Source organism: Scyliorhinus torazame, chromosome 8 (genome assembly GCF_047496885.1).
Source record: "Scyliorhinus torazame isolate Kashiwa2021f chromosome 8, sScyTor2.1, whole genome shotgun sequence".
NCBI lineage: Eukaryota > Metazoa > Chordata > Chondrichthyes > Carcharhiniformes > Scyliorhinidae > Scyliorhinus > Scyliorhinus torazame.
The window spans coordinates 200,371,160-200,515,338 of record NC_092714.1 but is presented as its reverse complement, the minus strand read 5'-3'; the positions used below and the strand labels follow the sequence as shown (position 1 = coordinate 200,515,338).

At 49.2% G+C, this 144,179-nt stretch overlaps 1 long non-coding RNA gene across 2 annotated transcripts; it reads right to left on the bottom strand.

The window, feature by feature from the left end:
- Positions 1-38,769: 38,769 nt before the first annotated feature.
- Positions 38,770-140,717, bottom strand: LOC140428814 (uncharacterized). 2 transcript variants are annotated; one of them, XR_011948898.1, is made up of 4 exons: positions 140,583-140,717; positions 132,610-132,910; positions 50,064-50,162; positions 38,770-40,215 (listed from the first exon to the last, which is right to left on the bottom strand). It is a non-coding gene; the product is annotated as an uncharacterized lncRNA (long non-coding RNA). The 2 variants fall into 2 exon arrangements; XR_011948897.1 differs by lacking the exon at positions 132,610-132,910 and having other exon boundaries at positions 140,583-140,715.
- Between the last annotated feature and the right edge of the window lie 3,462 nt (positions 140,718-144,179).

The window sequence follows — 144,179 nt, the reverse complement described above, 5'->3', positions numbered from 1 at the left end:
CTCCTCGGCTGCCCACGGAAGCCCTTCTGCCTGGTTCACGTTTTTCAGAAGGAGTACTAATCGGCGCCAGCGTTAACACTTGCTGGGGAGAATGATGAGTGACAGGACGCCGTTGGATAAGGGGTGGCTCTCGTTGATTGAAATTAGGTTTAAGTGGTGATATTTGTTTCTTGCCATGCTACGGCGAGATCCCGATTTCACCTATGGGAGCGGGTCGGTTTGCTGCCCGGTGCGGGTCCTGTTTTTGGCCTCTCCTGCTATTCACCAGCCTCGTAAGCTTGAGCGCGAGTGTAATGAGGTCGGAAGATCACGTCCCACACATGGGGCGGAATTCTCTGTTCCTGAGGCTAAGTGCCAGCTCCAATGGAGAATCCGCGGGTGTCCACAACGAGAAAATCGGTGATAAACCCTCACCGATTCCGGTACCAATGAGGAGTTAGCACCGACGCTGTGTGAAGCACCCAAGGTTAAAACGGGAAATCGCCAGGTCCTGGGCCGCGCAAGCGCAGGGCTGACAGTCTGCTCCAGTCGCGCCGGAAAATATGGCATCAGCCGTGCGGCAATGCCAACCCGCCCACCCCGACCTCACAGCCCACCCCCTGGCCACCCACACCACTCCCTCCAATCCTAGCAGAGGTCCCCCGGCCAGCGGCATGGATCCCGGCCGAGTGTGGTGGCGCAAGACATTGCCCGCATCCAGCACTCCAGGTACACGACCGTTGCAATCACACGTGGCCCGTGCCGTCGGGAACTCGGCCCATCAGGGCGGAGCATCGCAGATGGGTTGGAAGGTGACGTGCCAACAGCGTTGCGATGCACATCCTGATGTCGCCGATTTGAAGGGAGCGGAGCATCGCGATCCGCCGTCAAACCGGCACCTACTCCGATACCGGCGTTGGAAGCCATTCTCCGCCCGATTGCCGATCACGATTTCACCATCAGGCTATGGAGAATTACGCCCATGGTTTCTGGTGATCAGCTAAAACCGGACGGGGGTGGGTGGTGGGGGGGTCAATAATCAGGTACTTGCTATGGAAAGATTCTATCGCATTATTCCAGCAAGTTATTCAATGTGGAAGATCATTAATCAAAGTTGAGTAAATAATCACTTTTTTTGAGTTTTCTTGGCATGCGATTGTTGACCCCTTAGTTTAAGTGTACTTTTTGTACCAAAATTCCAGCAAACAATCGGATGTTATCCCAGGTTTAACTACAAAACAACAGCTATCATTTTGAATGATCAAGGCCATAGTTATTGCATCGAAACAATTTAGCTGACTAGAGGACAGCAACATTGAAAAATATTGGTGGGAGTGGGGGGGTTCCGCTCTCATTTTTGGAGGAGCGGGCACAGCGGAGGCGGCGGAGAATAGCTTTTTCATGAGTGGTATTTCCACAGTCAATTGTCTCCACCTTCTGCCAATGTCGTAACAGGAATGTCAATTTCAAAAGTTTCTCCAACTGTATCAATTCAAATATCATTAGCCTGATAGTCTCCCATCACCCCCTGTTGCTAACTTTCTCCTTGGTTCAATTGCTCTGTTTTATTACCTTTGCTCTCGAGTCGCCAGGTATCTTTCTGATACCGCCATGAGGTTCAAGTCCGAGTAATGATCAATAACCCAATACACCGATTAGTAAGATTTAAATCAAAGCACATTTATTATACACAGTAATCGCTACTCATGCACAAATTCTACGTCTAAGCTACTTCTATAACTAACAGGCCTATACTTAACTTCGGACTGGCCCACCAGGTCAGGGGAACAAATGGCCTTTCGTTCGGGTTCTGAGTCTGCGGGATTCGAAGTTGGTACGGAATGGTAGCTAGGAGCGCCTATCTCGTAGTGAGCGTTGAATTAAGACTTACTTTGTTGGGGGTCACTGCACCGGTCACGGTCAATGTTGGTTCGTGTTGCTGGGTGACCCGGGCAGGATGCAGAGGTGAAGAGAGGTGAAGAGAGCGATTTGAACTTGGGGTTTAACTCTTATAGTCCTCAGGGGCTTACCGCCTTTCGGGGCGCACCCTGTACCTGGTCCCAAGTGATTGGACTTTGTCCCAATCGCTTGGTTCGATTTTCTCCAATACTGGAGCGGTTCCCTGATCGATGGGCGGTCTTGAGGTGCTCGTTCACCTCCTTTGTGTTGGCTCCTGCTGGCGCCGAGGAGTCTGGCTTTGCTTTGTGTGTCCAAAATGTTACTTATTGTTACCGGGGATTGCTCATCAGTATGCAGATGGCTGCTACTTTGTTATGCTGATGGTCGCTGGTATCGATGTTGTCTGGCCTTTGCAGAGGTAAATACACAGCAAACCTGCAGCTGCTGGTTTCTGTCTATGTTAGCTGACTTCCCATCAGCCTTTGCCGTTCGCCATTTTAAATCGGGAGCTGGCCAATTTAGGTGGCTACACCCCCCCCCCCCCACCCCCAACCCCCCGCCTCCCCACCCCCCATGACGTGCACCATTTTAAAAGGCACGCCAATCTTTTAAAAATCTAAGTTGCTGGCAGGACAGGTTATTCAGAGCCGGCCCCGCCAGGCTGGTGTTGTGGGAGCCGCCCCTTCACACATTTTTGGCAGTGAACTTAGTAAGGTGGGGAAAATCGGACACGCCACAGAGAGGCTATCATCCTCGCCACCCTTCCTCCCCCCACCACCCCCACCGAGATAACGCGTCGACAAAAGAAATCAGAAAATTCCACCCATTGTATTTTCAAATTAAATTCATTCCAAAAAAGCAACTTGGGGGCTTGAGGGTAGTTGGGGGGATGGTTGAAATGGTATAAAAATACATATATTTACCCCATGAGCAGCAAGATTTTATATGATTTACAGAAAGACTAGCTCTTCACAACACAATGTAGGCCAGGACCATCCATTAAAATGACTTGGCCACTGTCCCATTTTGGATTTACTGAAAGGTGGCTGCTACTGCAAATGTAATGTCTGGAAAAGCCATATTCACCCAATGATCGAGGTTTGGTCATCTGTAGAACAGGCTGACTGTATGGAGTTTGCATTTTCTCCCCGTTTCTGCATGGGTTTCCTCCGGGGTGCTCTGGTTTCCCCCACAGTCCAAAGATGTGCAGGTTAAGTGGATTGGTTGTGCTAAATTGACCCTAGGTGGGGTTAAGGGATGGGGTGGGAGGGTGCATGGTGTTGGACCTAGGTAGGGTGTTCTTTCAGAAGGTCAGTGCAGACTTGATGGGCCGAATGGCCTCCTTTTGCACTGTAGGGTTTCTATGATTCTATGAAGACAAGACAATTCTACTATTACATCTCCAGAGTCCGATAAATCAAAGAACACTCAATCCCAGAATACATTCTGAATAACCAAAGCTGTTCCCTGGTTCTTATTCCTCCGCTCTAAAGCAAGCAAATCTCAGTTACTTGTGGTTAAACTAGAACTGCATATTTGCACCAGAGCATAAAAGTTGTATTAGCTGTACTTCAACATGCTTTATTAATTCAAAAAATCTATATAAAACTATAGCCTCGAGGAGCAAGGTTTCATACAACTTTCTCCTGCATATTACATCTTCCACCATGGATATGTATTATGTTCTTTTATAATTTATACCACCTGCAGTGTTATTTCTCTGTGCCATTGACCCTGGGCAACAAAGTTCAAATGTTGAGTTAATGATCACTCATGCATTGTTACCTGAGTGCAGTGATCGGGTTCAAGTTTTTGCTTTGTTATAAATAATTCAATTGGGACCTGTTATTATCCCATCAAATATATCAAACAAAATCTGAGTAAAGTTCTCAGATAACATTTGTCTATTTACATAAGTACAACTTTATAATTCGGACAATAATAACCATAGAGTCCCGGCAGTGCAGAAGGAGCCCATTTGGCCCATTGATCTGCACCGACCCTCCGAAAGAGCACCCTGCCTTGGCCACTCCCTCGCAACCCCAACTAACCTTTGGACACTAAGGGGCAATTTAGCATGGCTAATCCATCGAACCTGCACATCTATGGGCTGTGGGAGGGAACCGGAGCACTCGGAGGAAACCCACGCAGACACGGGGAGAATGTACGAACTCCACACAGACAGTCAAAGAACAAAGACAAAGAAAAGTACAGCACAGGAACAGGCCCTTCGGCCCTCCAAGCCTGTGCCGACCACGTTGCCTGTCTAAACTAAAATCTTCTTCACTTCTGGGGTCCATATCCTCCCATCCTATTCATGTCTTTGTCAAGATGTACCTTAAACGTCACTATCGTCCCTGCTTCCACCACCTCCTCCGGCAGCGGGTTCCAGGCACTGACTACCCTCTGTGTAAAAAACTTGCCTCGTACATCTCTAAACCTTGCCCCTCGCAGCTTAAACCTATGCCACTAGTAATTGACCCCTCTATCCTGGAAAAAAGTCTCTGACTATCCAACCTGTCTATGCCCCTCATAATTTTGTCGACCTCTATCAGGTTGCCCCTCAACCTCCGTCATTCCAGTGAGAAAAAACCAAGTCTATTCAACCTCTCATCATAGCTAATGTCCTCCATACCAGGCAACATCTTGGTAAATCTCTTCTGCACCCTCTCTTAAGCCTCCACATCCTTCTGGTAGTGTGGAGACCAGAATTGAACACTATACTCCAAGTGTGGTCTAACTAAGGTTCTACGCAGCTTCAACATGACTTGCCAATTTTTATAATCAATGCCCCGGCCAATGAAGGCAAGCATGCCGTATGCCTTCTTAACTACCTTCTCCACCTGTGTTGCCCCTTTCAGTGACCTGTGGACCTGTACACCAAGATCTCTCTGACTGTCAAAACTCTTGAGGGTTCTACCGTTCACTGTATATTCCGTATCTGATTCGACCTTCCAAAATGCATTACCTCACATTTGTCCGGATTAAACTCCATCTGCCATCTATCAGCCCAAGTCTCCAAACGACTTAAATCCTGCTGTATCGTCTGACAGTCCTCATTGCTATCCACAATTCCACCAACGTTTATGTTGTCCGCAAACTTACTAATCAGACCAGTTATATTTTCCTCCAAATCATTTATATATACTACGAACAGCAAAAGTCCCAGCATTGATCCCTGCGGAACACCACTAGTTACAGCCCTCCAATCAGAAAAGCACCCTTCCATTGCTACTCTCTATGACCTAGCCAGTTCTGTATCCATCTTGCCAGCTCACCTCTGATCCCGTGTGACTTCACCTTTTTTAGCAGTCTGCCATGAGGGACCTTGTCAAAGGCCTTACTGAAGTCCATATAGACAACATCCACTGCCCTACCTGCATCAATCATCTTTGTGACCTCTTCGATAAACTCTATCAAGTTAGTGAGACACGACCTCCCCTTCACAAAACCATGCTGCCTCTCGCAAATATGTCCACTTGCTTCCAAATGGGAGAAGATCCTGTCTCGAAGAATTCTCTCCCATAAGTTCCCTCCGATTAAAAATTTTCAAGATGCCCAATACCTCTTCTTTCTGGTTCTCAATGTGACCCAGGCTATCTACACACCCTTCTCCAGACTCAACATCCACCAATTCCTTCTCTTTGGTGAATACTGATGCAAAGTATTCATTTTGTACTTCGCCCATTTCCTCTGGCTCACCACATAGATTCCCTCCCCTGTCCTTCAGTGGGCCAACCCTTTCCCTGGTTATCCTCTTGCTTTTTATATCCGTGTAAAAAGGCTTGGGATTTTCTTTAACCCTATTTGCCAATGACTTTTCGTGACCCCTTTTAGCCCTACTGACTCCTTGCTTAAGTTCCTTCCTACTTTCCTTATATTCCACACAGCTTCGTCTGTTCCCAGCCTTCTAGCACTGACAAATGCCTCCTTTTTCTTTTTGACGAGGCATACAATATCTCTCGTTATCCAAGGTTCCCGAAATTGGCCATATTTATTCTTCTTCCTCACAGGAACATGCCGGTCCTGAATTCCTTTCAACAGACATTTGAAAGCCTCCCACAATTCAGATGTTGATTTACCCTCAAACATCCTCTCCCAATCTAGGTTCTTCAGTTCCCACATAATATTGTTATAAATAGCCTTCCCCCAATTTAGCACATTCACCCGAGGACCACTCTTATCCTTGTCCACCAGCACTTTAAAACTTACTGAATTGTGGTCACTGTTCCCAAAATGCTCCCCTACTGAAACTTCTGCCACCTGGCCGGGCTCATTCCCCAATACCAGGTCCAGTGCAGCCCCTTCCCTAGTTGGACTATCTCCATATTGTTTTGGGAAGCCCCCCTGGATGCTCCTTACAAACTCTGCCCCATCCAAACCCCTGGCACTAAGTGAGTCCCAGTCAATATTGGGGAAGTTAAAGTCTCCCATCACACCAACCCTGTTGCTTTTACTCCTTTCCAAAATCTGTCTACCTATCTGCTCCTCTAACTCCCGCTGGCTGTTGGGAGGCCTGTAGTAAACCCCCAACATTGTGACTGCACCCTTCTTTTTCCTGATCACTACCCATATAACCTCGCTGCCTCTGAGGTGTCCTCCCGCAGTATAGCTGTGATATTCTCCCTAACCAGTAGCGCAACTCCTCCAACCCTTTTACATCCCCCTCTATCCTGCCTGAAACATCTAAATCTTGGAATGTTTAGCTGCCAACCCTGTCCTTGCCTCAACCAGGTCTCTGTAATGGTAACAACATCATAGTTCCAAGTACTAATCCAAGCTCTCAGTTCATCTGCCTTACCTGTCATACTTCTTGCATTAAAACATATGCCATCAGTCCCGCTGTTTTCAGCAACATCTCCCTGTCTGCTCTTCCTTAGTGCCATGCTGGCTCTATTCCTTAGTTCTCCCTCAATTTTTTAACCTTCTGACCTATTGCTCCGGTACCCACCCCCTTGCCATACTAGTTTAAATTCTCCCATGTGACACTAGCAAACCTCGCAGCCAGGCTATTTATGACACTCCAGTTTAGATGCAACCCGTCCTTCTTATAAAGGTCACACCTGCCCCGGAATAGCTCCCAGTGGTTCAGATAATTGAAACCCTCCCTCCTACACCAGCTGTTTAGCCACGTGTTTAGCTGCCCTATCTTCCTATTTCTAGCCTCACCGACACGTGGCATTGGGAGTAATCCTGACATTACAACCCTAGAGGTGCTGTCTTTCATCTTTCTGCCTCGCTCCCTGAACTCCTACTGCAGGACCTCATGCCCCTTCCTGCCTATGCCGTTAGTACCAATATGTACAACGACCTCTGCCTGTTTGCCCTCCCGCTATCACCCAAGCTCAGAGTCAAACACGGGTCCCTGGCACTGTGAGGCAGCAATGCTAACCATTGTGCCAATTCAAATAATGTTGATAATTCACATTTGCTATATTTGTTACTGATAGAACAGTATTAGATTTAAAAGAGAATGAAAGGGGATTCTGTTTTTAGAAATGTTTGCTAAAACCAACTTTACTCAGGGAGAGTAGGGTATTATTTTGGATATGTTGAAATTGAGCCTCATTTACTGTCATTCCAACCAAATGTAATTGGTCTTTGGATGTATTATCATAAGACTCCCGTGATACTGCTTGATTGGTTGCCTGACATTTGACAATTCGCAATGTAGTCTAACTCACCCAGCTACTTAAGCAGCACATTCCATCCCTGTGACCTCCATCAACAAAAAGGAGAATATTATGGAGTTTTCATCAACAAACCCCCCCCTCACCACCCACTTTCCCACCCTCCCCTGCCTCCTGCTATCTAAGTCACTCTAATTTGGGTGTGTTTCATTATTTCTTTGTGGGCTAAAGCATTGGGATTCTCAGTCTAAGGCCATCACTACAAAGACTGCAGCAATTTAAGTAGAAGTCCCACCACCATCAGGGCAGCTACTAAATGCAGCTCGATAACTTCACCCACGAGTCTAAAAAAAACCTCTAAAATTCCCCGAATGTTGAAAACTCTGAAGATATTACTATAAAATGACACGCCCTATTTCTGCATGAATTATCTTGTTATTTTGTGGTTCCCCAAGGAAAAAAAGCTTGAATTTTGCAGTCAGTAATGAGTGCATGGCAGTCAGCATCCCTTGTCTCTGTGGGTTTTTCCACTGTGATTTATGGTAGTAAGAGAGCTGAAGCAGCATTGTTCCCTCTAAAGGGGATCGGGGAGCAACTTGAATAGGTCGAACATTGAGATGCTCTGAAACCAATCCGATTGAACACTCCACACCGAGATATACTGACCACAACATAGGGATCTGCAGTGCTTGTATTTCTGTGGCTGCTTGCGCTCACTTCCTGTGTGGTCTGTGATGACTGTTTAGGAGCATGTACTGGATGTGCAGGATAGACAGATCGTGGTGTCAGTCAGTGCATCACACTGATTTGATGCTAGTGTTGCCATTTTGTTACCTTGTCACTCCGGTTACTCCACACTTCTTTACAGTTGAACATGAGTTGAACCCCACGGCTGCTAGGGTCTTGTGTTATTCACCCTGGGGTAACATGGACAGCAACTGGATGCAGTTGTACTTGAAAGTAGACACCAAACTTTGATGTAAGTTCAATACGCTTCATTGAACGTGTTGAGCAGTGCACACAGTTTGCTGTGGGTTGACACTCTACTAATCTAAGCGTACTAATCTCACCCCCACAACCCAAAAAGATGTGTAGAGTAGGCGGATGGGCCAAGCTAAATTTCCCCTTAATTGGAAAAAAAATAGAAATAGATACTCTAATCTTATTTTAAAAAAACACGAGTTTAATGGCAGAAAGGACCTCTACCGCTGCTATTTAAAAGGCCCATCGACAACTTGGGGCGCACTGCTCGGTTTGATTCTGTGGGTGAACTGAATGTTTTGAAAAATTGGTTACAGTTGATGAAATTGGCGTGTGAAGAAGTTGTGTCTGACTGCAAGGACGGTGGGCACAGCACTTGGTCCCAGCCATAAGGGCTATTGTAGCAGTCACCCTTGGATTGCTGCATGAGAGGCAGATAGTGCAGCGGCAGTAAAGAAGAGGGCAAGATGCTGATAGAGAGAGATTATCATAGATTATCATAGAATGTACAGTGCAGAAGGAGGTCATTCGGCCCATCGAGTCTGCACCGGCTCTTGGAAAGAGCACCCTACCCAAGGTCAACACCTCCACCCTATCCCCATAACCCAGTAACCCCACCCAACACTAAGGGCAATTTTGGACACTGAGGGCAATTTATCGTGGCCAATCCACCTAACCTGCACATCTTTGGACTGTGGGAGGAAACCGGAGCACCCGGAGGAAACCCACGCACACATGGGGAGGATGTGCAGACTCCGCACAGACAGTGACCCAAGCCGGAATCGAAACTGGGATCCTGGAGCTGTGAAGCAATTGTGCTATCCACAATGCTACCGAGTGGCAAAGGAATCTCAGCAGGTGGTCTTATCACCCCAATACCTCCCCAATTTCTACCTAGGCCAGGAACATTGCTTGGGATATGTAGCGCACAAAGACTCACGAGAGACGAATAGAGATGAAGTCGATGAGGCTTTATTAAGCGTGACTTGTTCCCCGCAGTTCAGTAGCAGACTGGCCTGCGGGGGAGAACTCCTGGTTCTTATACTCCACCTTCAGGGCGGAGCTAGAGGTCAACAGCCAACCAGGACCCGGGATCTGTCAGCCAATGACATCATGGCTTCACAGTCCCACATGACCCCTCATGCATACTACCACATTCACCCCTTGTTAAAAATGAACCCGGCGGGGTGGTGCTTCGTATGGTGGTAAGGGTTTACAAGGCTGGTCCTGGGAGGAAAACGTTTGCATGTCATCACAGTATGTACAGAGGTTTTTTTTTGTTTTGAACTATTTACAGTAAAAGCGGGAAAAGGAAAGAGTTCTCGTTAAAGTCCACAACATTATAGTGTTACATCGATGCCACGAGTCGGTCGGGCGGTCTGGTCGTCCTCGTCGATCGCCTCGGCCCCGGTGGTGGTGCTTGTTCCAGTGTTGTCGTCTCCGGGAGCCTTACGGTTTCTGCTTCAGATTCACTTCTGGTCGGACCTGGAAGGAGGACTGATCCTCCCGGGAAGGGGGCGCTCGCGGGGTGCGCCGGTGGCAGGGAGGGGGTGATTGGTGTCGGGGGGGTGTGCGTGTTGCCGGCGGGCGCCAGATCACGCAGGGAGACCGTGTCCAGTCGGCCGTCGGGGTACTCCACGTAAGCGTACTGCGGGTTCGCGTGGAGGAGGCGAACCCTCTCGACCAACGGGTCCGACTTGTGCGCCCGCACATGTTTTCGGAGCAAGATGGGTCCTGGGACCGCCAGCCAGGTCGGCAGCGACGTTCCAGAGGAGGACTTCCTGGGGAAGACAAGGAGGCGCTCATGAGGTGTTTGGTTAGTGCTAGTACACAGTAGCGACCGGATGGAGTGGAGAGCGTCCGGGAGGACCTCCTGCCACCGTGAAACTGGGAGGTCTCTGGACCGTTGGGCCAGTAGGACGGTCTTCCAGACCGTGCCGTTCTCCCTCTCTACTTGCCCGTTCCCCCGGGGGTTGTAGCTGGTCGTCCTGCTCGAGGCTATACCATTGCTGAGCAGGAACTGGCGCAGCTCGTCACTCATAAAGGAGGACCCTTTGTCGCTGTGGACGTATGCGGGGCAACCGAACAGTGTGAATATGGTGGTAAGGGCTTTAATGACTGTGGCCGCTGTCATGTCAGGGCAGGGGATGGCGAAGGGGAAACGGGAGTACTCGTCCACCACGTTCAGGAAGTATATGTTGCGGTCGGTGGAGGGGAGGGGCCCTTTGAAATCCAGACTAAGGCGTTCAAAGGGACGGGAAGCCTTGATCAGGTGCGCACCATCCGGCCTGAAAAAATGCGGTTTGCACTCTGCGCAGATGGGGCAGTTCCTTGTGACGGTACGGACCTCCTCCACAGAGTAGGGGAGGTTGCGGGACTTTATAAAGTGGTAGAACCGAGTGACCCCCAGGTGGCAGAGGTCCTCGTGGAGGGTTTGAAGGCGGTTAATTTGTGCGTTGGCACATGTGCCGCGGGATAGGGCATCGGACGGCTCGTTCAGCTTTCCGGGACGGTACAGGATCTCATAGTTGAAGGTGGAGAGCTCGATCCTCCACCTTAAGATCTTGTCGTTTTTAATTTTGCCCCGCTGTGCATTATCGAACATGAAGGCTACCGACCGTTGGTCCGCGAGGAGAGTGAATCTCCTGCCGGCCAGGTAATGCCTCCAATGTCGCACAGCTTCCACTATGGCTTGGGCTTCCTTTTCCACTGAGGAGTGGCAGATTTCTGAAGCGTGGAGGGTTCGGAAGAAAAAGGCCATGGGCCTGCCCGCTTGGTTAAGGGTGGCCGCTAGAGCTACATCGGAGGCGTCGCTCTCGACCTGGAAGGGGAGGGACTCGTCGATGGCGCGCATCGTGGCCTTTGCGATATCCACTTTGATGCGGCTGAAGGCCTGGCAAGCCTCTGTCGACAGAGGGAAGGTCGTGGTCGTATGAGGGGGCGGGCCTTGTCTGCGTACTGGGGGACCCACTGGGCGTAATATGAAAAGAACCCCAGGCAGCGTTTTAGGGCTTTTGAGCAGTGCGGGAGGGGAAATTCCATGAGGGGGCGCATGCATTCGGGGTCGGGGCCTATTATCCCATTGCGCACTACATATCCCAAGATGGCTAGCTGGTTTGTGCTAAAAACGCACTTGTCCTCGTTGTATGTGAAGTTCAAGGCTTTAGCGGTCTGGAGGAATTTTTGGAGGTTGGCGTCGTGGTCCTGCTGATCGTGGCCGCAGATGGTTACGTTGTCGAGGTACGGGAACGTGGCCTGCAACCCGTGTTGATCAACCATTCGGTCCATCTCTCGTTGGAAGACCGAGACCCCGTTTGTGACGCCAAATGGGACCCTTAGGAAGTGGTATAATCGCCCGTCTGCCTCGAAGGCTGTGTACTTGTGGTCACTTGGGCGGATGGGGAGCTGATGGTAGGCGGACTTGAGGCCCACGGTGGAGAAGACCTTATATTGGGCAATCGAATTGACCATGTCGGATATGCGGGGGAGAGGGTACGCATCTAGTTGTGTGTACCTGTTGATGGTCTGGCTATAGTCTATGACCATCCTTTGCTTCTCCCCTGTCTTTACTACTACCACCTGTGCTCTCCAGGGACTGTTGCTGGCCTGGATTATGCCTTCCTTCAGTAGCCGCTGGACTTCGGACCGAATGAATGTCCGGTCCTGGGCGCTGTACCGTCTGCTCCTAGTGGCGACGGGTTTGCAATCCGGGGTGAGGTTTGCAAACAAGGATGGGGGCTCAACCTTGAGGGTTGCGAGGCCGCAGATAGTGAGTGGGGGTATTGGGCCGGAGAATTGAAACGTTAGGCTCTGCAGGTTGCACTGGAAATCTAATCCCAGTAATGTTGGCGCGCAGAGTTGGGGAAGGACGTAGAGCCTGTAGTTTTTAAACTCCCTCCCTTGCACCGTTAGGGTCACTATGCAGAAGCCTTTAATCTGTACGGAGTGGGATCCTGCAGCTAGGGAAATCTTTTGCGCACTGGGACGGATGGTCAAAAAACAGCGTCTTACCGTGTCGGGATGGATGAAGCTTTCCGTGCTCCCGGAGTCGACCAGGCATGGTGTCTCGTGCCCGTTTATCAGCACCGTTGTTGTCGTCGTCTGGAGCGTCCGGGGCCGTGCTTGGTCCAGCGTCATTGAGGCCAGACGTGATCGTAGTGCTTGAGCGTCTTCCTCGAACCCCGTGGAGCCGTCGACACTGGGGTCCGTTGTTGCCATCCAAGATGGCGGCGGGGTGAACAAAATGGTCACCCCCATGCATCGCACATGGCTGGGGGGGTCACAAGATGGCGGCGGGGGTGGACAAAATGGCCGTCCCCATGCGTCGCACAGATCTGGGGGGTCCCAAGATGGCGGCGCCCCTCCTCCCCTCGTGGTGGCCGGGACCCAAAATGGTTGCGCCTGCGGGTCGCACATGGGGCGCTGGGGGGGGGTTGGGGAGCGTCAGAACCGCGCAGATCACCTTGTTCTCCTGGGACAGCGGTGGCCGGGACCCAAACTGGTTGCGCCTGCGGGTCGTACATGGGGCGCTGGACAGCGGTGGCCGGGACCCAAACTGGTTGCGCCTGCGGGTCGTATATGGGGCGCTGGGGGGGTTGGGGAGCGTTAGAAGCGCGCAGGACTCCTTGTTCGCCGGGGACAGCGGCGACCTCCTGGGACCGGCACACAGCCGCGAAATGGCCCTTTTTCCCGCAGCTCTTACAAATCGCTGCGCGGGCCGCGCAGCGCTGCCGGGGGTGTTTCGCATGGCCGCAGAAATAGCAGCGGGCTCCCCCGGGACGACTTGGCGTCTGAACCGCGCAAGCCTGTGGGGTGGGGGGGAGGGGCGGGTTTGTCGTGACGGGGGTCCACGGAGCCCAAGGGGCTGCCGCGCGGTCGGGGCCATAGGCGCGGGCATTTCACGCGGCCACATCTCGTGAGGCTGCAAGGGCCCGTGCCTCTGAGAGTCCTAGCGACTCTTTTTCTAAAAGTCTTTGGCGGATTTGGGAAGAGTTCATACCAGCCACAAAAGCATCACGCATTAACATGTCCGTGTGTTCCATCGCGTTTACCGGCGGGCAGCTGCAGGCCCGTCCCAAAATTAGTAGCGCGGCGTAGAATTCATCTATCGATTTTCCGGGACTTTGCCGTCTCGTTGCGAGTTGGTAGCGTGCGTAGATCTGGTTCACTGGGCGAACATAGATGCTCTTTAGTGCTGCGAACGCCGTCTGGAAATCCTCTGCGTCTTCGATGAGAGGGAAAATTTCCAGGCTTACCCTCGAGTGCAGGACCTGTAGTTTCTGGTCTTCTGTGACCCGTCCGGGGGCCGTTCTGAGGTAGGCCTCAAAACAAGTCTGCCAGTGTTTGAAAACTGCTGCTGAGTTCACTGCGTTGGGGCTGATCCTCAGGCATTCCGGGATGATCCTGAGCTCCATAGTCCTTTAAGCACGCTTAATAAATTGTAGCGCACAAAGACTCACGAGAGACGAATAGAGATGAAGTCGATGAGGCTTTATTAAGCGTGACTTGTTCCCCGCAGTTCAGTAGCAGACTGGCCTGCGGGGGAGAACTCCTGGTTCTTATACTCTGCCTTCAGGGCGGAGCTAGAGGTCAACAGCCAACCAGGGCCCGGGATCTGTCAGCCAATGACATCACGGCTTCACAGTCCCACATGACCCCTAATGCATACTACCACAGGATATTTCTCCTGCATTAAGGAAATGTTCACTGAAATCTTCCATGTGTTATATGGATGATTTTGCCAGTAGTTGTGAACATACCGATGGCTCTCAATTTCTTCACAAGATACTGGAACAGGTGACATATCTTTCGTTTTCCAGTTTGCCATTTACAGATGCATCTGAGAGGTGGCAGTGGTTGTTCGTGTCAGGAAAGAGAAGCAGGTGGAATGTCTGTGCCATAATAACTGACTACCCCATGGCACAGAGTACTATTGACTTTACATATGTGGTGCGGCTTTGCAAGAACTGAATCTCAATGTTCAGGTGTGTTGAAACAGCAATGGTTATGACTCACTGATTGTGCAGTTGGTGTGTGACCATGCTCAGTACATTGTGTTTGTGAATCCCCACAATCCAGGCATCTGTCCTGATGTTTTAATCTGTGAATGTGTTCTTCCAGCAACCTTTCAGCCAATACATTAAGCCAAAGGGTGACTGCTCAGCGACGAGCTCCCCCTTGCAATCCAGCCAAACAAGTGACCTGCATGTATATCACAGAATCATGCTATTATGTGAAACCACCTCCAGCTGACCACTGAGCAGTTGAAGCAATAATTCTGCAGCATTGGCCACTCTGGAGGAATCCTGCAGCATTCTCCAAAGAGGATGTCCTGACCCGTGGCAGTATTTCCTCCACAACCTGGCTATCATGAGGGCACAGCCTGGTACACCAGGGTTTCAGTGATTACCTCATGGGGAGGAATGGAGGAAGCAACACATCCATATTTCAGAAGCATTGTTCATGAGTATCTCATAAAATCATAGAATTCCTACAGTGCAGAAGGAGGCATTCGGCTCATTGGGTCTGCACCGATGCTCTGAAAGAGTACTTCACCCAAGCTCACTCCCCCACCCTATCCAATTAAAACCTTATATAACCTACACATCTTTTCGAACACTAAGGGGCAATTTAGCATGGACAATCCACCTAACCTGAGCATCTTTGGGCTGCGGCAGGAAACTGGAGCACCTGGAGGAAACCCACACAGACACGGAGAAAGTGTGCAAACTCCAAACAGATAGTGACCCAAGGCCGGAGTTGAACCTGGGTCCCTGGCATTGTGAGGCAGTTGTGCTAACTACTGTGCCACCATGCCGCCCTCTCATTCGGTTCTGGTTCCTGTGACTAAAACCACAGATCATACAAAAGTCTCACATATTACCAATCGGCTATTATCAACCATAATCAAGAAATAAGCACCACCACAATACATCTATTCCATACCAACCTCATCCAATATTCCAAACAGAACTCAATTGATCCTTGTGATGTCTTTGACCTGGAAGCAATCACAAGGAAACATCTAATTATTTTTAAATGTTTGGGGAATCTGTAATTGTTTTTAAATGTTTGAAAAGTATTTTCAACCATTTGTATCAATGTTAAAGGGGCCAATTATAAATTTTGGATAATATGAAATACTGATCCATGTGACATGACAACCCTTGACTTGGAAACAGTACCAACAGGAAGGAAGTTTAAACAAAGAGGCCATGTGATAGACACCAAGCTGAAGGATGATATGATCAGCAAGCTGATTGGAGAGTCAGATTGTTGAATAGTTTGAAAGCATGTTTAGGACTGCTACTGTTGTTTCTTTCACTTATGTGTTTTAATGTCCAGGATTGGCCATACTGTGCAAGGTAAAGGTTGTTCTGGTAGATCTATACTACTACAACTGATGGGAAGCTTAGAAGGTTCTGGAAAGAAGTGTGCCATTATGTAGAAGATTGCATGGATAGAACCCTGTTCACATGGAATCCATTACCTGTGAAGAATCGGCTAAGCCCTTGAAGAAAAGGAACTGGAATTCTTCCAGGGAAAACTCTGAGATAGGAAGAAATTTGTGTCTAAAATTGATGCAATACAGATAGGGTGGACTGCCTAGAAAAACCCATGAGATTTATCTTGAATTTGCTATTCCATGTGTAATTTATAGTTCATACCAAATATACTGGAGGCCTATGAAGGGCCTATTCTCACATCGGCTGAGATTTTCAGGCCAATCTGGTGTGCTCATAGCAGGAAGCTAGATGGGAGTGGGATGTATGACAATGGATCACACAAGGAACCCTCCCTTGCTGATCTGTAATGGCTACTGGGCCATAGCTGCGGCCAATGGCTGTTCTTTTAGGGATTGACCTTCAATGATCATGGCCAGGTAGCTGTTACCCTTTAAATGAAAAAAAAAACCCTTACTCTTCAGAGGAACCCACCATGTTGAGGTGTTTCTCTCACTCCATCACAACTCTGCAGCTCCCATTCTGAGGCAATAGCACCTCTGGTCCCTCATCAAAGCCTCCAAATGTTACATTGGAGAAACTTTGGCTAAGCTCTCTTCCTGCTCATTACCTCCTTTTTCACCGTTTCCAGCCTCTGCTGCAGCCAGATTGAATTCCCCTTTAAAAAGTACGGTCTAGCTTTAGGTGCTAGCCATCCATAAATGTGGGACTCCTGCTTGAGGTGTGCAGTCAATCAGTAGGCCTTAATGTTGGGCTGCGCACATTACTTATTCAGGTATACGTTAACCATGCAATGCAATGTCAAGACCCGTTTTCAGGGGCAATGTATTTTTTACGTGCAGAGTCCAAAACAACAATTGTAAGGTAGAATAAGTAATTCAGTGTAAAATCATGTACAGAGAGAGAGGAAGAGAAAGAAAGCACATAGAGAAAAAGTAAATGTATTAATATTAAAAACAATCTCCAGCAAATAAAATCTTCACACTTGTAAATGTAAATGTTGAGTGCCATAGAAGTTGTTTGGCAGTAATTAAGACTTATAATGCTGTTAAAAATTCACTTACACTTAAGTGAGCAATCACCAACTTTGTTGAGCGTGTTTAGTGGGTAAGTACTGAACTTCCATTTTGTTGCACGTATGTGAATCCTGAGTCTCTCAGGATGGGAGCTGCACAGTTGTGATGGAGAGATAGAGGATACCTCAAAATGGAGGGTCCCTCTGAAGAATAGTTTTTTTTTCATTTAAAGGTGCTGTTGATGTGCAGCATATGGAGGAGACGAGCAACTCCAACAGCAACTATTTCATAATAAATGCAGGAAAACACATTTTTAGAGTTCTGGGCATTCATATGATGTGTGTTTGATGACAATGTGAGAACAATTAACGGTTAGGAGTCAGAGGCTACGGTGTTGTAAACATTTGCTTAAACTGAAAGTAGCACAATTTGTATCTCCCTGTAGAATAACTTCCTCCTTTTTCTCAGTTCTTTACATAATTAAAGATATTTATTTCACCCTTTCTTTCCTCCAATTGATTTATGCAATTTGCTGAAGCAGGTTCAGCACCAAGGAGCTAAGTTCTCCAGAGGCTACTTTCTGAACAGATGGCAATTTACCACTACCTGGGCCGAGCTGACTTATCCCAAGTGCCATGTCCAAGGTCAATGTAAAAGCACCACAGAAAGATTCTCTATCTCCCAAAGCATACATTAATTCCTCTCAATGGCACAATAACAATCTAATTCCAAACAACACTGATAACTCAATTTTACTTAATCATTTAATTTGTGTAAAATGCAGCGAAAATTGTTTTTTTTTGGGCAGTACAACGTCCCCATGGAGATGAATAACTTTTTTTAAAAAAGGAATCCCACGGTTGCTATGAAAATTTAAATTACTGGGCAGTTGGTGGGAGGTGGAAGGTGAGGGCTGGAAGAGATGGAGAGAATGTGGAATATATGTGGACGAGGTGAAACATGCTTATTGACAGATGGGGCAGTGGGAAGAGCTAGAAAATTTGGGGAAGGTAAGGTAAAGGGAAAGAAAGTGGAAAGGAAGAGCAGGATGTATAGGAAAAAGGAAAAACACAGGGAGGGGAATGGAGGAAGAAAGAAGAAAGATAGGGGAGGAAGGAGAAAGGGATGAAGAAACCTGAGAATAAAGGAAGGAAGTGGGGATGACAGAAAGGAGAAAGGGGCAGAGATAGGCAAAGGATGAAGAGTGTGACAAAAATGAGACAACACAAAATCAAGTGATTTTCTAATAAGTGATAGAGAGGTACATTAAATATCAGTTCTTATATTTATGATCAATAATGGCTGTACAGTGTTGAAAACTTTAATTCAATATCAGAATTATTGTGATCTCAGGAAAACTATTTGGTTGATTTGTAGCTTTGTTACAATTCCTGGTTGCTGGTTTAGCTCACTGGGCTAAATTGCTGGCTTTTAAAGCAGACCAAGGCAGACCAGAATGTGCCGACTAGGGGCTTTTCACAGTAACTTCATTTGAAGCCTACTTGTGACAATAAGCGAATTTCATTTCAATTCCGTGTTCATTCTATACAGATTTTATTGTTTTTATTGACCTTTTCAGAATTTCTCTGATATGTTGACAACTTTGTTAAAAATTGCATTTTAGCATCTTGACCTTGAGATTATGCTGTCGGAATAATTGTATGGTAATTGCTACACAGGGTCATTTCAAGCTGTTTAGTTTTGACAATGTTTTCACTGTGTGCTCTGACCCATTTACTAACCTAATTAGTTACCATTCGTGTTATGCTGTCCATTCTTTCCTCGCCTATTCAAGTAGAAGCAAAAAAGGAAATAAATTTCAGTAAAAATGGGCAATTGCCTGAACTGCTGAGGTAAGATGGGTGGATCTGAAGGATGCGGTGAGGTAAGTCTCCATGCTCTCCTCAATTTCCTACTAGTGTGTAAGCAAGGTCAATGGTACTATGTAACGACCAATGTTTCTACTTTCGAAGCCTCCAACTTGCTTTACTGGACATTTTTAAAATTTCAAAATTGATGTCAAACTCAAACAATAATGGGTAAATTTCAATTGCTACTGGAATGTTAAAATTGTGATTATTTAACACCTGATGATTTGTTCCACAAGGTTATATTCAATTAGATTTGAATATCAGTAGCACTGTAGTTAGCTCTGCTGCCTCACAGCTCCAGGATCCCAGGTTCAATTTCAGCCTCGGATGACTGTCTGTGTGGAGTTTGTACTTTCTCCACGTGTCTGCATGGGTTTCCTCCTGGTGCTCTGGTTTCCTCCCACTGTCCAAAAATGTGCAGGTTAGGTGAATTGGCCATGCTAAATTGCCCCTTGATGGCCAAAAGGTTAGGTGGGGTTGCAGGGATAGAATGGAGATGTGGGCGTAAGTAGGGTGATCTTTCGAAGGGCTGGTGCAGACTTGATGGGCCAAATGGCCTCCTTCTGCACTGTAAATTCTATGATTCTATGAATATCCTCAAATAGATTTAAGCAATTAGGAGTCTAAATGTGCTGGTGCCTGGTTTGCAGATCAAAGGTGTCAGTGACACAGGCCATTTAAAGAAACAAATTGTGGTCCATTTCTCTTGCCAGCAGCAGCCTGGGGAGTATAATAGATGGTGGGGTGGGGTGAGGGCGGGGGATATGTGCAGCAACAATAGGGGAAGGTAATCAGTATACTGCAGAGTTGGGGTGGGGGCGGGGGGGGGAGGTGCGGGCGGTGGGAGCGGGGGGAACCCATACTCCTATCGCCACAACAATGGTTTAGTTGCATTTTTCATTTTAGAGTATATCTTTGACTGGTGATCGCTCAGCAACTCTTTCTGAATTCTGTGTGTGGCACTGACCAGGGTCTTGCAACAATGACTCAGATCTCCTGTTCCCCAGGGCGTAGTACCTTGAAGGTATGCTGGAAGATCAATGAGGGGTGCCCTAGAAATCCTCATGCAAAGTCTGCATGGGAATTGGTTGGGGAGTTTCAACTTCCGTTGGGAAATTACCCTGTGTATCAGACTTTGGATAGCTCCCACTCTCAGCAGAATAGCCAGGCAGAAAAAAAATTAGAAAGATCAAATCCACTTCTAACTCCTGGATAACTATTGGAACTGATCCTCTCCGAACCCCCATTGGAACCCCCCTCTGCACTGAATGTTCCCCTGATATCCTGACCTTCCTCCAGACCCTGCAACTACTCCCCCCTCCCCTCACCCATCCTGAATCCCCTCCCCGACCCAGTTATCTTCTGCACCTCTATAATTCTATGATTCACTTGCCTTCTCTCTTGTCAAAGTGAGTGGAACCTTTAAACTCACTGGTTTACAGCAGCTAATGCTGCAAAATGGGGATGTGATTTCACTTAGTCTGACAATCCTGAAATGCATTGAAGTCCCCCTGGAGCAGCTATGCTGCACGTTTCTGAAGCTGGTCCGTGTGAGAAAGGTGCTGCTCCAAACTAAGGTAAGTAAAAAGGAACGGAGTGGCAGTCCGATAATAATTGCCACTCCACGGAAGATTTGGCCCTTTGGACCCTGTGTCTGTATGGGTTTCCTCTGGGTGCTCTTGTTTTCTCCCACCATCCAAAGATGTGCAGGTTAGGTGGATTGGTCATGATCAATTGCCCCTTAGTGTCCACAGGTTAAGTGGAATTGCGGGGATGGGGCAGGAACTAGGCCTGGGTGGGGTGCACTTTTGGAGGGTCGGTGCAAACGTGATGATTGGAATGACCTCCTTCTGCACTGTAGGGATTCTATTTTATATCACTTATTTACACTTTGTCCCAACCAAATGCTGTTTGAGATGGTCTCCACGTGCTCCTGAAAAATCGCAGAACCAAACATAGTTAATCTACAAGGCCCAATCTCTATCTAGCAATGTTCAGTCAGTGCGATGCTTTTCAAAAATAGATTTGTTTGTGCCCACATGTGATATTGAAACACAATGAGAAAAGATGTCACACTTTAACTCAGTACTAAATGCCAGCATAAATATTGCTTCCCCAAACGACACACATTCAGAGTGGCAGCACTGGAAATCACCAAGACTGATATGGCAATTAAGGCAGTTTTTTAATTCCAAAAATTGCATGTTGTTAATGAGCAAATTGGTGACCTGTTTGCAATACTTGAGTTCCGACCATCACCAATTCTACTTGCAGTTTGGAATGGTAAAGAACAAATTCGGAAAATTGGCAAAATAACTGAAGGGAAACATTTTGAATGTTCAAATTGTTATGATTTGCAATGTACTGAAAAGGTGGTGGAAACCAATTCATTGGTAACTTTGAAAGCAAATTGGATATATAATTGAAAAGGGAGGAAAAGAAGGGGAGTGGAAAGTTGCTTCAAGGAAAAAGCACAGGCATTCTTCTGAGCTGTGCCAATCTGTGACGAACAATGCGCTGGTCTGTAATTTAATAACTGTGGTGGTATGTATTAGGGGTAGTACGGTACCTGTGAAGCCGAGAGGCTATTGGCAGACAGGCACCGGGTCCTGGTTGGATCTGCCGCCTGCTGGCTCCGCCCAGCAAGGCGGAGTATAAGAGCCCGGGTTCTCCCAGCAGCCGCATTCTGTAACTGAGCTGCTGGGGAACAAGTCTTGCTTAATAAAGCCTCGATTGACTTAATCATTTCTCGACTTGTGAGTAATTGTTGCGCTACAATTTATTAAGCAGACTTAAAAAGACTATGGAACTCCGGATCGCCCAGGAGTGTCTGCGAATCAGCCCCCATGCAGCAACCTCGGCGGCCGTGTTTAAACACTGGCTAGCATGCTTCGAAGGTTACCTTCGAACGGCCCCCGGCCGGACCACGGAAGACCAAAAAATGCAGGTCCTGCATTCCAGGGTGAGCCCAGAGATCTACACGCTCATCGAAGACACGGAGGATTTCCCGACGGCGCTCACCATGCTGAAAGGAGTCTACATTCGGCCCATAAACCAGGTCTACGCACGCCACCAACACGCGAAGAGACGGCATATCCCCGGGGAATCGCTAGACAGGTTCTACAGCGCACTGTTGATATTGGGAAGGAACTGCAACTGCCCGTCGGTGAGCGCAAACGAGCATACGGAGCTCCTAATCAGGGTTGCTTTTGTGGCAGGTATGACTTCTTCTCAAATTTGCCAGAGACTGTTAGAGAGAGACTCATTAGGACTCACAGAGGCACGGGCCCTTGCGGCCTCCCTCGACGTGGCCTCACAAAATGCCCGCGCCTACGGCCCCGACTGCGCGGCAGCCCCTTGGACTCCGTGGACCCCCGTTGCGACCGACTCCCCGGCAGCCCCCACCCCCCTGCAAGCCTGCGCGGCTAGAGCACCAGACCATCCGGGTGGGCCCCGCTGCTATTTTTGCAGGCAGGCGAAACACCCCCGGCAGCGCTTCCGGGCCAGCTCAGCTATCTGTAAGAGCTGCGACAAAAAGGGGCATTACTCAGCGGTGTGCCAGTCCCGGGGGGTCGCCGCTATCTCTGGGGGAGAACGGGAACAGCCGACTCAACCCCCCCAACGATCCATGTGAGGCCCACGGGCGCCGCCATTTTGGGTCCCGGACACCACGCGGGGAGGATGGGCGCCGCCATCCTGAGACCCCCCGGCCATGTGCGATCCATGGGGGTGGCCATTTTGTCCGCCCCTGATCGCGTGCGATCCATGGACGGCGCCACCTTGGCTGATAGCCAAGGACCCCAGCATAGACGGCTCCACGGGGTCTGAAGAAAATGCCGCGATGCAACAACCATGACTGGCTTCGGTGACTCTGGACCAATCGCGGCCCCAGGCGCTCCAAACGGTGTTGGTCAACGGGTACGAGACGCCGTGCCTGATCGACTCTGGGAGCACGGAAAGTTTTATCCACCTGGATACGGTAAGACGTTGTTTTCTTTCCATTCGTCCGAGCACCCAAAAGATTTTCCTGGCAGCGGGATCCCATTCCCTAGAGATCAAAGGGTTCTGCATCGCGAACCTAACGGTACAAGGGAGGGAGTTTAAGAATTATAGGCTTTATGTCCTTCCCCAACTCTGCGCTCCCACTCTCTTAGGGTTAGATTTCCAGTGTAACCTCCAGAGCCTAACGTTCCAATTCGGCGGCCCAATGCCCCCACTCACTATCTGCAGCCTCGCGACCCTCAAGGTTGAACCGCCTTCCTTGTTTGCGAACCTCACCCCGGATTGCAAACCCGTCGTCACTAGGAGCAGACGATACAGCGCCCAGGATCGGACGTTTTTCCGGTCTGAAGTCCAGCGGCTGCTGAAGGAAGGCATAATCCAGGCCAGCAATAGTCCCTGGAGAGCCCAGGTGGTAGTTGTGAAGACCAGGGAGAAGCAGAGGATGGTCGTAGACTATAGTCAGTCCATCAATAGGTACACGCAGCTCGATGCGTACCCTCTCCCCCGCATATCCGACATGGTCAATCGGATTGCACAGTACAAAGTCTTTTCCACCGTGGACCTCAAGTCCACATACCACCAGCTCCCCATCCGCCCGAGTGACCGCAAGTACACGGCCTTCGAGGCAGAGGGGCGGCTCTACCATTTTTTAAGGGTCCCATTTGGGATCACGAACGGAGTCTCGGTCTCCCAGCGGGAGATGGACCGAATGGGTGACCCGCACGGTTTGCGGGCCACGTTCCCATACCTCGACAATGTAACCATCTGCGGCCATGACCAGCAGGACCACGACGCCAACCTCCGCAAATTCCTCCAGACGGCTAACCCCCTGAACCTCACCTATAACGAGGAAAAATGCTTTTTTAGCACCAACCGTCTAGCCATCCTGGGATACGTAGTGCGTAATGGAGTGATAGGCCCTGACCCCGAACGCATGCGCCCCCTTATGGAATTTCCCCTCCCCCACTGCTCCAAAGCCCTGAAATGCTGCCTGGGTTTCTTCTCGTACTACGCCCAGTGGGTTCCCCAGTACACAGACAAGGCCCGCCCGTTAATCCAGTCCACTACCTTCCCCCTGTCGACAGAGGCCAGCCAGGCATCAAAGCAAATATTGCAAAGGCCACGATGCAAGCAATCGACGAGTCCTTCCCCTTCCAAGTCGAGAGCGACGCATCCGATGTAGCTCTGACGGCCACCCTCAACCAAGCAGGCAGACCCATGGCCTTTTTCTCCCGGACCCTCCACACCTCAGAAATCCGCCACTCCTCAGTGGAAAAGGAAGCCCAAGCCATAGTGGAAGCTGTGTGACATTGGAGGCATTACCTGTCCGGCAGTCGATTCACTCTCCTCACTGACCAACGGTCGGTAGCTTTTATGTTCGATAATGCACAGCGGGGCAAAATCAAGAACAACAAGATCTTAAGGTGGAGGATTGAGCTCTCCACCTATAAATATGTGATCTTGTAATGTCCCGAAAAGCTGAACGATCCGTCCGATGCCCTATTGCGCGGCACATGTGCCAACGCACAAGTAGACCACCTCCAAGCCCTCCACGAGGACCTCTGCCACCCGGGGGTCACTCGATTCTAACATTTTGTGAAGCCCCGCAACCTCCCCTACTCTGTTGAGGAGGTCCGTATAGCCATAAGGAACTGCCAAATCTGCGCAGAGTGCAAACCGCACTTTTTCAGGCCAGATAGAGGCACCTGATAAAGGCTTCCCGTCCCTTTGAACACCTCAGTTTGGATTTCAAAGGCCCCCTCCCCTCCACCGACCGCAACGCATACTTCCTAAACGTGGTGGACGAATACTCCCATTTCCCCTTCGCCATCCCCTGCCCCGGGACAGCGGCCACAGTCATTAAAGCCCTCAGCACCATCTTTACACTGTTCGGTTTCCCCGCGTACATCCATAGCGACAGGGGGTCCTCCTTCATGAGCGACGAACTGCGTCAGTTCCTGCTCAGCAAGGGCATTGCCTCGAGCAAGATGACCAGTTACAACCCCCGGGGGAACAGTCAGGTAGAGAGGGAGAACGGTACGGTCTGGAAGACCGTCCTACTGGCCCTACGGTCCAGAAATCTCCCAGTTTCCCGTTGGCAGGAAGTCCTCCCGGATGCCCACCACTCCATCCGGTCGCTGCTGTGTACCACCACTAATCAAACGCCTCATGAGCGCCTCCTCGTCTTCCCCAGGAAGTCCTCCGAAACGTCGCTGCCGACCTGGCTGGCAGCCCCAGGACCCATCTTGCTCCGAAAGCATGTGCGGGCGCACAAATCGGACCCGTTGGTCAAGAGGGTTCACCTTCTCCACGCAAACCCTCAGTACGCCTACGTGGCGTACCCCGACGGCCGACAGGATACGGTCTCCCTGCGGGACCTGCCGCCCGCCGGAACCACACACACACCCCCAACACCAATCACCCCCTCCCTCCCACCGGCGCACCCCACGACCGCTCCCTTCCCGGGTGGATCGGTCCTCCTCCCATGCCCGCCCAGGAGTAAAGAAACAGGGACGAACAGCGCAACGCTCCCAGAGACGACAGTGCCCGAGCCAGCACCTGCACCACCACCAGGCTGAGGCGATCGGCAAGGATGACCAGGGCACCCGCTCGACTCGTGGAATCCGCGTGACAAGAATCTGTAAATAAAACCTGTACATAGTTAACTGTTGAGCTAAATGCATAGCCACTGTATGAAATTAGTTCCAAGACCAGCCTTGTAAACCCCTACCACCATGCGACCCACCACCCCGCCAGGTTCTTTTTTAACAAGGGGTGAATGTGATGGTATGTATTTGGGGTAGTACGGTACCTGTGAAGCCGAGAGGCTATTGGCAGACAGGCACCGGATCCTGCTTGGATCTGCCGCCTGCTGGCTCTGCCCAGCAAGGCGGAGTATAAGAGCCCGGGTTCTCCCAGCAGTGAGCATTCTGTAACTGAGCTGCTGGGGAACAAGTCTTGCTTAATAAAGCCTCGATTGACTTAATCACTTCTCGACTTGTGAGTAATTGTTGCGCTACAATAACAAATAACCATGTTTGCAAAAACTAACTCTTTACACCTGGTTCAAGAGAACATCTCGTATAACAATGAGTTCCCTTCAGTTTAGTGTGAAATGTAGGCTCACATGTCTGGACACATCTGCCACTATCTCTGACACCATAGAGGACATTTTTACTCCCCAAGACCCGGGTATGTTTGAGATGAATGTGATGTTAAAATGTTCTTTAAAAATCTGAATCTGCCCCCAATCCGCTCCAACCTGCCCCACTTTCTGTTTTAATGGAGGCTGGACATTAAGTGGACAATCAACCCTCTCACAGAAGGCAGGTTGGCCATTTATATATTATAATGAGGCAGAGTGCCTCATATTTAGCCACCCTTTAAATTTAACCCTGGCTGGGTGTGTTTTCCAGATCTTGGGAAACTCACCAGTTAAAAGGAGACAAGGATTGCTGGATCCAGGATATCTTCTTTACTTACCTCACAAACTTGGTCCCAGCTCTCATGATGGGCCAAACCCGCAAGACCATTCAGATCTCACCACCCCATCCTGCGACCCTCCAATTCTCTTCTATGAAGCCTTTGACCTCCTAATCTCAAATCCCCCTCAATCCAAGCCTCCAATCTGCCTTAGGCCTTCCCTTTCTCCTGTCGCCAGCCCCCCAGTCCTTGCCAACTCTGTACTCAGATCTTCCCCACCACATCCTGAGCTCTGTGATATACTTTGGTTTCTGAATCCAATCTTTCTCCCTTTCCCAGTCTTCCTGATATTTCCCAGTTCTTGAAATGAAAATGAAATGAAAATCGCTTATTGTCACAAGTAGGCATCAAATGAAGTTACTGTGAAAAACCCCTAGTCACCACATTCTGGCGCCTGTTCGGGGAGGCTGGTATGGGAGTTCTTCAATGCAACATGGCAATGGTCTGATGGCGAAGGATTATCTGCCAGCTAGCCAGGTCCTGTTCAATTCAGGAAGAACTTTGAAAAACCTTCTCTGGATTTCCCAATAAGGGGCAATCTCCCTTATGCAGCACCTCCGAGTTAATATCCAGCCCCACATTTCATGAAATAACCTGCCTGAAGTAGATATGAGATAGAATCTTAACATTAAAACTTATACTTTTAAAAAGGCAATAATTAAAAATATTATTACACGGATTTGTTTTTAAAGAGTAACTTTTGTGAAAACTATTCTTAAAATGATCCAATTCCTTAAAGAAACCAAACATGGGCAGCAGGGTAGCTCAGTGGGTAGCATTGTTGATTCAGAGCTCCAGGGTGCCAGGTTCAATTCTGGTTTGGATCACTGTCTGTGTGGAGTCTGCACGTTCTCCCTGTTTCTGCATGGGCTTCCTCCGGGTTCTCCGGTTTCCTCCCACAAGTCCCGAAAGACGTGCTGTTAGGTAATTTGGACCTTCTGAATTCTCCCTCTGTGTACCAGAATCGACGGCGGAATGTGGCTACTAGGGGCTTTTCACAGTAACTTCATTACACTGTTCATGTAAGCCTACTTGTGACAATAAAGATTATGAAAAGACTTTTATTATAAATAAATATCTTCATAATAGGAGTTCCAGCATCAAAGGAAAGCAATGAAGAACTTTGATAACTACAGCAAAGATATAAAGTGAAATTTGAACTGCAGCCTTCCCACCTTTAATTATGTTTATTTTATTATTAAAATCGATTTACCATCTGTTCCAGTAATAAAGCCACATGGAAGTGTTAAAACAAATATTTCACTCATTTATTAAATGAGCAACAAACTCGTGAATCATCACATTTATATGCATTTTTAATTAAACACAGCAGTTCTGGAACCTGATTACATTTCAGCATCATGAACAATTTTATGTTGTTGCAGGACTGGGTGCTGCAGTGGGCTAGCGCACTCTCCTTTCACTCCAGAACCTGCTTTGGAATTCAGCCCAGAATGAGAAGCTGTGAATCTTTTCTCTCTTAGTGACTGTGAGGATCTTACTTGAAATGCTTCACCCCTTTTTTTATTGATACTGCTGTGACAAAAATAAAGATTATATTTATAGTCATCAGGGGCAGCACGGTAGCACAAGTGAATAGCAATGTGACTTCACAGTGCCAGGGTCCCAAGTTCGATTCCCCGCTGGGTCACTGTCTGTGCGGAGTCTGCATGTTCTCCCCGTGTGTGCGTGGGTTTCCTCTGGGTGCTCCGGTTTCCTCCCACAGTCCAAAGACGTACAGGTTAGGTGGATTGTTCATGATAAATTGCCCTTAGTGTCCAAAAAGGTTAGGAAGGGTTAGAACATAAGAACTAGGAGCAGGAGTAGGCCATCTGGCCCCTCGAGCCTGCTCCTCCATTCAATGAGATCATGGCTGATCTTTTGTGGACTCAGCTCTACTTTCCGGCCCGAACACCATAACCCTTAATCCCTTTATTCTTCAAAAAACTATCTATCTTTATCTTAAAAACATTTAATGAAGGAGCCTCTACTGCTTCACTGGGCAAGGAATTCCATAGATTCACAACCCTTTGGGTGAAGAAGTTCCTCCTAAACTCAGTCCTAAAGCTATTTCCCCTTATTTTGAGGCTATGCCCCTAGTTCTGCTTTCACCCGACAGTGGAAACAACCTGCCCGCATCTATCCTATCTATTCCCTTCATAATCTTATATGTTTCTATAAGATCCCCCCTCATCCTGCTAAATTCCAACGAGTACAGTCCCAGTCTACTCAACCTCTCCTCGTAATCCAACCCCTTCAGCTCTGGGATTAACCTAGTGAATCTCTTCTGCACACCCTCCAGTGCCAGTACGTCCTTTCACAAGTAAGGAGCCCAAAACTGAACACAATATTCCAGGTGTGGCCTCACTAACACCTTATATAATTGCAGCAGCAACTCCCTAGTCTTAAACTCCATCCCTCTAGCAATGAAGGACAAAATTCCATTTGCCTTCTTAATCACCTGTTGCACCTGTAAACCAACGTTTTGCGACTCATGCACTAGCACACCCAGGTCTCTCTGCACAGCAGCATGTTTTAATATTTTATCATTTAAATAATAATCCCTTTTGCTGTTGTTCCTACCAAAATGGATAACCTCACATTTGTCAACATTGTATTCCATCTGCCAGACCCTAGCCCATTCACTTAGTCTATCCAAATCCCTCTGCAGACTTCCAGTATCCTCTGCACCTTTTGCTTTACCACTTATCTTAGTGTCGTCTGCAGACTTGGACACATTGCCCTTGGTCCCCAACTCCAAATCATCTATGTAAATTGTGAACAGTTGCGGGCCCAACACTGATCCCTGAGGGACACCACTAGCTACTGATTGCCAACCCAAGAAACACCCATTAATCCCCAGTCTTTACTTTCTATTAATTAACCAATCCTCTATCCATGCTACTACTTTCCCCTTAATGCCATGCATCTTTATCTTATGCAGCAACCTTTTGTGTGGCACCTTGTCAAAGGCTTTCTGGAAATACAGACATACCACATCCATTGGCTCCCCGATATCTACCGCACTGTTAATGTCCTCAAAAAATTCCACTAAATTAGTTAGGCACAACCTACCCTGTATGAATCCATGCTGCGTCTGCCCAATGGGAAAATTTCCATCCAGATGCCTCGCTATTTCTTCCTTGATGATAGATTCCAGCATCTTCCCTACTACCGAAGTTAAGCTCACTGGCCTATAATTACCCGCTTTCTGCCTACCTCCTTTTTTAAACAGTGGTGTCACATTTGCTAATTTCCAATCCGCTGGGACCACCCCAGAGTCTAGTGAATTTTGGTAAATTATCAGTAGTGCATCTGCAATTTCCCTAGCCATCTCTTTTTGCACTCTGGGATGCATTCCATCAGGTCCAGGAGACTTGTCTACCTTTAGCCCCATTAGCTTGCCCATCACTACCTCCTTGGTGATAAAAATCCTCTCAAGGTCCTCACCTGTCATAGCCTCATTTCCATCAGTCACTGGCATGTTATTTGTGTCTTCCACTGTGAAGGCCGACCCAAAAAACCTGTTCAGTTCCTCAGCCATTTCCTCATCTCCCATTATTAAATCTCCCTTCTCATCCTCTAAAGGACCAATAGTTACCTTAGCCACTCTTTTTTGTTTGAGGTATTTGTAGAAACTTTTACTATCTGTTTTTATATTCTGAGCAAGGTTACTCTCATAATCTATCTTACTCTTCTTTATTGCTTTTTTAGTAGTTTTCTGTTGGCCCCTAGTGATTTCCCAGTCCTCTAGTCTCCCACTGAACTTTGCTACTTTGTATGTTTTTTCCTTCAATTTGATACTCTCCCTTATTTCCTTAGATATCCACGGTCGATTTTCCCTCTTTTTACCGTCCTTCCTTTTTGTTGGTATCAACCTTTGCTGAGCACTGTGAAAAATCACTTGGAAGGTTCTCCACTGTTCCTCAACTGTTTCACCATGAAGTCTTTGCTCTCAGTCTACCTTAGCTAGTTCTTCTCTCATCCCATTGTACTCTCCTTTGTTTAAGCACAAAACACTAGTGCTTGATTTTACCTTCTCACCCTCCATCTGTATTTTAAATTCCACCATATTGTGATCGCTCCTTCCGAGAGGATCCCTAACTATGAGATCCTGAATCAATCCTGTCTCATTGCACAGGGCCAGATCTAGGACCGCTTGTTCCCTCGTAGGTTCCATTACATCCTGTTCTAGGAAACTATCGCGGATACATTCTGTAAACGCCTCCTCAAGGCTGTCTTGACCGACCTGGTTAAACCAATCGACATGTAGATTAAAATTCCCCATGATAACTGCTGTACCATTTCTACATGCATCAATTATTTCTTTGTTTATTGCCTGCCCCACCATAATGTTACTATTTGGTGGCCTATAGTCTACTCCTATCAGTGACTTTTTCGCCTTACTATTCCTGATTTCCACCCAAATGGATTCAACCTTATCCTCCATAGCACCGATTTCATCCCTTACTGTTGCCCGGATGTCATCCTTAAATATCAGAGCTACACCACCTCCCTTACCATCCACTCTGTCCTTCCGAAAAGTTTGATACCCTCGGATATTTAACTCCCAGTCGTGACCATCCTTTAACCATGTTTCAGTAATGGCCACTAAATCATAGTCATTCACGATGATTTGCGCCATCAACTCATTTACCTTATTCCGAATACTACGAGCATTCAGGTAAAGTACACTTATGTTGGCTTTTTCACCTCTGTTCTGAATCTTAACACCTCGATCAGTAACCTCTCCTAAGTTATATTTCCTCTTAACCTTTCTCCTAATTTTCCTTGTCGTTGAACCCATATCTTCATGTAACAACCTGCCGTGTCGCTTACCATTAATGTTTTCACTTCCCGTTTTATTTCTTTTAGTAGTCCTGCTCCTATTCACTGAGCTCCCCTCAGTCACTGTAACTTGTACTGTCGCCCTTTTTGATTTTTGACTGTGGCTTCTCTGCCTTACACTTTCCCCCTTCCTGCCTTTTATTTCTGTCCCTGATTTACTACCTTCCAACTTCCTGCATCAGTTCCCATCCCCCTGCCACATTAGTTTAAACTCTCCCCAACAGCTCTAGCAAACACCCCCCCTAGGACATCGGTTCCAGTCCTGCCCAGGTGCAGACCGTCCGGTTTGTACTGGTCCCACCTCCCCCAGAACCGGTTCCAATGTCCCAGGAATTTGAATCCCTCCCTCTTGCATCATCTCTCGAGCCACGCATTCATCCTATCTATCCTGACATTCCTACTCTGACTAGCTCGTGGCACTGGTAGCAATCCTGAGATTACTACCTTTGAGGTCCTACTGTTTAGTTTAACTCCTAGCTCCCTAAATTCAGCTTGTAGGACCTCGTCCCGTTTTTTACCTATATCGTTGGTGCCTATGTGCACCACGACAGCTGGCTGTTCACCCTCCCCCCCCCCCAGAATGTCCTGCAGCTGCTCCGAGACATCCTTATTGGGTTATTGGGTTACGGGGATAGGTTGGAAGTGAGGGCTTAAGTGGGTGGTGCAGACTCGATGCGCCGAATGGCCTCCTTCTGCACTATGTGTTCTAATGTAGATAATCATTGGGTCATTGTATAGTTAGAGCACAAAAGGAAGCATTTGGTCTGTGCTGGCTGCCTGAAGGGACAGTTCACCTGGTCCCACTCCTGTGTCTTCTGCCCACAACTCTGCACTTTATTTTCTTTTCAGATTATTATCCATCCCCACTTGAATGCCTCGATTGAACCTACCAACACCACCCTCTCCGGCAATGCTTTCCAGATCCCAACCACTCGCTGTGTGAAAACATTTTCACCGTTGTTTCTCCTGTCAATTACCTTAAATCTCTGCCCTCTGGTTCTTGATCCTTTTACCGATGGCATGAGTTTCTCCTTATCTACTTGTCCAGACTGGCATAACTTTGAACACCTCTATCAAATCTCCTCTCAACCTTCTCTCCTCCAAGGAGAACAATCGCAACTTCTCCAATCTGTCCACATAACGGACATTCCTCATCCCTGGAACCATTCTTCATTATTTTTTTCTGCATCCTCTTTAATGCCTTCACTCCCTTCCTAAAGTGTGGTGCCCAGAACTGGATGCAATAATGCAGTTGAGGTCAAAACAGTGTTTTGTACAGAATTAACATAACTTCCTTGCTTTTGAACTCTATGCTCCTAAAGATAAAGCTCAGGATTTCATATGATTCTTTAACCGTTACCTCAACCTGTCCTGATGATTTATATACACCCAGATCCCTCTGCTCCTTCAGCACCCATTAGAATTATACCTTTGATGTTGCCTTTCTGTATTCTTCCTGCGAAAATGAATCACTTCACACTTCCATACAAAAAAATCTCACCTGCTACTTTCCCCTACCCCCGCCTCCAAACGCTCCATTCCACCAACCTGTCTATGTGATTCTAAAGTTCTACACTATCCTCCTCACTGTGTTTTCAAGGTCTGGATCAGCCAAATTCCTGTCCATGTAGCTATTGTCCTGATTATCCATGAGCTATAACTTTCCCACAAGTCCTTGAGCTATAATGTGCCCACACATCTGTTGTGCAGCACTTCAGGTGCTTCTGTAAGTCCATGTGCACCACATCAACTTTACCCTCATCAACCTTCTCTGTTACCTCATCAAAAATTTCCAGCAAGTTAGTTCACAGAATTTTCATTTCACAAACCCGTGCTGTCTTTTCTTTAGCATTTGCCCAAATGACGATTAATTTTGTCCCGAATTATCTTTTCCCAAATCTTCCTCACCACCAAGGTTGAACTGCCTGGCCTGCAGTTTCTAGGCTAATCTTTGCATTCCATTTTGAACACGGGTATAACATTTGCAATTCTGCAGTTTTCTGGCACCACCCTTGAGTCTAAGGAAAACAGGAAAGTGATGATAAATAATGAAAAATGAAAGTGATGAGCTGGTCAACCCACCTATAGCCCATCTTCATCTCAATGTCCCAAATGGAATAACCTTCTTGGGCAAGATTTGCCAAAATACATCCTTTGTATCATGGAACAGGATTGCGGCAAAACACAGACTAAGTGGCAAACCAATCACCTTACACTCAGAAAATGAGGAGAGTGTCACTTGGCTTCAGGAATTGTTATACACTGAATAGAATATTGGAAACGGTGGCCAAGACCTCCACAATTGCCACTCTCACTTTCATCAGTATCCTTTGATGCATCCCATTTGGTCCAGGTCGCTTATCAACTTTAAATACAGACAGCTGAACCAATACCATCTCCCTATCAATTTTAAACATCTGCATTATCTCCTCTTTCACCATAATCTGGGCAACATCTTGTTCCTTGGTAAAGACAGATGCAAAGTACTCTTTAATATGTCAGCTCCGCTCTCTGTCTCCATGTGTTTTCTCCCTAAATTCCCCCACTCTTTTTACCTCCCTTTACTATTTATAGGTGTGCAGAAGTCTTTTAGATTCTCTTTTTATATCAGCTACAAATCTCTTTTCATACTCTCATTTTGATTCTCTTATTTGATTTTTCACTTCTGCCCTGAACCTTCTGTATTCCGCCTGGTTCAGTTATATTATCTAGTTGACATCTGTCCAAGTGCACTTTTCTTCTTCATCTTAATCTCTATCTCTTTTGATGTGGCAATGCCGGCGTTGGACTGAGGTGGGCACAGTGAGAAGTGTTACAACACCAGGTTAAAGCCCAACAGGTTTGTTTGACATCACTAGCTTTCAGAGCATTGCTTCTTCATCAGAGTTGGGCAGAGACAACAGCCTGACCAACAGGACTAGCATGCAATGCAGCAAGAAGATGAAATCCTCCTTCGAGCTGCTAGGATGAGTAACCATCTGTGTGACCCTGGCATCACTCGTGTTCTTGACTTCTGAAATCTGCCCCCATCCCTAATATGGCAGTAAAACTCCACCTACTAGCATTTTACTCAGAATCCACCCTCCAGGAACCCTCACTGCATGTCCTGCCCTCTATGGCCAGGCGCCTTGCCCACATCTGTCACCAGCTAGAAACCACCTCCCATAAAACTGGCATGCCAGCATCTCACTGTTTCCTTTCTGTGTCCCCAAGGATAATGCAGGCCATAATAAATGGAAACAACAGAATATGGGCAGGGACATGTCCAAGATATGGTCCACACCCCCATTGAAGAAAGGGCCATGAAACTTGCAGGGGAATCCGAGGGGTGAGCATGCACCAAAGAAGTGACAGCCCAATGCAACAGTATCTAGATGTCCTATCTCAACTAAATCTGTCATCTCCCACAGCTCTGGCCTTCCCAACAGCTGATCCCTGTCCTTTGTCCTCCAGGATCCTCATCAGATGATGCTGGGCCTTCTGCGGTTGCAGTTCACTCTCCAGACCTTCAGAACACCTCAGAGAAGACCTCCGGGGAAGACAGGGGCCAGGATTCTCCAATCCCGTGGCAGAGTGTCCACGCCGTCGTAAACACCGGCGCATTTTATGACCGTGTGAACGGGCCGCTCCCACGACTAATTCTGGCCCTTCCAGGGATCCAGCACGGCGCTGGAGTGGTTCGCGCCGCTCCAGCTGCAGATCCCGGTGCGAAATGTGTGCCGCGGGATCCGCGAATGTGCAGTTGCGCCGGCTTCGACATGCGCAGTGGCATCGGCACCAACGCACGCATGCGCAGTGGCCTCCTTCAACGTGCTGGCCTGACTCAACATGGCGCAGGACTACAGGGGCCGGCGCGTAGGAAAGGAGGCTCGCAGCCACAGAGGCCGGCCCGCCAATTGGTAGGCCCTGATCGCGGGCCAGACCGCATCGGAGGGCCCCCAGGGTCGGAGCCCCCCTCGCCCCCCAAAGGCCGCCACCTGACCCTTGCGCGCCGAGGTCCCGCCGGCCCAGAGCAGGTTAGAATGGCACCGGCGGGACTCAGCTCTTTTCTTACGGCCGCTCGGCCCATCTGGGTCGGAGCATCGGTGGGCCGGCCGCATAGAGCGGCCCGCGACCGGCGCCGCGCCAACCACGCTGGCGCCAAATGCGCCGATTCTCCGCTCTGTGGAGAATCGCGTGTCGGCGTCGGGGCGGCGTGGCGCAATTCGTGCGGCCCTCCGGCGATCCTCCGACCCAGCGCGGGGTGGAGGATCCTGCCCACTGACTTTTCAGCACTGTCGTCACCAGTACCATCCAACAGCGCAGAGATTATCACCCTGGTGGGAAACGTTACCGGCCAAGTTCCTGGCGTACATTCTGGTGAGCACCACACATGCGATAGCACATCAAATGGAAGCAGGGACTTCCGAGAAAGTGGTCGGTCGGATTACTGCCCAATCCCAGGGAACAGCTGCCCCCAAGACAGATGTTGCGCCTCTGGAAAAGATGGCCCCATCACTGGTGGGGGGGCAGCACGGTAGCACAAGTGGATAGCACTGTGGCTTCACAGCGCCAGGGTCCCAGGTTCAATTCCCCGCTGGGTCACTGTCTGTGCGGAGTCTGCACGTTCTCCCTGTGTCTGCGTGGGTTTCCTCCGCGTGTTCCGGTTTCCTCCCACAGTCCAAAGATGTGCAGGTTAGGTGGATTGGCCATGATAAATTGCCCTTAGTGGCTAAAAAGGTTAGGAGGGGTTATTGGGTTATGGGGATAGGGTGGAAGTGAGGGCTTAAGTGGGTCGGTGCAGTCTCGATGGGTTGAATGGCCTCCTTCTGCTCTGTATGTTCTATGTTCTATGGTGCAGATGCAGATTCAGAGTCAGAATTTACAGGAGAGACTGTCAGCTACATTCCAATATCTGCAGGTACAACTGGAGGAGTCCATTCGTCTTCAGGTACAGGAGACATTGCTCCTGCAACCCAGGTCAACACTAAAAGGGTGGCATCCATGGTGGAATGCCTGGGGCAGAAGTCAGAGCCTTGTGTCAGGACATCCAAGGTTTGGGACTCACTGTGCTGTCTATGGCCGAAATGCAGGACAGGAGGAACCAGTCATAGGTGGGCAGGTGCAGATTGTCATTGTTGTAACCTCCTGAACTTGGTCCAATCACAAAGGTGATGTCTGAGGGCATTGCGAGCATTGGATAGACACTGACTGACCTTAGCCAGTCTCAGGGGACCATGTCACAGTAACCGAGGGGCATGGCTCACTCACTGAGGGACATGTCCAAGTCACATGGCTGAGGGCATCAACACTATGGTTCAGATGAGGCCAGGCAGACAGGACTGGCAGTGCCAGATGATGTTGAGGCCATTGGAGTTCACTCCATCCCATGGTGTAGCCTGGGAGCACCCCAAGGGATAATGAAGAGTGGAAGCCCATCCCGAGGGAGGTGGAAGGGTGGGGGCACAACCCAAGGCCTCCCGCAGCGGAGGCACTAAAACACCGCAGCCCTTTTGAATTTCCCCCCCCCCACCTTGCACCTCACACTGGCGCATCTGCTGGGCAGCAGGCAGAACAGAGTGACACCATCACCTGTGACACCCAAAAATCGGCCAGGCCCATCCAGGCCCAGGTCGTCCAGAGTACGGGCATCACAGAGCAGAGGATGCATCGGGTCCATTGATGTCCACAGGGACCCACCCTCACCACAAAGTGAGAGGCTGTGGGAGCCGCCATGTGAGACTGCCGAGTACGATAGCTTCTCCAGTCTATGAGCCCAATGCTTGCTCCATCTTGCCCCACACCCCCACCAAAAATAATGTGGCTGAAGAGAAGGAGTTGCCATCGTACATTCAGGGATCATCTAGGCAGACAATGTCATGTTATCTAAAAGACAGGAGTCAGACTTTGTCAGACAATGAGGAGCACCAGATCTCATCTCAGTGAGTCGTCATCATCCTACGTCCCGCTGCTACTGCCAACCCAGGCCCAACACCCTGTTGTGATGCGGAGATGATATTCGGAGGAGGAGCTGTGGTTGTGGAAAGGGGTGAAAGGCAAAGGGGAAGTTGGGGAGGTCAATGGTACAGAAGGGACTGACGGCAAAGGTTGGGGGTGATAGCTACAGAGCTGCCGGTATTCTGGCCTTCGGGTCGATGAATTGGGAGCTAATCAGGTTCTCCTTGCTTCGAACAGTCTGCAGGACTTGCTCTCTGGCCTGTTGAGTCACCTCTGGGTCCTAGTCTGGCTCATCCTGGATACTGCCTTCATCCGACAAGACCTGCTGTTCTTCCCCCGCCTCAAGCATGTCACCCAGCTGCTGTGTGATGTTGTGCAGGACACAAGGTACTATGATGCACTCAACACTCTGGGGGTTGTCTTGGAGAGCTCCACCAGAGCGGTCAGGCAACGGGAGTGCACCTTGAGGAGGCAGATGTATTAATTGATGATGCTCCTTGTTGCTGAATGAGTATTGAGATTCCACACAGGCATCATCAACCTTGACCTTAGCAGGTAGGCCTTGTCACCATTTTGCCAACCCCTCACCTGAGGGAGAACCTTAAAAGTGCCAGGACCGTCTGACTGCCAGGATATATGTATCATGCATGCTGCCTGGGTATAGTGCATGGATGTTCATGATGTTCATCTGCTGATCACACATTAACCGCATGTTCAAGGAGTGGAACCCTGTTTTGTGAATGAAGGGCAGCCCCTTGTTGAGCCAGTGCTCTGAGGGCATCATGCGTGTTATCAATACCCCCCTGGATCTGGGGAATGCCAATGAAGGCAGCAACTCCAACAGCCCGGGCATCTTGGAGGGCCTGGTCCAGGTTAGAATGTGTGTAAGTTGTTTCTTGGGTGCATAGGGCATCACAAGATCCTACACACATTCCACCCGAGCATTGGAACGAGCCAGATGCATAGGGGTTGAAGGCAGCTGTCAATCTGATGGCCACCAGAAGCGGGTGTCCACCTTTCCCTCGCAGTGTCAGGTCCACCACCATCTGACATAGGTGGCACACGATCTCCACCTATATGCAGTCCGGCAGCTCCTTGAATGACAAACGCCGGCAGTAAAAGTGTGGCCCAATGTAGTGCCACATTCATACATTCTACTTAGACTGACGGCTGGTCGACACATGAGCCTCAGCAGCTGGCCCCAGTGCTCTTGGGCAGACTCCTGTTGTGCAGAGTCTTCCCTGGACTGGCCCTGGCGCTTTCACCACCCTGCATCCGCGACGGCAGCAGCAGCCGGGTAGATCGATAGCCTATGTTTCGAGTCTGCAGGACGTTTTGACAAAGAGTCATACGGACGCAAAACATTACCTCCCTTCTCTCTCCAAAGATGCTGGCGGACCTACTGAGTTTGTCCAGACTATTCTGTTTTTGTTTCAGATTCCAGCATCTGCAGTAATTTGCTTTTATCTTAGATAGCTAGCATGGCAGGCTGAGTTCCAAATTCCATTTCTGTGCGTGGGGAGGGGGAAAGTGTTGCCAATCACCAACCGTGTCACCAATAATGTTACCAATCAAGAATGATGCACTTTAAAGTCACCAGGTATCAAATGATACCACCACAAGGCATTACCGGATAATGATCAAAGGACCACACAACCAGTTCAAGTTCAAAGGTGGTTTATTTACACACAAGGATTACTTCGACATGCAACACAAAACACTACAAGTTAAACTACACCTAACAACTACAATAACCTATACTTAACTTCAGGGCAACCGACTCTATGCAGATGGACAAAGCCTTTGTCCGGATCTTGCGTGGCTGGGTGGAAGAAGTGGCTCTGTTTCTGCTGGGCTCATCCGTCTGGTAGCGATCATTGGTCTTGAACTTGTCTGTCTGGTCGTTATGCTGCACTTGGGTTGGCATAGGCCGGATCTAAGAGAAACCGAGGACATGGCTGTGTCCCTTCTTATCCCTCTGGGAATTCGCGCTCTTTGGGTCCTTAGCTTGAACCCAATAATTCAACAGGCTTCGATCACTGCTTTCCATTTTGGCCAATAAAGGGGCTGGTGCCTTGATGGCTGGGCGTGTCCTTAACGGTCATTGACCTTGGCTGTTTGGGCTCCCTGAGTAAAGGGAGTGGCGCCGATTAGTCTGTATCTGTATCGGTTACCTGAGTACAGTTCTTTTTTTCTGGGGAAATGGGCCATTAGAATGCAAACAAGCGGAGGTTTCGACCGCGTCTAGATGTCTGGGTTGCAAATACACACACAAGCTCTGAGTCTGTCTGAGTCCTGGGTTGGCCATAATTCCCATGGTCCTTTACAGGTGGCCATCTGAGATGGCTACATCCCATCCTCTTCATGCTGAACGCGAAGCATGGTGGATCACACTGTTGATCCCTTATCCATCCCTGGTGTGCCAGTTACCCTTGGTCAAGGACAGGTTCTACACTACTCTGTCCTATGTTTGAGACATTTACCTAACATTTTATGAACACATCATACATTCATAATTTCTAACGGGTCACTATAAAACATTTCACTGTTCCGCACAATGAATATCGAACTAACACTATCTAAGCTACTCTCATGCTGCTCGTAAATATCAAAAAGAACTTAGGTACAATACAAGATTTTAAAACAGCAGCATCACATTCCTACTTAATCCATCAAAGTTAGAGAGGTATACGGTCTTTATTTTTAACAGCGATTACAGTGTTTGTTGAGTTGGGTGAATTCCAAAGAAAGGGGCTCGGAATGCATATATCGGGGAACGGGAGGCTCTTTTTTGCCATTTGCGGACTCTTAAGTGTCTGGATAACACTGCAGATTATTGCAATCACCAGAAGGGCCTCTACTGTGTATGAAAGGGGGTACCATTTGGCAATGTTTTCGCACCAAGTGGGGGTTTCAGTGTCTATATCTATGTGTGGTGTGGTGTCCGGGTTAGGGGTGTCATGTTGTGTGGTGGTGTTCAGGGCTGGTGTGGTGTGTGGTACAGAGGCTTGTAATGCGCGCAGTTGTAGGAGTCCAGCGATGATCACAATGTAGGTCATCAGTCCTCGCTTCATCTTGTCGTCTGTCTTCCGTTTTCCGTATATTCCTGGGGGTGCAAGCATAATATCTGTTATTATCTTCGATTAATATCTCGTTTATTTGTGTTTCTCTCCTTAACTTCAATTACCCATTAGAATCGTCACCATGTGTGACTCCCTCATTTTGTTTTTTGAAATAACATTTTGAGAGACAAGACATTGCCAAAAGAAATGTCTTTGTAAGTGCAGAGATTCTCGCAGCTGGTGTTCGCTGCGGGGAGTGTACGGACACTTTCTCCATCCAGTCTTTCCTTTACTGCAATCAGTGATGGCTGAGGCTCATCTTACTAGCTGAATTTTAGGGCGGCCAGTTTTATAGAGTTTCCTTGTCCAAGGTCCAAAGGTAGTTCGCGTGTAGCAGCATATGTGGCAACCAAGTGTGTCAAACGTGTAAATAGCAGGTGGGGAACGACCAGAGGGTCGCAGAAGTTAAAAGGATGAGTGCACAGACTGTGCCAAAGGGCATTCTTTAAACCACAATAAAAGAGCAGAGAAGGGAAAACTAAGACCTGCCAAAGACAGTTAAAAGTGTAAAGAACCTTTCCAGAATACTTGAAGTGACGGGAACATGAGGTGCGTGTGGGCCGTGACAGGGCAAGAATGGGTGGAATCCCCAGGTGGGGCAGTGATCAGTGCTGTTGCTCCACTACCCGAGCTTAACTGACCGGATGCATTTGGGGTCCTCAGGCAGGGCGGGGATTAGTGCCGTTATTCCCTACCTGGGTGACCTAGACGAGCGGAAAGAATTGGTAACACATGTGAGATGCATGTGAGATGAGATGCAATTGTTCCTTTAACGGCCATTGGTCAGTAAATGGCGTCAGAAGAGTAACTATGACTGTGTCAAGAAATTGGGTGTCAGGCCGACATTAATTAAAACCATGTAACAAGAAGAAAGAAAGAAGGAAAATAAAAAGACGGGCAGGCTCCATCAGAAAGTAGGACACCGTAATTCTTATGCGCCATCTTTTTCTCATCATCTGAACCCCTCAGGGTTCTGTATCAAAAAGCGTTGTAAAAGGATTATCATAACCAGAGTCAGAATCTGAATCATCACCATCTCCCGGTTGCCAGACTCGTGTCTGCCGTTTTTGTGTCGTGGCCGCGTGGGCCGTCGTGGAATCCAATTCGTCATGTCTAACCAGTCTACAAGAGTTGTCGCGGTGCCAAAAAGGGGTTCGTCTGTCATGAGGCGTAGGGCGGTGGCAGTGAAGGGCAAGTTACTGTTGTCGGGCGGTGGTGGTGGCTCTAGCTGTGGCTGTGGAAGGGGGTATAGGGGGCTAATCATGCCTTGGTAGTGGTACCGGGGGCTGGAGTGACTGGGGCCGCGGAGGTTGTACCAGTGGTCAGTGATCGTGGTCAATTCGGGGAGGCTGGCTCTGTCGTCGGAGTCAAGCTCAAGGTGGAAGTCATACCTGTGGGCGGAGACAAGGTCGGGTCTGTGGGCGTGGATGTGCTGTCAGGGCTGGGGGAGGGTTGGACTAGGTTGTCAATGGGCGGGGCGGAATCGTCTGCTATTGCGAGGGAGATGTGGTGGGAGTGGCTACATTGGGTTCCATAGACTTTGAGCTGGTTGATGTGGAACCAACCAGTTTTACCATTGGCATACGTTATCTTGTACACAGAGGGGCTTACTTTGTCCGAAATGGAGGAGGGTCCTGCAAATTTGGGGGAGAGGAAAGAACTGTGATTGTAAAGGGAAATCATTACTTGCTGACCAACTGTGTACTCTACGGGGTGGACGGTTTTGTCAAAGCAGGCTTTACTCTGCTTCCTTCTAGCGTCCAGTCGGACAGCTGCAGCGAGCTGTGCTGCTTTGATATTGTCTGTGACGTATTGGACCACTTTTTCGTGGTGAACGCGGTGACTGTGGGGCTTGCCAAATTGAGACCTAATAAATATTCAATTCCTTTCATGGGCCATCCGGTCATGAGAATGTGGGGGGTGAAACCTGTGGAACTGGAAACGGTGTTCAGAATAAACATAAGGGCAAATGGGAGAAATGTGTCCCATGTGGTATTATTCTGTTGCAACATCTTTCTATTGGTCCCTTTTAAAGTGTGATTCCTTCTCTAAACAATGAATGAGGGGGTGATACGCGAAGTGAAATTTTTGTTTGATTCCAAAAATCGTTCGGACATTTTGCATGATTCTGCCGGTGAAATGGGAACCTTGGTCTGACTCGATGCTGTGGGGGAGTCCCCATCGAGTAAATATCTGTTGGGTCAAAATCTTAGCTTTGGCCTTAGCAGTGATTGTCCGTGAGGGAAATGCTTCTCCATTTTGTAAAGGTGTCGATTACCACTAATACGTATTTGAAACTATTTCTGCAAGGGGGGAGGGGGCCAATGTAGTTGAGTTGCAAATTTGTCCAAGGGCCATTAACAGGTCGGGTGTGTCTCAATTGTCCCTTGTTGGAGTACCTTTCAGGATTGATCTATGCACAGATTAAACAATTCTCAACATAATGTGTTACATCGGATTTTAAATTGGGCAACCAGCACAAAGGTCTTAAATGGGCAATGGTATTGTCTATCCCCTGCTGTCCGTGTCCGTCATGAAACTAATAAATTATCTGGTTTCTGTCCTGGGTGGGGACCAAATAAATTCCATTTTTCAAAACTATACCGACCTGTACCATCAGTGAGTCCTTGCATTTGTCGTAGGGGGCTGGGAAGTTACCATCTAAAACTTGTTTGAGAGTGTCGTCTGCCTTTTGGCCCTGGGATAGATCCTCGATATTGGTCTGAGAAACCTGGACTGCGTGTATCGGTTCACTTTCGTGGAGTTGCCAAACGTGACCGTGGCGTGATCATGACTTAGCTAAGGTGTCTGCCTTTCCATTACCGGGTGGGGAGGAACAATGATGGCTTCTCACTTTAATAATACCGTACGTGTGGTCTTTAGCTGTCCTAAGAATGTGTTTCATCAATGGGGCTGAGGGTCGGGCTTTGCCATTAGCGGATACGAATCCTCGAGATCCCCACAGGGGCAGGAATTCTGTCAAGCTTTTGCACACATCTAAACTGTCCGAATGTATGTCTGTGGGGTTGGAAAGGAATCGGGGTGCTGCACTACATATGCTATGGCTGCTAGTTCTGCTGCTTGTGATCCTAGGTGGCCGGGCAATTTTAAAGATATTTCTTCTAATGCGCGTCCCTGTGCGTCTTCTACATAAATTCCACAACCAGTTATTATCTTTCCATTTTCTATCATGGAGGAACTGTCTACATAAATCTTTAAAGCATGGTGTGGATTCTGCGTTTTACTGCTTGCTCGTGTGTGCAGTGACTTTGGAATAAAGGGTCCTGTGTGGTGTTGGGCTGCTATGATCTGGCACTCGTGGGGTCCCTGCGTACTGAAGGTTATCTGCTAGAAATGTGCAGTTCTTTGCACGTTTGATTGTAATGTCCCTTCATTGTAACAACAGTGTCCAGCGAGCTGCTCTGATCTGGCTGACTGAACCGTCCTTTAACCTACCATCTAACAATAGCTACGTTGGGGTGTGCTCGGTTAAAATCGTTACTGGGTTAAGGCCTGTGATGTATGCAAAATACTGTACTGCCCAAAAGACTGTAAGCAAGTGCCGTTCACAGGCTGTAAATCCTTGCTCTACGGGATCCAAAATTTGTGAGGGTTTGGTCGGTAGTTGCTACTTCTATGGCATAGGGAGAGTGTGGGTCTGGAACTTGCAAAGTGGGGGCTGTGCCTAGGACACATTTTAATTCATCGATGGCGTCTGTGTGCTGAGAAAGCCATTCCCATGGGGCGTTCTTTTTAAGGAGCTCTGAGAGTGGGGCTGCTTTTGTGGCAAAATCATCTGTATGGTTCCTCCAATATCCAACTAATCCTAAGAATGACCGGAGTGCAGTGATATTGTTGGGCAGGGGCAATTTAACTATTGACTCAATTTACTTATGTTCGATCTCTCTCTTCCCGTGGGTGATAATGGTGCCTGAATAAAGGAACTTTTCATTTAAGATCTGGGCTTTTTTTGGGTTGACCCTGCATCCAATGGATTGCAAAAGACCTAGTAATTCTGAAAGAAGCTTTACATGCTCTTCCTTTGTGTCCGTCTGCAGGAGTAAGTCGTCCACATACTGTATAAGGCATTCGGGCGGGAAAATTTGGAAAGTCCGTTGGCCAATTGTTGGTGGAAAATGGAGGGGGAGTTGTGGAATCCTTGCGGGAGGCATGTCCACGTATACTGCTGCCCTTGAAATGTGAACGCGAACTTATATTGATAGGTCTTGTCTAGAGAGATGGACCAAAAGACATTGCTGATTGTGGTAATACCAGGTATTGCGGTACCTGAGAGGTGGATGACCATTGGTTAGACCCAGGAGTCTACCATTGGCTGATGTACATAGCTCCGCCCTGAGAAGCGGAGTATAGGAACCGATGCCATCCCAGCAGCCTTCACTTTCTGTACCGAAGCTTCTGGGGAAGAGTTCTAGCAGATTAAAGCCTATTAGTTATGCCTTACCTTGTCTTGAGAGTAATTGATTGCGCATCAATTTAATCTGCTACAACTTCAGTTGAAAGGATGGATCTCTGTATCAAACCGGAGTGCCTTCAGCTCAGCCCCCACACTGGCTGGCGTGCTTTAAGGGCTACCTCAACACGGCCGCCGACACCCCCACGGAAGGACAAAAGATGCATCTCCTATGCTCACGGGTCAGCCCTGGAATCTACCCTCTTAGCGAGGAGACGGCGAATTATGCTGCCGCGATTGAGCTGCTGGAAGGACATTATACTGCCCTGTGAACCAGGTCTACGCTCGTCACGTGCTGGCGACTAGGAGGCAAAGCCCCGAGGACACGTTGGAAGACTTCTACCGGGCGCTGCTGGTGCTGGGCCGGAACTGTGGCTGCCCGCCAGTTTCGGGGAATGAGCACACGGAACTTTTGATCAGGGATGCTTTCGGGGCAGGTATGACCTCCCCCGATATCCGCCGAAGGCTCCTAGAAATGGACACTCTGGGACTTGCAGAAGCACGGGACCTGGCGGGGTCCATGCACGTTGCATATAAAAACGCGCTGTCCTTTGCTCCCAATTGCGCGGCAGCCCCCTGGGCTGCGTGGCACCCCGTAGCGGCATCCCATCAGACCTTTCCCCTGACCCAGCAAGCCTGCGCGGCAAGACAGCCCGCCAACGCCACCGGATACCGCTGTTTCTTCTGCAGGCTGGCGAATCATCCCCGCCCGCGCTGCCCGGCCCGCACCGCCACCTGCAAAGGGTGCGGCAAGAAGGGCCATTATGTGGGGGTCTGCCAGGCCCGCGCCGTGGCCACGGTCTCCAGCGACTATCGGCAACCTCCCTTTCAGGCCCCGACCGCCCAGCGCTCGCAGCCACCCCCCTATCCTAAGGCCACGTGCGACCCGCGGGCATGGCCATTTTGGCCCCCGGACACCACGCTGGACGGGTGGGCGCCGCCATTTTGGCCCTCACCGCCGTCATCTTCTTCATCCCCGGACACCATGTGCGACCCATGGGTGACGCCATCTTGGATGGGGCCTCAGGCCCCCAGCACAGCCGACTACATGCTGCACGACCAGAACTCTCCATTACTGCAGCTGGCCTCGGTGACTCTGGACCAGAGTCGGCCCCGGACGCTTGCGAAAGCGACAATGACGATCTCCATCAACGGCCATGAGACGTCATGCCTGATCGACTCTGGGAGCACGGAAAGCTTTGTTCGCCCTGACACGGTAAGGCGCTGTTCTCTTGTCACCTATCCCGTAAACCAAAGGATCTCCCTGTCCTCCGGGTCACACGCGGTGGAGATAAAGGGGTTCTGCCTAGCGAACCTCACTGTCCAACGCAGGGAATTCCACAATTTCCGCCTGTACGTCCTGCCGCACCTCTGCGCAGCCACCCTCCTTGGGCTGGATTTCCAGTGCCATCTGCAAAGCCTGACTTTTAAATTCGGCAGCCCTATACTCCCCCTTACTGTCTGCGGCCTCGCAACCCTTAAGGTCGACCCGCCTTCCCTGTTTGCGAACCTCACCCCGGATGGCAAACCCGTCGCCACCAGGAGCAGACGGTACACTTCCCAGGACCGGACCTTTATCAGGTCGGAGGTCCAGAGGCTGCTGAGGGAAGGGGTCATCGAAGAAAGCAACAGTCCCTGGAGAGCTCAAGTAGTAGTGGTAAGGACCGGGGAGAAACATAGGATGGTCATTGACTACAGTCAGACCATCAACAGGTTTACGCAGCTGGATGCGTACCCTCTCCCCCGTATAGCTGACCTGGTGAACAGGATCGCGCAATACAAGGTTTTCTCCACGGTGGATCTCAAGTCTGCCTACAACCAGCTACCCCTCCATAATGGTGACCGCCAGTACACTGCCTTCGAAGCAGACGAGTGGCTCTATCACTTTTTAAGGGTTCCCTTCGGTGTCACAAACGGGGTCTCGGTCTTCCAACGAGAGATGGACCGAATGGTTGACCGGTACGGCTTACGCGCAACGTTTCCGTATCTGGATAACGTCACCATCTGCGTCCATGACCAGCAGGACCACAACACCAACCTCCGTAAATTTCTCCAGACCGCAAAAATCCTTAATCTGACATGCAATAAGGATAAATGCGTGTTTAGCACCGACCGTCTAGCCATTCTAGGCTACGTAGTGCGAAGTGGAGTCATAAGCCCCGACCCTGAGCGCATGCGCCCCCTCATGGAGTTCCCCCTCCCTCACTGCCCCAAGGCCCTAAAGTGCTGCCTCAGGTTCTTCAGCTATTATGCACAGTGGGTCCCCAATTATGCAGACAAAGCCCAACCCCTGATCCAGTCCTCAACCTTCCCCCTGTCGACGGAGGCCCGCCAGGCCTTCAGCCGCATCAAAACAGACATTGCTAAGGCCACGATGCGCGTCATCGACGAGTCCCTCCCCTTCCAGGTCGAGAGCGATGCGCCCAACGTAGCTCTGGCGGCCACCCTCAATCAAGCGGGCAGGCTGGTGGCTTTCTTCTCCCGTACTCTCCATGCTTCCGAAATTCGCCACTCCTCGGTCGAAAAGGAGGCCCAGGCCATAGTAGAAGCTGTGCGACACTGGAGGCATTACCTGGCCGGCAGGAGATTCACTCTCCTCAAGGACCAATGGTCGGTTGCCTTCATGTTCGATAATGCACAGCGGGGCAAGATTAAGAACGACAAGATCTTGCTGTGGAGGATAGAACTCTCCGCCTACAATTACGAGATCTTGTGTCATCCCGGGAAGCTGAACGAGCCTCCTGATGCCCTGTCCCGCGGCACTTGTGCCACCGCACAAGTGGACCACCTCCCATCCCTCCACGAGGACCTCTGCCACCCGGGGGTCACCCGTTTGTTTCATTTTGTCAAGATCCGCAACCTACCCTACTCCATCGCGGAGGTCAGGACCGTCACCAGGGACTGCCAAATCTGCGCGGAGTGCAAACCGCACTTCTACCGGCCAGAGAGGGCGCACCTGATAAAGGCTTCCCGTCCCTTTGAACGCCTCAGCATGGATTTCAAAGGACCCCTCCACTCCACCGACCGCAACACGTACTTCCTTAACGTGATTGACGAGTACTCCCGGTTCCCGTTCGCCATCCCCTGCCCAGACATCACCACAACCACCGTCATCAAGGCCCTCCAGGGTATTTTTACACTGTTCGGTTTCTCCGCATACATTCACAGTGATATCCTCCTTTATCGGTGAATCCCGCCGCTCCTGCCGAGGCCCAAACACACACCGACACCCCCTACAGGCGCCTTTCCCCCCGTCCACCATTTGCCCCAACAGCGCCGCCGACGCCCTCTCCAGGCGCCTTCCCCCCCTGTCCACCTTTTGCCCCAACAGCGCCGCCTAGGGGTGACGAAGCTGCCTGGGAGGACGACATCACGTTCCTGGAGTCGCAACCGCCGGGACCCCCATTAGAATCACCGCCGAAGCCCAGATGCTCCAGAAGGACGACCAGGCCACCCGATCGACTGATTACTGCACTATGAACACTTTGTTATTACCCTCAACATCGCGGTACCTCCATACCTGGTCATACCATGCGAAAGGCGACTATTAACGCTGGCTATCACCCCGCCGGGCTCTTTTTTAACAGGGGGTGAATGTGGTAATACCAGGTATTGCAGTACCTGAGAGGTGGGTGACCATTGGTTAGACCCAGGAGTCTACCATTGGCTGATGTACATAGCTCCGCCCTGAGAGTTGGAGTATAAGAACCGATGCCGTCCCAGCAGCCTTCACTTTCTGTACCGAAGCTGCTGGGGAAGCGTTCTAGCAGATTAAAGCCTATTAGTTATGCCTCACCTTGTCTTGAGAGTAATTGATTGCGCATCACTGATGTCCAGCACTGTGAAGTACTTTGCCTGTACTCCCTGCTTGAGCATGGTCTCGGGACTCGTGGCAACGGTGGGGGCTGCAAAAGGGGTGACCTTGTTAAGTTCTCGGTAGTCAATTGTCAGTCGCCAAGAACCATCGGATTTTTACACGGGCCAAATTGGGGCACTATTTGTTGAGGCTACCAGCTGAATTACTCCTTGATCTAATAAGCTTTTGATGACTTTTGAAATCTACCCTCAGCTTGCTCTGGGAAACCGTATTGCTTCTGTGGCTTAGGATCGGGACCTGAAATTGTGACCATTCGTGGGATCTTCCCACAATCGTGTTTGTGTTGGGCGAAGGAAGCTTTATGTTTTCTGAGGACCGCTCTAATTGTCTGGTCTGTTTTAATTGTTTGCGGATCAAACCAATAGTCTCCTACTGAGCAAATCCTATGTTCATAGTCCCCTACTGTGAGCGTAGCGGGGGCTCTCGCTGTTTAGGCCATTTTCCATACACATCTATTCACGGGATCAAAGGAAAGGTTGTGGGAGCTCATAAAATCGATTCCTAGAATGTGCTTGGCTGTTTGGGACAAGTCAACTAAAACAATGGGGTGTCTGATGCTTATGGTTCCTATCTGAATATCTACATTGGGGGCTGTGATGTATCCCTGCTGTACGTGTCCGGTAAATCCACTAAGGGTGATGGTGTCTGTGGTGGGCCATTTTTCACGCTGGAACATTGTGGAGGAGTTTAAAGTGGCGCGGGACCCTCCTGTGTCCCAAAGAAATTCTACTGGATGTCCCCGAACTGTGCCTGTGACTACTGGTCTGCCTGATTTGTCCCAGAGTGTGTCGCAGATCCAAGTTGGGGAGTCCGAACACCGTCAATCTGTAGTGTTGATTGCTGAATTATCTGAACAGGCGCTAACACTATGTATGGACCTAACATTGTTCCTAGGTGGGGGTCCTGTTTGTTGGTGGCGTCGCTGGTTCGGGGAGTTTTGTCTCTGCTCTGGGATGCTGTCCTTCATATCTAACCTCATTTATCCATGCTGGGTCCTGGTTAGGCCTGACTAGGTGCATGTATGCTTCTATCTGTTCCTGATCTGCCTTCCTGTGTAGGGATTGTTTCCAAGCTCTGGAGAGTCGCTTTAATACCCACACTTCATTGTGTGTGTGGTCTGCGGGGTCGTAATTCACACAAGCCTTTTGACCTGCTTCTGTGGCGTGGGAGACTAAAGTGCGGGACCATTTAGTGGTGTCGTCATCATTTAAGTGTGCGCAGTTCAAATACTGCCTTAAAATGGATCCAAAGGCAGTTTATCCAAGACATCCCTTTGCAGCAAGTATTACTGGGTCTGCTAACTGTATCTAAAAGTGGATTTTGACTTGACATGGGAATTGCTTGAGTGGAGATAAAATATAGCAGTTAAGAGTTTATATTTCAATCTCATTGTCAAGCATTGTTCAACTATTTTCATTATTATGTTAAAGTTAGTTTTAAGGCTGGATTTACACAATGTTTGTTTTAATACACCGTATCCTTACTTGTGCAAGGAATCACTCCTGGAGCGTAGTATCTTTTCTTCACAGCTTTACCGTCTTGTATCCTAGCAACTGTTCAGGTCCAGTCTGGGATCGAAATATCTGTAACAGGGGTGAACAAATATATTTAATTTATGCTTTGAAATTGGTACAGCACCACCAATTGCCAGATACAGTAAAAATGTTGTTGGCAAAATATTTCTTCAGGATTTTAAATTCAGTAGCCTTGCAGTGTTGTCTATTTGAGAAATTTACCATTTCTGCTGTCTCTTCCTGCTTCATCCACCAACATCTAACCATTGGAATCACTATCATACAAGGACATTTAATCCTTGCATCCTGGCCAAACCTTGGTGCCAATTAAATAAAATAATTACTGGGTAAGTAAAAGGAGATGTTGGGTGGGATTTTCTAGCTCTTTCCACTAGTGGGATGTTCAGATCTGCCGAAGGCAACCTCCCATGATAGGGCCCCCAGCAGTGGGGTTAGTGAGCCACGCAAACGCTGTAGATGTAGGCGGGATTGAAAGAGCCGCATCTGCTGCCGGAAACTACACTACAGAAGGCCGGAAAATACATCCCATGAACCCTCTGTATGCATGATGCAAAATTAAAAAGTAGGAAACAGAGTGGTGCAATTACAAATGTACCCAGCTGGTGAGGGCCCTTCATGCTGTTGAACATGTGTTCAGCTATGACTCCACTTCAAAAGCACTTTTGGATGTCTGGTGGTCATGAGAGATGCCGTATACATGTAAGCCTTTTATATGTATAGCTTCATCATTCATTTCATTGATCACTTGCTCCTTCCTTATAAGGTTCTTCATATAACCAACGCTCTTATGAATTTCATAGTTAAGGATGCCATTTTTCTGCATCTAAACATTATTTTTAATATAGTTTTTATTATTAACTGTGCCTGGAGCTTTCAGACAGGTGTGTATATATGTTCTGAATTGCACCTCTTGGAATTTATTGATTTGGACCTTCTTTCCTGTCCAAGGTTCCTGCCTGTGTTGTTGCCTCCCAAATCACAGCAGCTTTCTGCATGAATATTTCCGACCTGGTTTACTTCCTGATGCATCAATGAAAAGGCAGAACAAAAACCACAAAGAAGTGGAAAGTGAAATTGGGATTGGTAGCTATTCCACAGGCACTGCAACACCAAAGGCAGCATTTGTGACATGCACGCAAGAGCATCGCTGACCGACAGTGCATTGGATGCCATGCAGTTTAAACGGTTAACGCACATGCATTGAATGTCAATCGTCACCATATGGAGCATGCAAATAATGTTGACACTCCATTTTCCAGCCTATGTCCTCAAGGGATGTTGCCCATCAAATGAAAAGTTGAACACATGTTCAACAGCATGAAGGGCCCGTGCTGTTTAAAGGAATCACCAACCACTTACAGTTTAGTTGCTGGATTACTTATTCTGGTAATTGCTGTAATTGTACAAGTGTGATGTAAGTAATAAACTCATATTTTATATATTTTTTGCAGTTATGTTATCAAAACCTGAGTAAAGATGCATGTAGACAGTATGTCTGCTAAAGCATGAGTAAGGAGGTCATAAAAATTAGGCAATCATTGATTTTACAGCTGAAGTGTTCTGCGAATAGATATGAGGACCGTTTACTTATTTACAGCCAGCTCGTAATGGAATATTGTTCACATTTAAATAACAACTGGGGTATATAAAGTTTATGAGCGGTATTGTGTTTGGTCCTGGCTAAACAGATCATGGGACATCTTGTGGGAGGAGACAGAAAAAGGCCTTCTGCTTTGGTCACAGATGATGTAATTAAGGGGAGGAGCCAGGTCTGTCTGAAAAAGTTCTTCCTCGGATTTTAATCTGAACAAAGCTGTTTCAGTTTTGGTCTTGAAAGACTCCCTCTCCAAAGATCCTGTACAGAGAAAAGCAAGTAAAAAACCTGGTTGTTAACTTTATTTATGAGTGATATTTGAACTCTATTGGTTTGCTTAATTGGTAGGTTTAAGAGACAAGTTAAAGTTTCTCCTTTTTCTTAAGAACTGTTGTAGCTGTCAACCACAAAGCTATGTTGTTAATGTGGTTAATTCTGTGTTTAAATTAAAGGTTGTTTTAACATAAAAGATATGGGTCAGTGTTGTCACTCCTGTGGTGCTTTCTTCACAATTTTACAAATTGAAAATAGTTGGGTTCTCATCCAGGCTCTGAACACAAACTTTGCATGTTTTCTATGATTTTTTTAAAGTTCCAATAATCTATAAAGAATTACCGAGTCTGATACTGAATTATCATTTTTCTTGCCAACTTGAAGGCTGTGCACAGATCAGTTGTATATGCAGAACGATTAGGACAATAAGCAGAACACAACATGAAGCAGGACACTTGTTTAGCTATTCACCTATAATTCTAATTTTGCAAATTAACTTAAAAACCTGCTTAACTTTTCCAATGAGGGTTAGAAATATTAATCAGGTTCCAGAGATTGGGCAAGATTGGGTAAGATATTGACTACGTCACTGAGATTGTGCAAGAAAAAAGCAAAGTAACGTTGATGCTGGAAAATTAAAATCATAGTTCAATGTTGCAAAATATGACAAGTGAGTGGGAACACCTTCATTGTCTAAGTTCCACTTCAAGTCGAACGTTATCTTGACTCAGACATACAGGGTATTTATAAAGCTTTTGTATAAATCTAAATTTTAATAACTTTAGATAGGACGATGAAAGAAGCAAGTCATAAATAGCCCATAATGCTTAATGCTTTAAAATAATACAGTTCAGATGTCTAGGCTTGCACATAACACTTGATTAATAAGGGGATCAGGGGTTATGGGGACAATGCAGTCGAATGGGGATGAGAAAATATCAGCCATGATTGAATGGCGGAACAGAAGCGATGGGCTCCTATGTCTTATGGTCTTATGGTCTACTTAACCTTTTGTGGCACATTAGGATTAGGGTACTCTGATTTTCCAACAGTTTACGTTTTCTTCCAATGTCGTCAGTTTTCAATTGCTTTTAAAACATATTGTTGCTCTTATTAGCCTTAGTTTTATTAGTTCTAGTTCTGTCACCTTTGCTCACGAGTCGCCAGGTATCTTTCTGATACCGCCACGTGGTTCAAGCTCTAGTTATGATTAATAAGACAGCACACCGCTTAGTAAGAGTTAAATCAACGATCATTTATTATATACAGCAGTAAATACTTATCCAATAATCCTACTTTCTAGACTACTACCTACCACTACAGGCCAATACTTAACTTTGGGAATGGCCCACCAGGTCAGGGAAACGAATGGCTTATCGAATTGGGTCTGGCCTGCGGGTTTCACAGGCTGATACAGGTCGCTGGCTAGGAGTCTCTATCGGGTAGCGATCGCTGGAGTCAAACTTACGGTTTCTTGTCGATGGTTTTTGCGACGGTTGCGAGCAGGAGAAGAAGGGAGAGAAGGGTCGATCTGAACTTGGCCCCTTACTCTTATAGTTCCCAGGGGCTTCCCGCCTCTTGGGGCAGACCTTAACCCTGGTCCCAAGTGATTGGACTTGTTCCCAATCACTGGGTTCGATATGCTCCAACAATGGGGCGATTCCTTGATCAGGGGGTGGTCGTTCACCTTTCTTTGTCTCGGCCAACGCTGGCGCCGAGAGGTCTGGATCGGCATTCAATTGCTAATTTGTTGCAATTGTTCCCGGGGATAGCCGATTAAACTGCAGATGGCTGGGTTGATGTGCTGCTAATGGTTGCAGGTATCGATCTGGGCCGACTTCCCCAGAGCCGAATACACTGTTCTGTCTGCAGCTGTCCGTTTGTGCCCTGTTGGCTGATTTTCCCATCAGCCTTTTCGGTTAGCCATTTTACATCGGGTTTTGGCCAAATTAATCGGCAATCAGCCATTTTAGGTGGCTACAATATCAACACTGCATTAACTTTAAAAACATTATGAATTTATTTTTTATATTACTTTTACAGTTTTGCTTCCAAAGATTTCCAAAGTTGATCACTTAAAAATCTGCCCAAGGACAGCCTGCCCATAGTCATTCCTTCATTAACGGATGGGTCAAAATCCTAGAATTCGTTGCCTGACATCATTGTCAGAGTAACTTCATCACCGGAACTGCAGGTCCAGCATGAATTTCTCAATGGAATCTGGGTATGGGCAATAAATACAGACGTCGACAGCAATACCCGTACTCTTGAGAATCAATCAGTTTTTTTAAAAAGCTCCGATGGACAGGAAGCATCAATGCACCTCAGAAAATATCGTTCATATTTTAGGTTGATGAACTTATGCCAGAAATAAATGTTCATCGACCTGCTGTGTTATCCCTCCTCGGTGTCAACTGTGGCACAGTTGGCAAAACTGTTGCCTCTGATTCAGAAGGTTGTGGGTTCATGCCCACTCCAGGTGTATAATTTTACGAATGGCAAGTGAACAGCGCTAGCGATCCCGAGAGTTGGCACCCAACGTGTAACCGTTGATGCTTGAACTTCCACTGCCATTTAAGACTCACCTGAGCATTGATTGCCAGTGAGCAGGACTTCCATCCGTCCTTGGAAGGAAGTCCTGCTCGCGAGACTAGTTGGTTAATCTAATTGGCTGGCATTTCTCCAATCTGGCCAGGCACCAGGTACAGAACTGCATTGGCCAGCGAGAATGCAGTGCTCTGCTTGGAACTAGATCCCAGGATTGTTGAAAAGCTAAGTCCCAGGGGTCCGACCTGCACCCACCAGCCTAAACATTGAGGCTGGGTGGGAAAAGGCCCTTCAGTGGACAATAAATGGCAAATATTGGTGAATGGGTGGGTTTCCTGCCAAAGGCCATGTCTGCCCAAAAATGAAATTGGGGCTGCGTTTGGGCAAGCAAGTTCCCAGGAGGAATCCCTGCCATTCAACTTTGTACCCCCTTCCACCTCAGAATGTGCCTTTGGGAAGCGTAAAATTCTGTCCCAGGGTTCAAGGACAAAATTCAAGGCTGACAGTGCAGAACTGATGCAGTGCTGCACTTTTGGAGGTGCTGTCTTTTGGAAAAGGTGGAAAACATGAGGTAAGCAAGAACATACACTGTACTGCTGGAAATTTGAAATAAAACAAAGTTCGAGAAAAGCACAGCAAGTCTGGCAGCAGCTTTGAAGAGAAAAATAGAATGAATGTTTCGACTCTTCTTCAGTCCTGTCCTGCACTTTCAAGTGTATGTAATGGTCCCAAGGCTTTCTTTTGGTATCCTGGCCAAATATTAATCCCTCAATCAACATTACTAAAACACCTTGGGCGCGGTCCAACAGCCATGCTGCGCCCGAAAAGCATCTCACTGCGGCGCAATGTGCCTGTTGAAAGCCGGGAGACGCCGCACCTGGGATCTACCCAGATTGCAATGTCTCGCGAGATTCAATGCAATCGCGTGAGACGTTGCAAGTTGAATCCTGCCCAAAATGGGCGAGATCACTTTTTAGAAAATCTGCATATCAGAGCGAGGCAGTAAGCCTTACACTAATGTGCAGATTCCCGAGGTACCTGAGGCTTTGGGATTCACCCTCTCTGCCTCGGAGTCATTGGGTAAGCGCCGTTCAACACTGGTCCCCACAAACGGCACTCTTGGTTATCGCCTAGGAGATTGGAGGCCCCCAGCTGTGTGTCCTTTTGGCAGGATGGTGTCCTGGTACTGCTGTTGCAACCTGGATACTCTGGCAATGTCGGCCTGGCAACTTGACAGTGCCACCTGGGTGCCACTGCCAAGGTGCCCAGGTGCCACTGCCAGCTGACATGGGCACTGCCTGGGTACCAGGCTGGCACAAATGATCGAGCAGGGGGTGCCCTGTATGAGCATTGGGGGGAGTGCGGGGCGGGGGGGAGACCCTCCCATATTGCATTCGGGCTGCGGAGGTGGTTAGGGATTGTTTTGCGGGGCTCGGATATCGGGACACCATTAAAAAATGGCGTCCTGATCTCTCGGTACAAGGGGGAGTTCCGGCGAGCAGATCTCCCCACTGTACAAAACAACGCTATGTGCAGCCTCGGCTGCACGTTCCCTGTTCAGGCCCCTTATTCAATGCAACTCACGTAGAATAGTCTTGTGTTTCTCGGCACTGTGAGTGCCAGGAAACACGTGGTGAAACGTGCTCACTCGGGGATTTAGTTCCTTTTTGGGTGAATCGCGCCCATTGGTTGGGATTCTCTCTTCTCCCTGTGGCATGTTACCCGGTGGCAGAAGGTGGTCCGCACATGCCCAGCGGCAGGATCTTCTGGTCCAACCGCGATCTATGATTCCACCGCACGCCACTGTGAAACATGCGGCGGGTGTGCACCATCGGCAGGACAAGGTGATGCCTCTGGTGTGAAGGGCCGGAAGATCTCGCCCATTATCTGTGCATTTTCACATTGCTGTTAGTGGGGTCTTGCTGCAGGGGCTGCGATGTTACTCACATTACAACAGTAGTTTTCCTTACTTCTTCCCTCCATTTTTACCTTTTTAACAAATCATTTCATGGGACATGGGCATCGCTAGCAAGGCCAGACTTTTTATTGCCCATCCATAATTGCACTTGGGAAGGTGGTGGTGAGTGTCATGATGTGCAGACATGCAGATAATGATATACAGACAGGCACAGAGAGGCAGCTAATCAACACAGAGAACAGGACATGGCCAATGAGCAGGCAGGACACTCAGGGGTGGTATCTCACGATAAAAGGCACGAGGCACTCACACTCCGCCTCTTTCCACTGATGAACATCTACAGAGTGAGTCAGGGTGTATTTGCAGTTACCTTCAGTCAGACAGAGTAACCACACTCAGGTTAGCAGAGAGTCGAACTCATAGAGAACTGTGCTGACTGTGCTACTGATTCAATAAATCAGATTGCACTAACTTCAAGGTCTGGAGTATCTTTTGCTTAAAGCTGCATCCAGTTGCAGCCTGTGTTATCCCAGAGTACATAACACAACATGCTACCAGGATACTGCATAATCTCGGTGGTTTAACTCAGTCCATTCCGTATTGACCAGCAAATGTTCCCGGCACCATGGAGAAGATTCAGGTTCCTCACCAGCTTCGGACCTCCGGCAATCTCAGTGCCAACTGGCGGACATTCAAGCAAAGGTTTCTGCTGTACATCGAAGCTTCAGACCTCGTGGGTGCGTCTGATGCAAGGAAGATCGCACTTCTCCTCTCAACAGCGGGTGATCAAGCCATCGAACACTTCAACTCTTTTCACTTCACCGAAGGCCAGAACAAGACAAAGTTTCAGACCATCCTGGACAAGTTTGACAGTCACTGTGAAGTGGACACCAATGAAATCTTTGCGTGCTACATATTCAAACAGCGTCTGCAAGGTAAAGATGAATCTTTCAACTCCTTCTTAACTAACCTCCACCTGCTAGCGCTGTCCTGCAACTTTGGTGATATTGCTGACTCCATGATCAGAGACCAAATTGTTTTTGGAGTTCACTCTGATCCTCTGAGAGAGCAGCTACTGAAAATCAAGCATATGACCCTGCCAGTCGCGATTGAAACATGCACAGTGCATGAGCACGACAAAAATCGCTATGCCCAGTACAAATCGGCTGAAAATGAGAAACTTGCCTCCCACGAGGCAGTGAGTGTGCAGGCCATCTCCCGGATGCAGCGCCTCAGCATTGATGAAAGCGGCCATTTTGCACGCTTTTCACAGGGCCCCACGCATGCGCGATGCGAATGGGATAACGAAGCAGCCGACACCCACACTGCACAGGTGCACACATCTGCCGACCGCACTGTGCAAGTGCGACGACGCGCATAACGTCAGGATGCGGACGTCATGACATGCTCGAACTGCGGCAATGCCCACTTAAAGAAACACTGACCTGCAAGAAGCAGGCGATGTTTAAACTGCGGGAAGCCTGGACACTATGAAGCCTTGTGCAGGTCTGCACCACCAATCAGGGGCCAGCGCTCCCAATTCCGACAACGGCGCGTTCAGAGTGTGCAACAACGATTACAGGATTCTGATCCTGGCAGCACAACGGATCCAGAGGAAGAATGCCTGGCCTTCGCCTACTGTGTGGGCATCATTACCAAATGTGAATATGCCACATCCAACTCATCACAAATTCAATCCATCCTCGCTGCGGATTCTGCGGACGAATGGCGTGCGGTGATGCAGGTCAACCACTGCTCCATCCAGTTTAAGCTGGACACAGGTGCTTCTGCCAAACTCCTCTCACAGGCAGATTTCAAACACATCAAGAAGCCCCCCAAGGTCCTTCCAGCAGCCTGCAGGCTCCTGAACTGCAACGGAAATGCCATCACGGCACTGGGATCCTGCCATCTACTCGTCTCCTACAGGAGCGCACATGCACGGTTACGTTTTGAAATTGTCAAGCCAGACAGGGCATCCCTACTTGGCGCGCATGCCTGCAAGCAGCTGAACCTCGTGCAGCGGGTTTACACAATGACATCCTCCATTGTGGATCTTCAGGCCGGCATTGACGACATCCTCGCTCAGTATCCGGATGTGTTTGACGGGATGGACAAGCTGCCGTATCGATACAAGATTCTGCTAAGACCTGATGCCAAGCCAGTGGTCCACGCACCACGCCAGGTCCCGGCTCCGCTGAGGGAGCGCCTGAAGGCACAGCTCAAGGATCTTCAGCAACAGGGCATCATTTCCAAGGTAACCGAACTGACTGACTGGGTCAGCTCGATGATGTGTGTTAAAAAGCATTCACATGTAAATACGTTCATATATGCCATCGCTTGTAAATATGTTAATATATGCCACCACATGTAAGCACGTTCCCATATGCCAACAAAACATTAAAAAAAGGGGAGATGTCATGATATGCAGACGTGCAGATAATGATATACAGACAAGTACAGACAGGCAGCTAATGAACACAGAGAACAGGACATGACCAATGAGCAGGCAGGACACTCAGGGGTGGTATCTCACTATAAAAGGCACAGGCACTCACACTCCGCCTCTTTCTACTGATGAACATCTACAGAGTGAGTCGGGTGTATTTACAGTGTCACACCTCCAGTACGTGGCTAAGAGCTAGTCTGGTTCAGTCACACTTAGGTTAGCAGAGAGTCGAACTCATAGAGAACTGTGATAACTGTGCTATTGGTTCAATAAATCAGATTTAACTAACTTCAAGGTCTGGAGTATCTTTTGGTTAAAGCTGCATCCAGTTGCAGCCTGTGTTATCCCAGAGTACATAACACAATAGTGAGAACCTTCTTGAACCACTGCAGTCCATGTGTAACAGTTTTGTTAGGGAGTGAGTTCCAGGATTTTGCACCAGCGACAGTGGAGGAACAGCAATATATTTCCCAGTCAAGATGGGCAGTGCTTTGGAGGGGAATGTCCAGGTGGTGGTGTTCCCATGTATCCTCTGCCCTTGTCCTTCTAGATAGTAGTGGTCTTGGGTTTTGAAGGTGCTCAAGGCCGAACAGTAACTGCATTATATCTCGATGTATTTAAGTAAGTGCCACCTAGTACATGTTAATCGTACAAGTTAACTGGTAAAGAACAACATTCTAACGATCAAGCAAAGTTCCTTGAGAGGGCGGCATGGTGGCACAGTGGTTAGCACTGCTGCCTCACACCGTTGAGGACCTGGGTTTGATCCTGGCCCCCCCGTCACTGTTTGTGTGGAGTTTGCACATTCTCTCCGTGTGGGTCTCACCCTATAACCCAAAAATGTGCAGGATGGATTGGCCATGCTAAATTGCCCCTTAATTGGAAAAATTTTAAAAAGCAAAGTTCCTTGTGACAACAATTTAAACGGCTGTAAGTTTTAGAAAATAGATTGGACCTGATACCAGAGTTCGTGAACATTAATTTTTATTTGCAGAACAACTTTCATTTCACTGTTGTGTTTGAGGATAAGATCTAAGTACAGGTGCATCAAGCGCTCCAGTAAAAAATAATGTTAGACAGATCAGCGTATTCCCAGAATAACCGGTAATGTAGACAACATGTGGGAGGCAAGAAGAGGTAGGAAGGACTTAAAAAGCATTTGGATGCTCGGAGGAGAATGATGTTAAATTATCATTTTGGCTGACTCCAAACCAAGTATCACTCCATAAGTGCAAACTTTCAAAAGTGATCACTGGATAGCAATCATCCAGAATTATTTTAAGCATTGAGCAACATTACTTGTAATGAAAATCTGATCACTTTATCTGTTCAGGGTTTGAAAATAATTTGAATTTCTCTATTGACTTGTTAAATTTGGTTCAGATCCTCAAACTCCAGTTTAACTTCATCTGCAAATCATCATACTGAATATTGAATCATATTGAATCGCTATAGTGCAGAAGAAGGCCATTCAGCCCATCGAGTCTGCACGACCCTTCGAAAGACCACCCTACCTTGGCCCAAACCCCTGTTTTATTTCTGCAACCCCACCCTTTGGGGCAAATCAGCATGGCCATGGAGACCTGCACATCTTTGGATTGTGGGAGGAAACTGGAGCCCCCGGAGGAAACCCACGCAAACACAGGGAGAATGTATAATCTCCACGTCGGCAATTACCCGAGGTCGGAATTGAACCCGAACTTGGCGACAGTGCTAACCACTGTGCCACCGTGCCGCCTCATTACGTTATTGTAATTTGCTGGATACTGCCTGTTTTATTTTACAAAGTCTTACAACACCAGGTTAAAGTCCAACAGATTTGTTTCGATGTCACTAGCTTTCGGATTCATCCCCCACCATCTGGCCTGCGAAATCCTACCAACTGTCCTGGCTTGGTACAATTCACACCTCTTTAACCTGGGGTTACCCCATCTCTGGATCTGTAAAGATTTAATCACCTGCTAATGGTCGCATTCCAAGCATTGTTTGGCATCTTTGAATTTATCTATATATGTGTTTCTGGAACAGACCTCTTCATTCACCTGAGGAAGGAGCAGCGCTCCGAAAGCTAGTGACATCGAAACAAACCTGTTGGACTTTAACCTGGTGTTGTAAGACTTCGTACTGTGCTCACCCCAGTCCAACGCCGGCATCGCCACATCATGTTTTATTTTGGGTGGCACGAGAGAGTCATTGAGTGAGTTATAGAGTGTCATGCAGTTTTAACAAAATGGAAAGAGCCCCTTCGGCCCATCGTGTCCGCACTGGCCATCCAGACCTATCTACTCTAATCCCATTTTCCAGCACTTTGCCCGTAGCCTTGTACACTATGCCATTTCAAGTGTTCCTCTAAATAAGTCTTAAATGTTGTGAGGGTTCCCGCTTCTACCACCCTTTCAGACAGTGAGTTCCAGATTCCAAACACCTTCTGGGTGAAAAGGCTTTTCCTCAGAACACTTCTAAACCTCCTGCCCCTTACCTTAAATCTATGCCTACTGGTTATGGAAGGGATCCGTTCCTTCGTATTTACCTTATCCTTGCCCCTCATAATTTTATGCACCTCAATCAGGTCACTTCTCAGCCTTCTCTGCTGCAAGGAAAACAACCTCAGCCTAACCAGCCTCTCTTGATAGCTGAATCGCTCCAGCCCAGGCAACATCCTGGTAAATCCCCTCTGCACCCTCTCCAGTGCAATCATCGCCTTCCGATAATGTGACGACCAGAACTTCAGACAATAGCTATGGTCCAAACAGAATTTTATGCAGATCCAGTATAATCTCCCTGCTCTTATATTCGATGCCTTGGCTAACAAAGGCAAGTATCCCATATGCCTCCTTAACCACCTGTCCTGCTGGTTTCACCAGTTGAAACAAGCCATGTTAGGTTCCTGTATCCTAATTTAATGAAAGTAAAGTCTGAGTTTTGGTTATCGGCCAAGGCATAATGAGAAAAGATTTCCCCTCATCGCTGTCCTATAAGAGCGACCCCAATTTTAAAATAGTGCTCCCGAGCTCATGACCTACCCACAAGAGGAAAAATTATTTCTACGTCCGCCTTTTTTAGACCATTCAAGATCTTGTAAAATTCAATCAAGTAACCCCTCACCCATCTAAACACCCGTTCATTCCAGATATTAATCAAGTAAATCTCTTTTGAATTGCCTCCAATGCATTTATATCCTTCTTCAACTATGGAGGTGAAATCTACACAGGGTATTCAAGATACGGTCTCGCTAATGCCCTGTATAACTGAAGAATAGTACCATGACCTTTATGTTCAATTCCTTTCATCATGAAGAATGGAATTTCATTAACCTTCTTGATTGCCTGCTATACCTGCCTACTAACTCTTTGAGTCCCATAGCACAAGGGTATAGAATCATAGAATTTACAGCGCAGAAGGATGCCATTCGGCCCATTGAGTCTGCACCGGCTCTTGGAAAGAGCACCCTACTCAAGCCCACTCCTCCACCCTATCCCCATAACCCAGTAACCCCACCCAACACTAAGGACAATTTAACATGGCCAATCCACCTAACCTGCACATCTTTAGACTGTGGGAGGAAACCGGGGCACCCGAGGAAACCCACACACACACAGGGAGAACGTGTAGATTCTGCACAGACAGTGACCCAAGCTGGGAATCGACCTGAGACCCTGGAGCTGTGAAGCAATTGTGCTAACCACTATGCTACCATGCTGCCCAGGTAGGGTAGGGTAACTATCGTGAGTCAGCTACACATCACATGGATGTGAGGGTCACAAAGGGAGGCAAACACTGAAGCAGGGATCACCCTCACAATAAGAGCTTGATACACCATCAAAAATACACGACGAGTGATAAATGTAACAGACTTTAATACACTAAACAGCAAGCCTCCTGCCTCTGGACCCGAACTGGGTCCGGAGGCGGAGACTTGCCACTTTTATTCAGAAACCTGAGGGGAGGAGTCACAGGCGGAGCCAGCCTGGACAAGTCCAGGCGTGTACAATACAGCACAATGAATATAATACAATAACGCGGTTTACCACATTCACCCCCTGTTTAAAAAAGAGTCTGGCAGGGGTGAAATGGTCTTAAAGGTCAAGTATGTCGGGGGCCTTGACCTTCCGCTGTGACCGCCTCAGTCCTGGCTGTGGTGTGGACGCCGGCGTCGAGACCTGTGCGTCCGGGAGTGTGTTGACTTCTTCTTCTTCACCCAGATGTTGAGTCGGCGAAGTGGGGTCCGGTGTATGGGCGGAGGTGGTGGTGTTTGTCGTCGGTGGGCCTGCGGGAGTCAGTTCATGAGGGAGGTGGGCAGAGTTGGGGGAAGACGGTGTATAGTGGGGGGTGGTGGTGATGGTCGCCGGGGAACCTACAATGCAAAATTCTGAAGGGAGACCGTGTCCTGCCGCCCGTCCTGGTGTGTCACGTAGGCATATTGGGGGTTTGCAAGTAGCAGCAGGATCTTCTCGACTAGGGGGTCGGTTTTATGGCTCCTCACATGCTTGCGGAAAAGGACAGGACCTGGGACTGCCAGGCAGGATGGAAGCGAGACCCCAGAGGTGGACTTCCTGGGAAAGGCAAACATACGTTCATGAGGAGTCTCGTTAGTGGCCATGCATAGGAGTGACCGGATGGAGTGGAGCGCATCGGGGAGGACCTCCTGCGAGCGGGAGACTGGGAGACTTTTCGGCCGTAGGGCCAAGAGGACGGCCTTCCAGACCATTGCGTTGATCCCTCTCCACCTGTCCATTTCCCCGGTGGTTATAGCTGGTCGTCCTGCTGGAGGCGATGCCTTTGCTAAGCAGGAACTGACGCAATTCGTCGCTCACAAAGGAGGAGCCCCGATCACTGTGGATGTAGGCGGGGAACCTGAACAGGGTGAAAAGACTGCGCAGGGCCTTGATAACGGAGGCAGAGGTCATGTTAGCGCAGGGGATGGCGAAGGGGAATCTGGAGTACTCGTCAATGACGTTGAGGAAGTACACGTTATGGTCAGTGGAGGGGAGGAGCCCTTTGAAGTCCTTGCTGAGGCGCTCAAAGGGGGGGAGGCCTTTACCAGATGTGCTCTGTCTGGCCGATAGAAGTGTGGTTTGCACTCCGCGCAGACTTGGCAGTCCCTGGTTACGGACCTGACCTCCTCGATGGAGTACGGCAGGTTGCGAGCATTGATGAAGTGGAAAAACCGGGTGACAGAGGTCTTGTGGAGGGCGCGGAGTTGGTCGACTTGTGCGCTGTCACATGTACCACGGGAGAGGGCATCTGGGGGCTCATTGAGCTTCCCGGGTCGATACAAGATGTCATAGCTGTAGGTGGAGAGCTTGATCCTCCACCTCAGGATCTTGTCGTTCTTGATCTTGCCCCGCTGTGTGTTATTAAACATGAAAGCAACCGACCATTTGTCAGTGAGGAGAATGAACCACCTGCCGGCCAGGTAATGCCTCCAATGTCTCACAGCTTCTACGATGGCTTGGGCTTCCTTTTCGACAGAGGAGTGCAGAATTTCGGAGGCATGGAGGGTACGGGAGAAGAAAGCCACGGGCCCGCCCGCCTGGTTGAGTGTCGCGGCCAGGGCAAAGTCTGACGCATCGCTCTCCACAGCGTGCATCGCGGCGTTGGCAATGTCTGCTTTGATGCTATTGAAGGCCAGTCGTGCCTTAGCCTTCAGGGGAAAAAGGGTGGATTTGATCAGTGGACGGACCTTGTCCGCATAATTGAGGACCCACTGGGCATAGTAAGAGAAAAACCCCAGGCATCTCTTCAGGGCCTTGGTGCAGTGGGGGAGGGGGAGTTCCAGGAGGGGGTGCATGCAGTCGGGGTCGGGCCCTAGGGCTCCGTGTTCCACGACGTAGCCGAGCATGGCCAGGCGGGTTGTGCGGAAGACGCATTTCTATCAATTCTAAATTAGGTTCATGAGTTTAGCGGTGTGGAGGAAGCGCCGGAGATTCTCGTCATGGTCCTGCTGGTCACGGCCGCAGATGGTGACGTTGTCTAGGTACAGGAACGTGGCCTGCAGCCCGTATTGGTCAACCATTCGGTCCATTTCCCTTTTGAGACTACGTTGGTGACGCCAAAGGGAACCCTGAGGAAGTGATAGAGGCGGCCGTCTGCCTCGAAGGCAGTGTATTGCCGATCCTCCGGGCAGATAGGGAGCTGGTGGTACGCAGACTTCAAGTCGACTGTACAGAAGACTCGATACTGCGCAATCTGATTGACCATGTCTGATATGCGGGGGAGGGGGTACGCATCGAGCTGCGTGTACCAGTTGATGGTCTGGCTATAATCGATGACCATCCGGTGCTTCTTCCCAGTCTTGACGACAACCACTTGGGCTCTCCAGGGGCTGTTACTAGCCTCAATGATGCACTCTCGCAGGAGTCGCTGGACCTCCGACCTGATGAAGGTCCTGTCCTGGGCACTGTAGCGTCTGCTTCTGTGGCTTACAATCCGGGGTGAGGTTCGCGAAGAGGGAGGGTGGGGCGACTTTAAGGGTCGCGAGGCTACAGACGGTGAGGGGGGACAGGGGCCCGTTGAACTTTAGGGTAAGGCTCTGGAGATGGCACTGGAAGTCGAGCCCCAGTAATAGAGCAGCGCAGAGATGGGGGAGGACGTAGAGCCTAAAGTTGGTGCACTCTACTCCCTGCACAGTAAAGGTCGCGATACAATGCCCCCGGATTTCTACTGTGTGTGATCCGGAAGCCAGGGAGACTTTCTGGGTCGCGGGTAGGATGGAGAGGGAGCAGCGCCTTACCGTATCTGGGTCTACGAAGCTGTCTGTGCTCCCGGAGTCGAAAAGGCAGGCCGTCTCGTGCCCGTTGATCCGGACAGTCATCGTGGACTTCGCGAGGTGGTGCGGCGGGGACTGGTCGAGTGTGACGGGGGCGAGTGTCAGAAGGCGGTCGTAGGCCGGTCAGAGGTAGCGGCGGCGAGCGTACGGTTGGGTGAGCAGGGCTCCCAGGAAGCAGCGGAGTGGTCCCAAGATGGCGGCCTCCATGATTCGCACGTGACGGGTGAGGTGCAAGGTGGCATCCAAGATGGCGGCCCCCGTGGGTCGCACGTGGCTGGTAAGATGTAAGATGGTGTCCAAGATGGCGTCCCCCGTGGGTGGCACGCGGCGGCCAAAATTAAAGATGGCCACGCCCATGCGTCACACATGGCGGGTGGCGCGGTAGCTGGGGGTGGCCCCGACAGGCAGCAGGCAGCGCTGCTGGGCCTAGAAGATTTAGGGGCGGTCGGGCCTGGAAGGCTTTTGCGAAGTGACCCTTCTTCCCACAGCTGTTACACGTGGCGTTCCGTGCCGGGCAGCGTTGTCGGGGGTGACTACTATGGCCACAGAAGTAGCACTTCGGGCCACCGGCGTTGGCGGGCCGCTGCACGGTGCTGGCTTGCGTCGCACCCGGGTCGGTTGATGGCTGCGCCCACGAGGCCCACGAGGGTGCCGTGCGGTCGGAGGTGTAGGGCCCCATGTTCTGCGAGGCCACTTTCAGTGAGTTGGAGAGTTGTGCTGTCTCTGGGAGGCCGAGTGTCCCCCCTTCTAATAATCGCTGGCAGATATAGTTAGAGTGCATGCCCGCGACATAGGCGTCCATGATCAGCAGCTTCGCTTGCTGGGTAACCGATATCGCCCGGCATTTACAGTTCCGGCAGAGATGCGCAAGGCACACAGGAATTCCGTGAGTGATTCCCCAGGGCGTTGGCGCCTCATGGCGAGGAGGTGCCTAGCATATACCTGGTTAACGGATTTCACGTAATGTTCTTTTAGCAGCGTTATTGCCTCCGCGTACGAGGGGGCATCCCTGATGAGGTTAAAGACTCTTGGGCTCACCCGTGCGTGGAGGACCTGCTTCTTCTGGAGGTTGGTGAAGTCTTCGTTGAAGGATGCGAGGAGGCTTCGAAGCAGCTTAGCCAGTGTTCAAACGTCTCTGTAGCATCGGCTGCTTGTGGGTCCAGTTGCAAGTGATCAGGCTTGAGTGAGGAGTTCATCTTGAGTGAAGAGTCCATCTTTAGAAGTTTAGTGTATTAAATTGTTACACCATCAATAATATGCGACGAGTGATAAACGTAACTGAGGCTTTAATACACTAAACTGGGTCCGGAGGTGGAGACTTGCCACTTTTATACAGAAGCCTGAGGGGAGGAGCCACAGGCGGAGTGAGCCTGGACAAGCCCAGGCATGTACAATACAGCACAATGAATATAATACAATAACATGGTTTACCACAGAGCTCACATAGATGCAAAAGCACAATGCTTTCAAATGGTGAGGCCATTCTCATGAACAGCAAATATATTTACACAAGTGCTTGATATATATCGTGATTGAACACCTATGACCCAGAAGTGATTTCAAAACGTCTTAATTTTTCTAACTATGCCACTACATCTATCTGCATTGTGACATTCGTAGCGGGGATAGAGGAAGCCTTCTGAATTGTACTGTCTTTGATCCATTTAACTGACGTCCGTTCAAGGGCTGAGAGCTGGATGGCTCCAGCCTGCTTTGGGTGTCCTGCTGTTGGACAGGTGCACCTCCTTGGTCTGTGCAGCTGGAGGTCATGGGGTCACAGGCAGAGTGGATTGGGACCAGCTCAGTCACCTCAATGCCTGCTGTGTATGCTGAGCCCTCACCAGTAAAGGGTGAGGGTGGGGGTTGTGCAACATGATTGATGAGGGGCTGGGGATGTTAAAATGCCCATAAAACAATAAGAGTGATATATCACCTGCTAATCTTGTGTGAGATCCCTAAGTAATGTAACCTTTGAGTGCATGATGCCATTCTGAGAGTGTGAGATTGGAGTGAGCTGAATGTTGATGTACCATGGCAGGACAAATGAGGGGCACGATTCAGTGGAAAATTTTCAAAGTGCGGTTTTGGATGTGTTTGGCTGGTTATTTTGCGATGACTGCAATGCAGAAATCGAGACCGCTATTCCACGGCACTTAGCCATTTGTTTCTCCCTGTTGAGGCCACACTTTGACATTTTTCAGGTATTACGATTCCAGACCTCAACAGTGGCTCGGACACTGGACGAACCCCTCAATATTTTTGTTTATTTTGCAAGAATGAGCATACAGTTGAAATAGTTCACGGAACACTTTACTCCTTTACCCCCTTTCTTGAAATCTATAGCTTGGAAGGATTGAACAGAGAGGTTTTTTTTGCTTCTCATAACTTCATAACTTTTGTATTAGGTTGAATAAAGATTGACAAAAGATGCGAACTAGGGATGTTTTGGTTTTCAGGAGTGAGCTGCTTCTTCGAACAGTTTTATTATAATCGTGACATTCATAACAAGCAAACAAGATTGGGGACTGTGCAGAAAATACTTGAATGTCTTTCTCCTTTACTATTTTCAATTGAAATAAACTCTGGAGAGCTGAAAGAAGATGTGAAATTCTATTTCTACTTCCTCACGATTAACCAGCTCTCTGAAGTGCGATTTGAATTGTTCTGCAACCATAGTTCAAAATGATTTCTTTCTTTTAAAACCATCAAGTGGGCTATTTTGTATACGATACTTTATCGATCTTTGTAAGTACTTCATATGCTTTCCTCTAAGCTTGCAAGAGAATCAAATTTGTGTCTTTTTGAGGATGTTTTGATATAAAAATGTAGTTGAAGATACTCTGACATGTTGGTTAGAAACATCCACTCAGTTCTTTTCATAGTTCTTTCCATAGTAGAGCATTGGCCAAGTCTTTGATGATATTTACACTTTCTCTCATGGTGGGTGAGATGTTCCAGTCCTGCTGATGGTGCACCCCCACTGCGAGTTTCGGGATGGCATGGGTGGATTCAATAGGGAATCTCTCTGTGGTCCTTACCTGGTCTGGCTTCCATGTGGCTCCAGACCCACAGCAATGTGGTTGACTCTTAAATGCCCTCTGAAATGGCCTAGCAAGCCACTCAGCCCAAGGACGCTCACATTTGCTGAGCAAATAAAAAACAATTGGCGACATTACATTTCGTTTCTTTATCTAAATTATTAATATACTGTGAATAGTATCCCGGCCCTGGGTCACTGCCAGTGTGGAGTTTGCACATTCTCCCCGTGTCTGCATGGGTTTCACCCCCACAACCCAAAAGGTGTGCAGGTTAGGTGGATTGGCCACGCTAAATTGCTCCTTAACTGGAAAAAAATAATTGGGTACTCTAAATTTATATTAAAAAATATATATATATATATATTGTGACTAGCTGGGGTCCCAGCAATAATACCCCCACGAGTCACTCCCTGACATTCGGAAAAATACCTATTTATTCCTACTCTTTGGATCCTGCCTGCCAACTAGTTTTCTATCCATCTCAATACACTACTCCCAATCCCATTCCCTTTAATTTTATGCATAAATCTCTTATGTGGGACTTTTTCAAAATCATTCTGAAAGTCCAAATAAACCACATCCACTGGCTCCCCCTCATCCACTCTACTAGTTACATCCTCAAAGAATTCCAGTAGATTTGTCAAGCATTATTTCCCTTTCATAAGTATATGCTGACTGTGTCTGATCTGGAAGCGGTACGGTGGCACAGTGGTTATCACTGCTGGCTCATGGTGCCAAGGACCCGGGTTCCATCCCAGTCGCAGGTCACTGTCGGTATGGAGTTTGCACATTCACCTCATGTCTACATGGGCCCCACCATAACAGCCCAAAAAGATGTACAGGGTAGGTGAATTGGCCACACTAAATTGCCCCTTAATTGGAAAAATGAATTGGGTACTCTAAATTTATTTATAAATTGAACCAGAGTCCTCGGTGTCGTGAAGCAGCAGTGCTAACCACTGCACCACCATGCTGCCTTACCAATCCTTTTCTCTACATATACCTAACAAAACGTTTACAGTCAGTTTTTATGTTCCTGCATGCTTACTCTAATACTCTATTTTCCACTTTTTAATCAATCCCTTGCTCCTCCTTTGCTGAATTCTAAACTGATCCCAATACTCAGGTTTGTAGTTTTTCCTGGCCAATTTGTAAGCCTCTTCCTTGGATCTAATGCAGTCTCTAATTTCCCTTGCAAGCCATGGTTTGGCTGCCTTTCCCATTTTACTTTTGCGGCAGACAGATATAAACAATTGTTACAGTTCATGCATGCCCTGCTGAATGTTTGCCATTGTCTATCTACCATCATCCGTTTCCCGATCCATCATAGCCAACTTGCACCTCATACCACCAGTTTCCTTCATTATGATTCAGGACCCTTAGTCTTAGAATCAACTATATCACTCTCCATCCTGATGAAAATTTTTATCATATTATGGTTGTTCATCCCCAAGGGGTTTGCCCAACTATATTACCAATTATTCCTTTCTCATTGCACAATACCCAGTTCAGAATTACCTGTTCTCAGGTTGGTTCCTCAACTCACTGGTCCAAAAAAACATCCCGTAGGCACTCAGAAATTCCTACTCTATAGTACTGTGACTAATTTGATTTGCCTAATCAATATGCAGGCTAATGTCACCCATAACTACAGATGATCCTTTATCGCATGCACCTCTAATTTCCTGTTTAATGCCATTCCCAACATTTGCACTTCAATTTAGGGTTTATCCCCCACTAATGTGTTGCTGTTTCACAGCTCCATCAGACTCCACATCATCAGAGCTAAAATCTTTCCTCATGATTGCAATAATTTCCTTTTTAACTAGCAATGTAACTCCACCGCCTTTTCCTTTTTGCCTGTCCTTCCTAAGTAATGAATACCACTGGATGTTCAATTCCCATCGCTGGTCGCCCTGCAGCCATATCTCTTTAATACCAACCATTCAACCAACATTAGTAATGCTATGGCACACAATTCAATACAAGAGTATTATGCTTGCAAACGCAGAATGCAGGATATCATAATATGTTGAAAAGAATGTATTAACAAATTGAATCATTTCAACCTACTCATCTGTCAAAAGGCTGATGGGATCATAGGAGCATGGGGATGGGAATTCACCATTCATCCTCTGAAGCTTGCCCCACCATTCAATTTCTACCTATCTTGGTTCTATAATCCTTAATACTCTTTGCCTAACAAAAATTCATCAATCCCAATTCTGAAAGTTTTAATTGGCCAACTTCAGCAGCTTTTTGATGTAAAGAATTTGAGATTTCCCCTACCCTTTGTGTGAAGGAAGTGCTTCCTGACAATTAGCTGTAATTTTGAGGTTAAGGCCCTGATTCTGAATTTACCCACCGGAGCAACTTGTTTTATTCTACCCTGTCCAATTTGACAGAAAGCTAAATCAGATGGGGTGCAAAATAAGCAACCAATCTGATCCAGTCAATTTTCTGCTGCACTGGATAAGTTTAAAATTACCACAAAAGTAGTGATGCCATGCATTAATTCTGAAAGTTTACAGGAAAGGTGAAACTTGCAAAATCTGCAAGCTGAAGGTCATAGAAAGGATGGTACAGTAGGAAATGGATTAAGCAAATCCTGAGTTCAGAATTAACAGAAAAAGCATACAGAATGACATACTTGGAATAAGAAAGGGCTGCTCAAAGTGACAAAGTGACATGATTGATTATAATAGCTGTTTTTCATTGACTACATCGATGTTTGTATGTTACCCCTCTGGTTGAGATGTCTGCAAGGAATGCAATGGCATATTAAGTCTCTACAAGGAGAAAATTGTGTCACATGACTCAAGTGGATAGAGCTGTGAAGAAGGCCTATGGTGTGCTAGCGTTCATTAGCAGAGGGATTGAATTTAAGAGCCGTGAGGTGATGATGCAGCTGTACATAACCTTGGTAAGGCCACATTTGGAGTACTGTGTGCAGTTCTGGTCGCCTCATTTTAGGAAGGATGTGGAAGCTTTGGAAAAGGTGCAAAGGCGATTTACCAGGATGTTGCCTGGAATGGAGAGTAGGTCTTACGAGGAAAGGTTAAGGGTGATGTGTTGGGTGTTCTGGATCACATACAGGTCACCAACACTTGAAATAGTGCAACATTATTTTATTAAAAGGTTAACTATTTAAACATACTTGAACTGTGGGTAAATACGATACCAGCTTTAACTAAAGACCTTTGCCTTGTCCTAACCAGTTGATGCACTCAGCACATGGTGAATGTCTGTGTTGCAGGCTGTGAGCTCTGTGCTCCTAGCTAGCCACTACTCGAATGAGCGGGAACTCTGATGTCCCCTGTCTTTATAGTGCATGTGCTCTCACTGGTGATTGGCTGCGGTGTTGTGTATGTTGATTGGTTCCACTGTGTGTCCATCAGTGTGTGTCTGCACCATGATATACTGGTGTATATTATGACAGAGGGTGCTAGGCCTTTTCTCATTAGAACGGAGAAAGATGAGGGGCGACTTGATAGAGGTTTATAAGATGATCAGGGGAATAGATAGAGTAGACAGTCAGAGACATTTTCCCCGGGTGGAACAAACCATTACAAGGGGACATAAATTTAAGGTGAATGGTGGAAGAAATAGGGGTATGTCAGAGGTAGGTTCTTTACCCAGAGAGTAGTGGGGGCTTGGAATGCACTGTCTGTGGAAGTAGTTGAGTCGGAAACATTAGGGACCTTCAAGCGGCTAGGTACATGGATTACGGTAGAATGATGGGGTGTAAATAATTTGTTCTTAATCTAGGACAAAAGTTCGGCACAACATCGTGGGCCGAAGGGCCTGTTCTATGCTGTATTTTTCTATGTTCTATGATGGACTGTGTTTCTTTCTTTGGGATTGTATGTGGTAGGGAGAGCACTTTGCTCGAATAAAAGTTGCTCTGAGTTTTTCAAACTTTTATCAGCATTCGCATGTTGAGAATCACTGCCATCACATACATAATGAAGCTCTCACCTGCTGTTAAATTAACTCAGTTTACTTTCTGAAGTAAGTGCCTATAACCATAGATTTAGAAGAAAAGAATATCAAAACGCATTAAAGCCACCAATTGGAATCACTTTCTGCTGGCTTTTCAATCATTTTGTTTAAAGGAATACTGGCTGAAACAGACTGTGAATGAATCCACACCATTAATTAAAACAAAAATATATATAGGGGATGAATTCATGGGATACTGGGGTTCCAGCCGCCAAACCCTCCCCCTCACCAACTTAAATGTCAGCATGGAGTTCGTCCAGAGAAACGAGGGCTGCCCCACAGTAATTTAACAGTAACTGAGTCATTAATGGCTGGAGGTGGAATTTTGCCACTCAGGGACAGGAAGTCCCACCTCCGAGAACTGCCAGCCAATCGAATCATGGTCCCAGTACGCCAAGCTGCAGCAGTGGCCACTGCTGCGACGAGACCTAAAGATGCAGGAGCAGAAGTAGGCCATTTGGCCTATTGAGTCTGCTTCACCATTCAATGAGATCATGACAGATCTGATATGATAATCCTCAACTCCACTTATTTGTTTTATCCCCATAACCCTTGCTGGAAAGATCATAAGACGTAGGAGCAGAAGCAGGACATTTGGCCCATGGACCGCTCCCAAAGGAAATTGTTACTATATCTGTTTTGCGGGGGGGGGGGGGGGGGGGGGGAATAGCAGTGGGAGTAAGATGAGGCTGTCAATTGGCTACTTAAGAGTCGCAATACGTCCAAGCATGGCCATGCACACGCCCCTAAAATTTCTGGCAGATGGGGGTGGGTGGGTAGGTGGCAGAAAGGTCAGGTGCTGAATTGTATGGCCAGTATCTTATGGCCTTACCACAGTGTGTCAGCTACCAGTGGATGCAGCAAATATATTACCATTTACTTTGGCAAGACCATAATAATCAACTGCTTTTTGGAAGGCGGCGACAAAGAAATCACTATTTTTACAAAACAATTCAATTCTGTTGCTAGTACAATCTTACCATTCTGACCTCTCTGGCACCAATCCACAATATACCGTAAGTATCATCCTTTTACACTAATGGCACTATCCCTCGGATTTGTCAACCAGACACCTATCAGCAGCTCAGCAAAAATATCAATTGCATTATTGTTCTGAATTTTTCAAAGCATGATACATGGTACATAACTTCAGTCCAGCCTTAACTCGGGGGCTGAATAGTCTCCCCTTCCCCAGAGGCTGTCATACAAATTGTGTTGTACTCTGAAGACTATCTCGAGGGGTGAACTTAGGATGGAGTAACAATTTGTAAAACTTTTCTTTAAATGATCTCTTGGAGCAAAATAGGAGTTTCATTCCTAGACTTTGGAAGAGTAATAACATGTGTGATAGTGAGTTAACATCCTATTTTGCATCACTCCTAGTTTTAATTTCTTACATTGAGGCCTAAGGCACTCAAGCCTCTGATGTCACAACACACTGGGCTAGTGTGTGGTCACACTTGACCTGGAGTCACAACACAAGTGAATTAACCAGTAATTCTTAGAAAAATACTCAAAGTCCTTGGCCCTAGGCTGCTCAAATAATTATAGTCACGACATTTGTTAATGTAAACACAGTTACATTTTATTAACAATAACTGTAATGAAATATACAGCAAATACAACTGGTTAATGATGTGTTAGGCAGGTTGGTTCGATGTGGACTGCACTCAATGCAGGGAAGTTAGAAACAGACGTCTAACACAGGAGAAGATCCAACACTGTTTTATTCAACTAGATGAACTGCTGTACATATTCAGCTGTGGGTCGACACTATACTGATCGGACTAGTGACCTTGTAGTAGCCTGACCAGACTTACTAGCTACCGCATAGTGTTTGTGCTTACTAGCTCAGTCTCAGTAGCTGGGTCCCGAGAGAGAGGGAAACCTAGTGCCCTCTGGCTTTATAGTGGTGGTGTCCTGTCTGGTGATTGGCTGTGCTGTGTTGTATGCTTACTGGTCATCCTATATGTCAATCACTGCCTGTCTGCATCTCATTATATACATGAGTGGATATTATGACATCTCCCCCCTTTTTCTTTGAGTTAAATAAATACTGAGGTGTGTATATATATATATATATACATATATATATCTATGCCTGACTATATACAAACGGTGATTGAACAAACGTATATATATGGGAAGGTGTCGATAGTGCAGATACATGGAAAACTAAGCAATATTTACAAGAGTTAAGTCGATGGATTCGGTCACAAAAATTTACAAACGTTAAGTCTACAGATTCAGTCTTTATGGCGGGCGACGAATTCTTGTCGATCGCCGCAGAGGTGGATCAGGAGCCGCCTGCACGTGGAGAGGTGGGATCGCTACCATTGTGGTGGTCGCGTGGGCCGGCAGGATCGCTGGCAGATTGGTAGCCTCGTGGCAGGGTACGTCCGGAGGAAGCATGATAGCCAACGGAGCACTGCGGTCAGGTGGTGGGCGTGGAACTCTTCGCAATGCCCGTCTGTTGCGCCGTAGCAGGGAGCCATCAGCCATGCGAACAATGAAAGACCTCGGGGAAACTTGTTTGCAAACAACAGCTGTGGCTGACCAACCGCCCTCTGGCAACTGGACGCGAACATGATCGGCTGGAGCCAGCTCAGGTAAATCCGTGGCATGAGCATCATGTGTGGCCTTCTGTTGGGCCCGGGACTGCTGCACTTTTTGTAGTACCGTGAGGTGGTCAAGGTCTGGAACATGAATGGCTGGAACTGTGGTCCTCAGAGTGCGATTCATGAGCATCTGCGCTGGAGATAACCCAGTGGACAGTGGGGTTGCCCTGTATACCAGTTGGAGCCTGAGTCTGCAGCTTTGCACAGCAACCGCTTGACAATATGGACCCCTTTCTCAGCCTTCCCGTTTGATTGCGGGTAGTGGGGACTGGAGGTCACGTGACGGAAGTTGTAGGACTGTGCAAAATCAGACCATTCTTGGCTGTAAAAGCATGGACCGTTGTCGCTCATTACCGTGAGCGGTATCCCATGCCTGACGAACGTTTCTTTGCAGGCTTTGATGACCGCCTTCGACGTGAGGTCGGACAGTTTCACCACTTTTGGGTAACTGGAGAAGTAGTCGACCACGAGTACGTAGTCACGCCCCTTGGCGTGAAAATGGTCTCCACCTACTTTGGACCACGGAGAGGTCACGATCTCGTGCTGTTGCAGTGTTTCCTCGGGTTGAGCCGGTTGAAACTTCTGACAGATGGGGCAGTTGAGGACCGTGTTGGCAATATCCTGGTTAATGCCTGGCCAGTAAACCGCCTCCCGAGCTCTGCGTCGGCATTTCTCAACTCCAAGATGACCCTCATGGAGTTGACCCAGCACCATAGCCTGCATGCTTTGAGGAATAACGATCCTGTCGAGTTTCAGAAGGATTCCCTCCACAACCGTCAGCTCGTCTTTAACATTAAAGAATTGGGGACATTGTCCCTTCTGCCAGCCATGGGTAAGGTGCTGCATCACACGCTGCAGTAAAGGATCCTTGGCCGTTTCCTCACAAATTTAGACCACCCGTTCGTCAGAGGCTGGGAGGTTGGTGGCACACAATTACACTTGCGCTTCTATGTGGCAGATGAAGTCACCTTGTTCACACGGTGTGGTGATGGACCGGGATAGGGCATCTGCAATGATCAGCTCTTTGCCTGGCGTGTAGACAAGTTCGAAGTCAGAACGGTGGAGGCGAAGAAGAATTTGCTGCAACCGAGGTGTCATGTCATTTAAATCCTTCTGGATTATGTCGACTAGAGGCCTGTGGTCCGTTTCCACCGTGAATTTTGGCAGGCCATAAATGCAGTCGTGAAACTTGACTATCCCTGTCAGGAGACCCAGACACTCCTTTTCGATCTGGGCATACCGTTGCTCAGTGGGCGTCATGGCTCTGGAGGCATATGCCACTGGAGCCCAGGACGAGGAGTCATCTCGCGGGAGGAGCACCGCCCCAATGCCATCCTGGCTTGCATCAGTTGATATCTTAGTTTCCTTGGTTGGGTCGAAGAACGCTAGAAATGGGACTGTGGTGAGCTTTGCCTTCAGCTCACGCCATTCCGCTTCATGTGTGGGCAGCCACTGGAATTCCGTTGACTTCTTGACGAGATGGCGGTGGGCCGTGGTGTGGGATGCCATATTGGGAATGAATTTCCCGAGAAAGTTGATCATCCCGAGGAAGCGAAGGACCGCCTTCTTGTCCTCCGGGGTCTTCATGGCGTTGATCGCCAAGACCTTGTCGGCATCTGGCCGCACACCCTGCCGCAAGATGTGTTTGTCTAGAAACTTAATATCAGATTGACCAAATGAGCACTTGGCCCTGTAGAGCTGGAGACCATGTTCATGAATTCGCTGGAAGACCTGCTTGAGGCGAGCGATGTGTTCCTGGGGCATTGTGGACCAGATGATCACGTCGTCCACGCGGTTGTAACAGTAGCATCCGAAAGGGGTGTTAAATGTGCACAGCTTGCGACTGGACGTGTCCAGCTGTATTTGACAAAAACCCCGGGGGCGTCCAGGTTAGTGAAGAATTTGGCATGAGCCATCTCACTGGTTAACTCTTCACGCTTTGGGATCGGGTAGTGCTCGCGCATTAAGTTGCGGTTTAGATCCTTGGGATCAATGCAAATGCGGAGCTCCCCTGACCTTTACGCAGATCATGGAGCTGACCCAGTCTGTTGGCTCCGTGACCTTTGAGATGATGCCCTGGTCTTGGCGGTCCTGTAGTTGCTTTTTAAGATGATCTGTGAGGGGCGCCGGCACCCGGCATGGTGCATAGATTACAGGGGTGGCGTTCGGAGTGAGCAGTACTTTGTGTTGGTACGGGAGCGTGCCCATTCCATTGAATACACTGCTGTACTGCGTGATAATGTTGTCTATGTCGGCTTGCAAATTTCCCTAGGGCGAGGCCGTCGCCGGTGATGATGACATGGTGTGGACTCGCTGAACCAGGTTCAGGAGCTTGCAGGTGCGAGCACCGAGCAGAGACGCCCTGTCAGGCCTGACGATTGCAAATCGTAACGTTGCCTTGATTGCCTTGTTGGATACCCCTAGTTGACACGAGCCACTGGCAGCTATGGCATTGCCTTTGGAGTCAAGGAGTTGGCAGGCCGGTGGAAGAATGCTTGGTCGGGCCCGGATGGTGTCGAGGTTGGATTGTGAGATGAGGTTCGCAGACGCGCCGGTGTCCAGTTTAAATCGGATGCGAGCCTTGTTCACTGTGAGGACAGCACACCACTCGTCACCAGCATCCACACTGAGGATCGAGAGGCGTTGCGCAGGTGTGGTGGAGGCCAGCTCATGTGTGGTTATGATGCCCACCCGATCTGGAGACTTGAGGCAGTCAGCATCAGGGTCCGTTGGGCTGTCGGGATCAGAATCTGGCATGCTTTGTTGTATTGAGCGGAAACCTCTAAGTCGCAGCTGGGATCGCTGGCTGCTGAGCGGTGGAGCGGATCTGCAGAGGGCTGCATAGTGGCCAAGCTTGCCACACTGGAGACATCGGCGTCCTCTTGCCGGACATTGCCGCTTTAAATAGGCGGAGCCACAATTTGGACAGGTCATGATGCTGACGCCATTGCGCATGCGCAGTGCGGTCGGCCGCCGTACGCACCCGCACAGTCGGGTTTTCGGTCTCGTTGTCCACTCGGTCGTGGCGCGCATGCGCAGGGATCCGAGAAAAACGCGCGAAATGGCCAGTCTCCTCGATGCTCAGGCCCTGCATCTGTGCAATGGCCTGCACCCTTTCTGCCTTGTGGGAGGCCAGCTTTGCAGTTTCTGCCGCCCTGATGTGGGAGCAATGATTATTGGCATGCTCATGGACAACGCACGTCTCGATAGCGACAGAGAGGGTCAACTGTTTGATTTTAAGGAGCTGCTACCACAGGGAGTCGGAGTGGACCCGAAAACGATGTGATCCCAGATCATGGAATCAGCCGTCGAGTCATAGTTACATGATTGCGCTAGGATGCGGAGATGGGTCAAGAAAGACTGAAAAGATTCATCCTTACTCTGAAGCCTCTGCTGGAAGATGTACCGTTCAAAGCTCTCATTCACTTCAATGTCGCAGTGGCTGTCGAACTTCAGCAGGACTGTTTTGAATTTCGTTTTGTCTTCGCTGTTGGCGAACGTAAGCAAATTGTAGATATGGATGGCGTGGTCCCCCGCAGTGGAGAGAAATAGCACGATCTTCCTGGCATCCGATGCTGTCTCGAGGTCGGAGGCCTCGATGTACAAGAGGAACTTTTGCTTGAAGATTTTCCAGTTGGCGCCGAGGTTGCCGGAGATGCGGAGTTGCGGAGGAGGCTGGATGTTTTCCATTTCGCTGGATGGTTGCTTGCTGGTTGATGCTGATTCATTCGAGGCAGGTCCGTCAAGATCAATATCTCTCTGGTACCATGATGTGTTAGGCAGGATGGTTCGATGTGGACGGCAGTCGATGCAGGGAAGTTAGAAACAGACGTCTAACACAGGAGAAGACCCAACACTGTTTTATTCAACTAGATGAACTGCTGTACATATTCAGCTGTGGGTCGACACTATACTGATCTGACTAGTGACCTTGTAGTAGCCTGACCAGACTTACTAGCTACCGCATAGTGTTTGGGCTTGCTAGCTCATGGATTCTGACTGTTTCAGTAGCTGGGTCCCGAGAGAGTGGAAAAGCTAGTGCCCTCTGGCTTTATAGTGGTGGTGTCCTGTCTGGTGATTGGCTGTGCTGTGTTCTATGCTTACTGGTCATTCTGTGTGTCAATCACTGCCTGTCTGCATCTCATTATATATATGAGTGGATATTATGACAGTTAACTATCATCTAATTCTTAATTCCCCTCATTCTTTACACACGCGTGCAGAGGACAAACAAATACAGAGGGGAATAAAGGGCTAAAAACATCTTAAGTAAAAGCGAAAAAACATAGTGGAATTCTTCGTCGGCCAGAACCTCTGGTCCACTGGCCGTGCACCCAAGCCCGTGGTTTACCCAACGACATGAGGTGGCCAAAATGGGAAATCCCATTGGGTGGCTGTGGGAACAGAGAATCACGCTGCCAGCAGGGATGCGCCACGTTAGAAAACATGGCTGGCCGACCTAAGAATCCCACCCAACATCTTTGTTTCAGATAGAGGTTTTTAGCACATTACTCCTCTTCAAACTTTGCTTTCAGTTCAAGGTTTTACTGTAGATTTATTTGGGTCTCTGTAGTTTCAGAAATACACCACTCACCGCCTTTCTGGAGAGGGAGAGAAAGCAAGTTCTTCTCTTTCTGTGTCTAGGACTCAACTGCTCCCTCAGGTGTCTGAGAACTATCCCACTGGAGTAGGATCCAATCACCACTTGTTACCGGCAAGAGTACAACCTTTAGGCCAATTCATTGGCCACAAGCCAATCAATCAAAATGAGTACCAACCCACCCATTTCTCTCTGAAGCTGAAAAGTCTGAAGCTCCTGTTCAAACTAGTAGAGATTAGCAGAGTGTTCTGTCCTATAACTTCTGAATTCCACATTCTCTCTGCCACTTGATTTTAAAATGTCCAATAATCATCCATGGATCAAAAATGATGACGGCAAAATAAAATAAAGGGAAATAAGGGAATAAGCAGAAAGGATCCTTACATTGGTACATCAAAATAGCATGCCATCAGAATTGTACCTAACTACTTTGGGTATTTGTATGCTGGTTTCAATTCAAAAGAGAATTTTGAGAAGCGTACAGTATTTAATTTTCTGGTACTAAACCTAAAAGGTGATCCTCATCCACACTTCATTCTCCCAGCCCATCACCCCCCTTCACTCTCAATCCCCTCCCAACACCCATCAACACTCAACCGCACAACCCACCCAGGACCCTACCTATCCCCACCATCCCTTCTTCACCCTTTTCAACACTCTAACCACGCCAGATTCCAACTGGCTCTAAAGTGAATCCAGAAAGTTGACTTGGCATGTTTCAAGTAGGATTCAACTGAGAACTGTCCCCTGACAGTAACCACGAATAGCAGCTGCTGCTAGGTTTCTGATGGATGAGCTCTGGTCCACACTACCCCCCGGGGCCCTGGTATCTGCCAGTACCTGCATCTGCCATTCCCAGGCCCTGGTCCCACTCCAAGACTTGATGGCCAAGGAAGCTGTGAACATAAGGTAGCCATACGTTATGAATATCAACCTGCAAATCCTTCAGGTACATGCCAATGGCTAATGGTAAGAGCAGGAGAAATTCCTGGTCAGCTATGTGGTGGACGGAACATTGGAGCTTTGAGCATCAATATCCATAGCTCCAGACTGCAACACATGCATGTAAAAATACATGGGGCGGGATTCTCTGGTCCTGGGGATGAGTGTTGACGCCGGAACGTTTTATGACAGTGTCACCTGGCCCCTAGGATCAGCGATCCTGCACCGCACAGGGGACCAGCATGGCACTAGAGCGCTTCACACAGCTCCCAGCTGCTGATACGGGGGCCAGCATGGTCGACGCGAGTCCGCGCCACAGCCGGCGTAAGTTGCCTTCTCCGCTCCAGCCCCCGGCAACATGGCGGAGCCCTACAGGGATCGGCATGGAGGAACATAGGCCCACCCCCCCCCCCCCAGCAATTAGCCCACTCGCCGATTGGCGGGCCTCGATCGCAGGACCGGCCACCATGGAGGCCCCCCCCCCAGGAGTCGGATCCCCCTTTCCCAACACCAGGACAGCCCCCGCAGCATGAACGCTGAGGTCCCGCCGGGGTGAACCATACGCGAACGTTGCCGCCTGAACTCGGTGGGCACTCGGCCCGTCGAGCGCGGAGAATTGCTGGGGGGCCGGCTTCGAGCACGGAGAATCGGCGGCCCGGCATCAGAGCAGCGTCGGGTGATTAGCGCATCCCCCCCCCCCCCCCCGCCGATTCTACGACCCGGGGCGGGACTGGAGAATCCCGTTCCTGGTGCCTCAGTAACTTGGACTCCCTGAGCGAACTGTACCGCACACTTGACCTGACATTGAATAACCATTCTAATCCATACTTCCTTCTCAATCTTTGTGCTATTAATTTCAGAACTTTAGAATTTGATTGTTCAGAGAGATACACAGTTGCTTGCCATTTTTACTCAGACCCTAGATGCTCCCTCTGTGCCCATAGTTCTATTACCAGCAGGATTATTCTGCTGACATGAATAAATGCAATGGAAGTCTACCAAACTGTTATTAAACTTTAATCGAGGTTGCTTATAAAACGCAGCTCATTTCATTCCCTGCTATTTAAAATAAATTTCATTTGTTTACAAACTCTTTGAATCTTTTACAATTTCATTCCTTTCAAAATAGTAGCTAATTATTAGGAAAACAATCTATGTCGCTGTCAGTCTCACACATGTAAAGCCTGGAGACATTGAATAGAGTTAGCTTCAAGACTCTGGCTGGGTTGAATTCATACACTCATTCATCCCTGATTCATTAACCCATTTCATAACTATCCGTTTAAATCTGATAGAGGCGAAGACGACTAAGACTGAATCTTTTTTGGCAGATTTAGACAGTTAATCAAAAACTGCTTTGATTTCCATTAATACTCTTGATTTGATCAAATTACCCAAACCTTCTAAACCAAAATGCAGACTTCATTCTCATTATTCTGATGCAAACAATGTTCAGCCATGTTTCATAGGATATCAGGAAAACTGTGCTCTTCCCTCTGCCTTCTGTTGTTCATCGTCTTCATCCGTCTATTGCTTCCTTGCCCTTCTGCCTGCCATTGTGAGCCCTCATCCTTCCCCCCTCCTTATACAGTCCTCCTTCTACATTGCTGTCCTTGTCTTCGTCAGGTTACCAACTGCCTCACCTCGCACTCCACCACTGGTTAAACTTTGGACATTTGTTGTGATGGCTGCATGTGTCCTGTAGCACAGTGTTGTCCAGATAGACATTGGTATGTGGCGCCAGGTGAAGGAGACCCCTGTTCTCCCCAACCACAGGTACTGCACTGTAGCCTTATACAACATGCTCAAGCAAAGAAAGGGCACTAGCACGACTGATGGGAAATGTGGCTAACCAACCACATGGTCAGCAGAATTAATGATTTTAGACTGTGAGCATGTGATTTTCACAACCTGCAAGTGACCTATGTGATTTACAATAAATGTCCTTAATTTTACAACCGGCCATAAAGAGTCAGCAGGATACTAGACAATAAATGTCTTCAAGGGAAAGACTGTGCATAATGGAATAGCAGGAGGGAAAGCAACACATGTCCCTGATAAACTTGAATATATCACCATCTTGCATATATAGACCGACACACTTAATAAACCTTCCATCTTGTTTTACAAGAATCTAGAGTGGGGGCACCTCCATAACTTTTCCCTTTGTAGCAACAAAAAAAAGGAGAAAAAAACTGGTGATGAGGATTGAGGGAGAAAAATCGCTGGGAAGAAGATTGTCATCGACTAACTGTGGGATGGCATCAGGAGCAACAGAATATTCTCAGGATCAGACTCGCGCACGCGCACACACACAGAAGTCGGGTCAAGCTCTGCCAGCGATGTGAAGGTTCAACCAAAGATTTTGACAGCATCTAGGAGTAAGAAGACCGACAGTCAGGGAAGACTTGCTTGCGTTGATGTGAGAGGTGTCTGGGCTGCAGGGCGCACGCATGTGGGAAGCTACACATGTTGAAGTCTGCTGACTGCACGGGCCAGTACTCAGATGAAAAATAGAAATACTCAGACATAAAGAGGAAAGATTCCCCAGTTACTTCTTCAAGGCAATGTTTGTGCCATACCTTCCAATACAGTCGGAAGGGAGGTAGTGCAGACCCTAGAAGCCGGGATCCAAAAATAACAGGAAAATTGGGTGCTTTGGAAGCATTTGATGAGGATTATGAAACATGGAATTCATATGAAGGAAAGTGGCAATTGTTTTTAATAGCTAATCAGAATTAGAGGACTAAAAGGTTGCCTCATTTCTCAGCTCTGTTGGCCATAAACCATCTATGCTGCTACAGAATTCAGTGAATCAATTGCAGAACATAGAACATACAGTGCAGAAGGAGGCCATTCGGCCCATTGAGTCTGCACCAACTCACTTAAGCCCTCACTTCCACCCTATCCTTGTAACCCAATAACCCCTCCTAACCTTTTTTGGTCACTAAGGGCAATTTATCATGGCCAATCCACCTAACCTGCACATCTTTGGACTGTGGGGGGAAACCGGAGCACCTGGAGGAAACCCACGCAGACACGGGGAGAACGTGCCAACTCCGCACAGACAGTGACCCAGCGGGGAATGGAACCTGGGATCCTGGTGTTGTGAAGCCACAGTGCTATCCACTTGTGCTACCATGCTGCCCACAAAGAAAGGTCCTTATTCCACTGCCATTGTCAGGAAGATGCTGAAACCTTTTACAGTTTATAGCATCTTCAAAGAAATTAGATTTGAATTTGGTACAACACTTCATGATACTCGTCGAGACAGACTGGTTTGTGACATACACACTGAAGCAATTCAGAGGAAACTGCTTACTGTAAGGGATTTAACTCTGAAATCTGCTGTGAAAGTTGCCACAACTATAGAACTTGCTTTGAGAGAAGCTTTGCAGATGGAGAGGGGCTAGAGCGAAGATGCATAAAATGGATACCTCAAGGCACAAATCCACAAAGATGCAACCGTGCCACCATTGTACACTTGGTTGGACACTTAGTGGAAGAATTCTGGAGTAAGTCGAATACATGCAGGAACTGTGGTAAGAAGCTATGTTGGGCTCAGGAAACTTCTTCAACACCAGGAAAGTGCAAGAAGAACAATACAAGCCAACAATGTAGTCATGTCTCGTGGCTAAAGCGCAAGATCACACAAAAGACAGTAAAACTAAGGTACTGCAAGAGTGTTGTTCAATGCAGAGAGATCAACAACAGTTTTGGGCATATTCAAAACTTAAAGACCATGATATTAATTAGAAATGGATACAGGCACAACAGAATCGCTAATAACTGAGACAATTTACCATCAAAAGCTGAGCTATCTGCCTTTTAAACTATCAAATTTGATCCTAATGACATACACTGAAGAAGTCATACCAGTAAAACGATGCATCATGGTGAAGGTAAAAGTAAATGTGCAGGCGGCAAAGTTGCGTCTTCACGTTGTCTGTGAAAATGTTCCTGTTCGATTTGCAGAGCATGGTTATGATTTAACTGGGAAACAGTCAGTCAAATAGTGGATTCAAAGAGCAATTTGCAACAACTTCGGAAGAAGTATTAGAAGGTGTTTGAAGATTCATGAGGCTCTATGACAAGTTGAAGTACACCTAAAAATCAAGTCAGGCAGCACGCTCAAATGTCTCAAAGCTATAACCGCACCATATGCCATTAGACCTCAAGTTGAAGAAGAACTAGGAAGGTTAGTAAGGACGGGAGTCATTGAAACTGTTGTTACATGTGATTGAGCAGCACCAATCATTCCTGTATTAAAACAGGATGGTTCAGTGAGAATCTTTGGAATTTTAAAGCTACTATTAAACCATTTTTGTGCATAGGTCATTATCCACTGACGCTGATTGAAGACTTGCTTACTGATTTTCTGAAGGACAGAAATTCATTGATTGATCTTCCACAGACATATCTGCAGATGAATGTGTCTGTGAATCACATCCACTACTCACCATAGTGACGCATAAAGGTCTGTTTCATTACCGAAGACTTCCCTTAGGAATAACATCTGCGCCTGATTTGAAAAATTCATGGATTAAATGAAATGCAACGTTATTTAGATGACATCACCAGTTCGAGTGAACAGGAACAATTGACAAATCTGGTATCTAATCTGAAGAGCTAACAGAGCCACAACCTGAGAGTTGAAATGGAAAATTGTGATTTTTCCAAGTCATCTATAAATTACTTTGGTCATTTTTTGACAAGGGTGGTTTACACAAAGAACCAAACAACATGTCAGCAACCTTGTAAGCACCACATCCTCTAAATGTGACACAATTAAGGTAGTTTTGAGACTGATATAATATTATGGTAAATTTGTGCCATATTTCGCAACACGATTGAAGCCTTTGCACACGTTGCAATGTGCCAAGTCGGCATGGTACTGATCAGAAGAATGTGAAAATACATAAAATGATGTAAAAGAAGCTTTACTCGAGTCAGAACTGTTGTTTCTTTATGAGCCAAAAATAAAGTTGCAATTAGCTTGCGATGCCTCACCCTTTTGGATTAGTGCAGTCATATCGCACATTTTGCCTTCAGGAGAGGACGACCAATAGAATTTGCTTCACTTACACTTACTGGCACAGAAGTGAATTCGGCTCAGCTAGAAAAAGAAAAATTGGGCATCATGTTTGGTGTAAGAATGTTCCACCATTACCTTTAGGGGCATCATTTTACCCTTTTGATGAATCATTAACTCTTGACTACAATCTTTGGGCCGTATATAGGTATGCCTTCTTTGGCAGGTAGTAGGTTGCAAAGAAAGTCATTGATATTGTCGGTGGACATTTACAATATTCAGTGTTGCTGTTAGAAATCAAGCATGGCCCTGAAGAACATTGTCAATATTTTGCATTTCTCGCTTGTGGATAGTGCACCTGTGACTTCATCTCAAGTTCAAAGATATGTAAGAACTGATTCATTGATGGGGAAGGTGGTGGACTTGGTCCAAAAATGAGCACTGTCAGATGTTCATAAGCAAAATCCAAATTTCCAAGCCCTACAGCACATGAAGACTTAAAGTTTAGAATTGAGGTCTATTATGGGGAATCTGTGTGATTATTCCTTTGTGCTTGTGTAGTAGATTCCTTGGAGAAACAGAATAATAGAACCGCTGATAAGTTTCAACAACAAGGAAAAAAAATGTATTAAACATGATAAGTTGGATTATTATGCACTACTCCTTTATCCCCCCTAGTTTAACATGTACACACAGATTGAAAGATTAACATGGATTACAAAGTACATCAAGCTACAATGATCTGATTAACACAAAAAGTCCCTTTTTAGCACACAAGATGACTGTGGTCAAATACACAGTCTGCTCCAAACTCAAGTTGGTGGCTGTGGTTTTCTCCTCAGAATCCCTCCAGATGATTGTCATGTGAGAGTTTCAAAACTCCACTTCCAAAAAAAGTTTTAAATTCTTCTCTCATAACAATGCATTCTCTTTGTGGTTTGCATTCCAAAATCGTGTCCAGATTTTAAAGACATTTTCAAACAAAGCTTCCACTCCACTTTTAGTAGAGTATCCAGTCCAGGGTTTCACAGCAGCCCCTTTAGGATGTATTTAACTTGAATGCTGTGAGAACTGTTCACAATTGCTTTAACTTTCGATTCCGAGATGGTATTAAAATTACATCAAACATTTCATCTACCTTTGAAGTATGCTGTCCCACTTTAAGTTTAGTTACTTTGATTGTCTCTTTATCTCAGTACACTTTGTTTACTCTCCCTTAAATTCTTCTGAACAATACCTTGGTCTCTGTTCACTTAACTACAGACTTCTCAGATACTCTTTCTGTCTCAATTCCCTGGTTATTTGGACTGTAACTTATACTTACTGATGCCTGCTCTTTGCAACTACCATCCTGTCCAGTTAATCTTCTGGGATATTTACTCCCCAAGGCCCTGTCTCCAACTGTTCTGGCATCCAATTAAACCTGGAAATCAAATAAGGTTGCCTCTTGTTCTTAATCAATGCCCCTGTTACTACTATTTATTCTTTACGTTGCACCTGTCTCGAAGCACAATAGAAATATGTTGGAACATAACCACCCTCCACCCATACAAACACTTTTGTCCAGCATGAATATAACTGCAAATTTTACCCTTCCATGCATAGAAACATTAACTAAACCTCATTTAATACTATACCTTATTTATAATGTTTACCAACACAAACCTTTATTTTTCTAACAATCCCTTAAAACCTTTATTTTTCTAACATCCGCCATTACCACTTATCTTCACAAATGTACATAGATTTTAAGAATAACAAGGGTCACAAAGTATATCCTATGCTTTAATATTCATGGCAACTACACCATCCCTGTAATCTGACAGGTTAACTGTGGGCAGATGCACCTCACTCTGACAGATGCCACCCAATCATTTTTTTGTGGATTTCTCCACAATTCCCTCTCCCCGCCCCCCCCCCCCCCACAAACCCCACCCCCCTCCCCCCACCCCCACACCCAGGTGATTATCATACTGTAAGCCAACTGGCCTCACTGGACTCTGGCTTCCACATAAATGTTTGCAAACTCCACTCTCAAAAATACACACCTTAGAATCTTCTCCCACACAATGCTTTCTCTCAGCTTATTTCAGCAAGGGTCCACTTCCCGGATTTCCAACTCTCCTTTCAGTATTCCTTTACCTTGAATGGCCACAGGAATTCAAGCTTCAACACAATCTCTCAGTTATCCAGCCACCAATTGCTTCAACTGTTGCTTCACAGGCTGTACTTAGGTCAGCAACCTCAGCATAGCTTCAGATATCTAGTTTCTCTCCAGCCAATTTCACCAGGCTTGGACATTTCAGCTCTGTCTTTAACTTCAATGAACAGTTCAGTGTCCATTTCCTTTGTACCTTTACCTTCAGTTTTCCTGGGACTTCCCTTTTCATCCTCTGGTTTCTAGAATGAGCTGTTTATTTAGTTTATCGAACTTGCTTTCTTGCCCACTCCTCCACTGTATTGCTTTGCTCTTTATAGCAGACCTGTGAGAACTATTTTCTCTCTCACTACTAAGCTGCTTCGGATGGATTCAGTTAAACTACACTCCAAAGGTCTTTCTTCTTGATGTTGACCCTAGTTGCTAAGCAACAGCTTATCCTTTCTCCAACCTCTTGTTTACTTTTTACATCGTCAACTCAGTGAAATAGAGACAATGTTTGAAATGAAACAAAAATCCCCCAAGCATGCAAACACCTTTGTTTACCATGAATCTCACTCAAGCTTTAATCCTTTCTGACACAAAATCACTAAATTAAATTCACCTAAATCTGTACCTTATTTCTAATATCCAAAAATACAAATATAGATTAGTTAAAACTACCTCTTCTTCCTGACATTAGTAAAGGTTTATTTTGTTTCAAATCATCACAAAATATCTGGGACATCATTTCCTGGATTTCAAACCGTTCCTCACATTATACCAATTGCGCCTGGGTCGCATTATTGGGTTTTCCACACCATTTTATTGTTAACGCAGATGCACTTGGCCCTGACCCTCAACCCGGAGAACTCCAAATGCTGGTCTCTGCATGTGGCAGCCGCTCCTGATCTGCACCTGTGTGGAAACTCCCCAGGCCTGTCAGACATGTGGGGGGCGATTCTCCAAAATGGAGAAGAAGTGGTCGTGCCGTCGTGAACGCCGTCGCATTTCACGACGGCGCGAAACGGGCACGGGGATGACCGATTCTGCCCCCCACAGGGGGCCAGAACACCGCTGGAGCAATTCACGCCGCTCCAGCCTCCCTTCCTGGCACCAAATGGGCGCCGCGCCAAACCATGCATGCGCAGTTGGGCCGCGCCAACCCGTGCATGTGCGGGGGATATCTTCAGCGCGCTGGCCCCGACTCAACATGGCGTCAGTATTTAGGGGCTGGCCGATCATGAAATTAGGCCCGGGGTGGGGGAGAAGCCGGCCCGCCGGTCGGTGGGCCCCGATCGCGGGCCAGACCCCATCGGAGGCCGACCCCGGCGAAGGATCGCTTTCCCCCACCCTAAAGGCCGCCCCCCGATCCTTCACGCAGAGTTCCCGCCGGTAGCGACCAGGGGTGAACGGTGCTGGCGGGACTCTGTCGTATCCGTGCGGCCGCTCGGCGAATCGGCAGCCCCACCGATTCCAGCGGACCACGGCCGGCGCTGCATCAAACGCGCCGACGCAAATCTCCGCACCTCGGGGAATCGCGCGCCGGTGTCGGGGCATCATGGCACGGTTGCGGCGATTCTCCGGCCCGGTGCGGGGCTCAGAGAAACGCCCCCATAGTCCCTGATCTCCACCCAAAACCAAAGTCAGTCAGTATTCGTAACAAGCCACATAATGCAAAGCTTCCCATAATGGTAACTTTATAGATACATACTGTTGTGAATTGTGTTCTCTCTTAATTTGGCTCTGTTAAGTTACGTTTGCTCAAGAGTTGCCAGGTATCTTTCGATACCGCCACAAGGTTCAAAACCGAATACTGATCAAAGACTCGATACACCAGTTAGTAAGTTCAAAATCAATGCTCATGTATTTATATACACAGTCAAATATACTCTTGCATAAAGCTCTACAACCTAAACTATCACTACTACGAAAAGCCTATACTTAGCTTCGGGTGCCCACTCTGTCAGAGGAACAATGGCCATTGCTCGGTTCTGAGGCTGCTGAGTTGAGCTATTTACAGGATAGCAACTAAGAGCATCTATCTCGTAGCGTGCGTTGACTTGGAACTTACTTGGTCTGGAGCAGCTTTGGCAGGTCTCTCCTCACTGAGAGCCAAGGCCAAGAGAGCGATTCTCAATTAGGGAGTCCTTTTTATACTCGAAAGGGGTTTGCGCGCTTTTGGGCGGGCCTTGAACTTGGCCCCAATTAATTGGGCCATTTCCCAATCGTTCTTATCAATTTTCCTCTAATAGAGGGGTGGGCTCCCTAATCGCTGGCCGTGTCCTAGGTGGCCGTTGGTCTGCTTTGTTTTAGTCTCCTCTGGCGCGGGGGTGTCTGTCTTAGCATTGTTTACCTAAATGTTACCCTTTTGCCCCCGGAGATGGCTCATTAGTATGTAGATGGTTCTGCAGTCTTGATCTTGTCTGGGAGCTATAGCTCCAATCAACAGACAAACCTTGCACCTGCTTGCTTACTCGGTATTGTCCAATTTTCCCTGCATTCTTTGCAAAGTGTCCATTTTGTAATCGGGACGTAGCCATCCCAGATGGCTACACATCCTCCTTGTGATCCTCAACGCGAAGTTCTCTGACCAAACGGGGCACCCATAATCAGGCTCTACTCTGCCCTATCCAATGAAACGCAATTTTACCTATATTATTTTCAATACATCCATCATTATAAAACTCTACGGGGCGCTATGACATTAAAGCATGCATTACAGAAAAATAAAAAACTGGAACCTCTAACTATCCTCACCAAACTATCCTCACTCAAACAATCCCAAATATAATCTATAACATCTTAAACTGTACAAAATAGCAGCACACAAATTTCTCTGGCCTGGCAGTCAGGCACAAAGTTTTACATTAGTTTATTTAACAGAATACATAAAGAGAAACTGATGCATTTTAATTCATGTCAAAGGGTTCGGGGGTTTGGTGGAATCCGAAAATAGGGGACCTAAATGTGTATACCGGGGTGCGAGAGCGGTAGGCTCTCTTTTGCCTTTTCCTGACTCTAAGTGTCTGCATGACACTGCAAAGTATCGACAGTACTAAGAGGGCTTCATAGATTTCATAGAATTTACAGTGCAGAAGGAGGCCATTCGGCCCATCGAGTCTGCACCGGCTCTTGGAAAGAGCACCCTATCCGAGGTCCACACCTCTACCCTATCCCCATAACCCAGTAACCCCACCCAACACTAATGGCAATTTTGGACACTAAGGGCAATTTATCATGGCCAATCCACCTAACCTGCACATCTTTGGACTGTGGGAGGAAACCGGAGCACCCGGAGGAAACCCACGCACACACGGGGAGGATGTGCAGACTCCGCACAGACAGTGACCCAAGCCGGAATCGAACCTGGGACCCTGGAGCTGTGAAGCAATTGTGCTAACCACAAGGCTACCATGCTGCTCCATACTACATACATACTACATACGATTCTACTACATACGATAGTGAGTACCAGGTGATAAACGTATCACACCAGGTCGGGGTATTGTTAGCTGTCGCGGGGCTAGCTATCTCGGGGTTCTGTGTATTGCAGGGGTGGGAATGATTTACAGCTTGTGTGGTAGGGGTCAGGAGGGTAGCGTCCATGCGCAACTGAAGGGATCCCGCTAAGATTCAGGTGAACATGAAGGTTGTCTTCATCTCTTCTTCTTTTTCTTCCTCTGGGGTTCCTGAGGTTCCGGAGTTCTGTGAACACAAGCTTAATATCTGTTATTATCTTCCTTAAGATCTCGTGTGCCTGTCTGTCTGTCCTTTGTTGCCAATTTCCCTTTATAATTGGTCACCATCTGTGACTCCCTCATTTTCTTTTTTAAACCAAATATTTGGGAAAAGGCATCCGAGGAAAATACTGACATAGTGTGAGCCGTCTCGCAGCCTGTGCGACCTACCATCCTAGTGTTTTCGGATGTAGGTAGCATACAGAAGCAACCTAAGGATTGCCAAAACCAAACAAAAGAATTCTGAACGTAACGAGCCAAAATGGGGTGCGTATGGGCCGCAGCGGGTAAGAAATGGGTGGAATCCCCGGGTAGGATGGTGATCAATGCCGTCTGTGCTCTACCCGAGCATAGCTGACCAGAGGGAGGGTCCTCAGGCAGGGCAGGGACCAGTGCTGTTTCTCCACTGCCTGTGCAACCAGCAAGAACGGATAAGAATGTGGTCATCATGGGGGTTGCTTTGTTATTTGCTGACAAACTAGTTCCTCTCAACTGGTTTCTGTTGACAAACTAGTTCCTCTCAACTGGTTTCTGTTGACAACTAGTTCCTCTGAACTGGTTTCTGTTGACAAACTGGTTCCTCTGAATGGTTGCCTGGGGACAAACTTGTTCCATTAACTGCCAGAAGGCGTTAAAGGAGTGGTGACATGCGGCTTACAAACAGCACTTAACGTTAACACTAACGAACAAACATACAACAAACATGGTGCAGGTTCCATCAGAAAGGACACCGTATCTCTCCATCGGTTCCTTTTTTTCCATCATCTGGACACCTCACTGCTCAATAGCGAACAGGGTCGCAAAGGGATTTGTTTGTTGGGAGTCAGACCCTATGTCATCATCTTCTCCCGGCTGCCAAACTCTTGACTGTCGCAATCATGGTAAAGCTGCTTGGGGCGAATTGGGGTCCATCTCATCATTCCGGATGAACCTGAACGAATTGTCTCGGTGCCTGAATTGTGTGTCGAGGTTGGAGCTACTAGGTTTCAATCTGTAATCGTTGGGCGGTGGGTCTGGGTCAGGGGCTCTGATATATGTAATCTTGAAGGGGTCAGTGGAATCATGCTCGGATTCACTGGGAGTGGGGTCTGGTCCAGGGGGATAATCGTAACGTGGTGTGCTGTGGCTATCGTCATCGTGATTGCTATCACTGTCGCTGCTGGTTGAAGGAAGGGAGAGGCGGAGTCGTGCCTCTGGGGGTGGAGTTGAAGATGTGTCTGAGGACGGGCTGGACTGGACTGGTTGGGGGAGGGTAGGAATACGTCCTCTGTGGGCGGGGCGTCTGCTTTAAGGTTACCGGGGGGGAAGAACAGTGATGACTGCGAACCTTAATTATGCCATATTTCCTATTTTTGGCTGTCTCTAGGATATGTCGGAGTAATGGGGCTGAGGGTGGGGACTTTCCGTCTGCGGAAACGAATCCTCTAGTTTCCCACAGGGGTAGGAATTCCGTCAAACTATTACAGACATACAAACTGTCCGAATAAATGTCTACTGGGGTCGGGAACGAGTCGGGGTGGTCAACAATATAAGCGATTGCTGCCAGTTCTGCTGCCTGCGAGCTTAGGTGTCCTGGCAACGTTAATGAAATCTCATCTAGGGCGCATCCCTGCGCGTCCTCTACATAAATGCCGCAACCGGTAATTCTCTTTCCATTCAAAACTGTGGAGGAGCCATCCACATAAATCTTCAGGGGTGCGCACGTGTCTGTGGGATGGGGTTTCTGGGGTGTACTACCTGTTTTCCTGGGAGGTGTTTTAGGTATAAATGGGCCTGTGTTGTGTTTTGTGGTGATGATCTCACACTCGTGAGGGGTTCCTGCATATTGCAAATTATCGGCTAGGAAGGTGTGGGTCTTGGTTCTTTTAACTGTAATATCCCGTCCCTGTAAAAGAAGGGTCCAATGGGCTACGCGGATTTGGCTGACTGTGCCATCTTTAAGTCGACCATCTAATAATAGCTGTGTTGGGGTGTGTTCAGTGAGAATGGTGATGGGGTTGAGTCCTGGAATGTAGGCGAAGTATTGTACTGCCCAAAAAACTGCGAGCAGGTGCCTTTCGCAGGCAGAAAATCCTTGCCCGACAAGGTCTAAAATGCGGGAGGCATATGCTACGGGGCGTAATTGGTCATGGCGTTCCTGGGTTTGGTCGGTGCTTGCAACTTCGATTGCGTACGGGGAAAGTGGATCTGGGACCTGTAATGCGGGGGTTGCACTGAGGGTTCTTTTTAAAGCATCCTCGGCATCCGTGTGCTGTGGAAGCCATTCCCAAGGTGCCTGCTTCTTGAGAAGGTCGGATAGGGGCGCTGCTTTTGTGGTGAAACCGTCGATATGGTTTCGGCAGTAGCCAACCAGTCCTAAAAATGACCGGAGGACTGAGACATTGTGGCGAAGGGGCAATTTGACGATGGAGTCAATTCTCTTTTGCTCGATCTCGCGTTTACCATGTGTGATTACTGTACCCAAGTTAATCACTTTTTCCTGGAAAATCTGGGCCGTCTTGGGGTTGACTTTACATCCAATTTCTTTTAGGTGTGCTAGGAGTTCAGCGAGAAGCGAAATGTGCTCTCCCTTTGCGTCTGTCTGTAGTAGCAAGTCATCTACATACTGGACCAGACAATCGGGGCGGCAAAATTCTGCTAGTCCATTTGCCAGCTGTCGGTGGAAAATGGAGGGGGAGTTGTGGAAGCCTTGTGGAAGGCACGTCCACGTATATTACTGTTCCTGGAATGTAAAGGCGAATTTGTACTGACACGCTTTAGCCAATGGAATGGACCAAAAGCCGTTACTAATGTCCAAAACGAAAAAAACTTTGACTGGAGTCCCTGTTTGAGCGTGGTCTCGGGACTCTTGGCTACGGTGGGGGCTGCTGCTGGGGTTACTTTGTTCAGTTCCCGGCAATCAATGGTCAGTTGCCATGATCCATCCGGTTTCCTGACGGGCCAAATCGGTGCGTTGTTTGTGGAGGCTACTGATCTGAGTACGCCTTGGTCAAGTAAACTCTCTATTACCTTTGAGATTTCTCCCTCTGCTTCCTGGGGAAATCCGTACTGCTTCTGGGGTCTGGGGACGGGACCTGTAATGTTTACAAAGCCAGCCAATTTGCCACAGTCATGTTTGTGCTGTGCAAATGCTGCTTTGTGTTCCTGCAGGACTGCCCTAACCTGTTTGTCTGCACTAGTGGCTCAAGGGTCGAACCAGAAGTCTCCTACTGAGCTAATCCTGTTTTCATACTCTCCAACTGTGAGCATGGCGGGGTCTCATGCTGCCCTTTCCATGTTCCAAACATACTTGTTTACCGGATCTAACGAAAGTTGTGGGAGCTCATAAAGTCGATCCCTAGGATATGTTCAGCTGTCTGGGGTAGATCGACCAATACTACGGGGTGCTTGGTTGTGATGTTCCCTATTTGTATCAATACAGGGGCTGTGATGTATCCCTGTTGTAAATGACCTGTAAAGCTGTTGAGTGTGACGGTGTCTGTTGTGGGCCACGTGTCTCGCTGAAACATCATGGAGGATTGAGTGTGGTGCGGGACCCTCCTGTGTCCGAAGGAAATTCTACGGGGTGTCCCCAAACTTTGCCTACTACGACCGGTCTACTGGACTTGTCCTGGCAGAGTCGCCAGTAAATGTTGCTAATTGTGTTCTCTCTTAATTTGACTCTGTTTAATTATGTTCGCTCAAGAGTCGGCAGGTATCTTACGATACCACCACAAGGTTCAAAACCGAATACTGATCAAAGACTCAATACACCAGTTAGTAAGTTCAAAATCAATGCTCATTTATTTACACACAGTCAAATCTACTCATGCATAAAACTCTACAGACTAAACTATCACTATTACTAAAAGCCTATACTTAGCTTTGGGTGCCCACTCAATGGCCGTTGCTCGGTTCTGAGGCTGCTGGGTTGAGCTGTTAACAGGATAACAACTAAGACCGTCTATCTCGTAGCGTGCGTTGACTTGGAACTTACTTGGTCTGGAGCAGCTTTGGCAGGTCTCTCCTCACTGAGAGCCCAGCGATTCTCTCTTGGGGAGTCCTTTTTATACTCGAAAGGGCTTTGCGCGCTTTTGGGCGGGCCTTGAACTTAGCCCCAATTAATTGGGCCGTTTCCCAATCGTTCTTATCGATTTTCCTCCAATAGAGGGATGGGTTCCCTGATCGCTGGGCATGCCCTAGGTGGCCGTTGGTCTGCTTTGTTTTAGTCTCCTCTGGCGCCGGGTGTCTGTCTTAGCATTGTTTACCTAAATGTTACCCTTTTGTCCCCGGAGATGGTTCATTAGTATGTAGATGGTTCTGCAGTCTCGGTCTTGTCTGGGAGCTATAGCTCCAATCAACAGACAAACCTTGCACCTGCTTGCTTACTTGGTATTGTCCAATTTTCCCTGCATTCTTTGCAAAGTGTCCATTTTGTAATCGGGATGTGGCCATCCCAGATGGCTACAATACACTAAAGTTATTAATGGATATTGAACTCAGAAATCATGGGCGTCATTCTCCGACCCCCCAGCGGGTCGGAGAATGGCCGTTGGCCGCCGTGAATCCTGCCCCCGCCGGTTGCCGAAGTCTCCGAAGGGAGAAAAGTCGGCGGGGCGCCGCAGACAGCGGAGAATGGCACGGGTGTGCGCAAGGCACCCGATTTTGGGCCTGCCGATATGCTCCCGTCCGGATGGGCCGAAGTCCCGTCGTCGTGGTTACGGGTCACGTCGACGTAAATAAAACCTCCTTTTAATCGGCGTCAGCCTGTGCTCCAGGTTCACGCCGACCAGCGTGGAGGTGAGTGACGGCCTGGGGGGTTGGCCGCTGGGCAGGCGATGGCGTGGCCGCAGTCTGAATGTGTGGGGAGAGGCGTGTCTATAGTTGTGTGTGTGTGTGTGTGCGGCGGGGGAGGTGGTTACAGTGGGCTGGGCTCCGGGGGAGTGCCGGGAGGGGGGGTCAGTGCTGGGGAGGAGGATGGGGTCCGTGCTGGGGAGGAGGTTGGGGTCCGTGCCAGGGAGGAGGATGGGGGTCCTGTGCCGGGGAGGAGTTGGGGGGCCCGTGCCGGGGAGGAGGTTGGGGTCCGTGCCGGGGAGGGGGATGGGGGGTCCGTGCCGGGGAGGGGGATGGGGGGGGGCGTGCCGGGGAGGAGGATGGGGGGCCTGTGCCGGGGAGGAGGTTGGGGTCCGTGCCGGGGAGGGGGATGGGGGGGTCCGTGCCGGGGAGGGGGATGGGGGGGGGGTGGCCGTGCCGGGGAGGAGGGTGGGGGGCCCGTGCCGGGGAGGGGGATGGGGGGGGTCGGTGCCGGGGAGGAGGATGGGGGGCCTGTGCCGGGGAGGGGGATGGGGGGGGGGGTCCGTGCCGGGGAGGAGGATGGGGTCCGTGCCGGGGAGGAGGATGGGGTGTCCGTGCCGGGGAGGAGGATGGGGGGCTCATGCCGGGGAGGAGGTTAGGGTCCATGCCGGGGAGGAGGATGGGGTCCGTGCCAGGGAGGAGGATGAGGGGTCCGTGCCGGGCAGGAGGATGGGGGGCCTGTGCCAGGGAGGAGGTTAGGGTCCATGCCGGGGAGGAGGATGGGGGTCCATGCCGGGGAGGAGGTTGGGGTCCGTGCAGGGGAGGGGGGTGGGGGGTCCGTGTCGGGGCGGGGGATGGGGCCGTGCCGGGGAGGAGGTTGGGGTCCGTGCCGGGGAGGGGGATGGGGGGTCCGTGCCGGAGAGGGCGATGGGGGGGTGGGGGGGGGGTGCCAGGGAGGAGGATGAGGGGCCCGTGCCGGGGAGGGTGATGCGAGGGCAAGTGAGTTGGTCCACCTGGTCAGGTGCCAGCCTCCAACAGTTGGACTCATGCGGACCATGCCCCCTGGCTGGGGGGAGGAGGGGATATGGGCAATGATGACATGTCGTCGTTCCCCCTCCCACCCCCCCCCCCCACCCCACACCAGGCCGTCATGTTTTCCGATCATCCAGCGATGTTGGCCGCTGTGGCGGCAGCCGCTAATGTCTATGTTGCCCTGGATGAGGAGGAGGAGGAGGAGGAGGAGGAGGAGCGTGCCAGAGAGGCGGCGCAGGCTGCCGCAGAGGGGCAGGCGGCAGCCGCCCAGGCTGGAGGGACACCTGACCGACAGGACGAGGAGGGGGAGGAGGACGTCGCGGCCCCACGGCAACGGAGGCAACCAAGGGCGCCCCGCGTGTACCGGCCCCAGCAGTCATACCAGGACCTCACGGATCGGGAATGCAGGAGGAGACTCCGGATGAGGCGGGAAACCGTGGCACACATCTGCCACTTGCTGACACACCTGTCACCGCGTGGCACTGGCGGGGGACCCACCCCACCCGCATGCACACCACCCCCCCCATTGCCGATCCACCTGCGGCACAATGGCCGGGCTCACACAGTTGCGGGTGGACGCGTGTCTATTGAAGGCCATGGAGTATGATGACAACCCGCCCTGCGATGAGCTCCTGGCTCCACATCGTTGGACTATGTCTGACCCATGGCCACAGTACCACCATCCACCCGGACCATCCCTGCATGCGTCTGTGACACTGCAGCGCACGGTCCCGTCCTCTGCCCGGGGGATGTTGATGGCGGCCCAGGGGGAAGGGGCAGACTCACCTGGGGCTGAGGTAAGACCACCCCTCACACATACACTTACGCTCAATGTACATGACACCCCCGCATGCTTTGGGCAGAGCACAAAGGCAGCTTCTGTAGGTGTAACATTGACTTTAATAACCAAAGGAGTTCATGCACGTGCCCTAGCCCCTAAAACTCATCTGTGCCCTGCACCCGTGCCAACTTACTCAGTGTCTAATTGTTTGGCCTTACGGGCCCTTTGACTACGTCTACGTGGTTTCCCAGACGGTACAGCAGAACTGGAGGTGGACTCCTGTGATTCCTGCCCTCTGACACAGGATCCCTTTGGCGGCCGTTTCCTGGGGCGTCCTGGCCTAGATGGGCCAGGCTGCGGCCAGGGCGACTGGGATGGCGAGCTGCCAGCCTGTCCTGCCCGTTGCCCACCCGATGCACCTGGGACGGAAGGGGGGGAGTCTGAGGTTTTGCGGTGTTCCGGGACCTCCCCGACAGGGGGACCCGGGACGGACCACACCACCTCCTCCTCCCTCGGGGTGCCCGATGGCCCCCAGGCCTCTACATGGGTGGGGGATGCGAACGGACTGGCCATCCGACGCCCCCCCCGACATCAGGCGCTGCCAGTCCTGGAGGCCCGTGCTGGTATCGACAGGGGTCTGCAGGTTTGCAGCCATGGAGCCCAGGGGATTGGCAAGCCCTGTCTGTGACTGTGCGATGCCGGCTCGCACATGGCCAATGGCGCCGATGCCCTCAGCGATGGCCTGCTGAGACTGGGCCATGGACTGCTGAGACAGGGCTATGGCCTGCAGAGACTGGGCTATGGCCTGCAGAGACTGGGCCATGGCGTTGAGCGCCTCTGCCATCTGGCGCTGGCACTGGCTCATGGCCTCCTGTGAGAGGGCAGCCATGTCCTGGGCCACAGACGCCGCCTGCACGGAAATCCCCAGGCCTCGCAAACCGTTCCCCATGTCTGACACCGTCGCACCCATTGCCTCCACTGCGGACGCCACCCGTGCGGTGTCGGCCTGGGTGGCACGTTTGACCGGCACCACTCCCAGCTCCTGGACGCGGGTGGACTCCTCCACCTGCGACTGCAGCCGCCGCAAGCCGGCCGTCACCCTCTTCGCTCGTCTCCGGGACGGTGGTTGCATCGGATCTATGGGTGGGTGTGGTAACTCCAGGAACCCGGGATCCATCTGGGCGGCAGATGTTCGCTTGGGCTGGGCTGCCCTCCGACCGCCCGGCCCCTCTGCTGCTCCTACCTCCACCTGCTGTACCGGGATGGCTGTGTTGTGCGCACCAGTGAGTTTACCAAAACCCCTCATCACTAAAGTGCCCAACCGAGGTGAGTGTTTCTGCGATGGTGGAGGGTGTTGGTGACAGCAGTGGCGTTGTGTCGTGCTCTTCGTCCCACTCTGAGTCCATGGCACTTTGGGGTGGCGGTTCGTCTCCACCCATCCACTCTGAGTCACTGTCCGGTATTTCGTCTTCCTGGGTAGTGCTGTCCCGTGTAGGGGTGTCCCGGGTAGGGGTGTCCTGGGTAGGGGTGTCCTGGGTAGTGGTGTCCTGGCTCGGCTGTGACGAGGGCCTGTGGCTGCCCCTCTCGTCGCTGGGTGGCACACGCCTGCGTCGTCGCACCCGCACGTGACGGGGGCGTCGTCTCCCTGTTGCTCCAGGTCTCTCCGTCTCCCGTGGTCTCCAAGGGACATCCTGCGGGCGTCGCATGCCGGAGGGTCCAGGTCTCTCCGTCTCCCGTGGTGTGCGAGGGGCATCCTGCGGGCATCGCATGCCGGAGGGTCCGGGTCTCTCCGTCTCCCGTGGTGTGCGAGGGGCATCCTGCGGGCATCGCATGCCGGAGGGTCCGGGTCTCTCCGTCTCCCGTGGTGTGCGAGGGGCATCCTGCGGGCGTCGCCTGCCGGAGGATCCGGGTCTCTCCGTCTCCCGTGGCCTCTGAGGGGCATCCTGCGGGCGGTCTGCATCTGCGGGGATGGGTGCCTCGACGTTTGCTCCTGCGATGCCCAATGAAGCATGCATGGTTAGACACGCAGGCAGTGATCAGGTGATATGGGGGAGGGGGATATAGGGGAGGGGGAGATGGGGACGGGCTGTCGGTGGCTCACTTGCTAGTACGCCCCAGACCTCTGCATCAGCAACCTCCCGTTCCTCAGGTCCGCCAGCCAGTTCCAGGGCCCTTTCCTCGGGTTTGGTCAGTGGCCTCTCATCAGCGGGGCGTCCTCCAGTCCTCACATGCTCCCTGGTGTGTGCGCATTTCTCCTTTGGCGGGGGTGGGGGGGGGGGGTGGGTGGTGGTGGCTGGGGTAAAAGGCAACAGTGTTAGACAGGTATATGAATGCACGCCATCGGTTGCGCGTGTATTGCAGAGGTTAAGGTTCGGGCTGGATTCACTTGGGGATATGGGGGATATAGGGAGGGGGGATATGGGGGGTATGGGGAGGGGGATATGGGGGAGGGGGGATTTGGGGGATATGGGGAGGGGGGATATGGGGATATGGGGGAGGGGGGATATGGGGGAGGGGGTGATATGGGGGATATGGGGAGGGGGATATGGGGGATATGGGGAGGGGGGATATGGGGGAGGGGGGATATGGGGAGGGGGTATAGGGGAGGGGGGATATGGGGAGGGGGGATATGGGGGATATGTGGAGGGGGATATGGGGAGTGGGATATGGGGGATATGGGGGAGGGGGGATATGGGGGATTGGGATATGGGGGAGGGGGATATGGGGGAGGGGGGAATATGGGGGATATGGGGAGGGGGGGACATGGAGAGGGGGGATATGGGGGATATGGGGGAGGGGGGATATGGGGGAGGGGGATATGGGGTATATGAGGGAGGCGGGATATGGGGTATATGGGGGAGGGGGTATATGGGGGACATGGGGAGGGGGGATATGCTGGATATGGGGGAGGGGGGATATGGGGGATCTGGGGAGGGGGGATATGGGAAGGGGGGATATGGGGGAGGGGGGATATGGGGGAGGGGGATATGGGGGAGGGGGGATACGGGGGATATGGATATCGGGCAGAGTGGGAGGCTCACCCTGCCTGCTCTGTCGAGGTCGTTCACCTTCTTGTGGCACTGGGTGCCTGTCCGTGGTGTCAGGGCCGCAGCGGTGACGCCCTCTGCCACCTCCCTCCACAGACGCTGGCTGTGGCGTGGGGCAACTCTGCGGCTGTGCCCGGGATACAGGGCCTCCCTCCTCTGCTCCACTGCGTCCAGGAGCGCCTCCACATCCCGTGACTGGAACCTCGGGGCTGAGCGGCGGCCGGCCATCCGGTCGGGTGTTCCGGTCGGGTGGGGGGAGCAGCGCGTCCTTATGAGCCGTCACGCTGTGCGGCGTGTATGACTCTGCACGGCGTGAACCACGTGAGCAAGCGCGGATCCCGTCACGCGGATCTGGGGGAGGGGGGATATGGGAAGGGGGGATATGGGGAGGGGGTATATGGGGAATATGGGGGAGGGGGGATATGGGGGAGGGGGGGATTTGGGGGATATGGGGAGGGGGGATATGGGGATATGGGGAGGGGGATATGGGGGAGGGGGGATATGGGGGATTTGGGGAGGGGGGACATGAGGGATATGGGGGAGGGGGGTTATGGGGGAGGGGGGATATGGGGGAGGGGGATATGGGGGAGGGGGGGTATGGGTGAGGGGGGATCTGGGGATATGGTGGAGCGGGGTATGGGGACGGGGGATATGGGGGAGGGGGGATATGGGGGATATGGGAGGGGAATATGGGGGATATGGGGGAGGGGGATATGGGGAGGGGGATATGGGGGATATGGGGGACTGGGGATATGGGGGATATGGGGGAGGGGGGATTTGGGGGATATGGGGAGGGGGATATGAGGAAGGGGGAATATGGGGGATATGGGGAGGGGGGATATGGGGGATATGGGGAGGGAGATATGGGGGGTATGGCGGAGGGGGGATATGGGGGAGGGGGATATGGGGTATATGGGGAGGCGGGATATGGGGTATATGGTGGAGGGGGGATATGGGGAGGGGGGATATGCGAGATATGGGGGAGGGGGGGATATGGGGGATATGGGGGAGGGGGTATATGGGGAGGGGGGATATGGGGAGGGGGATATGGATATCGGGCAGGGGGGGGAGGCTCACCCTGCCTGCTCTGACGAGGTCGTTCACCTTCTTGTGGCACTGGGTGCCTGTCCGTGGTGTCAGGGCCGCAGCGGTGACGCCCTCTGCCACCTCCCTCCACAGACGCCGGCTGTGGCGTGGGGCAACTCTGCGGCTGTGCCCGGGATACAGGGCCTCCCTCCTCTGCTCCACTGCGTCCAGGAGCGCCCCCACATCCCGTGACTGGAACCTCGGGGCTGAGCGGCGGCCGGCCATCCGGTCGGGTGTTCCGGTCGGTGGGGGGGAGCAGCGCGTCCTTATGAGCCGTCACGCCGTGCGGCGTGTATGTCGCTGCACGGCGTGAACCACGTGGGCAAGCGCGGATCCCGTCACGCCGCTGCTAGCCCATTTCGGGCCGGCGACTTCGCGACGATTTTTGCGTCGTGACGCAAGTCGGATTTGCGCCGTTTTTTGCGCCGATCGGCGGACTTTGCGCCGATAACGGAGAATTTCGCCCCATATTTATTTCACCCTTGAGTTCCAAGAAAAGAAGAATCTCAGAGTAGGAGTGCTTCCTGCTGACATGGAAATTTGAGGTTTGAATTGACAGTTCCATTTGTGGAGTTGTACTATATTATATCAATTAATTCCTTGCATTATCGTTTCTTGAGAAGCACAAATTTAACAATAAGTTAATCTAAATTCAGAACCAAAATTTACTTCAGAATAAATTTAAAATCTTAGCCAGTATCCTTAAAACAAGGTAAACCTAAATATCATCAGCAAAACCCTTACAAAATTGAGACATAACTCAAAAATATTACGACAAAACTATTTTATGCTGCAGCTTCATCTGATGCTCATGTTGTTCAGAAAGAAAATTAAGTTGGGATGATCAGGAATATCGCCTGGTGACTGGGACAGAATTTTACGGGCCATCTTAGTGGGGGAGGGGCCTTAAAATGCAGCGAGCCATTCCAAAATCCATTGACCTCAACAGGAGAATAAAACCCACTGCCATAAAAATCTGCCCCTAATTACCATGGCTACCCTGGTCTTGTGCCTTCTGCCATGTACTTCTTTGAGAATGCCCCAAATAACTGCAGCAATATAAAGGAGTAGGGTGCTGATTTCATAGGTCTCTATCCCTTTCTCTCCGTCATTGGGATCCGGCAACTGAGTTCCCCAAGCTCTGTGGAGAAGAATACCTAGAATGTAAGATAACCTCCTGAAAAAACAACAGCTTTGCTGGATTTCTGTTTCATGTTCCACAATGCTATGTGGCGGTTGAGCTCTGTAACAACAGAAATATCCAGAATAATCACCCATAAAAAACCCATGATAAAGTATATGCTGATTTGGAAAGCACCTTGAACTAACTAATATACAGGGCTAACCTTTTAACTTGTACCTGACGGAAGCCAAGCCAAACCTACAGATTAAAAGAATTCAGGAAATGAAAACTGGAATTTGATTAAGTTGATGATGTTCTCCCTGACCTCCCAGCTAGTTGAATCAGGGTTATGCTTTGCTCTGTTTGCTTGTGTTAGTGAAAACTAAGGCCCCAGACACATCATCTTTGTGCAGCAATGACATTGATATTTATCAAATCTGACTAGGCCAATTACTACCCCTTTAAACTCCCGATTCATTGGTGACAAAAACAGTCATCAGTATTGTTGAATTTGCATACAAACCAAGAAATTGCTTGTCGTTACACAGCCCGGTGGGAATGAGGTAAACCCTCCATTGACAGAAGTCATATCTGACACGCAGACAGACGGTGATGACTGATGGGCAGCTGTCGTTGCTACCCAGGATATTGCCAAAGTTGCTCAGTGTTTTAAGCCTAAACATCTTCAGCAGCTTCATCAAGGACTTCTTCTCCATCATAAATGCAAGACTGGACTTGTTTGGTGATGACTCTTTCGTGTTTAAATCTATTCACTACTTCTTTGACAATGGAATGGCTCACACCAGTGTTCAGGGAGTATTTTCTTATATTCATTCATGGGATGCGCGTATCACTGGCTGAGCTAGCATTTGTTGCCTTTGAACTGAGTGGCTTGCTCGGCCACTTCAGAGGGCATTGAAGAGTCAACCACATTGCTGTGGGCTTGAGTCACATGTAGGCCAAATCAGCTAAGGATGTCATATTTCTTGAACTTAAATGGCATTTGAGTGGTAAACCACTGTGTTGCATTGTGTTGTGTTGTACATGCCTGGGCTTGTCCCTGCTGGCTCCGCCTGTGGCTCCTCCCCTCGGGCTCATGTATAAAGGTGGCTAGTCTCTGCCTCCACCCCAGTTCGGGACCAAAGGCCAGGAGGCTTGCTGTTTAGTGTATTAAAGCCTCAGTTACCTTCAACGCTCATCGTGTGTTTATCGAAGGCATATCAATTTAATACACTAAACTTTACGATGAACTCATCACTCAAGCCTGATTGCCTGGAGCTAGACCCACAGGCAGCTGACGCCACAGAAACTTTTGAGCACTGGCTAAGCTGCTTCGAAGTGTACCTCACATCCTTCACTGAAGACTTCACAGACCTCCAGAAGAAGCAGATACTCCGCGCACGGGTGAGCCCAAGAGTCTTTCTTCTCATCAGGGACGCCCTCTCGTATGCGGAGGCAATAATGCTGCTGAAGGGACAATACGGGAAGTCCATTAACGAGGTGTATGCTAGGCACCTCCTTGCCACGAAACGGCAAAGTCCGGGGGAATCACTTGCAGAATTCCTGCGTGCTTTGTGTGTACTCTGCCAGAAATGTGATTGCCGGGCAATATCGGCTACCCAGCACGCAGAGCTGCTGATCAGAGACGCTTCTGTCGCGGGCATGAAATCAAATTATATCCGCCAGCGATTACTAGAAGGGGGTACACTCGGCCTCCCAGAGACAGTGCAACTCTCCAGCTCGCTGGAGGTTGCCTCCCAGAACATGGAAGCCTATACCACCGACCGGGCGGCACCCTCGTGGGCCTTGTGGGCGCAGCCATCATCCGACCCGAGTGCGACGCAAGCCTGTGCTGCGCAGCGGCCCACCAACGCCGGAGGCCCAAGGTGCTACTTTTGCGGCCAGGGCAGCCACCCGAGACAACGCTGCCCTGCACGGAACACAACTTGCAATGGCTGTGGGAAGAAGGGCCACTTTGCAAAAGCCTGCCAGGCCTGATCTCCCCCTAAAACTTCTATGCCCAGCAGCGCTGCCTGCTGCCTGTCAGGGCCTCCCCCAGCTGCCGAGCCACCCGCCATGTGCGACCCGTGGGCGCCACTATCTTCACCTCCATCTTCAATTTCGGCAGCCATGTGCGATCCATGGGGGCCACAATCTTTAACGCATCCTCCAACCGCCATGTGCAACCCACGGGGGCCGCCATCTTGGACGCCAGCGCTGCTGCCACCTGCCCCACGTGACTCATGGGGGCTGCCATCTTGGGACAATTCTGCTGCCTCCTGGGAGCCTGGCTCACCCAACCGTACGCTGGCTGCCGCTACCTCCGACCGGCCTACCGACCGCCTTCCGAAGCCTGCCTCCATCACGCTTGACCAGTCCCGGCCGCACCACCTCGCAAAGTCTACGATGATCGTCTGGATCAACAGGCACGAGACGGCCTGTCTTTTTGACTCTGGGAGCACAGACTGCTTCATTCACCCAGATACAGTAAGTCGCTGCTTCCTCGCAATCTTACCCGCGACCCAGAAAATCTCCCTGGCTTCCGGATCCCATGCAGTAGAAATCCAGGGGGAATGTGTTGCGACCCTTACTGTAAAAGGCATAGAGTACGCTAACTTCAATCTCCACGTCCTTCCCCATCTCTGCGGTGCCCTATTACTGGGGCTCGACTTCAAGTGCCACCTCCAGAGCCTTACTTTAAAGTTCGGTGGACCCTTGCCCCCCTCACCGTCTGTAGCCTCGCGACCCTTAAGGTCGACCCACCCTCACTCTTCACAAACCTCACCTCGGACTGTAAGCCCATCGCTACCAGGAGCAGACGACACAGTGCCCGGGACAGGGCCTTTATCAGGTCGGAGGTCCAGCGACTCCTGCGAGAGGGGATCACTGAGGCTAGTACCAGCCCCTGAAGAGCCGAAGTGGTGGTCGTCAAGACTGGGGAGAAGCACCGGATGGTCATCGATTACAGTCAGACCATCAACCGGTACACGCAGCTCGATGCGTACCCCCTCCCCTGCATATCTGACATGGTCAATCAGATTGTGCAGTCTCGAGTCTTCTCCACTGTTGACTTGAAGTCAACATACCACCAGCTCCTAATCTACCCAGAGGCCAGCCAATACACTGCCTTTGAGGCAGATGGCCGCCTCTACCACTTCCTCAGGGTCCCCTTCGGCGTCACCAATGGGGTCTCGGTCTTCCAAAGAGAAATGGACCGAATGGTTGACTAGTCCGGGCTGCGGGCCACTTTCCCGTACTTAGACAATGTCACCATTTGTGGCCATGACCAGCAGGACCATGACGAAAACCCCTGGCACTTCCTCCACACCGCTAAACTCCGGAATCTCACCTATAATAAAGAAAAATTTTCCGCACAACCCGCCAAGCCATCCTCGGCTACGTACTGGAACACGGAGTCCTAGGGCCCGACCCCGACTGCATGCGCCCACTCATGGAACTCCCCCTCCCCCATTGCCCCAAGGCCCTGAAGAGATGCCTGGGGTTCTTCTCGTACTATGCCCAGTGGGTCCCCAATTATCTGGACAAGGCCCGCCCACTTATCAAATCCATCGTTTTTCCCCTGACGGCCGAGGTCCGGCTGGCCTTCAATCGCATCAAGGCAGATATTGCCAAAGCTACGATGCACGCGGTGGACGAGTCCATCCCATTCCAAGTGGAGAGCGATGGTCGGACTTTGCTCTGGCCGCTACACTCAACCAGGCAGGCAGGCCCGTGGCTTTCTTCTCCCGTACCCTCCATGCCTCCGAAATTCGACACTCCTCCATCGAAGAGGAAGCCCAAGCCATCGTAGAAGCTGTGCGACATTGGAGGCATTACCTGGCCGGTAGGCGATTCACTCTCCTTACTGACCAACGGTCGGTTGCCTTCATGTTCAATAACACACAGCGGGGCAAGATCAAGAATGACAAGATACTGAGGTGGAGGATCGAGCTCTCCACCTACAACTACCATATCTTGTATCAACCTGGGAAGCACAAGGAGCCCCGAGATGCCCTATCCCGCGGTACATTAGCCAGTGCACAAGTAGTCCGATTCCGGGCCCTCAATAATGACCTCTGTCACCCGGGGGTCACACGTTCTTTTCACTTCATCAAGGCTCGCAACCTGCCTTTCTCCACCGAGGAGGTCAGGACCGTGATCAGGGACTGCCAGGTCTGCGCGGCGTGCAAACTGCACTTCTATCAGACAGACAGAGCACACCTGGTAAAGACCTCTCGCCCCTTTGTGCGCCTCAGCAAGGACTTCAAAGGGCTCCTTCCCTCCACTGACCGTAACGTGTACTTCCTCAACATTGTTGACGAGTACTCAAGATTCCCCTTCGTCATCCCGTGCCCTGACATGACCTCTGCCACCATCATCAAGGCCCTGCACAGTCTTTTCACCCTGTTCGGGTTCCCCACCTACATCCACAGTGATCGAGGTTCCTCCTTTATGAGCGACGAGTTGCGTCAGTTCCTGCTCAGCAAGGGCATCGCCTCCAGCAGGACGACCAGCTATAACCCCCGGGGAAACGGACAGGTAGAGAGGGAGAACGCAACGGCCTGGAAGGCCGTCCTCCTGGCCCTACGGTCTAGGAGCCTCCCAGTCTCCCGCTGGCAGGAGGTCCTCTCCGATGCGCTCCACTCCACCCGGTCGCTCCTGTGTGCAGCCATCAGCGAGATTCCTCACGAGCGTATGTTTGCTTTCCCCAGGAAATCCATCTCCAGGGTCTCGCTCCCGTCCTGGCTGGCAGTCCCAGGGCCCGTTCTCCTGAGGAATCATGTGAGGAGCCATAAATTTGACTCCCTCATCGAGAAAGACCTGCTCCTCCATACCAATCCACAATATGCCTACGTGGCACACCAGGACGGGCGACAGGACACAGTCTCCCTTCGGGATTTGGCACCAGCAGGCTCCCCAGCGACCATCATCACCACCACCCCGACCCTACACCGTCTTTTTCCACCCCTGCCCACCTACCTCATGAACTAGCACCCACAGGCCCACCGGCGACCATTACCATCACCTCCGCCCATACACCGCCCCCCCCTTCACCGACTCAACAACTCGGTGAAGAAGAGGACAACACACTCCCGGACGTGCAGGTCTTGACACCGGTGCTCACAGCCGGGACTGAGGCGATCACGGCAGAAGGTCAAGGCCCCCGACAGACTTAATCTTTAAGACCACTCCACCCCTGCCGGACTCTTTTTTAAACAGTGGGTGGATGTGGTAAACCACTGTGTTGCATTGTGTTGTGTTGGGCTTGTCCCTGGCTGGCTCTGCCTGTGGCTCCTCCACTTGGCCTCATGTATAAAGGTGGCTAGTCTCCGCCTCCACTCCAGTTCAGGCCCAGAGGCCAGGAGGCTTGCTGTTAAGTGTATTAAAGCCTCAGTTACATTCATCGCTCGTCGTGTGCTTATTGAAGGCCTATCAATTTCTGAACCTGATGTTTCTTTTCAATGACAGTCGATAATGGTTTAATGGTCATCATTAATAAATGCTGGCTCAGCCAGTGATACCCACTTTTAATTCCAGTTTTTTACCACTTGCTGTGTTGGGATTGAAACCCAATTTCCCAGAGTATTGCCTTTGGTGTTTGCACTACTAGTCCAGTAGTAATATCAATACACCACCACATTCCCACTGCACTGGTTTACATCACTGGACTAATATGACAGAAAATGCGTTAAAATCTCACTGCGACAGATTGAGAATTTAAATTTAATTTTAAAAATCTGGAAATGAAAAAGCTGGTACCAATAAAAGCTGTTGTTAAAATATAACTGGTTCACTAATGTTCTTCAGGGAATGAAAGCTATCAGCCTTACAGTCTGGGCTATCTGAGGTTCCAGTTCAACAACAACAAGCTTAACTCTTAAATGCCCCTTTAAAGTGGCCAGGTAGGTTTTATGAATTTGTACCAGCACTTTTCCAGGCAAACTGAGAATGAAGAAAAGATCTAGCTTTGGCAACGGTACCCATATCCCAATAATGAATTAAAAAGCTATTGTCAAGGAATGATATCCTTGGAGGGGGGGCCTTTAACTTCACTTTTTAAAAAGGGCACTACTATCGCAGAACCCAAAATTTGCCGGCGTGTTAAGGCTTCTCCCCTTCAGCTGGCTGTATGATCCTCGCCGGCATTCTGAAATTGCACAGAGTGAGATTAAATCAGGCGAGAAGAGGTGTTTGTGAAGCCAGTGAGTTTTCCACAGCTTTTCTTGCCTGGTCCAACACCTTGTTCAATTTTGGGAAAATTGCACCCATTGTTTAATCAGAGTCCCTGTTACTGAAATTCTCCCTCTACCACCATGGCACTGAGACTGCAGTCTCCACTAACTGCAGAAGGTTGCAACTCACCAAACATAACTTCACAACACTTCCTAGTCCTCAGGCTCTTTACCCCCGAGATAGAGTAGTCGCATCAAGGGAATGTTGACCTGCAAGTTACCCTCCAAGTCATGCACATTCCCTATGAAAGGGAAATCGTATCTGACTGATTGATTAGAGCAAGTGGGGGTAAGGAGTATTCTACCAGGTAACAGGTGGTACTTGGGTCTTACTTGAATGGAATGATTTTCAGAGACCCAAGGAATTCAGTTTGAATCCTGAACTCAGCATAAATTATCTGCTCACTTCTCTCTCTCCAGAAAGGTTGTGAGTTGCTGTATTTCTGAAACTGCAGAGACCTGACTGAATTGACAGTGAAAATCATTCCAGACAGGAAAGCATAAATCTTGATCCGAAAGCCTGGTTTGAAGGAGAGTGTGATAGAACCAACCACCTGAAACAAAGACTCTTATCTTTTGCTTATCATTTTTTTAACACCATTTGTTTCCTCTCCTCTAGTGTCCCTTGGCAGTGCCCATTCAGCAGTGTCCCCTGGCAGTGTCCCCTCAGTTATGCTAGGGGCATTGTGTGTAGAGGGTGGGGACAAGTTAAAGTGGGAGATTAGGAATAAGATGATAGGTAAGCAATCACATATGCTGCATATTTAATTATAGTTCTCGTTATTAATAAAAAATAATTCTGTCTAAATTTACAAACCTAGTGACTGTAATTATTGGCCAGCCAAGGGCCAAAGACTTTGGGTGTTTTTCTATGAATCAATGTTTAATTCAATTGTGTTGTGACTCCGGGGCTGGAATTGATGGTGCCCTCGCCCGGGGTGTAATAAGGCTGGAAAGAATGGGAAAAAGTGCAGCTGGAGGAGCTGCGAGAGTGGAATAGAGAAAATAGATTTGGAGGGGTAGGGAAAATGATCATAATGGAAACTCTGATTGGCGGAACAGCAAATAAAGTAAAGAGGGAATCTCTGATTGGGGAAATGGTGAGCAGGGGAGTGAGGGAATCAGTCTTAAGGAAGAGGAGGGAGTTCAAACAATGCACAACGAGAATGTCAGGAAGTGACACCAAAGGGAGTCAAAGATTTTAGGAGGGGGCGAGATTCAGGAAAAACTTCTACTTTTCAATTGGGGGTGTTATCGCCCTCCACCCGCTTCAACTGATGAAACAGGCAAATCAGTCATAATCTGAATTATATTCAATACAAACTTTATTTAATACAACTTTACTTAACTCACTGAGACTTTGGGCGAAATTCTCCCCCAACGGCGGGATGTCCGCCGACTGGCGCCAAAGACGGCGCCAATCAGACGGGCATCGCGCCGGCCCAAAGGTGCGGAATGCTCCGCATCTTTGGCGGCCTAGCCCCAACATTGAGGGGCTAGGCCGACGCTGGAGGGATTTCCGCCCCGCCAGCTGGCGGAAATGGCGTTTGTTGCCCGCGGAAATGCGGCGCATGCGCGGGAGCGTCAGCGGCCGCTGTCAGTTTCCCGCGCATGCGCAGTGGGGAGAGTCTCTTCCACCTCTGCCATGGTGGAGGCCGTAGCGGAGGCGGAAGGGAAAGCGTGCCCCCACGGCACAGGCCCGCCCGCGGATCGGTGGGCCCCGATCGCGGGCCAGGCCACCGTGGGGGCACCCCCCGGGGTCAGATCGCCCCGTGCCCCCCCCCCAGGACCCTGGAGCCCGCCCACACCGCCTGGTCCCGCCGGTAAATACCAGGTTTGATTTACGTCGGCGGGACAGGCAATTCGTGGACGGGACTTCGGCCCATCCGGGCCGGAGAATCCAGCGGGGGGTCCCGCCAACCGGCGCGGCCCGATTCCCGCCCCCACCCAATCTCCGGTACTGGAGACTTCGACGGGGGCGGGGGCGGGATTCACGGCGGCCAACGGCCATTCTCCGACCCGGCGGGGGGTCGGAGAATGACGCCCTTTAGTTCTGTGTTTATTTGAATATTTACATTAGTTTCAAGACTCACAAATTGAACTCAAATCACTGCCCGACAGAGAGAACTGGCCAAGTCTGCTCTGGAGGGTGTGGTCTTCTCTGAGTTTCCAAACTCAGGGTCTCTTCTTGCAAATGTTGATCCCAGGGTTATCACTGCTGAAATTTCAGAAGTTTCTTCTTTTTATAAAGTTTTTAGTTATTTCTTGTGAACAATCCTTAATGATGTAGTCATCAGTTGCCCTTGGAGAATTATGTTTTCGCTGTTTCGAAATCTAGTGTTACAAATGATTTTGTTTTTTCCCACAAAACCCATTTCATTGAGCTGGAGCTTTTCGCACACAAGTCTGTTGGCAACTTTTACCATCATGCCTCATGGCACAATGTTAGCCATTTCACTGCCTCAGCATCTCCCCCACTGATCCACTGAATTGAGTGAATTGGATCACAAAAAACCTTAGCGAGTTCTTCCCATTGGGCAGATATTCAAGTCAAAGCTGCAATACGACCGATCATAACTACTTAAAGCAATTACATTCATGTGTATTTGTATATATTCATTAGCATAGAATTTTCCCATCAAGCGATTCTGTTTTCTCAGAAACAACTCCATCTCTAATTTATTTTCCATCTTAACTTTCCAGCACTTTGACATAAACATTTTTTTCCCTAAAATTTAGAGTATTCAATGATTTTCATTTGTCTTAAACCCACACTTAGCTTGATCAAAGGGATCTGGACAGATTATAATTTTGCTGGCTTGCTGACATTTATCCAGCATAGTTCCTACTCAAGTTTTGTTCCGTTCTACGGCATATGGGGGCCTTTCTTTGTGTCTCATCCACACATCATGCTGGATGATCCCAAAGTTTTCTAGACTCTTCAAGGAGGATAATGGGAATTCCTAATACCATCCCTATTGCTTCCCCACTGATCCCTTGACATTCTTCATTGAACCAAACTTTAGTTAGTTGCCTAAGTTGCCACCTTGTAATTTTAGGGTTAACGTCCTTATTGGTCAAATTTTGTAACTGCTCATTGCTAATCCATGATGGCACTGATCCTTTCTGCACTTCTTCCAAATTTCCCTCAATTGCTCTCTCATCCAATTTCCATAAATACTGCATGAATTTAATTCTGAATCTGGTCTGAATCATTAGCTTTCTCTTTTATTATCTGGTTAATTGTTTTTGCATGCCCTTCTGGTATTTTCACAATATCTAACCTTGCATGATTTGTTTCTTCATTTCCCTCATTTCTTGTTTAATGTTTTCATTTAATTTTTCTAATATACTTTTCACTTGTTAAAACTCTCAATTTTTCATCCAGATTTTGCAAGTCGAAAGCATTAACAGTAATCATTCCGGTACTGTACAGGGCTGCTGCATCATTTGCCACATCTCGCTTTCTTCTACTCTTTTTACCGGCTTTCCCTACTTCTTGTCCTAACAATATTTTAGTCTATGGATTATGTAATCACGTGACCCGGGAAGGAAAAAATCCAGGAGTCCTGTTTTGGGAATATTTAACACTACTGGTACTAATTCATGATGTACATTTTCAAACAGAGTGGGAATCTCTGCTGCGAGTCTGCCTCGTTAATACTGCAAGCGAGGACAGAGAATTTGGTGATCAGCCAATTCTCCATTCACTGCAGCGGGAACAGAGAATCACACCGGCATGAAGGAATGGAGAATCAAAGTCACAGGGCGGGATTCTCCGACACCCCCGCCGGGCCGGAGAATCGGTGGGGGATGGCGTGAATCCCGCCCCGCCGCACCGACGGCAGCTGCCGGATTCTCCAGCGCTGGTTTCTCGGCAGGGGCGGGATTGCGTCACGCCATCCGGGGGCCATTGGCAGTGGCACCTCCCCCCCCGATTCTCCGCTCCGGCCGAGTGGCCGCCCGTTTTCGGCCTGTCTCGCCGGCGTAAATCAAACCAGGTCCGTACCGGCGCGACCTGGCTCTGCGGGCGGCCTGCGGAGCCCTCGGGGGGGGGGGGGGGGGGGGCGTGGGGGGATATGGCCCCGTGGGGGGGCCCCACGGTGGCCTGGCCTGCAATCGGGGCCCACCGATCTGCGGGCCAGCCTGTGCCTTGGAGGCACTCTTTCCCTCCGCGCCAGCCGCTGTAACGGTCCGCCATGGCCGGCGCGGAGAAGAACCCCCTGTCATGATATACACCAGTATATCATGGTGCAGATACACACACACTGATGGACACACAGCAAGACCAATCAACACGCACAACACCGCAGCCAATCACCAGTTAGAGCACACTCACGTTAAAGACAGGGGGCATCAGAGTTCCCGCTCATTCGGGATGCAGCCTCCTAAAAAAAAAAGAGCTTACACAGATCCTCACCATGTGCTGAGTGCAGAGACTGGTTCAGACAGGCATAGGTCTTTAGTTTAATCTAACATCGTGTTAACCCACAGTGAAAGTATTTTCAACTTTTTTTAACTTAATAAAATAATGTTGCATTATTTCAAGTGTTGGTGGCCTGTATGTGTTCCACGGATCCAGAGCACCCAACACATCGCCCCCCTGCACATGCACTGGGTTCACGCCAGAACACGCTGGCGTTCCCGCACATGCGCCAACTCACAACGGCCGGCGGAGGCACTTCAGCGCAGGTTGGCACAGCGCCAACCCTGCCTGCGCCGGCTGGCGTGGCGTCAACCCCGCTGGTGCCGGCCTAGCCCCTGAAGGCCCGCCCTGCCGGATAGCGTAGAATCCTGGCCACAGTGTTTTTCCAATATTCTACAATACCATTTTCAGGTCCTGAGACCATTTCTGGACATTCAGCCATTGGTACAGGGGTCATAGGAGGTGGAGTCGTGTGGTCGTAGGGGAGGTTGGTTCTGATAATACATCCCGCTGTCATTGCCAATCCATGATGGCACAAATCTTTTATTCACTTCTTCCAAATTTTCCTCAATTGTTCTATCATCAAATTTCCATAAATACTGCAAAGAATTTAATTCTGAATCTGGCCTGAATCATTAGCCTTCTCTTTTATTATCTGGTTAATTGTTTTTGCCTGTCCTTCCGCTATTTTCACAATATCTAACCCTGCTCGCACACCGTGCTTGTCGGTACATTTCTAAAGTCTAGTCTTGCCTTCTCAGATTGGATTTTGAGTCAGCACACCCATATTTAACCTTTGATTTCCAAAGCAAGCACCTGGTTGAAGTATTAGGTGAGGTAATTTAGCTGTTCTGACCATTCCATGGCATGAGTTCAGGAAATTCTAAAGGACGATTTATAAATACTTTTCTATTTAATGGAACCTTAAACGTTGTATACATGTCTATATTAGTACATCAAGTAAGAATTCCATTAGGTTTGTTGGCTTTTTTGTGTGGTGTCTGTAATGGTCCATGGTATTGACGACCTCTAACTCTGATGCTTTCTCGGTTACTACTTTGCGAGTCCCGAATACCTTGGCATAACTCTTGTAGATGGTTATCTCTGATAATTCTGTGGCTCCACCAGTCGAGAGAACTAGCACATCATAATCGCCAAGTATGTTTCCCAGTCCATCTTTTTGAACCCATTATTGAGATCAAGATAGTATATGCTCTTATTTACAGTATCAATCTCACTGGGCTCTTGTCGGACTAATCGTCTCCCATTTGCCTTTTCTCTATCCCACCTGGCCAGGGGTGGGGGGGCATACTGTGAGATTTTGTTTGGCATTTTGCCTTTTGGCACTTCTGCAAGCCTGTCACCAGATTAGAGCTAGCGGCAGTGCCCGCAGGTATTCCATGCTCTACTAAGGGAGGAATGGGAGGTGGAACTGAGTCTCCCTCATCCAGCAACACATGATGTTGGTGATTTCTCTGAGGGTTCAATAGTTTTAACGGGTACACATGGTACCAACCAGTTTTATCAGAGTCTAATAAGCCAATGTAAATTTAGGGACTAGCTTTGTCTATTATAGAATGTGGTCCATTATATTTAGGGGCCAAAAACATTCCAGGCTGGCAATTTGAAGCATGACTTTCTTCCTGACCTCATACTCCACAGGCTTGACCTTCCTGGCAAAATATGCATTACTGCCCTTCTTTTCCTGTCCCATTCTAACTGCAGCGGTCACATGGGTGACTTGGATATCATCCATCAATTGTTGTACAGCCTTTTCATGGCTGACAGCTGTCAATTCTGGCTCTGACATTTCCAATACCAACAAGAGTTCCATTCCTCTCATGGGGCGTCCTGGTATCAGGACACGGGGAGTAAAACCTGTTGAACTGGGTACGGCATTTTGTACCATCAGAAGGACAAAGGGCAGAATTACATTCCATGTCGAGTTATTTTGTTGGACAGTTTTTCGAATCATGCTTTTCAAGGTTCTGTTCATTGCTTCCACTATATCGCTAGACTGTAGATGATAGGCTATGTGGAATATCTGTTTTATTCCTAATAAGGGACCAGATTCTCTGGTATCCGGCGGGCGGGTCGTACCGGCGCCAAAGAGTGGCGTGAACCAATCCTCCACACCTTCGGGGGCTAGACCGGCGCTGGAGTGATTGACGGCGCGCCAACTGGCGGCGAAGGGCATCCGCTGGCCGGTGCGAGTTAGCGCATGTGCAGGAGGGCCAGCATGTTCCCAGAACCGTTGCCGTGATTCCTGCACATGCGAGTGGCTTTCTTCTCCATGCCGGCCATGGCAGACCATTACAGTGGCCGGCGCGGAGGGAAAGAGTGTACCCAAGGCCTCGGCCCGCCCGCAGATCGGAGGGCCCTGATCGCGTGCCAGGCCACTGTGGGGGCCCTCCCGGGGCCAGATCCCCCCGTGCCCCTCCGAGGACTCTGCAGGCCGCCCGCAGAGGCAGGTTACAAACCTTATGTAATTTACGCCAGCGGGACAGGCCAAAAACGGGTGGCTGCTCGGCCCATCGCGGAGCGGAGAATCAGCGGACGGGGGGGGGGGGGGGGGGGTCCCTGCCAATGACCCCTGACCGGCGCAATGCGATTCCCGCCCCCATCCAAAAATCAGTGCCGGAGAATTCGGCAGCAGGCGTCGGGGCGGGATTCACGCCCCTGGCGATTCTCCGGCCCAGTGGGGGATTGGAGAATCCCGCCCCTTGGGCTGTCCCGTCGGCGTAAATTACACAAGGTTTGTACCGGTGGGACCTGGCTCTGCCGGCGGCCTGCGGAGTCCTTGTGGGGGGGCGCAGAGGGATCTGACCCTGGGGTGGAGCCCCCAAGGGGCCTGGCCCGCGATTGGGGCCCACCGATCTGCAGGCAAGCCTGTGCCGTGGGGGCACTCTTTCCCTCCGTGCCGGCCACTGTAAAGCTCCTTCATGCCACTCTTTGGCGCCGGTACGGCCTTGTCCGCCGGATACCAGAGAATCACGCCCAAGGTCTTTACATTCTGGATCACCTGAGCGGTGAAATTAGTTCCTTGAACTGATTCAATGCCAAGGGAAAGTCCTCATTAAGTGAACATCGGCTGTACCAGCACAGTGGCTGTTACCTTTGCCCTGTTCGCCCTGGTAGGGAATGCTTCAATCCATTTTGTAGAGGTATCAATGATGACCAAAATGTATTTGCAACCCCCTTACATGATGGACAGGGGCCTACATGGTCTATTTATAAATTTTACCCTGGCCAATTTACCAGCCTGGTATGTCTAAACTCTTGTTTCTCAGCAGAATGGTCTGGATTATTCTGGGCACAAACAAGACAATTCTCAACAAAATGCTTTATGCGTTTGTCTACTTTAGCCCACCAACATAAACTTTTAATTCTTTCCGTACTGAATTCTCCCTCTGTGTACCCAAAGAGGTGCCAGAGTGTGGCGACTAGGGGCTTTTCACAGTAACTTCATTGCAGTGTCAATGTAAGCCTACTTGTGACAATAAAGATTATTTATTTATTTTTTATTTCTTACTAGTATTTACACCTTGGGGTCCCTGGACATTTTGACCTCGATAGATTACCTGTTTCCGATCATGGGTCAACACCATATATCTTCCATTCTGAAGGACGAGACGGTCCTTTATCTCTATGTTAGTTTTTCATTTGTTCTAAGATGCTAGAAACAGTCCATCTCTGATTTGTTTCAAATCCTCATCTGCCTTCTGTGTCTCGGCAAAACTTTTTAAAGTTGGGGGCGGCGGCCCGGGCCTTGTTGCTCCGGGTTTCCATCCTGTTTGTTTTGGTCCCTTGGGATCATTCGCTGACATCCCTGCTGTTCCCCTTAGTGCCCACAGGCAGTCAGCAAAGGATGTTCCCCTTTACTTTGCTTGTACTTATTCAGACCTTCTTAAGGGCCCCCTCTATTGTATCTCGCAGCCTTTAGTATGTCCGTTTGCATTTGCTCGAGTGTTCCCCCTCCTACATTTTGAGGGTCCGGTAAGGCTGAGTGAACAGTCGTTCCTAAACGCATCAACAAGTGTTTCTTTTCCTCATCCGCATCCAAACCATGAAGAATCCCTATTGATGGGCGTAATTAAAGAACTGGTGAGGATCTGCAGATGGTTCAGATATTGGGATTATTTTGCTATTTCTCATAACTGTGGCTTGTCATACTCTATGCCCCGGTCCATGTTGTTGTGATGAGGTTCATGGGGATTGGTTGTCGACTGCCAAGTGGAGAGAATGGGCCTTGGAAATTCAAACAAAAGAGGAGGAGGATCAGGTCTCTCAACTTTCTCCCGGTCACTGTATTTTGCATGGCTTGGTCCAACTACTCCATTCTACCTCGCCTTCCATTTCTAAGTGTCATTTTGGGTGCATTTGACAGGATGTTTCTTGAGGGCCACGTTGGCGAGATCGCAGCCCGTATTCAAGGGCATTTAGTGTCAAATATGAGTCCCACGTGAATCACACTATTTCTGGCTGCCTCGCCATCTGATTCACCTGACTTGTGCCTCAGAGTCTTGCCACTACCATCCCAGGGCCCTCAAATCCCACAAGCCCTCGCACCCCTCCCACCCACCTTACCATGACTGTCACGCTTTCTCTCAGAGGACCATCCAGTGAGCCAGTTGTACTGGCAAACGTTGCTTTACACACTCACCCCTAGCCATATCAGGATCCCCTTGGCTCCATACCCCAGACCAATGTCGGGAACATTAGGGAAGCCATGCTCTGGTCAACTTCCTGATCCGCGCCCTTACCGTTTGGTACGAGAGGATCCTCAGTGCTGAAGGCCTGCTCTTTAGTGTTTGATTGTTGGTAGCTGCCTCTATGGGGCTGACCCTCCTCGAGTTCTGTGGTGGTATGTATTAGGGGTAATATGGTATTGTGAAGCCGAGAGGCTATTGGCTGACAGGTCCCGGGTCCTGGTTGGATCTGCCGACTTTTGGGTCCGCGAGCTCGAGTTCTCCCCGCAGCCTCATTCTGGAACTGAGCTGCTGGGGAACAAGTCTCGCTTAATAAAGCCTTGATAGACTTCATAGCTTCTCGTCTTGTGTAAGTCATTGTGCGCTACAATTTATTAAGCGAGCTTAAAAGACTATGGAGCTCCGGATCGCCCCGGAGTGCCTGCGGATCAGCCCCCATGCAGCAAACTCAGCGGCCGTGTTCAAACACTGGCTAGCATGCTTCGAAGGCTACCTTCGAATGGCCCCCGGCCGGATCACGGAAGAGCAGAAAATGCAGGTCCTGCATTCGAGGGTAAGCCCGGAGATTTACTCGCTTATACAAGACGCGGAGGATTTCCCGACGGCGCTCGCGTTGCTGAAGGGCATCTACATTCGGCCCGTAAACCAGGTCTACGCACGCCACCATCTTGCGACGAGATGGCAAATTCCCGGAGAATCTCTCGACGAATTCTACGGCGCGCTGCTGATTTTGGGACGAAACTGCAACTGCCCGCTGGTGAACGCGATCGAGCACACAGACCTGCTAGTTCGAGATGCATTCGTGGCAGGTATGAACTCTCCCCAAATTCTTCAAAGACTTTTAGAAAGAGTGTCGCTCGGACTCTCAGAGGCACGGGCCCTTGCGGCCTCCCTTGATGTGGCCTCCCAAAACGCCCGCGTCTACGGCCCCGGCCGCGCGGCAGTCCCTTGGGCTGCGTGGACCCCCGTCGCGACCGACTCCCCGGCACCCCCCACCCCCCCCCCCGCAAGCTTGCGCGGTTAGAGCGCCAGACCATCCCGGGGAGGCCCGCTGCTACTTTTGCGGGCAGGCGAAACACCCCCAGCAGCGCTGCCCGGCCCGCGCAGCCACTTGTAAAAGCTGCGGCAAAAAGGGCCATTCCCGGTCCCGGGGGGTCGCCACAATTCCCAGAGAAGAACGAGGACAACAGATCCCAAACCCCCCCTCCCCCCAACACCCCCCCCCCCCCCCAGCGTTCCATGTGCAACCCCCGGGCGCCGCCATTTTGGGTCCCGGACACCACGAGGGGAGGATGGGCGCCGCCATCTTGTGACCCCCCAGCCACGTGCGATTCATGGGGGTGGCCATTTTGTCCACTCCCGACCGCGTGTGATTCATGGGGGTGACCATTTTGTCCACCCTGACCGCGTGCGATTCATGGATGCCGCCATCTTGGTTGACAACAAAGGACCCCATCATAGACGGCTCCACGGGGTGCGAAGAAAACACCGCGACACTACTGCCACGACTGGCTTCGGTGACGCTGGATCAATCGCGGCCCCGGATGCTCCAAACGATGAAAACAACGGTGCTGGTCAATGGATACGCGACGCCATGCTTGCTCGACTCTTGGAGCACGGAAAGTTTTATTCACCCAGATACGGTAAGACGCTGTTTTCTGTCCATCCATCCAAGCACGCAAAAGATTTCCCGAGCTGCAGGATCCCACTCAGTAGAGATCAAAGGGTTCTGCATCGCGAACCTAACGGTGCAAGGGAGGGAGTTTAAGAACTACAGGCTCTACGTCCTTCCCCAACTCTGCGCGCACACATTACTGGGATTAGACTTCCAGTGTAACCTCCAGAGCCTAACATTCCAATTTGGCGGCCCAATACCCCCACTCACTATCTGCGGCCTCGCAACCGTCGTCCTTGTTTGCAAACCTCACCCCGGATTGCAAACCCGTCGCCACTAGGAGCAGACGCCCAGGACCGGACGTTTATCCGGTCTGAAGTCCAGCGGTTGCTGAAGGAAGGCATAATCCAGGCCAGCAATAGTCCCTGGAGAGCCCAGGTGGTAGTCGTGAAGACCGGGGAGAAGCAAAGGATGGTTGTAGACTATAGTCAGACCATCAACAGGTACACGCAGCTAGATGCGTACCCTCTCCCCCGCATATCCGACGTGGTCAATCGAATTGCCCAGTACAAGGTCTTTTTCACCGTGGACCTCAAGTCCGCATACCACCAGCTCCCCATCCGCTCAGGTGACCGCAAGTACACCGCCTTCGAGGCAGACGGACGGTTATACCATTTCCTAAGGGTCCCATTTGGCGTCACGAACGGGGTCTCGGTCTTCCAATGGGAGATGGACCAAATGGTTGACCAGCACGGGTTGCAGGCCACGTTCCCGTATCTCGACAACGTAACCATCTGCGGCCACGATCAGCAGGACCACGACGCCAACCTCCAAAAGTTCCTGCAGACCGCTAATGCCCTGAATCTCACATATAACGAGGAAAAATGCGTTTTTAGCACAGACCGTTTGGCCATCCTGGGATACGTAGTGCGCAATGGAGTGATAGGCCCCGACCCCGAACGCATGCTTATGGAATTTCCCCTCCCCCACTGCTCCAAAGCCCTGAAACGTTGCCTGGGCTTCTTTTCATTTTACGCCCAGTGGGTCCCCCAGTACGCAGACAAGGCCCGCCCATTAATACAGTCCACTACCTTCCCCCTGTCGACAGAGGCCCGCCAGGCCTTCAGCCGCATCAAAGCGGATATCGCAAAGGCTACGATGCGCGCCATCGACGAGTCCCTCCCCTTCCAGGTCGAGAGCGACGCATCCGATGTAGCTCTGGCGGCCACCCTTAACCAAGCGGGCAACCCGTTTTTTCTCCCGGACCCTCCATGCCTCAGAAATCCACCACTCCTCAGTGGAAAAGGAAGCCCAAGCCATAGTGGAAGCTGTGTAACATTGGGGGCATTACCTGGCCGGCAGGAGATTCACTCTCCTCACCGACCAACGGTCGGTCGCCTTTATGTTCGATAATGCACAGTGGGGCAAAATTAAGAATGACAAGATCTTAAGGTGGAGGATCGAGCTCTCCACCTATAACTATGAGATCTTGTATCATCCCGGAAAGCTGAACGAGCCGTCCGATGCCCTATCCCGCGGCACATGTGCCAACGCACAAATAGACCGCCTCTAAGCCCTCCACGAGGACCTCTGCCACCCGGGGGTCACTCGATTCTACTATTTCGTAAAGTCCCGCAACCTTCCCTACTCTATGGAGGAGGTCCGTACAGTCACCAGGAACTGCCACATCTGCGCAGAGTGCAAACCGCACTTTTTCAGGCCGGATAGAGCGCACCTGATCAAGGCTTCCTGCCCCTTTGAACGCCTCAGTTTGGATTTCAAAGGGCCCCTCCCCCCCACCGACCGCAACGCATACTTCCTGAACGTGGTGGACGAGTACTCCCGTTTCCCCTTCGCCATTCCCTGCCCCGACATGACAGCGGCCATGGTCATTAAAGCCCTTGGCACCATATTTACACTGTTCGGCTTCCCCGCATACATCCATAGCGACAGGGGGGTCCTCCTTCATGAGTGACGAGCTGCGTCAGTTCCTGCTCAGCAAAGGCATTGCCTCGAGCAGGACGACCAGCTACAACCCCCGGGGGAACGGGCAGGTAGAGAGGGAGAATGGCACGGTCTGGAAGACCGTCCTACTGGCCCTACGGTCCAGAGATCTCCCAGTTTCCCGGTGGCAGGAAGTGCTCCCAGATGCTCTCCACTCCATCCGGTCGCTGCTGTGTACCACCACTAACCAAACGTCCCACGAGAGCCTCATTGTCTTCCCTCGGAAGTCCTCCTCCGGAACGTCGCTGCCGACCTGGCTGGCAGCCCCAGGACCCATCCTGCTCCGGAAACATGTGCGGGCGCACAAATCGGACCTGTTGGTCGAGAGGGTTCACCTTCTCCACGCGAACCCGCAGTACGCCTATGTGGCGTACTCCGACGGCCGACAGGACACGGTCTCCCTGCGGGACCTGGCTCCCGCCGGCAACACGCACGCACCCCCAACACCGATCACCCCCTCCCTGCCACTGGCGCACCCCACGACCGCCCCCTTCCCGGGGGGATCGGTCCTCCTCCCGTGCTCGCCCAGGAGTAAAACAGGAACAAACAGCGCAACGCTCCCGGAGACGACAGCGCCCGAGCCAGCACCTGCACCACCACCGGGGCTGAGGCGATCGACGAGGAAGACCAGACCGCCCGCTCGACTCGTGGAATCCGCGTGACACCGAGAAAGCAAGAATTTTGTTGTAAAAGAAAAAGAAAATGTCTTTCCTTATTGTAAATAGTTCTGACAAACTTGTACATAGCTAAATGTTGGGCTAAATATGTATAGCCACAGTTCAAAATTTGTTCCAGGGCCAGCCTTGTAAACCCCTACCACCATGCGAACCACCACCCCGCCGGGTTCCTTTTTAACAAGGGGTGAATGTGGTGGTATGTATTAGGGGTAATATGGTGTCTGTGAAGCGGAGAGGCTATTGGCTGACAGGTCCCGGGTCCTGGTTGGATCTGCCGACTTCTGGCTCCGCCCTGAAGGCAGAGTATAAGAGCTCGAGTTCTCCCCGCAGCCTCATTCTGTAACTGAGCTGCTGGGGAACAAATCTCGCTTAATAAAGCCTCGATAGACTTCATCGCTTCTCGTCTTGTGTAAGTCATTGTGCGCTACAAGTTCATGCATATTGTTCAGGCTTCAAACTCTCCTTGAAATGCTATGCACTAATCATTCTTTGAGCATGGCACATGTAATCAGGAGGAGGTACTTGAGAGTTGAGAATACTTTGTTTATCAAACAGTTAACAGTAACAAAGATTTTAAAGTCAATTACTCAACATTCCACATATCACGTTCACCATTAAACAACAAGGTACCATCACCTTTCCATATTCATACCAATACAAAGCTACATCAGCTCATTTTCACAAAATAAAACACACGGATCGCCCCTCGCATGTTCCTCAACAGAAACGGAGGTTAAACCTGAGAATGTTTTATCATTTCCAGAACTTTGTTGTAGAAATTATCTGCCCATCAATGCATTACTTGTTCCACATATCAATGCCATACTCCATCCAGGAGCCGCAGCTGCGCAGACCCTTTCACATGGCCCAATTTCAGGAGAATCAAATCCTGGCATTCCACTGGTGCTCAAGGTGCAGTTGAAAATCCTTGTCTTCCAGTGTGTTTAACCCGTGGTGACGTCCCAATTACATGCAGCACTCACCGCACCAGCAACAAAAGCATCAGCAATCTGCAAACGTATTTCTTCAACTGCGTTATCAGGTGGCCCATTTGGATCAATGTCGTGCACCAGGCCCTGCAGTGTTTTCTTGCTTCAAATCAGGTTGCCTTATGTTCTCATATGTTCCCCTCAGCCCAGTGTGCCAGGTCCCGTTCTCCTTTTTGGCTACAGAAAAGGAAGGAAACAGCAGCAGCAACCTCCAGGCATCAACAGCCACCAGCAGAAGCAAGCAGCAAACATAACCTGCAGCTGTGAAGTACTCTCACAACTAACAAGGCCAATTCCTCATTTGCAAAAGCCCTCAACATGCAACTAGAGGCTGGTCACAGTTTGATTTCAGCATTGAAGGCACACAGCCAGGCTTCAGCTTGCTTCTGTTATGGGTCTCCACAATGTGTAAAGATGGCTTGAATGTCTCATTGATGCAAAGCCCCTCACCAACTCCGGCCCAGGGGTGGCCCGACCTGGAATGCTTCAAACACCCCCCCCCCCGACAAAGCCCGACCCCCCTGAAGGGCCCCCCACCCATGGGTTTGAGCATGCCCTCAGAACCCATTGGTTACCCAGTCCTTTGTTTTATGCTCCCTTCACCCATTTGATCCTGACCATCACATGGGGCTCGCTGCCCTCTTAATTCAGGTTCAGGCTGGGTGACTAAGATGTGAACTCCCCACTGGACTGGTCGCTCTGAATTTAGAGGTGTCCCATCTGGGGTGCCAAACAGTTGTCACTCTCTACTGGCTTCATCTGATAAAACAGTCATGATGTGGATTATACTCAATACAAACTTTATTTAATACAACTTTATTTAACTGCCTAAGACTTTAATTATGTACTTATTTGAACAGTTATGTAAGTTTTAAGACTCACAAATTGAACTCAACATGCTACCCGATAGAGAAAACTGGCCAATCCCACTCTGGAGGGTGTGTTCTTCTCTGAGTTTCCAAACTCTGGTTATCTTCCTGGGAATGTTGATCCCAGGGTTATCACTGCTGAAATCTCGGAAGCTTCTTCTTTTTATAAAGTTTTTCGTTATTTCTCATGAACAATCCTTTATCATGTCAGCATTAGTTGTCCTTGAAGGTTACCTCTAGCTGAGGTCCGCCTTCTCAGCCTTGCCCCTCACCTGAGGTGTGGTGATCCTCAGGTTAAACCACCACCAGTTAACTCTCCCTTCAAAAGGGAAAGCAACCTATGGTCACCTGGGACAATGCCGAATTTACTTTTGAGTAGTCCGTGGACGGTTTTGTTTTCACTATTTCAACACAAAATGAAGAGTCCAGATTTAAAAGTTATTTGTTCTACCTTTTCCAACGAAACCCATTTAGCTGAGCTGGAGTTATTCACACACGTGTCTGTTGGCCTCTTTTACCATCATGCAACATGGCACAATGTTAGCCATTTCTCTGCCTTAGCAAGGGAAGGTGAGACTGAGCCAGAAAAATGTGATGGGGCCAGTGGAGCATTTCTTTTAGAGTGAGTTTTGGGATTTCTCCCCATTCAGAAGTCAATCGTGCAAAAGTCAACTTGGAACCCAATGACCTAAAACGCCCACAGCAACTAATGTCCACAAACCAGTGGACATGACTTATCATGGCTAGATAAACACATGCTGCTTGAAGTGAAGTTGTCCAATGAATTTAGTCTCCATGAATACCTACTGCTTTCTGACTGTTTGGCTTATGATGCAGATTGTATTATTGATCATATATATTTGAAGCATAGCCAATTAACATCTCCCTTTATCATTAACTGAACCATTTTTACCAACCTGGAAATCGTAAGTTATTTGAAGAGGCCTAGGTTAATAAATAATGGATGAGAGATCCGATTATGTGAGTTTCATTTCACTGTTTGGCACAGTGAATGGATTTTAAGATTGTTTATGGTCTCAGCTCAGCCGTTCAAGCTGTACACGTCCTCCCTGATCTCTTTGCATTTCATCTACATTCTTAAAACTGTGAGCTCTTCTGTCAGGAATTAGAGCCATCCAAGTGGGGATCTGTGAGGAGAGATATAATGGGGCAGATATAAGAAGGGTAGAATAGAGGGTGACGAGAGGGAAAATGATGCCAGTCAGTGGAGAGTTGCAATGGGACAGGTGAGAGTCAAGGTACAATGGGTTGTGTGAGGAGAAGTGGAGTTATACATGTGAAAGGAGGATGTGATTTGTAAGAAGAGAAATTGTAGCCATCTAAGATGGCCATCCGCAAAGGACCATGGGAATTATGACCAACCCAGGACTCAAACAGATACAGAGCCTATGTGTATTTGAAACACAGGTAACCAGACCTGATCGAAACCCCCCGCTCGTTTGCATTTTACTGGCCCATTTTCCCAGGACAATTGAACTCCAATCAAGCAACCGATACAGCCACAGACTGATCGGCGCCACTCCCTTTACTCAGAGAGCCCAACTGCCAAGGTCAATGACCGCTAAGGACCCGCCCAGCTACCAAGGCACCCGCCCCTTTATTGGCCAAAATCGAAGACAGTGATCAGAGCCCTGTCGAACTATTGGGTCCAAGGTTAAGGACCGCCCCAAAGAGTGCGAAATCCCAGAGGGATAAAAGAGAGCACAGCCATGTGTTCTGTCTCTTTTGGATCCGGCCTGTGCCAAACCAATTGCAGCAGGAACAACCAGCCAAGCTCAAGACCAACGATCGCTACCTGACGGATGAGCCCAGCAGAGACAGAGCCACTTTGTTCAAACCAGCCAAGTGAAATCCAGATAAAGGCCTTATCCATTTGCACAGTGCCGGTCACCCTGAAGTTAAGTATAGGTTATTGTAGCTGATAGGTGTAGTTTAACTCATAGTAGATATTGTGTTTGCATGTCGAGGTAACTCTTGTGTATGTAAATAAACCATCTTTTGAGCTAACTAACTGGTTGTGTGGTCATTTGATCGATATAAGGCAAGGCGTGTGGTTCACCAACATCATTAATATTAGCAACAGTATTGGCGACGCTGTTGGGATCGAAACGGGCAACAAAATATAACATGATCAATTAGCAGAAAGATGCACTGGGAAGCGTGAGGAGAGAATGGGATGTGTGGAGTGAGAGAGTGAGAATAGATTTAGATTGGGATGTGTGGGAATAGAACTATAATGTGATCTTATGGAGAAATGGATTGGGACCTGTGGGAGCTGAAATTGGATGGGGATCATCGAGGAGAGGGAGAATGGGACCAGTGGAAGGAGATCAATCTTATTCTTTAACATGTGCAACTGAGCAGCAATCTAAAATGTTCTGCACATTGAAATTACCATGCCTTTCACAACTTTGTGAAAGTTCAATGATTTTGTCCCATGGACACAAGTTCAGAGTGTCATGGTATGTATAGTGACTGGGAAGTAAAGAGTTAACAAGTTAATTATAATGCTTCTTACCACTAGAGGGAACCACAGAACAGTCATTTTTGTGTCATGTGACTTCTGGGATTCTGGGTAGAAGATGGTTAGGCATGAGAAAGATCATGGGCGGGATTCTCTGCCGGCGGGATGCTCCATTTTGCCGGTGCCCGGGGGTTTCCCGACGGCATGGAACTGCCCAACAATGGGAAACCGCATTGACCGGCCGGCGTAACGGAGTGTCCCGCTGGCGTGGTGAGGTAGAAATGTGGCGTGACGGGACGGAGCACCCGCCCCAGTTGAGGATTTGAGAGTTCTGAAGTTAGAGAGAGCATAGTTTAATTTAGTAACCTTGAACTTTAGGAATACGTATTAATCTTATTTAGTAGTGTTAATAAATTAGTTTTGTTCGGTAACAAAGCTTATTGTTCTTTGTTCAACACTACGCATCCAAGTCATCCAGGTAAAGCAAAGCAGAGAACACCACACAGAGAATCTTGTAGCCTGCAGAGTGCAAAGAAAATTTAGAGGGGAAATCAATTCTATACTCTTTTGTTGATGAAGCATCACACTATAACATTGACTAGGTTCAGTGGTGAAAACTGTGATAAGATATGACCTGGAAGTAGTAAAGAAAAATTGTAATTTAATTTAAATTTTTGGAGAAATTGTGATTATTTTCAAAAGTTCTTGAGAAGGACTTTAAGAGCGTGTATCACTTGTAAAAAGATTAGGGGCGAAATTCTCCCCAAACGGCGCGATGTCTGCCGATTGGCGCCCAAAATGGCGCCAATCAGACGGGCATCGCGCCGCCCCAAAGGTGCGGAATGCTCCGCATCTTTGGGGGCCGAGCCCCAACATTGAGGGGCGAGGCCGGCACCGGAGGGATTTCCGCCCCGCCAGCTGGCGGAAACGGCATTGTTTGCCCCGCCAGCTGGCGCGGAAATGACATTCGGGGCGGCGCATGCGCGGGAGCATCAGCGGCCGCTGACAGTTTCCCGCGCATGTGCAGTGGAGGGAGTCTCTTCCGCCTCCGCCATGGTGGAGACCGTTGCGGAGGCGGAAGGGAAAGAGTGCCCCCACGGCACAGGCCCGCCCGCGGATCGGTGGGCCCCGGTCGCGGGCCAGGCCACCGTGGGGGCACCCCCCGGGGTCAGATCAACCCGCGCCCCCCCCCAGGACCCCGGAGCCCGCCCACGCCGCCTTGTCCCGCCGGTAAATAGGTACTTTAATTTACGCCGGCGGGACAGGCAATTTCTCGGCGGGACTTCGGCCCATCCAGGCCGGAGAATCGAGCGCGGGGGGGCCGCCAACCGGCGCAGCCCGATTCCCGCCCCCGCCGAATATCCGGTACCGGAGACTTCGGCAACCGGCGGGGGCGGGATTCACGGCGGCAAACGGCCATTCTCCGACCCGCTGGGGGGTCGGAGAATGACGCCCCAGTTGTCATTTTGGAATAACAGGAAATCCTGGTCATCCCTTGACCTGGAAGCAGTACCAACAGGCAGGAAGTTAATATATGGAGGCCAAGGCAGCACGGTGGCGCAGTGGGTTAGCACTGCGGCCTCACGCGCCGAGGTCCCAGGTTCAATCCCGGCTCTGGGTCACTGTCCGTGTGGAGTTTGCACATTCTCACCGTGTTTGCGTGGGTTTCGCCCCCACAACCCAAAAATGTGCAAGCTAGGTGGATTGGCCACGCTAAATTGCCCCTTGATTGGAAAAAATTAATTGGGTATTCTAAATTTAAAAAAAAAAATCTGGAGGCCATGGAGCGCTCAAATGGAAAGCGAAGCAGGAGAATTGAGAATGTCCTGGAAAGAAGTGCGCTGCATGGGGAAGATTGAATGGGCCGTTTACATGAAAGCTGTTGCCTGTAGAAAACGGGCTAGATCCTGAAGGAAAGGAAGAGCTGTCCAGCTGAAACTGGGCCTGGATAGACATTCCGATTGCCTTTACGATTTGTGAGATAGTCTTTGTGGTAATCGCTATTCCATGTGTTATTTATAATTTGTGCCAACTGTGATTTGCCTGTTAATTTATGTTTAATTACTTTGATTCTGATCCATTTTAAAGTAATAGTTACAAAAAGTGAATACTTGTTGGTAATTTCTTAATTTGGGGATCATTTAGTAAATTTGGTTGTTTTATGGATCTCCTTGGTGTTCGTAACAATAATTAAGCTATTATAAATACTCTCGTCAAATGCAGGCATGATTGTCATACAGTTTTTGACCTTCTGCTAAATGCAGCTATTTTTATTAGTAAATGTAGCACCCTGAACTTCCTGGTCATTCCAAGTTCCTCCAGGATTCGGGAACAGAATTAGAAATTTCTCCCGTGAGGAAATTTGCAAGAAAACATATTTGTTTTTACAACTTTAAGAGTTTTGTTATGATTTTGGAGCCGTTCTATGATTCCTCTGTTAGTCATTCCTGGCTTCATTTACATGCAGTTGTCTGATAGCTGTGCATGGAAGGTTCCTGTACTTAGTATATTAGTGCACCAGGGATAGCTTACTGCTGTTCAGATGAAAAACAGCAACTGATGGTATTGGTTACGAAAATGGAAGTGAATTCTTCCTGCAGTGGGAGATATTGCAGAACTGTAAGCAAAGATTTCTGAAGGTAGGAACTAATTCTTCTGAAATTGGCTTTTTGCTTTCCTTTTTTTGCCTGAAGACATTTGCACTTGCTGCTGATTGCTTCTTAGTGATAAAAGTGTCAAGTTAATTAGAACAGCACACAGCCCAACACCCTCCCAGCATTGGGTACACAGAGGAATATAGGAAACTAAATGTATCATCAGACCCGCAAGCCTGACCCACTATTCAATTAGATACGACCCAGGGCTGGATTCTCCACTTTGCAATGCCGAAATTGTGAATCGCGATCGGGAGGAAAATCGGGGGTCAGCCAAAAATTGAGATTGGCGGCGGGTGCTGATCCGACCGCCATTCTGCGGTGGCTCACCGGCAGCATTAACGTGCTCCACCCCCTGCACCAGCGTCGTTATGCAGAAACTGCATTTGTGGGTGTTAACATATTATTACCGGGTTTCATAGAATTTACAGAAGACGGCCATTTGGCGATCAAGTCTGCACCGGCCCTTGGAAAGACACCCCATTAAGCCCACACCTCCACCCTATCCCCATAACCCAGTAACCCCACCTAACCTTGCTAGACACTAAGGACAATTTAGCACGGCCAATCCACCTAACCTGCACATCTTTGGACTGTGGGAGGAAACCGGAGCACCCGGAGGAAATCCACGCAGACACGGGGAGATCATGCAGACTCCGCACAGACAGTGACCCAAGCCGGGAATTGAACCTTGGAGCTGTGAAGCAACAGTGATAACCACTGTGCTACCATGCCGCCCAAGTATGACCCAGTAATGTCCGGGCCTTTGAGATGCTCCCCCCTCCAGGCTGAACTGATGCTAGTGTGGTGGAGAATCCCACCAGTCGTCCCTGTGCTTCGCTGTATTGTGAAGGATGCAGCAGGTCATCATGATTTAGAGATCCTCGTAGGGCTTTTATGGAGGGCCCCTACAGAGTGGTCCAGGCACCTGAACCGCATCGTCAGGACTCCAATGCATCACCTGATCACACTCCTGGTTGTTGCATGGACATCGTTGGAGCGGTTCTCCGCATCAGTCTGAGGCTTCCGGATAGGCATCATCAGCTGTGACAGCAGTGGATATCCGTTGATGCCCAAAAGTAAGCCCCTCACCCGGGGCAATATCTTGAAAGTGTCAGGCACCATTTGAGTGTGCCAGGATGAAGGCATTGTGCACACTGCCTGGGTATCGGGCACAAATGTGCATGGTGTGTGGCTGATGGTCATACACCAACTGCACATTGAGAGAGTGGAATCCCTTCTAGTTTGTGAAGAGCACCCTCTCATGGGTCGCTGCTCATAGGGGGACATGCACCCTGTCAACCACCCCCTGGACCTGGGGCATCCCAGCGCTGGCGTGAATTCCACTGCCCGGGAACCAGGTGGGCTGGGTCTATATTCGCGTGGACGTATTGCGTCACCCAAGCATACAGGGCCTCCGATACAGTGCAGATGCAGGGCCCATGGTAGGGCTCGGGTGGGGGGCACTTGTTGGGACTGTAGCTGTGGTGTGCTATGTGTCCTTTGTGTGGCATACCAATTATACCTACTTGTCTGGGGACAGGATGGATGGGGGACGGGTCACGGAGAATTTGGTGACAGCTGATGGTCCTGCAGGGTGGGCTGGCTGATGGTGTCACTGGCGGGATGTATGCCCTGCGAGGGGTAATGTGCCAGGGAGGGTGCCGATGGCCACGATGCATGTGTTCACTGTTCAAGGTGTGCTCCACAGCTCCCCTGCTGCCCCTGAATTGGAGCCAGATGGCAGCCTTGCAGGCTGCGACTATGGTGATCCGTTCCTGGACACACCGGTCCCAGGGGGACACCCCGATCCAACTCCCCACCCCCGTTACTCCTCCCGTCCCTGGCAGATGCCCCCCAACCAGCGGCACAACTGGCAGGCCACGGATGCACCTTTTGAAATCTGTCTTACCTCCTCACTCTCAGCTGCCACAGCGCCTGGTTCCCAATTTTTAAATACACAAGTGAACCGCGCCATCATCACTTCACCTGGCAGAGGTGGAGTATCGCGCAAGGCCGGAGACTACCGGGTCTGCCTGCTAATGAGATGTTAATGCATGCGCCTGTACATGTTGCATGCCCACACCGGTGCGTGACATGGACCGCCCATGCCTCTATCGGGGTGCCAGAGCATGCCGTTCCACTGGGTGCAGGCGCCAACCTCGATTTTCGGCTGACGCCGTATTCTCCACCGAACTGCGGTTCGCAATTCTGCCGTAGCTAGACGGAACAATCACGCTCAGCATGTTAAAAGGGTAATTACTGTGACAGAACAGACCATTAGAAGTAGAATCGAGTTAGATCTGCTGTGCCATTCAATTAAAATTATCACTCACCTGAACGGAGTAGCCCATTTTTCTTTCATTATTAAGGTTGCAAATTTGCTTCTGTTCAGACTTGATTGACAACATTATTTCCTTGTATTTTCTTTTTTTTTTTGCTTGTCTAACTCTTTCAGGCAGCATCACAAATGTTTTTGAATTGAGCATTGACATCTCCTCACTCATCACTTTCCATTGGGAATGGTAATAAAGGTTACAAGACTACTGCTGGGTCAAATTGCATGATGCGGTTTTAGCATTCGAATGCATCAATCTATCCACACGAAGCCATTAGTTCAACAAAGGTTTTAACAAGCTGAAAATAAATGAGTTAATACCTTCATTAAATAAGCAGCAAGGAAAATTTAATGTGAACACTGTGACATTAATATTGCATAGCACCATTTAACCCCCCATCTGTTCAGGCAAAAAAAAGACGTAGACATTTACAATAACCTATTCTGGAGGACAGATTGGCTTCTTTTCCAATGTTGCAAAAGTGTGTTTCTAATTAGCAGCAGAGCAGTCTAATCAAAGCATTCAACTGAAGCATTCTATTACCACCTTTAATTAGCACTGTTGTTGCTTATACTCTCCATGCTAATGACACTTTAGTGGCTTCAGCTAAGATGATGCCCTAGTTATACAGTCCAGTAGAGGAAGAAAAAGCCCAAGAAAATCATGAGAGTGAACTTTAATCGCAAGAGCCAACCAAAAACGACGAGTATATATGACATTGTTCTGTCCACACTGACATTCCCTATCTGTGGAACATTCATAGCATGACTAGGAACTGAAGAGAAGGACAAGCATTTATATAGTGCCTTTCACAGCCTCAGGATGTCTCGAAGTGTTTCATAGTCAATGAGGTACTTCTGATGTGCAGTAACTGTTGTGATGTAAGAAATGCGGCAGCCAATTTGCACACAGCAAGTTCCCACAAACAGTAATGTGATGGTGACCAGATAATCTGGTTTACTGATGTTGGCAGGGCTGGGGCAAAAAGTAGGTCAAGTTAATGGTCACCAAGGGTGGCAGGATTATGTAGGGGGTGGCACACTGGCATTGTGGAGGGAAAAACTGAACTGAAACAAGGACACTCATGGAAGGGTGCTCCTGTCGTTACCTCGATGTAATTTCAGTTCAGTCCCTCTGAGATGTTCTGAAGTAGGCAGCCACTATTTCTTGCCCCGCCTATCCCATCACATATGCACATTAATGACAGTTAATGACTGACCGCATGTGTCTGCTGACCATCCAATTGCTTTCCCATTCCTTCAGCCCTCCAGCAAGTGCTCGCTGATTCTCCAATCTCTTGACTGTTCTCTTTTTACATCAATCCTGTGCCAGTTTTGATGCTCAATTGATCATGGCTGTCTTGCAGCTCGTTTTCTGTCGCCACCTTCATTGTGATCATCTTCAGCATTCTCCCTTTTCTCGAAAATCCCATGATCCATTTTCTGTTCGCTTGTACCTTTCTCCGTTGTATTGTTGGCTTCATTAGATGGGCGGCATGGTGGCACAGTGGTTAGTACTGTTGCCTCACAGCAGCAGCGATCCAGGTTCAATTCTGACCTTGGGTGATTGTCTGGGTGGAGTTTGCACATTCTCCCCGTGTCTGCGTAGGTTTCCTCCAGGTGCTGCAGTTTCCGCCCACAGTCCAAAAATGTACAGGTTAGGTGGATTGGCCATGCTAAATTGCCCCCTCGTGTCCAAAAGGTTGGGCAGGGTTACTGAGTTGCGGGGATGGGGGGAGGGGTGGCGTGGGTCTAGATAGGGTGCTCTTTTCAAGGGTTAGTGCAGATTTGATGGGCCGAATGGCCTCCTTCTGCACTGTAGGGATTCTATGATTCTATGATCAGTGAGTCAGTTTTAGCTGTGTGTTCCTTACAGCCCAACCAACTGCTTTCACTCAGTGACCTGCAGTGGGAGGACCTCGCACTCTTCTGCTCTGCAGCTCTAAGTCAGGTTACAGCCTTGTGAAATGGAGATCTCAGCATCAATAAAAGATGAATCAGGGAAATTAAAAATCAGAAGCAGGTGATTTCCTGAGAGACTGGGATAAGAAATGCTGATGAAAGTGTAACGTAAGCTTCCTCTAGTCAGACCAAATTGGGAAGCAGTTCTGCGAAAGTGGGAATGATGGGTATGCGGATTTCTTTCCTCATATCCACAATGCAGTTAATTTCTGTTATTTTTGAATGCGCGGGGAATGGGTGGTGCTCCTGGTTAATCACAAATTCTGGTTACATCAGTGTGCTGAGAAGGCTATTCTACTGGTGATGCAGGTGTTCAGGCCTCGGAAGAGGTATGGTAATAGGGCATGCGAATCTAGTGAGCGGTGCCAGGGGAACATGGGGCTGCAGCAAAACAGTGGGAGGCTGAGACTGGAGCAAGGGCAGGTTGTGGTTAACAGTCCGCCCTGGGTTTGACTTTTAGCGGTAGTCTGAGCTTTTTTACTACAATCATTTTCGAAAGTTAATTCTTGGAGGGGTGCCAGGCTGAACACTCGCTGATGGTACAAGTATTTCTGCACCAACTTTGGCTGATGCTTGAAGATAAATGTGGACAGGTTGGACAAATGCTCGCTGCATTATATTCCAACTGCCAATTCTTTTCCCAGCACTGATCCATGTAGCATTTCACTACTTACCTGAAAGCCCCTCATATATCCCGATTCTCTGGGTAGGATTTTCCCGTCGCGCAGTTCACGAGACCGGAAATTCCCGTCCGAGGTCAACGGACCATTGAATGGTCCACTGAATTTTCTGTTCCGCCAACCATGATTGACACAGCAGGCGATACCTGGCAAATCTTCCCCTCTATTTCTTGTTAGCTTGTCAATCTTCTATCCATGCTAATATATCACCCTAACACTATGAGTTTTCATCTCGTGCATTAACCTTTTTTGATGCACCTTACCGAGTGTCTTTTGGAAATCCAAATACACTACACCTACTGGCTGCTCTTTATCCACCCTGCTTGAGGATGTAAAAGGGAGAGTAGATAGAGGGGAACCTGTAGATGCAGGGCATGGTATAACCAAAAACAAAGAGGACGTTCTGGGCGGGATTAGTGGGGTCGTTCCTGACACTTGTAGTTCCGGGAACGACCCTGCTATCCAGCGGCACTCTGTTTTTTATTGGACCACATTTTCTGCACTGAGGAACTCCACCTTTCAGTGCAGGAAAAAAATCGGAGCACCATTTTTAAATGGCTCCCTGATCTCTCTCGATCCCCGATGCGGCCCCAGATCCCTCCCAAAGCCCCAACTCACCAGTATGGGGGTTCCAAGTCCCTGGCACCCTAACTCATATGGGCAGAGCACCCGGGACCAGATCCACAGCATGGGCAAAATGCTACCTGAGCATCTTGGCATTGCCAGCCTGGCACAGGCAGTGCCCTAGCCAGCTTGATTGTGCCACTTGGGCACATTGGCAATGCCAGGCTGGCACACTGGTGTCACTGCCAATGTACCATGCTGGCAGAGCCAAGGTTCCCATGTGCATTAGCATTGCCAGGGTTCCACTCTGTCCAGATATCAACCATCCAGGGGCCTCCGATTGCCTGGGAGACCACCCCAAGTGACGTTCCACCTGGTCCCCGTTTGTGGGAACCACTGATAAACGACGCCTGCTGGGGGCTCCTCAGCGAGGCTGGTAGATCCTGGTGTTTTTTTTTGTCCCTTTAAGAAATGTGTGTTTCTCAAATGGCAACAGTGATATCAGAGTAAACATCTCAGCAACCATCAACTAAAATACACCCCCCAAAGAATACAGTACTCTATAAGACATCTATAAGACAAAAACCCTTTTTACAGAAGGACAGCAGGTTTAAATTCTCTACTGAGAGCAGTTACCACTTTGAAATCACCAAATGAACATTTGGTGGGTCTGTTTTAGCACAGGACTGAAGAGCTGGCTTTGAAAGCAGCCCAAGGCAGGCCAGCAGCACGGTTCAATTCCAGTACCAGCCTCCCCGAATAGGTGCCGGAATGTGGCGACTAGGGGCTTTTCACAGTAACTTCATTTAAAGCCTACTTGTGACAATAAGCGATTTTCGTTTCATTTTTAAGGGGCTGGTTTAGCACACTGAGTCACAGCAAGATAAGTATGAATCTCTGCAAGCTAAAGAATGTTCATTTGGTGATTTCAAAGTGGTAACTGCTCTCAGTAGAGTATTTAAACCTGCTGTCCTTCTGTAAAAAGGGTTTTTGTCTTATAGAGTACTGTATTCTTTGGGGGATGTATTTTAGTTGATGGTTGCTGAGATGTTTACTGTGTGTGTTTAACAATGTTAATGGAATGGGATTCACAGAATAAACATTGTTTTTGTTTAAACATACTTTTAGTTCTCAGTTGCATTACACCTGTAAAGTGGGCCCATGCGCTCTCCATAACTACAATCGATTAAATGTTTTGTTCAGGTGAACACCATGATACACTTTGGGGTTCTCTAAACCTTGACCCATAACACCGGGGACCAGTTAGATCTGATGTTGGCAGAGTAAAGTGAGCTTTTAAGATAGTCTTGGTTCTGCCCATTGTGGACGGGATCCAGATCACAATGTCTCACAAGGTCTTGTTCGATCTTGCAAGGCACTACGACCATTGGGAATCCTGGAAGAGGCCTCTCATGAGATCTTCAGGCCACGTCCTGTCTTCATTTCGGAGGGGCATGGCCAACAAATTGCACCCGTAGTGTATTTAGATTTCCAAAAGGCATTTGACTGAATGCTGCATAAGACGCTGGTGCATAAAGTAAAAGCCCATGGAATTGGGGGACGTGTGTTAGCATTGATTGAAAACTGGCTGTCATATAGAGTTGGAATAGATGGGTTCTTTTCAGAGTGGAAAGATGTAACGAGTGGAGTACCGCAGGGATTGGTTCTTGGCCCACAATTGTTCACTATCTACATTAATGACCTGGAGGAAGGAACAGAATGTAAGGTTTCCAAATGTTCCGATGATAAGAAAGTAGGTGGAAGAGTATGTTATCATGAGGATATTCTGATTCTGCAACGGGATATGGATAGATTGGCTGATTAGGCAAAAAGCTGGTAAATGGAATTTAATGTAGGGAAGTGTGAGGTTATGCACTTCGGTAGGAGGAATCAAAATGCAGATTATTATCTAAATGGAGAGAGAGAGAGCCTGCATGTAACGGAAGTACAGAGAGATCTAGGTGTTCTCGTGCATGAATCACAAAAAGCTACCAGTTAGGTGCAACAATGAGTTAAGAAAGCAAATGACATTTTGGTCTTTGTTGCAAAGGGGTTGGAGTTTAAAAATAGAGAAGTTTTGTTGTAATTGTACAGGGTGTTGATGAGACCTCACCTGGAATACTGCATACACTTTTGGTCCCCTTACCTAAAAATGGTTATAGTAACACTGGAGGCAGCCCAAAGGAGATTCACCAGGATAATTCCTGCGATGAGAGGGTTGTACTATCAAGAGAGACTAAATAGTCTGTGTCTGTATTCCTTGGGGTGTAGAACAGTGAAGGGTGACCTTATTCAGACACATAAGATCTTGAGGGGGCCTGACATGGTAGATGATGAAATGTTTTCACTAGTGGGAGACTCTTGAACAAGAGGACAAAGCTACAAGACAAGGGCCAGTCATTTAAAACTGAGGTGCATGGAAATTTCTTCTTGCAGAGGGTGGTGAATCTCTGGAATTATCTGCCCCGGAGGGTGGTGGAGGCTGGATCATTTAAAGAGGAGGTGGATAAATATTTACTAGATTGAGGAATAGAGGGCTATGGGGAAATGGCACAAAAAATAAGTTTTTTTTATCCATTACTTTATCAGAGTTACAAAGCCAGAGCTCAGAGTGTGGACAGGGGTGAACCCCTAATCCAGCTCCTTGCCTGCTCAATAAACTAATTCAAATTGAATCCAATTCATAGTCTTCACAAGAGAGACATACCAGCTCCAGGCATTACACCTGACCTCACGCTCATCTTAGCCAAAAGGCCAAGAAACGCTACACTTGATCTTAATCAGCAATGATCGTATTGAATGGTGGGGCAGGCTTGAAGGGCCTGGTGGCTTACTCCCGCTTCTAATTCTTGTGTTATATCTTCAAAGAACTCTAATAAATTGGTCACATGATTTATCTTACAGGAAAAATGTTGGATTCTCGCATTTTCCCAACGTCAGATGTTATTTAGGCTTATAGCTTTTTTTGTCTCTGTCCTTCAATCAAAGTTTTCCAACCTGCTGGGACCTTTCCAGAAAGTAAGAAATTTTGAAACAATACAACCAATACATCCACCATCTCTGCAGTCACATCTTTTAAGGATGCTGGCCATCAGGTCCAGGGGACTTGCCAGCCTTTAGTCCTATTAATTTTCCGAGTACCTTTTCTCCAGTGATTGTGATTATTTTAACTTGCTGCTCCTCACCCTCCCCGCAATCCTGCTCCCTTTTGCCCCTTGATTTTCTACTATTCTCGGATTGTGTCCATACAAAATATTGTATTGTGTCCATACAAAATACTTGTTCAAAGTCTCTATCAATTCCTTGTTTCGCAATATCGACTCCCCTAGTCTTTCTCCCTTTTCGCTCCCGCAGCTACTCTTTTCTTCTTATATACTTGTAGAAACTTTCACCCTCTTTGTATTTCTTACAAGTTTTCTCGAATACTGCAAATTGTTCCCCTCTTTTCTTGTCACATTTTCTTGGAACATTTTCCCAATCATCTGGACTACCATTTATCTTTGCGACATTGTGCATAATTTTGCCAAGGCCGCACATCGCCCCGTTTTTTACAATGGAGAGCTCTGCCTATCGGAACTGTCCATTGTACCGAGAGATTGGGACACCATTTTTAACTGGTGTCCCGATCTCTGAGGCCCACAAATAAAATCCCTGACCCCCGCCCTAACACCTTGGGTGGGCAATCCCAGCCCAGTTGTGCGCAGCAAAAAATGCCAGCTTGGCACCTTGGCACTGCCCCTTATAGCTGTAAGTGTCACCTGGGTACCTTGGAAATGCCAGGGTGTCACCCAGGTGGCACTGCCAGGGTGCCTGTCTGGCATTTTCAAAGTGCCAAACTGGTACTACCAGGGTACCCAGGTGGCACCAGCAGTGCCAGGGTACCACCCTGCTCAAAAGTCATGCAGCTGGAGGCCTCCAATCCCCTTGGGGACCAGTAATGAACAACGCTCACACAAGGTTCCTGAGGCAAAAAGATTGAATCCCAAATCTTCAGGTTACTTGGAAAACTGCACATCAAAGCAAGGCTTACTGCCAAAACATGATCCTGCCCATTGGGGGCCGGATTCTCCTTGCAACATCTCACGAGATTGCAAATAATCTCACGGGGCATTGCATGCCGGGTGGGCCCCGCAGAGCGGGGCCTCCTGGCTTTCACCTGCCACATTGCGCCACAGCGAGATGCTTTTCTGGCGCAGCATGGCCAGAAGATTGTGCCCAATGAATCCAACGTTACATCCTCACTAGTTGAACACACGGGTGTATTGAGGAATTTAAGATGAGCTGACGGTTTGGCTGAGCATGTGGCAATGGGTGCAGCATCAGGAAAAGTGCCGAGTGCATCAGAAGGCAGCTCCAACCCAGTGACTGTCAGCTTTAATAGTGGGCCAATGAGAGACAACTAAACCAATTCCAGGAGCAGTTTTTGTGTTTTTAATATGCTATGAGGTTGGCGGTCTCTGATCTAACCTACCTTGCCGGTATTCCTGTTGGTGGGCTGTTCCTGTTCCCCAGACCTCGAGAAATGTAACAGTTGATGCAAGGCAAATATATCTTCAGGAACAGCACTGTTTGTGGACCCACGATGCAATTCTCTGTTGAGAATACTTAGATTTATTTTATTACAGCATTTCTGTCACTGTACTTGTGGAATTGCTCGGTTTGGGAAATAAAATAAGGAATGTGTTGTGTTGATCCTTTCACAGTCATTTTAAAATTTGTACACAAAATGAAACATTACAAGTGTATAACTCAGAACCTTACTCACCATCTCAGTGCCAATAAATGTCTCTTTATAAATGCTCAAGTAATGAATGTCCTCCACTTGTCCATCCTTTCCCTTAAGTAATGTAATTAACAGGTCGTACTGGCGATAGGGTTTAACTGATTGAAAGTTACACACTGATGTTCCCAAACTGAAGAATTTACTACAGCGCATAGACCATGTCCTGTTTGTGGTTGTGCTGGGTGTTCTGCCAATTTGCAAGTTGTTTTTAGTTTGTTTGTGTGCAGTGTGGAATACGTTAGTTATTGGGAGCAAGGTTGCACTATCCATAACAGAACAGTCATCATCCATGAATAAATGTGAGGGGTTACATTAATAATCAACAGGAAAGTAATAGAGTGTAGACTTCATTCAATCCACCTGAGAAAAATTAATTTACCTTAATGCTCATGCAAACACACTTTTATGAATTACAGTTTTTTTAATGTTTGCCACCTTTTTAATTTCCTGAGCAAGAAAACAAACATTTTTTGAGGGGTTGAAAGAGCAATGTGAGGTTTAAATTGTTGTTGATGATAATATTGGAATTGATAAAACATTCCATATTTGGATTGGATCTGAGCCGCAACATAGACTTGCTTTGGGATGGTAAATCACAGGATGATTTAGACTGCAGGTTGCACATAGCAGATGTGAGGAAGGAATGAGTGTCACAGACCGACACTTGGATTATTTTATTTTTTTCCCTCACTCACCTCACCATTTCTCCACCCCCCCCCCCATGCCACTCTCTAGGGCCATCTGTTCCCTGTTCCAAGTCGCCCTATGACATCCTGCTTACCTTTGTTCCATTCTGATCGCTTAATATGCCACTATCAGCACCCTCCTTAGCCATGATCACCATCATTTACATTCGCTTTGTCTTTCTGTTAATCTGTCCCCAGCCTCCACCTACTTCTTGTGAATGACACGTCACCACGATATACGTGGCTGGTGGACTGGAGAATCCAGCCTCAGAAGTTTTTCTGGCACCTCAGCCTTCCTCTGCGCTCTGTCTGTCTTTAATGAACAATTCCCTGCCTTGGACCACATGGAAACTTCTTTTATGTTTCTAGTTACCTTATCTAGCTGCTCTTTGAAGTGTTGGGTGCTCTGAGGTACAGACGAACCAACACGGTTGCGATTGGTACAACACAGTTTTATTCCATTAAACTATTTATACACCAAACGTGGTACTCAGCACGTTGTGACTGTATGAGTGTCTTGCTTTGAGGTCCTGGCCCTGTGCCGTCACCAGATGGACTGCCCAGGAAGTGTCGTGTTTCTTGTTTTATACTGTGTCTGCTCTTGTCTGTGATTGGCTGTCGTGTTATGTGTGCTAATTGGTCCATTGCTCTGTCTATCATTATGTATGTGTTATGATGTATGTTTGAATATCATGACATCCCCCTTTTTTTTTTACAAGATTATGTGCCTACGTGGTTATAAATATAAATGTGTCCTGAGTGCAGCTAAATGTGTGTGTGTGCGTAATATTTACATCATGTACATGGGGCTTAACTATATACAAGGGGCGATGTCAGGTGTGACATGCTAACAAGGTTGTACCAGAACAAAAAGAACAACGTGGAAATTTGGAACGATCAAACGAATGCCTGTAACGAGAAAACAGAGACATGTTATAAAACAGTGGTTGCAAAAGTTCACCGTGTGAACAGTCTCATAAGTCCGGCCTAGTAGGTGGGCGCCAAATTCGTGTTGACCGCCTCAAGGGTGGGTCGAGAACCACCGGCTGAGGTGCGGGCCTGGCCACGGGCGGCGACAGAAGGGGCATAGTATATGGCAGCTCCACGAAGTCGCTATCAGGAACCAGTGGAGGACACGCCGTCTGTGTAAGGTCCCGTTGCGAGCGTGGAAGTAAGCGAAGAGCTCAGCGATTGCGCCTACGCACGGATCCATCAGGCATGCGTGCCAGGAATGAGCGGGGAGCCACGCGCCGGAGAATTTCGGCAGGTGCTGACCAGCCATCGTCTGGTAGGTGAATGCGGACATTGTCTCCAGGGGCCAGGGAGGGAAGATCAGTTGCCCGTGTGTCGTACGATCTCTTCTGGTGACCGCGCTGCAGTTGCATCCTATGCAGTACCGGAGCATGGTCTATTGTTGGTGCCAGGATGGAAGGCACAGTGGTTCTGAGGGCGCGACCCATCAGCAGCTGTGCTGGTGAGAGACCAGTGGCTAGTGGGGCTGAGCGATAGGCCAGCAGGGCGAGGCAGAAGTCCGACCCGGCAGCAGCAGCCTTGCAGAGGAGCCGCTTGGCAATGTGAACGCCCTTCTCCGCCTTTCCATTTGACTGGGGGTGCAGAGGGCTGGACGTCACGTGTGTGAAGCCATATGAAGCAGCAAAGGACGACCATTCCTGGCTGGCAAAACAGGGCCCATTGTCCGACATGACAGTCATCGGAATGCCGTGGCGAGCAAAGGTGTCTTTGCAGGCCCTGATGACAGCAGACGACGTCAAATCGTGCAGGCGTATGACGTCAGGGTAGTTTGAGAAGTAGTCAACTATGATGACATAGTCCCTGCCGAGCACGTGAAACAGGTCGACACCCACCTTCACCCAGGGGGACGTCACCAGCTCATGGGGCAGAAGCGTCTCAGGAGGTTGCGCCGGCTGAAACCTTTGGCAGGTTGTACAGTTGAGCACCATGTTGGCAATATCGTCACTGATGCCCGGCTAGTATACCACCCCTCGGGCCGTTCATCTGCACTTCTCGACCCCCAAGTGGCCTTCGTGTAGTTGGTCGAGAACCAGCTGGCGCATGCTGTGCGGAACCACAATCCGGTCCAGCTTCAGAAGGACACCATCAATGATGGCTAGGTTGTCTCGTACATTGTAGAACTGCGGGCACTGCCCTTTGAGCCAGCCTCCCGTCATGTGGCCTATCACTTGCTGCAGAAGGGGGTCGGCCGCAGTCTCTCGGCGGATACGGGCCAGACTGGAGTCGTCAGCCGGCAGATTTGCCGATGTGAAAGCCACCTGTGCCTTGACCTAACATACAAACCCCTCCACATCTGGCGGCGTGCTCTCTGCTCTGGATAGGGCATCTGCCACGATGAGGTCCTTCCCTGGAGTGTAGACCAGTTGGAAGTCGTACCACCTGAGTTTAAGTAGGATGCGCTGGAGGTGAGGGGTCATCTCGTTCAGGTCCTTGTTTATTATGTTGACCAGGGGGCAGTGGTCAGTTTCGACAGTGAACTGGGGAAGACCATATACATAATCATGGAACTTGTCTAAACCGGTTAGCAAGCCCAGGCATTCTTTTTCGATCTGCGCGTAGCGCTGCTCTGTGGGGATCATGGCCCGCGATGCATAGGCAACTGGGGCCCATGATGTCGTGTCATCCCGCTGCAGGAGCACTGCTCCAATGCCGGATTAGCTGGCATCAGTTGAGATTTTGGTGGCACGAGATGTGTCAAAAAACGCCAACACTGGTGTAGTGGTGAGTTTGCGTTTGAGCTCCTCCCATTCCAGCTGGTGTGTGTGTTGCCACTGGAACTCTGTGGATTTTCTGACGAGGTGGCGCAGAGTCATCGTGTGGGAGGCAAGGTTGGGAATGAACTTCCCCAGGAAGTTGATCA